The 127,384-nt window shown below is 45.3% G+C and overlaps 5 protein-coding genes and 2 pseudogenes across 6 annotated transcripts; 3 read left to right on the top strand and 4 right to left on the bottom strand.

The window, feature by feature from the left end:
• Window positions 1-1,059: 1,059 nt before the first annotated feature.
• Window positions 1,060-1,480, bottom strand: LOC123048241 (uncharacterized). The gene is made up of 2 exons (XM_044471381.1): window positions 1,360-1,480; window positions 1,060-1,235 (listed from the first exon to the last, which is right to left on the bottom strand). The coding sequence occupies exons 1-2, from the start codon at window positions 1,454-1,456 to the stop codon at window positions 1,060-1,062; spliced, it is 273 nt and encodes a 90-aa protein (XP_044327316.1). The 5' UTR covers window positions 1,457-1,480.
• A 7,450-nt stretch (window positions 1,481-8,930) lies between these two features.
• On the bottom strand, window positions 8,931-56,743 carry LOC123055471 (putative receptor-like protein kinase At4g00960; annotated as a pseudogene).
• On the top strand, window positions 50,236-51,885 carry LOC123051045 (scopoletin glucosyltransferase-like). The gene has a single exon (XM_044473795.1). It carries the CDS (start codon window positions 50,353-50,355, stop codon window positions 51,739-51,741), a length of 1,389 nt encoding a protein of 462 aa, XP_044329730.1. The 5' UTR covers window positions 50,236-50,352; the 3' UTR covers window positions 51,742-51,885.
• A 7,821-nt stretch (window positions 56,744-64,564) lies between the features above and the next one.
• LOC123048239 (cysteine-rich receptor-like protein kinase 29) lies at window positions 64,565-66,531 on the top strand. 2 transcript variants are annotated; one of them, XR_006423257.1, is made up of 4 exons: window positions 64,565-64,813; window positions 65,267-65,525; window positions 65,640-66,119; window positions 66,219-66,531. XR_006423257.1 is itself a non-coding variant. In XM_044471379.1 (3 exons), the coding sequence occupies exons 1-3, from the start codon at window positions 64,643-64,645 to the stop codon at window positions 65,867-65,869; spliced, it is 660 nt and encodes a 219-aa protein (XP_044327314.1). In that variant the 5' UTR covers window positions 64,565-64,642; the 3' UTR covers window positions 65,870-66,531. The 2 variants fall into 2 exon arrangements, 1 of the variants encoding a protein (XP_044327314.1); XM_044471379.1 differs by having other exon boundaries at window positions 65,640-66,531.
• A 44,986-nt stretch (window positions 66,532-111,517) lies between these two features.
• LOC123056326 (uncharacterized) lies at window positions 111,518-111,656 on the bottom strand (annotated as a pseudogene).
• Window positions 111,657-113,197: 1,541 nt separating this feature from the next.
• On the bottom strand, window positions 113,198-116,154 carry LOC123048237 (cysteine-rich receptor-like protein kinase 6). The gene is made up of 7 exons (XM_044471378.1): window positions 115,809-116,154; window positions 115,414-115,577; window positions 115,084-115,339; window positions 114,729-114,957; window positions 114,479-114,629; window positions 114,136-114,366; window positions 113,198-113,949 (listed from the first exon to the last, which is right to left on the bottom strand). The coding sequence occupies exons 2-7, from the start codon at window positions 115,504-115,506 to the stop codon at window positions 113,542-113,544; spliced, it is 1,368 nt and encodes a 455-aa protein (XP_044327313.1). The 5' UTR covers window positions 115,507-115,577; window positions 115,809-116,154; the 3' UTR covers window positions 113,198-113,541.
• Window positions 116,155-123,762: 7,608 nt separating this feature from the next.
• Window positions 123,763-125,074, top strand: LOC123048240 (23 kDa jasmonate-induced protein). The gene is made up of 2 exons (XM_044471380.1): window positions 123,763-124,255; window positions 124,615-125,074. Exons 1-2 carry the CDS (start codon window positions 123,806-123,808, stop codon window positions 124,786-124,788), a joined length of 624 nt encoding a protein of 207 aa, XP_044327315.1. The 5' UTR covers window positions 123,763-123,805; the 3' UTR covers window positions 124,789-125,074.
• The last annotated feature ends 2,310 nt before the right edge of the window (window positions 125,075-127,384 follow it).

The raw sequence follows: 127,384 nt of genomic DNA, 5'->3' as shown, positions 1-127,384 counted from the left end.
CTCTTCAATGCCCCCCCGGCCACCGCCGCCATCATCCACCCGACGTCCGCCTCGCCGGATGCATTCACTACCTCTTATTCTGACATTTCACCGCTGCCATCCCCGATGCAGATGCCGCCTCCGTCGCTGCCGTAGGAGATCAACATGGTAGGCGAGGTGGCGATGCAGAAGCATCTCGTGGCGGAGGCACATATTGAGGCACGGCTCTCCAACGCCGACCTCCTAGCCCTGTACTGAGCGGATCCCGAGTTCACTGAGATGCAGCTCGCCATGGACTACTCTTTTGAGTCCCTCAAGTCGGACGAGGAGGCGAGGGTTGCGTATGCGGAGAAGCAGCGTCGGCTACAGCAGACCCGGGGAAGTCATTGCTTTCCTCGCATCCATTTCTTCCGACAACAAGGAGATTCCACAGCCTCTGGCTCCAGCTCCGCCGCCGCATCTTGCATCCCAATACCCGGAAGTACGAGGAGGCGAGGGTGGAGCATCCGCTGGAGCACTCGGTCCCTGGGATGCATGCTCTCTTCGCGTCAGTCCCTCCCGACGACCTCAAGGAGATGCCGCGGCTGTCGGCAACCTTGCCTCCTGCATCCCACGACGCGGACGGCTCCGGGTCTGGCTCCGTCAACGATGCAGTCATTGTGCTCTCAGATGACTGGCGACGGCGGAAGCTCTCCTGCTGGATTTGGTTGAACCGTCCTACTAGTTTTACTATTTTTTTTTAAAGGAGTTTTACTATAATTAGAAGTATATATTTTGTGATTTGAATCGTAGCTAGACTTTGCTCAGGCTTGCGCAACAGGATGGCTCCGCCATTGCCTATGCTGTAAAACCTATTGACATTTCAGCCAATTTCAATGGAAAATTCTTGTGGAGAACCTCTCACGCAGTGAGCATTCGAAACAATGGGAAATACACTGTAGCAAACGAACATTGCCCCATCAAGATCTATTCCTTTATGGGTGACAGAGCGGCTTAAATTAATTAATTTATTTCATTCATAATGCATGAACTGATAGCAATAGCTTCGATCGAGCATGCAAGAAAATGGCACATATATGGCTAGATGGATTCAGTGTTGCAGTGTCTGTAGCACATGCAATGAAAGAGTTTTTTGCAGATGCCGCGCTCAAAGTTCTCCCTTCTGCAGGGCTTGTTGCAGGTGCCGCGAAGGATACATGAGCTGTTGTCCCATGTCAGGCTCCAATCTTTATCACAGGCATCCGATTTCATCTGTTCTGCATACGTCCAAAAACAATACAAATAAACAATCAACTAGATTAACTTCTACTCGCAAAAACAAAAATTAAGTTAACTTGGATCATTCTGATCGGGAGAAGTGCGGGTCTAAAGTATTCGTACCAGATGACACGACAAGCAGCGTCACCAGGCACATGCATATCAACACTTTGGTGGCTGCCCACAGTCCTTTCCCGATGTTCTTCATGCACCGTGCCATAGCGATCGATTGGGTAGGGTGTGATTTTCCTCCTAAGTAAAACTGATCCGTGTATGCGTATATCCATGATCTATATTTATAGAAAAAGTTTGCTTAATGGTGACACTGTTAGTAAGATAGTTAATGAATGTCATTAATTCTTATCCAAACATCTTGATTTACTTTCACTTTTGAACATGGTGATGCCTTATCCTAACATCTAATTATAGTGCCAATGCTACATATGGTTTGATGAAGAGCTAAAAATAGCTTATGTTGGTGTTTATCTGTAGACCTAAGTAATTTGTTGGTTTATTAATGGTGACAATCTTTGTTTTTTTAAGATATTAAGGGCATCTCCAACGCCGAGCCACAAACCGCCTGCATCCGTCCGGACCATGCTGTCCGGACTGCAGAAGCCATCCAACACGGTCATGTATCGGTCTGCGGAGCGCCCCGGATGTACTTTCTCCCACAAACGAGAGACAAATATGAGGGGGCCTTGCGGGAGTCGGACCGCTGCCACGCTCACTTCTGACCGCCCTGGCCTGCCCAAACCCCCTCCTCTCTCCCGCGAGCATTTCCCGTCCGAAACGGTCAGTGCCGCTCCAGAGTGTCAATGCCTGCATTTATGCTCCAGAGTGTCAAATTGAAGCGGCACGCCGGCCGAGAGAGCGTTGCCCGCGCCGATTCCTGGTAGAGGCAACTGCTCCATGTTCAAACTACACGGTGGTCGCCCGTCCGTCTGTCTGCCACGCACATTAATGGCACGCAGTTGCCGAGGCGGTACTCCGGCTCTACCCATCCGTCCATCTATCGGCCACCATTGCTATATAAGCCGTTGCCCCAGCCATAGCCGCAGTCATCCGCCTTCGATTCCTCTGCGCACAACTCCTACCATGGATTCCTCCCCCGCCAAAGCTTGGGACGGGCTGACATTAGACCAGAAGAAGGAGATGGCTGCCATTGCTGCTGGCTGCCCTGCATGCAGACATAGGACTAGAAGTCCCAATGGAGCATGCGGCCAACGATGAGGGGCCACCCTCCTCAGCCGCGCCACCCTCCTCCTCGTACGCGCCACCCTCGCCGGTGCATTGCACCATGACCATCGGCGTATCCCATGCCCATTAGATGGACGTGGTGCGGGAGGAGAGTAGTTCTGGGAGGTGCAGGCCGATGCCGCCCACAACCCCAACTCCTCCAGGAACACCTACTGGCGGAGGAGCAGCTCGCCGCTAGCAAGGCGATCGCGTTGTAGGCGGACCTAGCGGAGCAGGAGGCGCTGCTCAACTCCTACCGCTCCGCCTGCGAGATCCGCCTCACCCGATGGCAGTACAGCCCGCGGGCAGCGAAGGTGACGGCCGCTTAAAAGGAGTGTGACGAGGCGGTGTTCGGCAAGATCGATAACGAGGACGAGGACATCGCCGGCTCCACGGAGGCCGCACCGCAACGCCAGGCCCATGAAGTCGGCACGTCCGCGGGTGCCGCTGGTAGCAAGGAAGAGTAGTGCACGGTATGTAGCCGCCGCTCGGGTCCCAAGAGGTCCACCGCACCTCCCCTCCCGTTTAAGCCAAGCTTGGTGGGCTCAACATCGTGGGCCAATTAGCCGCTTGGCGGCGATGTGGTGGCGGACAACTTTGCTTCCCGGGGCTCCGGAGGCGGAGGTTACGGAGGCAGAGCTGGAGAGCACTGAGGCAAAACTAGAGAAGGCGAAGCTTCAGTTCTGGGGGCTCATGGTCGGACACAGGAAGCAAGCGTCGGTGATCATTTAGATTAGGTATTAATTTTACCTCCAAAGCCGAACTAGCACCACTTTGTTAATGTAAATGTAATGAAATCCGTCATGTTTATATAAAATTCGGCCGTGTTTGAACAAATTTCGTCCGGGTTAGTTCGAATTGTTGAATGGATGTATGTAGGTAGCATTGGATGACGGCCTCCCACATCCGTGTCTGCGGATTGATCCTTCCGTCCGCGGACGAATGCGGGAGGAAATTTACAGGTTGCCGTTGGAGATGCCCTAATGCATGTCATTAATTCTTATCCAAACGTCTTGATTTACTTCCACTTTTGAACATGGTTATACCTTATCCTAAGAATTAATTACACTTTTGGTACACAAACTTATCCTTGATGTGCATATTCATATAGAGGGGTGCTTTGGCTCCCGAGCTCATATACCCCCGTCATAAACTAGAAAATAAATGAATACTAGGAAAAATAAAAAAAATTGATTTTTTTTGCATGGTAAATGTTTCAGTGCGTGAGGTTCGTGCAAAATTTTAGCTCGTTTCGACATCTGAGGAGCTCTAAGCAAAAAAGATGAATTCGAGGTCTGTGAAAAAGTGTACTGTTTGGACCGATTTTATATTTTTTGTTGAGAGATACCCAGATGTCCAAACAATCTAAATTTTGATATAGACCTCACGCACTGAATCATCTACCATGCAAAAAAAATTCTTTTAAATTGTTTTTGTATTTTTTAATTTTACTATTCGTAAGGTGCAGATGAACACAAGCTCAGAAATGAATATTCGATATTCATACATAAACTTAAAAAATGACACAAGTCAGCCCTACACCTTTTTGTTTTGGCTACGTTTGAGTACATTTCCGTCGTTGCTGTTAACACAGTCTGGCCCAGGCTCCATGCCACCTGTCGGTGAGAAAGAAATGAGTAGAAACATAGTAAAAACAGAAAAAAAAAGTAACACAGTAAAAACAGTGCACCATCCCCCATTTCTTGTAATATTATAGATATGAAACTTTTTATGTATTGTATCCGGTAAATTTGTTTCAATACCGCGCGACCTTTAAAAGGCGAGCCCGTGTGTGCTCGGTCGGCTGTACAGCTAGTTCGTACGTCGTCGACATAGGCAAAACTTGACGGCTTCACATGCATGCAGGTTTCAGTGCTGGGTACAGGTTTATTTTTGTCACTGTGCGTGGTTTGTTTAGACCGTAATTAGAGCAACTCCAATGGAATGACCTATTTCGTCCGCCGGTGTCTGTTTGGGTCGGCGCGGGCAAAAGTGGTGGCCCAACGCGCCGACCCAAATCCAGATCACATCCGCTTCACGTTCGCGTATTTGCGGCCCAAAATGCGTGGGCGCGGACGCAACACGCGCCTTCTCGCTGTCCGCCGCGTTCCCACCTGACGGCCGTCCAACTATCCGCTGCCCACGCGGTCAGCTTAATTTATGAGCATGGGCCCACGCGTCAGCGACGGCGGTCGGCCTTTTTTAAGCCGACTGTGCGGCGGGGTCGTCCTCATCCAAACTCGCCGTCCACATCTAGGCAAGCTCGCTCCCCCGTCGTCGGCAAACCCTAGCCAACCCTAGCCAAATGGGGCTCTTCTCCGGCGCCGGCAGCAGCAACAAGGCCAAGGGCAAGGCCCCCGCCGTCCCTTTCCCCTCGGAGTTCCTACCGCCTCCGCCGGCGCCGGCTCGCCGGCAGAGGGTGCGCGTGAACGTGCCAGTGCACCAGGCAGACCCGCGTGCCTCTGTCGTACCCCGACGTCACCCTGCTGCACGACTGGCATCCGGATCCAGAGAGGATCCCAGTGCCGGCGGCGCCGCGGTCGGCTAGGGCGCACGCGGAGGAGGTGCGGCGCCGGCAGACGCTGCTGACGCCGGAGCAGCGCCGCGACGCCACCTACGCCACCGACTCACCGAACTGGAAGAGGCGGTTCGCCTTCGAGCACGAGGAGGCGAGGCGACGCGGCGTGCGCGAGGTCGACCGCAGTGTGCCGCCGCCCCTGCTCGTCGTCCGCGAGGAGGACCAGGTGGCGGAGGACGCCTACCATGCGGCCCTTGCGGCGGTCTACCGCGAAAGCGAGGAGGACGAGCGGCGCAGGGTGGAGGCGGTGGAGGAAGAGGAGGCTCGCTACGAGGCGGCCATGGCGCAGGCCCTTGACCTCTCCGCGGCCGGCGGTTGCGTGGTGCCGCCCGTGGCCCCGCCGTCCCCTCCCCGACGCCGTGTCAAGGCCGATCCGGAGCCGGAGCCCATCGAGCGCTACTCCTGGACGGGAGTGCTGCGCGAGTGGGTGTCGGCGCCACCGGTTTGGATGGGGGCGTCCCAGTCGCAGGAGCATGCGTACCTCGAGATGTGCCGCCAGCGCCGGCCGGCCGAAGAGCGTCGTCGGGGCGAGTAGGAGGAGATGCTCGAGCGCGACCTCGAGGAGGAGGGGCACGAGGCTGAGGAGGAGGCGCACGAGGTCGCGGTTGCACAGGCGGCCGCACAGCCCCCCGCGCCGGCACTGCCCGCACTGCCCGCGCCAGAACAGCTGCCCGCGGCCTACATCGCCGCCGCCTAGAACACGGCGTTCCCCTGGGCCGGCCCTGCGTCGACGCTCATCGACCTCAGCGACCCCGAGCACGACAACGACGCCTAGAGCAGCGCGTCGCCTCGTAGTTTAGTATTTTTAGTTTTATTTAATGCTAATGTGGACGCGTGGACTCTCGCCGGCCTTCCTGGCCGGCTTTAATGTTTAATTAAGTTGTTTTTATTTTAAATATGCATGCACAGTTTTTTTTGTCGGCGCCGTCAAAATGGGTCGGGCGAGCATTGGGCGCATACGCCGATCCAAACGCGGAAGCGGACATCCGTGTCCGCCTGGCCGACCCAAACGGACAAAAAGCGGACAAAATCGCCGTCCGTTTGGGTCGGCTCGTTGGAGTTGCTCTTAGTACTGTAGCTCGTTATGGGCTTGATGGACCAGTTTAGCTGGCACCACACTCAGATTCAGTACTACGTCCTTCCCCAAAAAAAATCAGTACTACTCCCTCCGTAAACTAATATAAAAGCGTTTAGACCACTACTTTAGTGATCTAAACCTCTTATATTAGTTTCCAGAGGGAGTACGTCCGTCGGACCTGATCGTCCTGAAAAATTGTCTGTACAGTACACTTCTTGAGAAATTGCAGGTGTGGACTCAGAGTTAGCAATGCACTGGGCCAAATGAAGTAAAGAACTATAAATATGCTTCCTTGTCCGGCGGCTACCTGACGCTCGTGGAGGAGCCGCTTCGCCTCCTCCTGCGCGGTGCAGAGGGCTGCCACAGCCATAGCAGATGGCAGCCTTGCCTTTGCCGGGGTTGGCGGAGGAGTCGCTAAGCGACCACTCCTCACCGATCTTGATGATCTTGATGGAATCACCGTTAAGGCAGCAGCAGCGGCGAGTGGGACTGTGGTGACGGAGCGGTCGAGGGCCCACATGAGGGCTAGATCCACGTTGTTGTGGACCCATTCCGGCGCCGTGTCGGACTTGGCGAACACGGATAGGCGAGCGGCATTGCACCGGCCGTACTGCATGTGCTGTCTTGCCGCGCGCTTCTCCTCGGATACAACAGCCCCCAAGCCCGAGGCACCACCGTAACCGCCTCCTCCTAGGTAGTGGAGCATGCAGCCACGCGCCTTCGTCATTACGGGCGGCAGCTCCTTCACGGGGCGGCAGTTGCGGCATGGCGGCAACACGGGCCCGTCAATAGGGTGTACGTATTGTGTGGCTAGGGTGACACCGGCTCGTCCTTGACGCGACGGATGCGCTGGGGACGCATGCTCTTCCTTGACACAGCCTCCGATATGGAGGCCGCGGTTGTGCTGCGGGGACGTGGGTTCGTCCTTCACCCGCTGGAGCGGGGATGCCGCCTCCCGCTTCACACGGACGTGCGTTGGGGATGGTGGCTCCTCTTTGACGTGCGCTAACGATGGTGGCGCCGGGCCCATCTGATGGAGCGAGCGCTCTGTAATGATCTTCATCTGACAGAAGAATTATTCGTCTGTCAGGGCAGCCTCCACGAAGAGACAGGGCAGTTGCTGCGGCTGCTGGTCCTCCTCATCACTGGAGGAGATGACTATCTCTTCCTTGCCGGAGGAGCCCGACACCGTGGATGCAAGGGGCCCGGAGAGCAAGGGCTGCGGCCCCAAGATCCGCTTGACGAGGAACTTCCACCGCCTCCACCTACCGTCGCAGAGAACCACAAGTTCGGAATCGCCGCTGGGCTCAGGGAGGAGGAAGCGCTCGGAGAGAGGGACGGGGAGGGGAAGGGGACGATGCTCGGGGAGGAAGAGTGTGGATGTGTGCGTCACCGGCATACAACTTAAATAGCCGCGGCTAGGCCGCCAGGCGAAGGGGTGGTCAGCCCGCTTCAATGCGGCGCAACGGCCGGAGTCGGTTTCTTGGGACGCGTCGTTCGCATTGAAGCAGCGACGCCTGAGAGGTCACATCCATCGGCACCGCCCTCCCGTCCGGTCACATCGCGTAGCAACATGCCGGCCGCTGCATGCTCTGGGCCAGCATGAATGTGGCGCGACAAGCGGCGATGGCGTTCGATGGAAAACGGTGGAGAGGCGGGTGGCATTTTTGGGCGGTTTGGGTTAGTCAGAAGCAAACGTGGTGGCGGTCCGGACACCCGCAAAGCCCCCCCCCCTCCCACGACTTTGTCTTCAGTTTACGGGAGAAAGTGCTTTCAAACCAGCCTGCGAACCAATACAAGACCGTCTTGGATGACAAAACACGTTCGAATCGTGCGGTTCAGAAAATTGCGGACGGTTTGAGAGTTGGCATTGGAGATGCCCTTAGGCAAGAGGATGGCTCCGCCACTGCCTATGCTCTAAAACCTATTGGCATTTCGGCCAATTTCAATGGGGAACCTCTCGCCGAGTGAGCATTCGGAACAATGGGAAAAATATTGTAGCAAATGAACATTGCCTCATCAAGATCTATTCCTTTATTATGCCATGGATAGATGGACAGAGCGGCTTAAATTAATTAATTTATTTCATTCATAATGCATGAATTCATAGCAATAGCTTCCATCGAGCATGCATGAAAATGGCTAGATGGATTCAGTGGTGCAGTTCCTGTAGCACATGCAATAATTTATTTCTTTGCATATGCCGCTGTCAAAGTTCTCTCTTCTACAGGGCTTGCTGCAGGTGCCGCGGAAGATACATGATGTGTCGTTGTCCCATGTCTGGCTCCAAGCTTTTTCACAGGCATCCGATCCCATCTCTTCTGCATACGTCCGAAAACAATACACATTAACAATCAACCAAATTAACTTCTACTCCCTCTATAAAGAAATATAAAGCGTTTACGGAGGGAGTACTTGCAGAAAAAAAAACTAAATTAACTTGGATCATTCTGATCGGGAGAAGTGCGGGTCCGAAGTATTCGTACCAGAGGAACAAGCATATCAACACCTTGCTGGCTCCCAACAGTCCTTCGCCGATGTTCTTCATGCACCATGCCATAGCGATCATGGGGTAGTGATAAGTAAAACTGATATGTGTATGCGTACATCCGTGATCTATATTTATAGAAAAAGTTTGCTTAATGGTGACACTGTTACTTTTTAAGATATTAATGCATGCCATTAGTTCTTATCGAAACGTCTTGATTTACTTCCACTTTTCAACTCAAGAACTGACTGAATCTATCAACAAGGCAGTTTACCACCTGAGCTATTCTCAGTTCTTGGTGGAGAATACTACTAGTCCCATGTAACATAAGCGATAGGCCGCTTCACCACATCAACCACCTTATCCCCCATGGCCATCCGGAACAATTCTTGATAATTGATCTCACCAACATCTTGGGTGATGCTGGTGCTCTGCACCAGGAGCATGTCGTCACACCGCATGTACGGGCGGCGCCGCCTCTTGCGCTGACAGTGTCACGACAACATGACGCATGGAGCACGGCAGTATGGTTCCTTGGCTTGGACGCACACTGTAATTGTTCTTGTTGATCAATATGTTGGATGCGATGAAGCCACCTGTCTTGTTGGTCAGCTGCAGGCAGCACGACGTCTCTTTCAGTGGCTCAAAGAGGAACCGCAGCTCGAGGGCCGGATCCACCGAGAGAATGTTAGTGTCACAGCTTCTCTGCAAGGAAAATTAGACGTCCATTAGTGCAGCCGATCGTACAAACATTGCTACACTGATACAAATTTGACAGAAGTTTGTCAGGCCTGAATGCTACTGTAAAAAAAAGGGACTGACTACTGGTAAGGTGACTGAAAAATTATTTTGGGCCGGTCACTTTTTTCCGGTTAACGTGAGGCCCCGCCCCGCTGCACGTCGTCTCCTAATATCATATACTAGTATCACGCATATGATACTAGTATATGATACTACATCCCTAATGCGTAGTATCATGTAGTACTTTATTTATTGCCATGCATGACACATAGTAGTATAACATTTATTATGATACGGTATCATGATATGATAATCAATCCTCTCTTTCTTCATTTAATTCTATGACACCTCATCAAAATTTTCTAGTTGACATGCATGAGACTAGCTATGGTACTCCTGGTTGTAATGGTAGTCTTTTTTAGACATGCACCTGGTCCTATACAACCACAAAACAGAAACCCAGCAAATATTTGGTCTTGGCCTGAAACATAACAAGACCCGACCCAATACCTAATTGGAAAAAAGAAAACGAAAAAAAGTGACTGGCTACAGATCAGTCAACTGAAAACCAAATTTGCATACAGTTTAAGAAAGGATCGGTATTACCCTTTAAGAAAAAAGAAAAGGAAAAAAATATGGACAAAATTTGCATAGAAATTGCACTTTTTATAATACAGAAGAGTAAGAATATAATAGAAAAAATTCACAAAAATGAAGCTTTCGAACCAAGAACTCTGAGAATGGTGTTGCTAGGAATGAATTAGTGGCAAATGCATTGCCCTTTAAGAAGGAGAATATAGAAACAAACAATGAAAAAATATGCACTTTTTTATAATGGGCAAGAATAAGATGATAGTGGAACTTTCAAATAAAGAAGCTAGAATAAGAAATAAAAAGAAAGAAAAGAAAACTAAACTAAACTAAATAAAATCAAAATCAAAATCAAATAATGAAGTTTATCTAAGAAAGAATGAATTAGTGGCATCGGTATTACCCTTTAAGAAGATAGAAAATGAAAAACAAATAATAAAAATTTTTGCACACCAGTTACACAAAAATTGCATGTTTTTACAATATGCCAGAATAAGCATACTATAGTCAATATTTTGAAACAGGAAGTTTCCGAGAAGGAATGAATTAGTTGCGTTGGTATTACCATTAAAAAATAAAATAAAAATTAAAACAAAATCAAAATAATGAAGTTTTGTAAAGAAGAATGAATTAATGGCATTGGTATTACCTTTTCAGAAAAAATAAAATAGAAAATAAAAGAAATCAAAATAATGAATTTTTTGAAGGATGAATGAATTAGTGGCACTGGTTTTACCTTTTAAGAAGAAAGAAAATGAAAACAAAAAAGAACTTGCACTAAAACTGTCATTTCTTAATATGCCAAAAATAATCGTATAATAGTGCAATTTTTGCATCTCTAGTATAATTTACACACGTACTGCATAGTACTTGCGTGCATACTTACACACAATTTTTTTTCAGAATAATGAAATCTCCTAAGTAAAATGAATTATTGGCATTGATATTATCTTTTTTTAGAAAAGGAGGTTAACCCCCGGCCTCTGCATCATTCGATGCACACATCCATTTTATTAAGAAAAGAGGTCCAAAAGTCTCCTCAAGTGGTCTCAAAAGATCATGAAGAAACAAATGCCACACGCGGCCAAAAATAAAAAAAGCCACAACCGGCTATAATAGATCAAGATATTTACACACCTAGCCTATTACTGGACCGCCATCCATATCGGTTGTATGTATCCCGTGCAACCGTTTCCCATCGGTTGCACCCAATAGCCATGTGCGCCCTGTGGTCCGTATGGCTCAGCAAGGACCACGTACAGATCCATGTAGACGCTCTGAAGATGACCTGCAAAAAATTAGTAATGTTTTGTCTGTAAAAGGCAACATCATTCCGACAATTCCTTATCGCCCAAAGGAACGCACATGCTCCGACTCTGATTTGTGCAGCTGTCTGAGGTGCCACCCCATTCAGCCAGTCATGAAAAAACTGTTATATTGAAGTTGGCAGAGTAATGTTAAAAGCAACATGAATAGTTCTCCAAAGTAATCTAGCAATCGGACATTTAATAAGTAGATGTTCAATTGTTTCATTCTGGTCACAAAAGCAACATCGTTGACTCCCTTCCCAATTGCGTTTGGCTAGATTATCTTTGGTCAAGATTACACCTTTGTGAACAAACCAGATAAACACTTTTATTTTCAACGGCACCTTAATTTTCCAGATATGGCCCGACCTTGGGATGTCTCCAGTATTGATTAAATCCGTATACATTGATTTAACCGTGAAAACACCTGACCCCATTAACTTCCAACTTATCGTGTCATTGGCATCTGAAAGATTAATCTCCATTAACCTACGCACAAGATGCAACCATGTATCCCAGCGTGGACCCACAAGTGCCCGTCAAAATTGAATATTAAGTGGAATGGACTGCAACACAGACGCAACAGAAACTTCTTTCCGTTGTGCAATGTGATATAAAACTGGATACTGTAACGCTAATGGAGTGCCCCCTAACCAGGTATCCTCCCAGAATCGAGTTCGTTGCCCATCCCCCTAAAAAGGTGAGTCCGACGGCTGTGCCGTTACCTGAGCCAAAGACTTAGCGTATAAGTATTTGTTTCAAAGTAACTGCAACCACACACCGTCAGTCTCCACTGAAAGGCGGTATAACCATTTGCTCAATAAGCACCTATTTTTCACTTCTAAATTCTCAACACCCAATCCGCCCTGGTCCTTTGGTCTACAAATCATCTCCCACTTGGCGAGCCTATACTTGGCCTTATTCTCATCAATTTGCCAAAAGAATCTGGATCGGTAGAAGTCTAATCTTTTCTGTACTCCTACTGGTACTTCAAAGAAAGAAAGGAGGAACATCGGCATGCTCGTTAGCACCGAATTAATAAGAATTAGCCTTCCTCCGTAAGATAAAAGTTTGCCTTTCCAGCAACTTAATTTCTTCTCAAACCGATCCTCAATACATTTCCATTCTTTATTAGTAAGTTTGCGATGATGAATTGGTATCCCTAGATACGTAAAGGGAAGCGCACCTAATTCACACCCGAACAACTGTTTATATCTTTCTTGCTCATCCTTGGCGCGTCCAAAGCAGAACAATTCGCTCTTATTAAAATTAATCTTGAGTCCGGACAGTTGTTCGAATAAGCAAAGAACTAACTTCATGTTCCTTGCTTTCGCGAGGTCATGCTCCATGGAAATAATTGTATCGTCTGCGTATTGTAGGATAGATACCCCACCATCAACTAGATGTGGGATAAGACCACCTACCTGACCATCTTATTTCGCTCTGTTAACAAGCACGGTCAACATATCAACCACAATATTAAAAAGGATCGGTGACATGGGATCACCCTGTCTTAATCCTTTAAGCATTTGAAAGTAATGACCAATATCGTCATTAACTTTAATACCAACGCTACCTCCCTGCACAAAGGATTCGACATGTTTTCTCCAGGCTTCGTCAAATCCTTTCATGCGCAAAGCTTGTTGCAAAAAAGGCCACTTGACTTTATCGTAGGACTTTTCAAAATCCACTTTGAAGATCACTCCATCAAGTTTCGTCGAGTGGATTTCATGAAGGGTCTCATGCAAGACAACCACCCCCTCTAGGATATGTCGTCCTGGCATGAAAGCGGTCTGTGTTGGCTGCACCACACTGTGCGCAATCTGTGTGAGACGGTTTGTGCCAACCTTCGTGAAAATTTCAAAGCTCACATTGATATTATCTTAAAGACGAAATAAAATAAAATAGAGAAGTTTTCTAAGAAAAAGATGAATTAGTGACATTGGTATTGCGCTCTGTTAAGAAAGAAAAGAAAAAATAATAAAAACTAAAAATAATTTAGTCGCATTTTTTTCTTTTATTATTATATGCAAGAATAAACATATCGTAGTAAGGTTAGCAAAAAAGAAGTATCGTAAGAAGGAATGAACTGGTGGCACTGGTATTACCCTTAAGGAAGAAATAAAAATAAAAACAAAAGCAAAATCAGAATAATGAAGTTGTCAAAAGAAAAAATGAATTAGTGGCATTAGTATTACCCCTTAAAAAGAAATAAAATGTAACAAAAACTAAACAAAATAAAAACAATGAAGTTCTCTATGGAATAATGAATTAGTGGCATTGGTATTGCCCTTTAAGAAATAAAATGAAACTAAAACAAAAACAAAAACAAATTAATGAAGTTTTCTAAGAAATGATGAATTTTTGGCATTGATACTATCCTTTAAGAAGAAAGAAAAGGAAAAAAATAAAACAAAGAATGACAAAATTTGCACATAATTTAGACAGAAATTGCGCATTTTTATAATATGCAAGAATATGCATAATAATGAAATTTTTGCAAAAATGAATTTTCCTAAGAAGGAATGAATTAGTACCATTTGGATTACTCTTAAATAAGAAAGAAAGTGAAATAAAACTAAAGATCAAAATAATAAAGTTTGTATAAGAAATAATGAATTAATGCCATTTGTATTATCCTTAGTATGCGAAAAATAATAAAGTTTGTATAAAAATAAAAAATATAAGAACTTGAACACAACGTTACACTAAAATTGCACTTTTTGTAGTATGCGAAAAATTATCATATAATAGTGCAATTTTCATACATATTTTATAACATGTGTGAGTGTATTTTTACACCCATCCAACATCGCAAAAATGCAAGCACAAAAACCCGAGTAATGGCGAAAAACAAAAAAAAATTGTGTAAAAATGGTGGAAACTTATGTACACGGTGGAGTAATGGGTGCACATGCATGTGTACATTTTTTTAAAGTTCATACACGTGCACGTCTATGTCAACTACTCTTGGCTAGTAATGATTAATAAGCTAACGGCCGGCTAAATAGTAGCTGGTTAATTAACTGGCCCAGCTATTAAACATATGTATATACGCATATGCAGTTGCATGGCCCAACGTGTGTATCATGGTGGGTTTGGCGGTTGCGTACGTGAAGAAGGAAAAGGAGAGGGATAAAGCCCAACAGTATCAGATACCCCAACTAAAGCTAGCCCATTTAAAAATTGACTGAAACAAAACAAAGGTCACTCTATTCTCAGAGCAGAACAAGAGATAGCACATAACAGAAAGAAAGAAGTACAGATTTGAAATAGCAATCAATGGTCAGAAAAATTGACTGACCCAAATTCCATTCCTAGGCAACTTACATATAGCTAAAGTGTAAAAAAAACAGAGCATTGTAAAACCTAGAACAATAAGTGACAAGGATGCTTGCCTGCAGAATTAGGCCTTTTGACTGGTCAGAAGATGGGGACATTTTCTTGATCTCAGCTTCTAGTTCCTCCAGCTCATGGACAACATCCTTAATACAGGGCCTTTTGTTTCGATCCTTGTCCACACACCTTAATGCAATCTCAACACATCTAGTCACTCCTAGCATGTCGGTTTCATGTGAGGAATATCCAGGCTCTGCCTGCAACCTTTTCGTCCAGTTTTTACTTACCTACATGCAAAATTGGCGCATAAAACTTCCTAGAGAATACTAATAATTTGCACTGCAAAAAATTAAATCTAACACGTACGTGCAACGTAGAAGAGACACCCGAAAAAAGAGAGAGAATGAGACGTATGCATAATTATATATTCATGGAATAATCAGAGAGGATTTTTCTTACCCGTGATATGTTTATCAAGGCTTCCGCCTTGCATATACTCGAAACAGAGCACTCGCAGACTCGCTCTATAATTTTCGCGAAGACAAGTTCCCCACATGATTCATGTATTTGCTCTGAGTCTCGTAGCAGTAGCCAATTAGCCGCACAATCTTTTGGTGGCGTACCTCACGAAGGTTACAGTATTCGGCGTGGAATTGCTTATCATCAAGTCCATGCAATTGATGGAGCTTCTTCACGGCGATCTCTTCCCCTTGATGAGTTGCCTGGTAAAATAGACACCTTGTCATGGTACAGATCTTGATTGTAAAATGTGAGAAATACAGACGAAAAAAAATACAATGATTAGTAGACCATACCCTGTAAACATCTCCGTGCCTACCGCTGCCAACTTTCTGATCCTCTGATGACTTACAGGACGATCCTCTTCTTCTTCCTGAGAAACCAAAATTATGAAGGATTGAAACTACGTCATCGCATCCATAAAATAGTTTCTGTGTTTGCTATTGTTGAGGCGCTTGAATTTTTTCGCCGCGCCAGTGAATTCCCACGCGAATCCCCGAAGCGTCCTTCACGGATGTTCTCGTTGCTATTGTTTCCCACTCACGCTGCGTCCTTCGCTGCTCCCTACGGGCGACATTCTCGTTGCCACGGACAGGAGCCCAACAAAAGACGCCGAAGCAACATATGTGGCGGCGTGGGGGACGGGCTACCCACAGAAAACATCTAGGGTGGCGGGTGGGGGCGGCAGCGCGGATGGGGGAGCACGGGTGGAGGACGGCTACGCCTTAGACGCAGGAAATGCAGGACATATACAGGGTGTATGGATTTGGTAGACTTGATCAATTTGGTGGAATTTGTGATGGGTTTGGTCTGTCTTGTTCAACACGACGGACGCGACCGGACGCGTCCGGGCCTCTTCATATGCGCCTCAGACTAGTGTTGGATATTGGGGGTGCCGGTCAGTCCTCATGTTCGCTCCAATTTTTTGAACTTTTTTCACATTCATGAATTATTTTTTCGATTTTTATGTTTTTTCCTCAAATTCACGAACTTTTTCAAATTCACAAACATTTTTTGATTTCGTGAACATTTCCCTTGAAATACGTAAACTTTTTGAAATTCATGAATAAATTTTAAATTTACAATCTATTTTATTTTTGTGTAGTATCTTTAAATTCATGAACTTTTTCAGATTCATCAGCTATTTTTTTAACTCCCAAACTTTTTAAAATCATTGAACAATTTTTAAATAGAAAACCATTCATCAGTTTTTTTAATAAACAACACATCAAGAATGAAAATCGAGGCAAAAAGTGAATGAAAGAAGAAAAAAAGGCGAGGGAGCCCGCATGGAAACGGCGCGAGCGCTGGGCTGCAGCCCAGAAGGCAACATGTGGGCACCAGGAAGCTTAGAGGCACTAAACGGATCAGGAGGACTCGTACAGAAGGACAACGTAGAATTACGCGAGAGGAACTAACAAGAAGTTACCCTTTAAGAGGACCTTCCACAGTCACTTTTGGTGCCCTTAGAGCACGTTAAGTGGTGTGTCCAGCCGCAGCGACATGTTGCTCCCTATGAATTTTGCTTTTTTTTTAATTATTTTTACGTGCTTTCATGTTTTAGATGGGTTTCTTTTTTCGGATTTTTGGTTATTGCCAGGTTTTCCCTAGGTTTCGGAGAAAAAAAATCATGTTTTTCTTTGCACCAAAAGCAATTTGTGCTTTCATGAGTAGCACATATTTGCATCTCAGGAGACACATATTAGCTTTCACGCTGTGCATCTCGAAAACTAAAAAAAATACATACTTCCACGAAAAGCACATGTTTTTCATGGAGGCATAGTTTGCTTCTGTGACAAGCGCAAATGTGCCTTTTGAAAAGGGGGAAAATGTGCTTCCATCGGAAGCACATATTTGCTTCTCATGGTGACACATATTGTCTTCCGCGAGAAGCACATCTATGCTTTTTGGAATAAAAATTATGCGTCACCACAAGAAGCACATATTTGATTTGCTTCTCATGGAGGCACAGATTTGCTTTCGCAAGAAGCACAACTGTGTTTGTCATGAAGGAATTTTTTTATGCTTCCATAAGTAGGAGGCACATATGTGCTTCCGCAAGTAGCACAAATGTGCTTCTCAAAAAAGAAAAGGTGAAAAAAGGTGCTTCTGGCTCCGGGGTTTTTCTTCCATTTTTTTGTTATTTGTTTTTCTTTTGCTGTTTTTTGTTTGTTTGTCAGTTCTCTATCTTTCCTGTATTGTATTCAATCTTTTTTCGGTTTTTGACTTTTTTATGAAAAAAAGCTCGGTGAAACCTATTACCATGGTATCTAATTTCGAAGGTCTAGACAGGAGAAATCCAACGATGATGATTGTTTGAGATTTGGGCGCACAATTCAAGAGATAAAATGTTCTGAATAAACGAATCTATGAAAGAAAGAAAAAACGCTCAAATTGTGACGTGCGTGTAACACCCACGATGCGGTTATATCTCCCACGTGTCGAGGCACGACTTAGAGGCATAACCGCATTGTGGTTTTGTCGCAAGAAGGGTCATCTTCACACAATCCCATGTAATGAACAAGAAAAGGGATAAAGAGTTGGCTTACAATCGCCACTTCACACAACACATAAATAAATCATACCTCAAACAAAGTACACACATAGGTCCAACTACGGAACCAAAATAAAAGAAGACAACCCCAAATGCTAGATCCCTGATCGTCCCAACTGGGCTCCACTACTGATCATCAGGAAACGAAACATATTAACGACCACGTTTCTTGTCGAACTCCCACTTGAGCTCGGTTGCGTCATCTGCACTGGTATCGTTGGCACCTGCAACTGTTTTGGTAGAATCTGTGAGTCATGAGGACTCAGCAATCTCACACCCGCGAGATCAAGACTATTTAAGCTTATAGGAAAGGATGGTGTAATGAGGTGGAATTGCAGCAAGCACTAAGCATATATGGTGGCTAACATACGCAAAAGAGAGCGAGAAGAGAAGCAACGCCACGAAGCTAGAAATGATCAAGAAGTGATCCTGAAACTACTTACGTTCATGCATAACTCAAACCGTGTTCACTTCCCGGACTCCGCCGAAAAGAGACCATCATGGCTACACACGCGGTTGGTGCATTTTAATTAAATCAAGTGTCAAGTTCTCTACAACCGGATATTAACAAATTTCCATCTGCCACATAACCGCGGGCACGGCTTTTGAAAGATAATACCCTGCAGGGGTGTCCCAACTTAGCCCATTATAAGCTCTCACGGTCAACGAAGGATAAGCCTTCTCCCGGGAAGACCCGATCAGTCTCGGAATCCCGGTTTACAAGACATTTCGACAATAGTAAAACAAGACCAGCAAGACCGCCCGACTGTGCCGACAAATCCCGATAGGAGCTGCACATATCTTGTTCTCAGGGCACACCGGATGAGACAGGGTATGAGTAAAACCAGACTTCCAGTTTCCACTACTAGAAAAAGGCCTACTAATGGCGCACCTAATCTGGCCATTAATGGCGCATCAGTGGTGCGCCATTAGTAGCACGCCAATAGTATATTTTACTAATGGCGCACCACTGGTGCGCCATTAGTATCTGGTATACTAATGGCGCACCCCAGATGCGCCATTAGTATATACAACAGTGCGCCATTAGTATGCCTCCCAGGGGGCCATGTATACCCAGGTGCTTTGGCATACTAATGGCGCACTACATATGGATGCGCCATTAGTAACTTCGGCATACTAATGGCGCACTGTTTAGTGATGCGCCATTAGTATCCTTTGGCATACTAATGGCGCACTATGATGTGATGCGCCATTAGTATGAATATTAGGTTTTTTTTTTTATTTTCTGTTTTTTGCACAGGTTACAAAATGTATAATTGGACAAAATATAGACAGCACACATCAACAACAGATTCATCGAATACAATAAAAGATTAGTCTCTGAATACAATTCATCATTTTAGTCTCCGAATACAATTCATCATATTAGTCTCCGAATTGAAAAGACCGAACAAAATGTATAAGTATGAATCATTATATTACAAGTCTCGAGACCGCGAGTTTGTCTTCACATTACAAGTCGATATCGATCATCTAAACTACCATCACATAGAAGAGAGCTGCGGTCATCACGATGAGCATCATCACGATGAAACTCGTCTTCATCCGGTTCCTCCAACGCTCCCTCCCCTCTCCCGCTAGATAGCGGGCGTATCTAGATTCGGCCTCGACCCTAGTGGCGTACCCTTTGTAACTGTTACCGCTGAATCGGTGAACCTGTCTCCGACACTCCTCCCAGTCGTCGTAGACTCCGGGAACCTTACCCTTGTACACGACATACCACGGCATCGCTATGCAGTAGCCAAACGAAACGTTAGTACCAATTCACAGACAATACATAAGCAATATATAAGTATGCAACAGAACGATCGGAAGAGAAAAGCAAGACATTAATAGCATCGATTACATCTAAGTTGAAGGACTCTCGAAACCAAAGAGACATACTACAAGTTCATTAAAGTTTAATTACAACATGAGCCAATCGATGTTTCAGAACTAGACACAGCATCACTGCTTTCGACTCGACTCAAGGGACCGGAGCGTGGATGAAGCCGCCGTCTATCGTGGGAGTCATGAAACCACGGGCGTTGTCAGCCTGCATTTGTAGGATTGTGTCGATGTCATTGTTGGACGGTTGATTTCTGAGGTAGAACTGCCCCGAGGTACGAAGGACATCTTGATGGATGATTTCCGCAAACTCCGACTGGATGCGAAAGAATTCTTGTCTGATGTCCGCGTCCTGGATTGCCGACACGCTCGCGGCCCAATCTTTGAGTCTACTCGGTAGCAGTAGTTGATGATGGTCCCGTACGATCGCCCGCATGTGATGGATGGCGTAGTAGGCACCCTTCTGACCACCAGGCGGCTGCTTGACGCAGCAGAACGTCGTGTTGTGGGAGAACACGTGCTTGCCGTACTTACGAATAGGCCTGGTGAAGGTGCCTCCAGATTTGACGTAGCCGGGGAGAACATCATCAAGAACCTTCTTGACATTTGTGTAGTCTACGTTCGACTGACGGTCCAGGTCGAAATACGTGGCCATGGAATATTTGGGGCTTAGGAGGATGAGCGTGCAATGTGTGTCACTGCAGAAAACACGGAATGTTAAAAGAAAAACGATCGAAATCTAAGAATTCATATGTTACGGGGCGGTTGAGGGGAGGACTTACTCGGGAAAGTAAGGCACGAGGAAGTTGTCCTTATCTTGGTTTGCCAGAATGACGCCTTCGAGGTAAGAACTCGCGACTTGCCGGTCCCCAGCGCTGCCCAAGATCTTGGCACGCATGTAGAAGGGGTCGACTATCACGATGTCCGGGGTCTTGTCGCGAATGATCCGCATCTCCATACTCAGCGAAAATAGCCGAACGAAGGTGTAGTGCAGCGGATGAAGGTTCAACATAGCGTGGATGTCATCAAACCGCAGGACGATCGTACCCCCGATGGAGTTATCCACAAAGCCCTTGCCCTCTGGCACCTTGGCCGCGAAAATCGGGTATGCCACATCCTTCTCTCGGAGACGCCGCTTCTCCAAAGAAAGCACACTGTCATGCAGACTCCGCATAGCACCGGTTGCAGCATCGAGCATATTTCTCGGTAGCATCGGCCTACCCGCCACATGCACCCTCCTCGAGATATCCGCAGTTGAAGGTGGCCCGTCCTGAGCACGGATCGTACTCGGTGCCGGCTGGCCCGCACCCTTGTTAGTCTTTCTTTTGCGTGCCTTCTTCTTGATCTCCTGTAATGGGACCGAGTTCTGCTCACAGACCGCATTCTTGAGTGTGTTGGGGCTGATCATATTTGGCACCTCGCCTATCTGAGGCTCGGTGAAGTCGGCAGCTGGAGGCGTGTCCTGAGAGCTGAACAACAGACGACGCCTGTTGCAACTTGGCCTCTCCGCGGTACCAGCTAGATCGCACACGTCTTTTGTTGGGTTGGGTTCTTGAGAAGGAGGCCCCATGAAGTCGCCACCATCCCCATGATCGGCAAAGTACTAATCGACGTTGGCAAATGTATCGTCGTCGCCGTCGTTCTGATCCTGTGCCATATGCATGTTTGGATCCAGTGGCATAGGGATGTCCGGCACCGTTGCGGCGGTCTTGCCATGGGGCCGACTTGGCGCCGGCACGACTGGCGGTGTTGTCTTTGGGGTGGTGTCCCCCGCCCCCAAACGAATCTGGCTCTTCGGCCAAAGCAGGGGCCAGCTCAGGCAGGCGCTGAGGTTCATCACGTCATCATCGTCGGCCCCCATTGGTCGAATCGGAGGTAACACCTCGTCGCAGCCTGGCAGCACCCGAACCAGTTGAACCCTAAACAAGTTGGGTGGCATCTGGGTACCGTGGAACAAGGGGTTGCCCGGTTGAACGATTTTGCCCTTGGCGACATCGACCAACTCGTTGTTCACGAAGTGCAGGAGAGTGCACGGAACGTCGGCGGCGCCCTGCGAAAACATGTAGGGCGTTAGGGATGCCCAGTCAAAGGCAAGGAGATGAAGTCCTCGGCCGAGAGAGGCTTAATTAGTTACCGTGATGATGGCGTCGAGCTCGGCTAATGTCGAGGCACCGCCAACGGCGGGCGTGCAGTTGACGGAGGGGCCGCTTGCTGCAGAGGTGCCGGCCGGCGTACACCCGGGTGCATTAAGCTCCCGTGCCGGCGTCGGAGACACCAATGCCGCCTCCGCCGGAGACACCAATGGCCCCGCCATCGCGTTCAGCGAGTTGCTGGCCGTGAAGCTAGGAATCGGGGGCGGCCCCTGTTGGCCGCCCGCAATCCACGCACTAATCCCCTGGATCAAGGTAGGCACAATGGCGGTGATCGTCGCTCCGAGTTGTTGTTGCACTTGCTCTTGGACAATCTCTGGAATCCGCGCCACCTGTGCCCTGAGTTCTTGAACCTCGCGCGCCTGGCTTTCCGAGCTGGTCTTTTTCTCCTTTCGCCCAGCAGTGTCATAGTATGACGACCATTTTGTCGACAAGCCTTTGCCGGCCACACGACCAGCTGACGTCGGCTTACTGAGCTTATCCTTGTTCTTCATTACATTCAACGCCCTATTTAGAGTGGTGTCCCAAGGGTTGCTCTTAGTCGACCCCGCGCTACTGCTTTCAGTCGCCTGCGGAAGGAATGTGAACCATTTAGAAATTTGGCTTCATTAATTAGAATGCAACCATATGGAGCTAATTACGAGGGGGTGTATTCCTTACCAGAACAAGCTCAAGCGCCCTGGTCTTCGGATCCGTGGTAAGCTCCTTTGTTTTCGGGTCCTTCTTGTACCGGGCCCTGACAAAGTTCCTGGTCTGCTTGTCACCGTATTTATCGAAGAGGGGCGGTAGGCCTTGCTCGGCACGGTCCGCCTCCTCCTTGTCCCATATAGGCTCCGCCACTCTGTAACCACCGGGACCGAGTGTGTGTTCCCCTAAGTTCAGCTCCCGCATTTCTTTCCCCCACTTACTTGATTCGGAGTTTGCGGTGCTCGAGCAATTGATCTTGAAGTCGTTGTAGTCATCTTCGGTGATCGAAGGATTTTTCTCCTTGATCTTCTCATAACTCTCACCTTTATCGACCATTCTCTTCACATTGCTTTTCCAAGTAGACAGGGCCTTGCTCATCTTCGTGAGGGCAGCATTGTTCACTTTATTCCCTTTGAGGCTTGTGTTTTCAAATTCAGCGGGGAACTTGTATCGTTCGTGCAGCTTCGTGAAGAGGAGGTTGCGCAAATTCCCTCGGTCAGGATGCCTCAGGTTCTCGGTGTTGATCGAGACGGTGCTCCGGAGAATGCACCCGAGCTGAAGCGAGTACCCCTTGACTATTCGTTCGGGCGCCGTTGGATTCCCGTCGGAGTCCACTTCAGTAACTTCCTCCTTGAGGGTGCGGAGCACGGTCGGGCGCCGGTCCTTCCGTTGCCTCTTCGGTTGGCTGCCATCTGTTCGTGCGCCGCCATCATCAGTGGTGGCATCCTCGGCGGCACCATCAGTGGTGGCATCCTCGGCGGCACCATCAGTGGGGTCATCCTCGGCGGTACCATCAGTGGTCTCAGGATCGGTGGGGAAGGCGGCGTCCTCATACAAGTGAGGTTGTTCCTCCATCTCCTGGGACAGCATCCAGAATGGCTTGACGCTCGAACCCCCGGCCTCATCGTTGTTGGCCATGTTTCTCTCTAAATAGGAACAAAGTTTGGTCAAAAAGTTGGTTATTGTCAAGGAACAAGATCATGGTCTCATCATTTAGGGTTTGTCGACACCGAGGCATCCTAAAAGCTAAGCTTTTATCATTGAGGGTTTTTCGACGCCGAGGCACCCTAAAAGCCTAAGCTTTCATCATTTCGGTTTTTATCGACACCGAGGCACCCTAAAAGCCATGCATTAGTCACAAGTACGCCGGGGCACTTGATCCTACTTAATTAACTACTAAGATACCCCGGCCCATGCATTAGTCATAAGTACCCCATATGTCCTATTTTTAGCAAAGTCATGCTAAAATTCACGGAAAATTTCAGCATGACCTTTGCTCAAAATAGGACATATGGAGTACCCGAATTTGCCGGAACAGAAGTTAATCGACATTCCGGCAAACTCAAGAGCCTCTCGGGTGGACAAGGCAAAAAAGGCCTCCATCACAACATGGAAAATACACCAAGCAGTATCATTTCCAAGCAGTATCATCTCCAAGCAGTATCATATTTGTAATGACTGAAAATATTTACTTCAGGAAATATTTACTACTGTAGTTTCTGTTACAAACAAAAAAAAGACTGAAGTTTGTCCTAGCTATATTTCAGGATGATTTTTCAGTTGCTCATGCTTTTTACAAATTGTAGCTACTGTTTTTTATACCTAAACAAAATTGCCCTAGCTATATTTGCTACTGTTTTTATACCTAATTTTTTGCTACTGTTTTTTTAATTTGCTACTGCTTTTTTTTATTTGCTACTGTTTTTATACCTAAACAAAATTTCCCTAGCTATATTTGCTACTCTTTTTTTATTTGCTACTGTTTTTATACCTAATTTTTTTGCTACTGTTTTTAAAATTTCCTAAAAGATTTCTAACTTTGCTAACTGTACTGTGCTAGATTTGCCCTAAAATCTATGCACAAAAACACAGAGAAGGCATTAGGCATTACACAAAAACACAAAGAACTGCTATAATGTACAACAGGCTTTTGGTTTCTGGAACCATTTCATGCCCAAGTGATCTGATCCTTGTACTTTTGCTACAATGATACAGTGATACAAGTAGAATATGAAGGCATTAGGCATTACAACAAAAGGAACAGAGCTGCTATATTTACAACATGCTTTGATACATACACCACCAAAGTCCAAAGAGTAACCACTTATTAGCTACCAGGAGTAAGTAACTAACTAAATACACGACCAGAGAATAACTCACTTTGCCTCTCACTTGCTTCCTTCACCTCAGAGCGATCTTCTCTTATTACTACTCCTGCACAACATTGTCATAATTTTTATTATCTTCACAACCAAGGTACTGCATTCTGTAACAACCAACTACAAAACTACAAATCAATCAAGGACATGTGGTTATTTCCTCCGCACTAAATTTGCCATGCTATTTTACAGAACAAACAAACATTTTGCCACCTTGATACATAAAAGGAATGTACATATGTGCAGTATGAGATCCTGTTAACTGGTTGCAAGACTGAAGATGGACCAATGCTAGTGCCATCAGAACTGAGTTATTCAAATTCAGGATACTGAAATGCTAAAACAGTCTGCAGATTACTACTGCCCATGGTGGAGAGTAAAAGGGACCCAGCATAACTTAAATACGACCTAGTAAAAGGGACCCAGCATAACTTAAATACATATATGCAGTATGAAATCATGTTAATTAGTTGTAGCACTGAAAATAGACGAGTGCTAGTGCCATCGGATACCAGTGCTCACAACTGAGTTATTGAAATTCAGAATGCTGAAATGTTAAAACAGTGTGCAGATTACTGCTATCCATGGTGGAAAGTAAAAGGGGCCCAGTATATATAACCTTAAATACAAACTAGTTGAGATCAATAGATCAAACACATTAGCACGGACGTTACAAATTGCCATAAGCAGAGCAGCAGCTACACCAGACAGTGGTAACTGTAGTGTGGTACAATAAAGCACAAAGAGTAGCCAAGCCAAAAATAGCCATGAAGTGAGTTGCTGAAACTGTCCTTTTGGTGCATCACTAAACTAGTACTAGCATCAGTATATGCTCTGTGTTCCATTACTAGGGGGACGCACGTTACAGCCCAAGCACTGATAATATATAAACAAGCCAAAGAAAACGTACGTTTATTAATTATGAATCCCATAATAATAACCATTATAATACCCATCGCTCTCAAGGTTGACCTCACTAAGGTCAGGCAACAACAATATTCTCATTCTCCTGTGGAGGAAACAGAAACAGGTCATACATTAGCAGAAGCAAGCGTGGAAAAGGTCCACCGAATTTTAAAACTGTCGGGCACATGGCGCAGCCAAGCAATTCAATTTTAAAACGGAACGGATAAGTAATAAGCAGTTGATACGCCACAGCAACAGAAACAAACTTGCTAAAATTTGTGGTTGCTCGCATAGGGACAGATTGTTGTATTAGGAGCAGAGAGGGAGAGGTGGAAATGGAGGCGGGGGTGATTTGGATGGGGTACCTGCGGGCGTAGAAGATGGGGGCGTCGTCGGGGAGAGACAAGGACGACGGGGCGGCGGCGTCGGGAGAGGAGAGGGCGGCGTCGCGGCGTCGGGGGGCGTCGGGGCGGCGTCGAGGCGGCGGGGCAGCGGCGTCGCGGCGTCGGGGCGGAGACGAGGACGACGGGGCGGCGTCGAGGCGGCGGGGCAGCGGCGTCGGGAGAGGAGAGGGGAAGGGGATCGAGGGCGAGGGCTAGGGAGAGAGGGGATAGGTTATCCAACAGGTACATCCATACTAATGGCGCACCACCCCTCGGTGCGCCATAAGTACATCCATACTAATGGCGCACCTCACCCTGGTGCGCCATTAGTATTTTTTTATTTCTGCTCGAGCCAACAGGTTATCTTCCACCTGACCTGATCCACACCAAGTTCCCTCTACTAGCTCGACTGGTCAGCAGCCAGTTCTCACACCAGGAGGTCTGGGTTCGATTCCCAGGCTCCACAATTTTTTTATGCATTTAAAATGATGTTTGATATTTATTTGTGTTTAAATATGTTCAAACTTGTTTAAATCATAACAGTAATATTTTTTATAAGACAGTAATAATTTTTTTAAAAATATCATCAAACAGTAATGCCGGTGGAGCGGGGGAGGGCCGGTGCGCGGGGTGCGGGGGGCCGGTGGACCGGGGGGTGCTCGGCGGCGAGGGGGACCGGATCTGGCGAGGTGGGATAGCTAGCGATCGAGATGGAGGGGGATCGAGATCGAGTGTCCATGAAATTTAAAAATATTCATGATAGTTCAAAAAGTGCCCATGAAATACAATCGAGAAATGAAGGCTACGATTTAAATACAATCGATCTTAGCTAGCTATCTGTTCACAATCTTCTTGCCCTTCTTTTTCGCAAATGGAGTTCTTCTGTGGAACGGACGTCCTTTAGGTAGGGTGGTCCTGCTTCTTCTTGTGGTGTATGCTGCTACTTCATCATCGTCGTCATGTTCGATTCTCGGGTCGCCGTACTTGTCGAAGTCTTGCTCATTGGCTACTCCATCCATTCCGATGATCTTCCTTTTGCCTCTCCTCACGACAACACGACTGGGCTTTGACGGGTCGGTAATGAAGAAGCATTGGTCCACTTGGGAAGCCAGTACCCATGGCTCATTTTTCGCGGTGACGTTTGCGCCTGCGGTCTTGGATTTGGCTTCGGGTATAACCATGGTGGTGAAATACCGGTCTTCTTTTAGGACGCTCTTGGCCCATCTGACACGGAACATCGGGACCTTCTCTCCAGCGTAGCTCAGCTCCCAGATCTCCTCGATCCTTCCGTAGTATCTGTCCTTGTCGTTACCGGTGTAGGATTCCATCGTTACCCCGGAGTTCTGATAACCATCGCTCTTCATGTCCTTGGCCTCGGTGTAGAATGTGTAGCCGTTGATATCGTACGCCTCATAGGTCATCAGGTTGTGCTCGGCGCCCTGTGACAAGGCGAATATGAGTTGTTCTTCCGCGGAAGAATCCTCATGTAAAGGGTACGACAGAAGCTTCTGCTTGAACCAACGCGTGAAACATGAGTTGTGCTCTTTGAGTATATCTCCGTCCGTCCTCTGTTGGCCTCGGTCATTGTACGTCTTCTTAATAAAGGTTTTGTGCTCTACCACCCAAGGATCGACCACGTCTATGTGTTGTAGCGCGACTAGGTTTGCTCTTTCAAAGTCGGCGAGTCGACCCTCGAAGTCGACATGCATTTCGCGGCGACCCTCACGGTGACCCCATCCAGCGAGCCTGCCGAGGTGCCTGTTGACGGGCAGACCAACGGGGTTCTCGATGCCTAGATAATTCGTGCAGTAGGAGATGCACTCTTCGGTCAGAAAGCCCCTGGCTATGCTTCCCTCTGGACGTGACATGTTGCGAACGTATCCTTTGATGACACCATTCATCCTTTCGAACGGCATCATGCTGTGCAGGAACGTCGGCCCGAGTTGGATGATATCGTCCACGATATGGACCAGCAGATGCACCATAACGTCGAAGAATGCGGGCGGGAAGTACATCTCAAGCTCGCATAGTATCACCACGATCTCTTCCTGTAGCCTTCTGAGTTGCCTCACGCCAACAGACTTCCGAGAGATGACGTCGAAAAAGTTGCATAGGCCAAATAGCGTTTCACGGACGTGCGCGTCCATGATCCCACGGATTGCAACTGGAAGTATCTGCGTCATCAGCACGTGACAGTCGTGAGACTTCATCCCGCTGAACTTCAGCTTCGCTAGGTCTAGGTATCTGCTTATCTTCCCCGCGTAACCGTAAGGAAGTTTTACTCCTACGAGGCAGGTGAAAAACTGCTCGATCTCCTCCTGACTTAGAGTGAAGCACGCGGGAGGGTAGTCATTTCCGGTCTTCTTGGCCTTTTTGCCTTTGCGACGACTTTCCGTGTCCTGCTTCGCCTCATCATCATCATCATCATCATATATAGCGTGAAGCTCCTGCCTGATGCCCATTGATTTCAAGTCTGCCCTTGCTTTCGGCCCATCTTTGGTCCTCTCTGGCATGTTGAGCAGGGTACCAAGCAGACTCTCGCACACGTTCTTCGTGATATGCATGACATCAAGGCTGTGAGGCACACGGTGGATCTTCCAGTACGGCAAGTCCCAGAAAACAGACCTCGTTTTCCATACCTTCAGCAGCGGCTCTGGCGCCTTTCGCTTCTTTCCCGGCTCTGGCGCCTTTTGCTTCTTTCCCGGCAGTGGGCAGTCTTTCCAATTTTTCAACAGCTCGTCTATTTCCTCGCCGCTCCTCGTACGCGGGTGTCCTCGGGGTTCGGTTTCACCATCGAATAGATCCTTGCGTTTTCTCCACGGGTCATCGTCGCGAAGCCACCTTCGATGTCCCATGAACACGGTTTTCGAAGACCCGGGATCTCTATCTAGCTGGCGATACGTTGTGTCATCCATGCACCTGACGCATCCAGAAAATCCGTGGACCACCTGCCCTGCGAGATATCCGTAACCGAGATAGTCGTGCACCGTCGTGAGCAGCGCGGCTCTCATAGGGAAATATTCTTTCTCTGCGGCGTCCCACGTATTGGCTGGCGTTTTCCACAGCGTGTCTAGCTCCTCTTTCAGCAGCCCCAGATATAGATTGATGTCGTTCCCTGGTTGTTTCGGTCCTTCGATTAGCATACTCATGTGAATGTACTTCCTCTTCATGCACAACCAGGGGGGAAGGTTGTACATCCACACAAACACAGGCCAGGTGCTATGTGTGCTTCTCTGGCTGCCAAACGGATTGACTCCATCGGTGCTCGCGCCCAGCACGATGTTCCTTGGATCGTTCCCAAATTCTAGGTCTTCGAAGTTCAACGCTTGCCACTGGCTCGCATCCTTAGGGTGACTCAGCATCTTGTCTTTTTTATCTATCTCCGGATCATTTGCGTCATCTTCTCGCTTCTTCTCCTCCCTATCCGCGTGCCAACGCAGGAGCTTTGCTACCTTAGGGTCCGCGAAATACCGCTGCAGACGAGGAGTGATCGGAAAGTACCACACCACTTTTCGAGGAGCTTTCTTCCTCTTCTTGTATCGAGTGACGCCGCACACCGGACATATGGTAGACTCCGCGTGCTCGTCCCGATAAATGATGCAATTGTTCATGCACACATGGTATTTCACGTGCGGTAAATCCAGAGGACACACGATTTTCTTCGCCTCCTCGAAATTGGTCGGGCACTTGTTCCCCTTGGGAAGACGTTCGTGCTAGAATGACATGTTCTCATCGAAGCATGCGTCGGTCATTTTGTGTTTTACCTTCATCTCCAGAGCCATGAGCGTTACTTTCAGGCGGGTATCCTCGGGCCTGCATCCTTCATACAATGGAGTAACCGCGTCTAACTCAAGTTGATCTATCTTGGCTTTCTCTCGGGCGGCAGCTCTTGCGTTATCCGTCTGCTTGAGAAGCAGCTCTTGAATATGAGGGTCCTGCACCCAGCCCATCGATGGTCCAGCGTCGTCTGCTCCGGCATCTTCCTCATCATCATGTCCTGCATCTTCTACATGATGACTGTGTACAGCATCACCGTCGTGATCATCTCCTGGGGATTCTTTGTCTTCTCGCCCGCCCGAGCCGCGGTGGTTGTCTTGCTGCCCTTCCTCATTTCTTGCCCGGCCCCCATGGACGACTTCGTAGTCACCTTCATCACCTTGCCACCGATAGCCATCCATGAAAACACGCAAGAGCAGGTGGTCCCGCACCTGCCAGGATTCCGGGTCCGCAATAAGACTCTTCAGCTTGCATCTTCGACACGGACATCTTATCTCCGTCTCGTTCTTTTGAAGCATCTCGGCCTTCGCGGACCTCAAAAACCTATTCACGATGCCTTCGGTCATCATGCGGACCATGGTCGCCTGCGGGGTAGAGCAAAACGATATTTTAGAACCAAGAAAAAATTTGGCATGACTTTCCCTAAAAATAGGACCAAAAAGAATGCTTAATGCCAAAATTCTCGCCGAAACGGAAATGAATCAACATTCCGGCAAAATATTGGCAACTATCGCATTTCAAATACCGGTACACCTCCAAACACAAACACATATGCAACACCACAAACATATGCAACACCACGAACATACATAGATCTAGCTAGGCCATAAAAAGTGCATGTGCACATTGTTGTAGGGAGAACAACATAAATATAGCTTCCCCCCTTACTTACCTATCAAAACAAGGTAATTTAACCACTTAAATTGAATGAATCTATGGTGGAAATGAGGTGAAAAAGAGGAGGCACCCGAGACAAGGAGGAGGTGGAGAGAATGAAGTGGGGAGAAAGTGAGTGTGGGTAGGAGAGGTTGTCCAAAATATCTTGTTGCTGCCCACTTACTAATGACGCACCAACTCTAGATGCGCCATTAGTAATCCAGGTTACTAATGGTGCACCTTCTGGTGGTGCGCCATTAGTATGTTTGGACAGGCGCACTAGTTAAAAAAAAACTTTTTATACTAATGGCGCACCCTGGGACAGGTGCGCCATTACTAGTTACAACTAGTAATGGCGCACCGTGGGCAGGATGCGCCATTAGTATGTTTGGACAGGCGCACTAGTTAAATTTTTTTTTGATACTAATGGCGCACCCTGGTCCAGGTGCGCCATTAGTAGTTTCAACTACTAATGGCGCACTGTCTCTGGATGTGCCATTAGTATGTTTGGACAGGCGCACTAGTTAAAAAAAATTTGATACTAATGGCGCACCCTGGGCCAGGTGCGCCATTAGTAGTTTCAACTACTAATGGCGCACTGTGTCTGGATGCGCCATTAGTATGTTTGGACAGGCGCACTAGTTAAAAATTTTTTTTTGATACTAATGGCGCACCCTCGGCCAGGTGCGCCATTAGTAGTTTCAACTCTAATGGCGTATCAGAAGGTGGTGCGCCATTAGTGTCAATCCCATCTATAGCCCTTTTTCTAGTAGTGTTCCCCGAGGTGGCCCCACAGGCGGCTCGGTTCGGACCAACACTCGAAGGAGCACTGGCCCGGGGGGTCTAAAATAAAGATGACCCTTGAGTCTGCAGAACCCAAGGAAAAAAGGCTTAGGTAGGCAAATGGTAAAACCAAGGTTGGGCCTTGCTGGAGGAGAATAAAGCGATCTGTCAAGGGGGTCCCATAAATCACCCAACCGCGTTAGGAACGCAAAATCAAGGAACATAACACCGGTATGACGGAAACTAGGGAGACAAGAGTGGAACAAAACACCAGGCATAAGGCCGAGCCTTCCACCCTTTACCAATTATATAGATGCATTAATTAAATAAGAGATATTGTGATATCCCAACATATCCATGTTCCAACATGGAGCAAACTTCATCTTCGCCTGCAACTAGCAACGCTATAAGAGGGGCTGAGCAAAAGCGGTAACATAGCCAAACAACGGTTTGCTAGGAAAGGTGGGTTAGAGGCTTGACATGGCAATATGGGAGGCATGATATAGCAAGTGGTAGGTAGCGCGGCATAGCAATAGAGCGAACAACTAGCAAGCAAAGATAGAAGTGATTTCGAGGGTATGGTCATCTTGCCTGAGATCCCGCAAGGAAGAAGAACGAGTCCATGAAGAAGACAAACGGATGTAGTCGAACGAATCCTCACAACTCCGGAACGAAACCGAAGCTGACGAGAGAAGCAACCCGGAAAGAAAGAAACAACATAGTAAACAACCACCACATACACATGGCATGATGCACAATCAAGTATGATGCATGTCCGGTTTAAAGAGGCATGGCATGGCAAAGTGCACAAACAAAACTACAAGTTAAGTGGAGCTCAATATGCAACGAGTTGCATATTGACGAAACACCACATCAATTGTTTAGTTCTCTCGGTTATGTACCCAACAATATTAAATGTTGATTAACATGGCAAGAGGTGAAGCATAAGTAAACTAACTATTTAGGAAAGTTTAAATGAGGCCGGAACAACAAACAACAATTCCGGAAAAACCCCATATGCATATTTTGAATTTGCTACTGTTCTGTCCTAAAGCATATTTTATTGTTGTTAAACATGCAATATAGGTGCACCATGTTAAACTAGGCATTTTTCTACCCCATTTACATATAAAGAACATTTAATTTGGAGCTACGGTTAATTAGTTATGAAATAATTCATTTTAACATGCTATTTATGCAAATTAATTCAAACAACACATTTAAACATCTTAAACATGGATGAAAGTGGTATATTATGAAACTAGATGAAATTCTAAGCACTTTTCATATTTAAATCATTTTAATCCGATGCACGGTTAATTAGTTATTAGATGCATGAATACTAGGGGTTCTTCTGCAAAACTGTTAAACACTGGATAATGCTAAAATCGCAGAACTGGAAAAAAACATCTACGGGCCGAAACTGGGGCGGACTGGCGCAGGACTGGTGGGTGGCTCACCATATGGGCTCGGCCCAAACTATGGAGAGGCCTGGTAGGTTGGAGGAGAAGGTCAGGCCTTGGCGCTGGAGCGGCCGGCTGGGTAGCGAACCGGTTAACGCGAGCGACAGGGGCATGGCGAGGCGAAGCAGAGGCTGGGCGCTGGCCTTGGCGCGGCTGCTGGTCAACGCGGGGTCCGGACGCGTCGGCCCCCTGGTTCGAAGCAGAGGTGAAACGCTCGCGTCCTGAGACGAAGCAGAGCGACGAAGTGGCTCGATGCAGAGGCTCGGCGGCAGTGGGACTTGGTGCGACAGGTGAAGCAGAGGAGGTCGCAGGCGGGCGACGCAGCAGAGGGACTTGGCGGGGCGGCGGAGAGGCGCAGGGCTTCATGCACGACGGTGGCGCGGGGACTAGCTTTGTGGCCGGAGACGCGGATCCGGGCCAGTTCGGGTCGGGGAGGCGAGGTAGCAGGCCGGCGTGGGAGAACTCAGGCGGCCATGGCATTTTCCTGTGCAGAGAGAGACGAGAGGGAGTTGAGAAGGGACGCAGAGAAGAAAAAAAGAAGGAAGGAGGAGAAGGGGCGACGCTTATCTGGTTGGCCGCTGGTGCTGCTCCGGCTAGGAGGTGGAGGCGCACGGGAGGCTCGGGGCTGCGGCCGGAGCTGCTGCTGCTACTGGTGGACGACGGGGACGGCACGAGGTGGGAGGCGGCAGGGAGCTCCTCTCCCTAGCTCGCGACGAGGGGAACGGGGAGGTCTGCATGGGCTGTGGTGGTTTGATGGATCGGGAAGGAGGAGGCTTCGGCTTGCTGTGGTTGGGCGGCGACGCAAAACGAGGGAGGTGGTCGGAGCGATCTGGTTGGGTGGATGGGGACTCTGAGGTGGGTGGCGGCTGGATCGGGAGGGATCTCGAGGAAGGGAGTGGCGGCGGCAGGTGAGGGAATGGATGGACAACTAGCGACTAGGGTTTGATCTATTTAAATAGCACGTGGATTTATGGTTAGGGGTTAAACGGACCCTCCGATTGAGATCGAACGGTCGAGATAGATAGGTTAGGATAGTCAAAGAAGAAATCAAAGAAATTTTAGGGGTGTTTGGGGATGATCCGGACTCATCGATAACGACAGCTCGGGTCGGGTTCGGAGAAGTTCGGACGCGCACGAGAGGGGGGTCTGAGAGAGGTCGACAAAGACGAGGAAGAAGCGGCAACTGCGAATGACTACGAGTTTTAAAAACAAAGACGGTAACGAATGCCGATGCAATGCGGATGATGCCATGATGAAATGCAACAAACAAAAATAAAACACACGGCGACAACAAGGTAGCTGGAAGACTTCTGGAGCGTCGGTCTTGGGGCGTCACAACACTCCTCCACTTACAAGAGATCTCGTCCCGAGATCTACGGATGGCACCGGAGAGAAGCGGAAGAGGAAGAGGTAAGACTAAGTTGCTTCTTTGACAAACGAGTGAAACCAACGAACCTTGAGAGGTTGAAAACTTGAAAGAAAGAATAAAACGGAGATGAACGAAGTTGAAAACACTCCGTTAGAAAACAGGAACAAGGAACATTACGAGAACCTTGTCGGTTGAAAGACATAAGAAAAGGGTTACAATGGACAAGAAGTACATGCAAGCGCTCCGGTTGAAACGAGATGTACAAGGAACGATAAAGATCAATTATGACAACACTCCGGTTGGAAATGGAAGGCATAGAATATGAGCTTGGCAAAATGAAAGCACTTGGGTGAGACTCCGGTTAGAAGAGGAATGATAGACACAACACTCCAGTTAAAACAAGATAGAGAAGGAATAAGAATGATATAATTTTGCAGCACTCCGACTGTAAATGGAAGGAATTGAACATGAACTTGACAAGATGAGAGGACACTTCAAGAAATCAACAACACACTGCCTCCGGAATGAACGAATAGATGATAGATCGTCGGAATAAGAGAACGGAAAAGGAAATGATAACTTCTATCACAATTGAATTTGGGAAGCATCCTTCCAAGAAGGTTAGAACGGAGTTGTTGGAAAACCAACAACGAAAAGAACAAGCTTGTTCAGGGCTTATGGAAAAAAAACTTCTCAAAATTTGAGGAGAAATCCTGCCACAAATGGAAACAATTGCTTGCTTTAAACCGATGAGAAGATGAAAAAAACTTCTTCCGCCGAGAGGATAGGCGAAAACTTGGATCATTGATAAGCACCATAATAGCAACATTCCTTAGGGAAGGCTTTAGGTGAAATATGACACAAGATAACTCCAACGAAGAGATTGGTGGATTTAAAATATCTCATCCCTGACAACATGTGAAACGCGAAACATGAATGTAAATTGTCAAGAATGATATAACACCATCTCAAACGATAAGGTAGAAAGAATTGCACTTCGAAATGCAAGAAGAAGAATACTTGAACTCCTCAAAACAAACATGTGTTGAGCACCATGTTTATTTTAGAGTATAGCTTGACGGACCTTGACACCGAGAGAAATCTTGAAAATAATAATTGAAGAATGAAAGGAATCCTTGATGAACCACCATGTAGAGCCTCCATGAAGAACTCCGGTAATAAAAGAATGATCAAACGAAAGGGAAAGTTGAAAAGAACTCTGGGAGAAGCCTTGCAATGATTAGATGAAGCTTCGAAATGATATAATTGAAATAACTTGGAGCTCCGGAAAGAAAAATGAACAAATGAGATCAAGAATTTTGATGAATCTCCGGAATAAGGAATTAATCACTTGGGTAAAACAAGAATAAGAATTAAGTTATGCATATCCTTCACCAATTTAAATTGATGACAAGCAACGGATTTGGCATACCACTTATTCTCGTAGAAAGGATTAAGAGAGATATAGCATAAACTTGAGAAAAGTCTTCAACGATCCGCCGGTAGGATTTGGAAAGAACGAATGAATTGATATGATAACCAAGGAAGAGAACTCTTGGACGAACCACCGTAAGAATTGGAAATGAAAGTAGCAAAGGCACAATTCACCGGGAAGAATTGGAAAACGAAAGAAGATACTTGAGGGGATTTAGATACACGAGAACGAAGAGATCACGAGCTGATTAGAGAATACTTGAATGATGCACCGGTAAGATTTGGAGAACGAGAGCTGAAAGCTGGAATGAGTAATTCTGAGATGATGAGCTCCGGAGAATCAAACTGAAAAGACTCATGAATTGCTCCGGATTGGTGAAAAGAATTCTCACAATTGAAAACAATTATGAGCGGATGCCATCAAGCTAGAACCATGAATCTTGAAGAGAATGGATCAAGATTTAAGAGAAACCCTTCTTCGGTCTTCAAATGTTGAGAATGACGATGAGAAACACCACCATGAATTATTGAGGCACTCCGGAACCATGAAGAATAGAAAGGTTGAATCAACAATGAAAAGAATTTGAAAGCGATCTTGGAGAAGGAATATGGCTGATGATACTTCATTCTTACGTCAAACTTCGAAAAGAATTTGGGAATAGCTCCGGGAAAATTAGAAGAGTTGGGTAAGATCCTGGGAAAAGACCTGTGGGTTAGGGCCCACTCAAAAGAAACACCGTTGAAATGATTACTTGAAAAGGAGATAGCACCGGTTGAATTAAATGGCTTGAATGAGGTAACAACCTCGAAATAGTTAGAATTGATGCGGAGTGGAAACACGAATCTTCAGAGATATCTTCAACACTCCGGAACACATGGAAAGCGAGAGGTGAATGATTAAGAGATACACCGGCATGAGAAAAACATTTGAAACAAGGAAAGGAATGTGACCAACATTGAAGGCTTGAATTTAGTCCACCGGAGAAGAAAAAGAATGAAGAATGATAAACTTGAAGAACATCTTCATGAGAACCACCGGGTAAGAACATTGATTGAAAAGAATGAAGGGACTTCACATGAATAAATGGATACTTGGTTAAGACATCTGATTCCTTGAAGGAAAAGGGTGGGAGGGCGGGAAAAACAAAGGCAACTTGGGACGGATGAAACAAACACCGTTGAGAAAAACTTAGAGTTGATCTTGCGGATGTTGAAAATGATCGGATCCACTTGAAGAGAAGCACACCGGTTGGAAATAGAATTGGGATGACACTGTTGATGACCAAGAAGGATTAACACTCCCATAGAAACATGAGAACACCACTTGGAAAAGGTATGGAATCAACTCTTGACATTGAAGCAACTCGAATACCACAACTTAAAACAAAACAAAGGATTGGCTTGCAAAATAAGCCAAAAACAAACATATGATAGATCCCATATCGTATCATGTGTGTGTTGGAAAGATATCCTACGAGATACTTGAATTCCCACTTATAAACTCCCGAAACTTTCTGGTTATGCAATCTGGTGTTGGGGATACAGGGGACGCAATATATCTCACCCAAACTAACAATACCTAGATCCAGCTGTATCCATCCTTCAACACATAACCAAGAAACCTTCGGAAATCATTTAACTCAACCTTCGAAAAGCATCCGTTATACGAGTTATGGCAATACTCCCGAACTCCCGCCCCAGTACTGGGTGGCGTCGAGGTGATCTCACCAACAACTGCATAAAAGAGATTTTCGATGTCGGCGAAACTCAGGTATTCCAGAACTGCAACGATAAAATTGTGACGACAACACCTCGGAGCTCAACTCCCCAGGACACTGCCACAACCCCTAAATGTCAGGAGGCACCAAGAACAATGTTCTCGTCACAAAACCATCGGAACGATTCCAAGATACCCGCGTGATCCTAAATTTTTTTAGTGAAATTTGAGGAGAGAAGAGTCAAAACTTCTACGTCAGGAGACCTCACCAGAGCGACGAAGGGACTGAGGAGTAAAAAGAATCCTACTCTCCGATATATATAATCCTAAGACTCAAAACATTTTTGTTCTAGACTCAACAACGCCAGCTATTCGATCAAGCAGGGGGCTCCTAAGTCGGGGATAGCTCTGATTACCAAATTGTAACACCCACGATGCGGCTATATCTCCCACGTGTCGAGGCACGACTTAGAGGCATAACCGCATTGTGGTTTTGTCGCAAGAAGGGTCATCTTCACACAATCCCATGTAATGAACAAGAAAGGGATAAAGAGTTGGCTTACAATCGCCACTTCACACAATACATAAATAAATCATACCTCAAACAGAGTACACACATAGGTCCGACTACGAAACCAAAATAAAAGAAGACAACCCCAAATGCTAGATCCCTGATCGTCCCAACTGGGCTCCACTACTGATCATCAGGAAACGAAACATAGTAACGACCACGTTTCTCGTCGAACTCCCACTTGAGCTCGGTTGCGTCATCTGCACTGGTATCGTCGGCACCTGCAACTGTTTTGGTAGAATCTGTGACTCACGAGGACTCAGCAATCTCACACCCGCGAGATCAAGACTATTTAAGCTTATAGGAAAGGATGGTGTAATGAGGTGGAACTGCAGCAAGCACTAAGCATATATGGTGGCTAACATACGCAAAAGAGAGCGAGAAGAGAAGCAACGCAACGGTCGCGAAGCTAGAAATGATCAAGAAGTGATCCTGAAACTACTTACGTTCATGCATAACTCAAACCGTGTTCACTTCCCGGACTCCGCCGAAAAGAGACCATCACGGCTACACATGCGGTTGATGCATTTTAATGAAATCAAGTGTCAAGTTCTCTACAACCAGATATTAACAAATTCCCATCTGCCACATAACCGCGGGCACGGCTTTCGAAAGATAATACCCTGCAGGGGTGTCCCAACTTAGCCCATTATAAGCTCTCATGGTCAACGAAGGATAAGCCTTCTCCCAGGAAGACCCGATCAGTCTCGGAATCCCGGTTTACAAGACATTTCGACAATACTAAAACAAGACTAGCAAGACCGCCCGACTGTGCCGACAAATCCCGATAGGAGCTGCACATATCTCGTTCTCAGGGCACACCGGATGAGGCAGGCTACGAGTAAAACCAGACTTCGAGTTTCCCCGAGGTGGCCCCGCAGGCAGCTCGGTTCGGACCAACACTCGAAGGAGCACTGGCCCGGGGTCTAAAATAAAGATGACCCTTGAGTCTGCAGAACCCAAGGGAAAAAGGCTTAGGTAGGCAAATGGTAAAACCAAGGTTGGGCCTTGATGGAGGAGTTTTATTCAAAGCGAACTGTCAAGGGGGTCCCATAAATCACCCAACCGTGTTAGGAACGCAAAATCAAGGAACATAACACTGGTATGATGGAAACTAGGGAGGCAAGAGTGGAACAAAACACCAGGCATAAGGCCGAGCCTTCCACCCTTTACCAAGTATATAGATGCATTAATTAAATAAGAGATATTGTGATATCCCAACATATCCATGTTCCAACATGGAGCAAACTTCATCTTCGCCTGCAACTAGCAACGCTATAAGAGGGGCTGAGCAAAAGCCGTAACATAGCCAAACAACGGTTTGCTAGAAAAGGTGGGTTAGAGGCTTGAAATGGCAATATGGGAGGCATGATATAGCAAGTGGTAGGTAGCGCGGCATAGCAATAGAGCGAACAACTAGCAAGCAAAGATAGAAGTGATTTCGAGGGTATGGTCATCTTGCCTGAGATCCCACAAGGAAGAAGAACGAGTCCATGAAGAAGACAAACGGATGTAGTCGAACGAATCCTCAAACTCCGGAAGGAAACCGAAGCTGACGAGAGAAGCAACGCGGAAAGAAACAAACAACATAGTAAACAACCACCACATACACATGGCATGATGCACAATCAAGTATAATGCATGTCCGGTTTAAAGAGGCATGGCATGGCAAAGTGCACAAACAAAACTACAAGTTAAGTGGAGCTCAATATGCAACGAGTTGCATATTGACGAAACACCACATCAATTGTTTAGTTCTCTCGGTTATGTACCCAACAATATTAAATGTTGATTAACATGGCAAGAGGTGAAGCATAAGTAAACTAACTATTTAGGCAAGTTTAAATGAGGCCGGAACAACAAACAACAATTCCGGAAAAACCCCATATGCATATTTTGAATTTGCTACTGTTCTGTCCTAAAGCATATTTTATTGTTGTTAAACATGCAAGATAGGTGCACCATGTTAAACTAGGCATTTTTCTACCCCATTTACATATAAAGAACATTTAATTTGGAGCTACGGTTAATTAGTTATGAAATAATTCATTTTAACATGCTATTTATGCAAATTAATTCAAACAACACATTTAAACATCTTAAACATGGATGAAAGTGGTATATTATGAAACTAGATGAAATTCTAAGCACTTTTCATATTTAAATCATTTTAATCCGATGCACGGTTAATTAGTTATTAGATGCATGAATACTAGGGGTTCTTCGTCAAAACTGTTAAACACTTGATAATGCTAAAATCGCAGAACTGGAAAAAAAACATCTACAGGCCGAAACTGGGGCGGACTGGCGCAGGACTGGTGGGTGGCTCACCATATGGGCTCGGCCCAAACTGTGGCGAGGCCTGGCAGGTTGGAGGAGAAGGTCGGGCCTTGGCGCTGGAGCGGCCGGCTGGGTAGCGAACCGGTCAACGCGAGCGACAGGGGCATGGCGAGGCGAAGCGGAGGCTGGGCGCTGGCCTTGGCGCGACTGCTGGTCAACGCGGGGTCCGGGGGCGTCGACCCCCTGGTTCGAAGCAGAGGCGAAATGCTCGCGTCCTGAGACGAAGCAGAGCGACGAAGCGGCTCGATGCAGAGGCTCAGCGGCAGTGGGACTTGGCGCGACAGGTGAAGCAGAGGAGGTCGCAGGCGGGCGACGCAGCAGAGGGACTTGGCGGGGCGGCGGAGAGGCGCAGGGCTTGATGCACGACGGTGGCGCGGGGACTAGCTTGGTGGCTGGAGAAGCGGATCCGGGCTAGTTCAGGTCGGGGAGGCGAGGTAGCAGGCCGGCGTGGAAGAACTCAGGCGGCCATGGCGTTTTCCTGCGCAGAGAGAGACGAGAGGGAGTTGAGAAGGGACGCAGAGAAGAAAAAAAGAAGGAAGGAGGAGAAGGGGCGACGCTCATCTGGTTGGCCGCTGGTGCTGCTCCGGCAGGGAGGTGGAGGCGCACGGGAGGCTCGGGGCTGCGGCCGGAGCTGCTGCTGCTACCGGTGGACGACGGGGACGGCACGAGGTGGGAGGCGGCAGGGAGCTCCTCTCCCTGGCTCGCGACGAGGGGAACGGGGAGGTCTGCGTGGGCTGTGGTGGTTTGATGGATCGGGAAGGAGGAGGCTTCGGCTTGCTGTGGTTGGGCGGCGACGCAAAACGAGGGAGGTGGTCGGAGCGATCTGGTTGGGTGGATGGGGACTCTGAGGTGGGTGGCGGCTGGATCGGGAGGGATCCCGAGGAAGGGAGTGGCGGCGGCAGGTGAGGGAATGGATGGATGGGACAACTAGCGACTAGGGTTTGATCTATTTAAATAGCACGTGGATTGATGGTTAGGGGCTAAACGGACCCTCCGATTGAGATCGAACGGTCGAGATAGATAGGTTAGGATAGTCAAAGAAGAAATCAAAGATATTTTAGGGGTGTTTGGGGATGATCCGGACTCATCGATAACGACAGCTCGGGTCGGGTTCGGAGAAGTTCGGACGCGCACGAGAGGGGGGTCTGAGAGAGGTCGACAAAGACGAGGAAGAAGCGGCAACTGCGAACGACTACGAGTTTTAAAAACAAAGACGGTAACGAATGCCGATGCAATGCGGATGATGCCATGATGAAATGCAACAAACAAAAATAAAACACACGACGACAACAAGGTAGCTGGAAGATTTCTGAAGCATCGGTCTTGGGGCGTTACAGTGCGCCACTTTGTTAGCGCCTGAGAAGGTAAGAGTGACTTTTGCAAATGATAACCCTTAACTAGTTATCTCGGAATTACACAGGAGGCTACGCATATTCGACTGGGTCTTGTGGGCCTTTGATCTCTATCGCCCAATTGTGAATGCGGCATCTAACTCGCTCTGCGGAGCGGCGGCCCGGGTAACGGACATGCCAGCTGACCGATATAGAGGGGTCACAATGTCCTTACCGTAGTTCCTATGTGGGCCAATCCAAGTAAGTTATTTTCCTCATTGGTTTTGGATCGGTTCCTTTGATTTTTTTTTTGCGCCAGTTCTTGTTGTGTTTTTCTTGTATTTTTCTGCAGATTTTCTTGTTTTGATTTTATTTTTTCATTTCCCCTTTTTCCTTTTTATTTAGTTTTTTAGTTTTCTATTTTTATTTATTTAAACATAAACTTCTATAAATTTGTGAATATTTTTCTATTTCATGAATATTTTCCAAATCAGTTTATAGGAATAATGCAGTGACTTGTTTGTAGAGATCTGAATAATGGTATTGCAACTAGCTACATGATTGCACCGTTGAGTGTCGCAAGTATAGAAGAAGGTAAGCACTGAAATGCAGTAAGCATCAGAAGGTTGCATGCTTGCAACAAAGAGCAGTTCATATTCCTATATTGGAAATGCAGGAAGCATCAGAAGGTTGCACGCTTGCAGCAAAGAGCAGTTTATATTCCTAAAAGACACAAGCATACTCTTTTTTTTTAACCAAGACACAAGCATACTCTGCGTAATGGGTTGTTTAATTTGAACCCCTCCAAATGGCTCAAATTATCTCCCAATTAAATATTCAATTCAAGACATTTATGGTCAGTTCTTTGCATAAGTTGTAAATTTGCTGTTTGTTACCAATTCTCTTCAGATGACACATTTGTTACAGTCAGATTGACAAAACAAACACTAGACAAATCTCAATATTAAACATCCAGAGATACAGAAATTTAGCTCAAAAACTCATACACATGAATTTCATGCCTTCAATGGCTGAAAAGATAACATTGAAGCTCTGAATTTTAACTCAAAGTTAAAAGCTCTGAATTTCATCTTGTTCTAGCGGCTTGCCTCAAATCAAATAAAAGGGGAGATCATAGGACTGAATCACGGCATGACCATCAAGATCGAGGGGTAGTGGTGACGACTGATCCAAAGAGTCAGACGTGGACCACAGAGGGCGAGGCGCACCCGACGGCAGGCCCATAGCGATCAGCGAAAGTAAAGTCATGGTGCCAGACGTGACCGGTGGAGGGAGAGTCGCAGCCGAAGGGGAGCCCGTCGAGGCTTGTGGAGAGCAAGTCATTGCCGACGGATATCTCATCGCAGCCGGCGGTTGAGGCTCCATCATGACTCATAACAGGATTGAAGATGAATCAATCTCACAAACAGTCAAGGACTATGGCCATAGATGGTGTATATGAGTGGGGGTTTGGTGCTAATTTGTCTTTCAGTTTTGCTGGACGTCAGTCGCCTGAAATTCAAATTTAGGTCAGTCGATTCGGTGGAGAGGAAGCAACAACTACAGAGGAGAACCAAGGCCGCTGACGGAGGTAGCATCAGCTGTGTGGAGTAGCCTCCTCGTCCATCTTAGGGGTTTAGCGGGTGCAGGGGAGTAGCATACTGCTTGTATATCTTAGGGGTGGGGGGGGGGGGGGGGGGGGGGGTGCAGGTTCGCCGGCGTCGGAATTCCTTGCATCCTAGTAGCCCTCCTAGCTTCTCCCCCTTGAAGAACTCGTTTGCCACCTATCATTTCATTTCAATTGGCAGAAGTAAAATGATGCCATCATTTCATACCATTTGGCAAGGCAAGTGAAATGACAAGGTTGAATTTGCATAACAAGTAACACACATTTGCTGGAATTTCAACTGAAATGACATGTCCAATTCCATGACAGCCAAACATGTTGGGTATGGAATAACAATGAATTCCATGATTTTTGCTCAAAATGATGGCTAACAAATGACCTCTAAGCTCATTTGTTTTCTTTGGTTTCTCATAAGGGCATCTCCAACGCGAACCCTCAAACCTCCACTATATTTTCGGACCATAATGTACGGACCACTTTTGTCATCCAATGGTTTCACTTTTGCCGGAGGCTGGACATGCACTTCACCAATCAAGTGCATGGTCCCTTTTTCTCTCTCTGTCCTCCCTACGCACATGCATGGTCCCCTCCCATCTCTCTTCTCCCAACCGAACACTAAACCATAATATCTCGTCACATGCATGATCTAAATGGCTCCCTCCCGCATCATGTCTGCCGACATAAAAACGGACATATACCAGAGACATTTGCGTGTCGGATTTGGACATGATGCAAATGTCTCCGGCAAATGTCGGAGTTGGACATGATGCAAATGTCTCCGGGCGGAGCCCCAGCCCGGAGTGCTCCAGCTGCTTCACACCGTCTGGCAAACTACATTGAAATACTACAGGCAAATAAAGGTTTGATGAAATAGTTTAGATGGAAAAGCACTAAACACAACTACCATAGTTAGACTTTGCTAAGGCTTAGGCAACAGGATGACTCCGCCACTGCCTATGCTCTAAAACCTATTGACATTTCGGCCAATTTCAATGGAGAACCTCTCGCCGAGTGAGCATTCGGAACAATGGGAAAAGTATTGTAGCAAATGAACATTGCCCCATCAAGATCTATTCCTTTATTATGCCATGGATAGATGGACAGAGCGGCTTAAATTAATTAATTTATTTAATTCATAATGCATAAACTCATAGCAATAGCTTCCATCGAGCATTCATGAAAATGGCACATATATATATGGCTAGATGGATTCAGTGGTGCAGTTCCTGTAGCAGAAGCAATAATTTAGTTCTTTGCAGATGCCGCGGTCAAAGTTCTCCCTTCTGCAGTACTTGTTGCAGGTGCCGCGAACGATACATGTTGTGTTGGGCCATGTCTTGCTAACTTGTCTATCACAGGCATCCGATCCCATCTTTTCTGCATACGTTCGAAAACAATACTCCTGATCATTCTACTCGCAAAAACAAAAACTAAATTAACTTGGATCATTCTGATCGGGAGAAGTACGGATCCGAAGTATTCGTACCAGATGACAAGACAAGCAGCGTCACCAGCCACAAGGCCCACAAGCATATCAACACCTTGTTGCCTCCCAACAGTCCTTTGCCGATGTTCTTCATGCACCGTGTATGCGTCCTAACTGAAACTGATCCGTGTATGCGTACATCCATGATCTATATTTATAGAAAAAGTTTGCTTAATGCTGACACTATTACTTTGTAAGAAATTAATGCATGTCATTAATTTTCTTAACCAAACGTCTTGATTTACTTCCACTTTTGAGCATGGCGATGCCTTATCCTAACAACTAATTTTAGTGCCAATGCTAGATATGGTCTAAGATATTAATGCAGGTCATCAATTCTTATCCAAACGTCTTGATTTACTTCCACTGTTCAACATTGTGATGTCTTATCCTAACATCTAATTTTAGTGCCAATGCTAGATATGGTTTAATGAAGAGCTAAAAATAGCTCATGTCGGTGTTTATCTGTAGACCTAGGTAATTTGTTGGTTTATTATTATATGTGCATAATTTTTTCTCCTTTTACCTATAGATATAGATTACTTTTAAACATTTATTTTTCTTCAGCATATAAATTTAGAAATCGTCTCACAAAACTTTCATGATAACTAAAGGCTGCAAAGGGTCTAAATTAGTTGGCATATATGGACGCATGGCATACCCTATTCTTATGATCAAAAGTGCCTCTCGTGAAAGCAAATCTGTGCCTACACGAGAGGTAAATCGGTGCCTTTCATGAAAGAAAAAAAAGATTGTTTTCCCTTTTCTGAGAGGCACGGCTGTGCCTCTCGCTGAAGCAAATCCAGATCTGCACGAAGAGTAAATATGCGCCTTTTGCAGAAGAAAAAAAACATTTTTTCAGGTAACATTTTTCTAAACTTTTTTGTCCAACACTTACGAAAAAAACGGGGGAAAACCAAAAAACAAAAAAATATCAGGAATCTTTTTAATATTCATGAACATTTTTCAAATGATGAACTTATTAAATTCGTGATTATTATTTTTCATGAACTTCTTGAAATCCGTCATTGAAATTCATGAATTGTTATCAAATTTTTGAACATTTTTTGCAGTATCTGATTTTTTTTCACTTAATGAACATTTTCAAATTCACAAACCTTTTTCCCAAATTCACGACCTTGTTTTGAGTATACGAGGTCTATAGAAAACTGAAATTTGGGACCAACTGGTATCAGACACGAGCTTCGGTCTTGATTCATGTACTCCTATCCGTAAAGAAATATAAGAGCATTTAGATCACTACTTTAGTGATCTAAATGCTTTTATATTTATTTACAGAGGGAGTACTAATTAGGACGTCTACCCAGATCTAGCCAGACTGTGACGGGTAAATAATTAGTTCAAATGACCTATGGGATGGCCCAGCTAATCCTGGACGTGGCAGTATGCATCGCCCAGATGCAGAGGCCGGGGGTCATCCTCCTTTTCTAAAAAAAAGCTAATCCTGGACGTAATTGTTAGTGATTCTATCCTTTTTTAGCTTGTGATTTGATGGATGAGAATGTTAAGAATTAATTTGACATAATTAATTATAGATATTCTCCTTGTAAACCGACAGGCGGTTAGCCTTTTCTTACCTTTGTGTCTCTCCTCGCTCCCTCCCGAGTGGGTATGTCCATTCGTTCACATCCCTCAGGTATATGTAATGTATATATATATATCATTGATGAAATAGACAGAGATTCATTTTTTTAGGGGCAAAGGAAGTCAAGGTTGCATATCAGCCTAGGTTTACAATGTCATCTAGGGCCAAGTACAACCAAACCGCGGGGTACTACGATTCGTATGCAGCGAGCGCATCGCTCACTTTATTCTGTGAACGACTAATATATGCGGAAAAGAAATATCCCTTTGAATCTCATAAACAAGCACCCTGTATTGTGAGCAATCCCCGGTCTGTGCCTTCACAATCGCCACTGCCCCGGCGCTGTCCATCTTGACCATTTTCGACAAATGGTGGATTTTATTTGCTGAAAAAGAAGCATGAAGATACATAAGGGTCTTTAGTCCCGGTTCTGGAACCGGGACTAAAGGGTTGTTACTAAAGCCTCCCCCTTTAGTCCCGGTAATTTTATGATTTTTTTTGAAATTTGTTTTTGATTTTTTTTATTTTCAAATTTCTGAATTATTTTAACCTCTAATCTCTAATCACCCCTGATCACTGCTCAATTTAACCTCTAATCTCTAATCACCCCTGATCACTGCTCAATTTAACCTCTAATCTCTAATCACTCCTCATCTTTCCAAATCATCTAACATCCCGAACAGTCACCCATCCTCTCACTACTCCAGCCTAAGCACGCTTAACTTCCGGGTTCTATTCTCCCTCGTTTCCAAGTCTGCACTTGTTATTTTCCTGACAATAGTAAGATGTCAATCCTATTAACCCTCAGGAATTTAGCTTGAGCATGAAGTCACACATTTCACTGTTTGAGTATGAAACTATTGCTCTAAAAAACAATGGCCCCCCTTTAGTATCGGTTGGAGCCACGACCCGGTACTAAAGGGTGTGCGCTGCCAGGCGAGGGGCGCAAAGTGTAGTCCCACCTCGCGGGCGAAGGGCAGCCGCACTGGTTTATAAACCCAGCCGCGGTTGCTCCTTCGAACTCCTCTATAAAGCAGGCTTCTGGGCCTAACTATGGCGTGCTGCCCTGTGAGCCTACTGGCCCTTCTGGGCTTGAATTTCCACACCCCAGGTCTGGCAGGCCCACTGGGCAGCGCCCCAACAATTTTTTATATAGTTTTTTTCTTTTCTGCATTATTTATTTTCTCCTATTTATTTCTGAGTAATTTTTTTATATAGTTCTGTTTCTTTTCTGCTTTATTTATTTTCTTCTATTTATTTCTGAGTAGTTTTTTTATATATTTTTTCTTTTCTGCTTTATTTATTTATTTTTATTTATTTCGAAAGAGATTGTCCAGTTTGTACACGAAGTGCATCAAGTTTTTGCCGTGACCCTCTCTACATTTTTGCACATGCTATGCGGGTAAAATGATGATACCATGCCAAGTTTCAACCTTTTCAGAGTTCATTTGTAGTGCTTTTCAATTTCAGTGCCATTTAGCTCAAAACAAATCAGTAAATGCATTAAAATAGCAAATTATGTCAGAAAGGGTTAAAAGTTGATGACGTGGCTTTGAATGGCTCCTGCTGAACGCGAAAAAAGTCCGGAGTTGTAATAAGTTATGAAAATTTTGAATTGCCGGTGTAACAAATGAGTTTTCGTCCGAAACCCTGATATTTCGAAAGAGATTGTCCAGTTTGTACACGAAGTGCATCAAGTTTTTGCCGTGACCCTCTCTACTTTTTTGCACATGCTATGCGGGTGAAATGATGATACCATACCAAGTTTCAACCTTTTCAGAGTTCATTTGTAGTGCTTTTCAATTTCAGGGCCATTTAGCTCAAAACATATCAGTAAATGTATTAAAAATAGCAAATTATGTCAGAAAGGGTTGAAAGTTGATGACGTGGCTTTGAATGGCTCTTGCTGAACGCAAAAAAGTTCAGAGTTGTAATAAGTTATTAAAATTTTGAATTGTCGGTGTAACATATGAGTTTTCGTTCGAAACCCTGATACTTCGAAAAAGATTGTCTAGTTTGTACACGAAGTGCATCAAGTTTTTGCCGTGACCCTCTCTACTTTTTTGCACATGCTATACAGGTGAAATGATGATACCATGCCAAGTTTCAACCTTTTCAGAGTTCATTTGTAGTGCTTTTCAATTTCAAGGCCATTTAGCTCAAAACAAATCAGTAAATGCATTAAAAATAGCAAATTATGCCAGAAAGGGTTGAAAGTTGATGATGTGGCTTTGAATGGTGCGTGCTAAACGCAAAAAAAGTCCGGAGTTTGAGAGGACAGAGTGAGGTGTAAACATGTAAAAATATACATAAAAAATACATTGATCATCAATGATCTTTTTGCGTACAATCTGAATTGTCAACATGAGTTCTCAACGGTTTAGAAACCGGTGAAGACTCATATTGCGGCCACAAATTCTACACATAGAGTACAATGAAGACCAAGTGCTTGTGATAGTTTGAGAAGTAACATATTTAAGGTGGTAAAAACCCTGTTAGCCGAGCGAGGTGGGACTAAAAAACAGCTGCAACTACAAACTTCTAGCACTGGTTTGTGGTAGTAACCGGTACTAAAGGTGCTGGTGGGGCCCCAGCCGGACCACAGCGTGCCACATCCTCTTTAGTACCGGTTCGTGCCACATTAGTGTCGGTTTTGTTACAAACCGATACTAATGTGCTTCACATTAGGTCGTTTTTCTACTAATGTAAGTGTTATCACCATCACTTTTCCGCAATCCCAGCAGCACATGCGATGCCTGTCTCCGCCACGCATCCATCCCTCTATGTCAAGTCATCGTCCACAATTTGCAGGTTACAACCAAATCCGTGAGCCACAGCTTCGTCGTCTGGGTGCCGCCTGCGTGGAAGTTCATTACCTTGTCGCCGCGGTCCAGCTCCCAGAGAGCCCGACGCACGGCCCATACCATGCATGAGCGCCAACGGCCAAAGAAGTCGTCGTTGTGCAGCACCGGACCATTGGTGGGGAGGACGCACCAATAGTATCCGTCGCTGCCACCAGGGGACCCTGCGCACAGGGATCCCGTGATGGTCAGTGGATGGCTTGGTGTGGAAGGGCGTGAGCACTTGTCAATCCGGTTTTTTCGGACATGTCCAAAGCTACTAGCTGCAGTTGAACCTCCGCCGGCAGGCCTCCAGTCAATAGAGGACCAGATCGGGCCAGTCAACTAGGCAACGTGCTCCACACCCGTGATAGAAACCATCGTTGGGTCGCCAGCCTAGGGAGCGCCAGATCTGGGTGGAGGACTCGCCATAGCTGCCGCCCAAGGCCGTAGTCTTCACCGAGCGGTCGCCGTGCCTAGCGGGCAAGGTACACTCAGCCCTGTCGCTGCATATCCAGCAAGCCAGTAACCCGAGAGCCAAGCCAGACACACCAGAGGCACGCCGTCCACCTCCTAGTACCAGCTGACGGAACGCCCCGCCGCCGCCTTCAACGGAGCCTGCCGAGCTTCACTGGCCGACACCTCTGGCGGCGGTGAGACGAGGGGAGGGCGTGGAGGACGACCGGCGGCATGAGGGATTTGCCCCCCGAGTCGCCAGGAAGAGCGACGCGGGGGTCATGCCTGACCATGATAGGCTTGTTTCATACTCCCTTCGTCTTTAAGAGAGTGTATTTCCAACTTTGCTGGAAAGTTAATTTTTTTTATGTTTGACCGTATTTATACAATAATAGACCAACATTTATATCATCAAATTAGTAGCATTAGATTCATGATAAAATATATTTTCGTCATATACTTATTTGCTTTCACAAGCATTAATATATTTTTCACAAACTTGATCAAACTTTGAGATAAATTAACCCTACAACAAAGTTGAAAGTACATTCTTTTAAGAGCAGACGAAGTACGAGAGAACGGAGGCTCTCTTTTCGTGCAAAACGAGGACTTCATTGGCATCCAACATGTTTTGTCCTGCAAGCACGCGAATCTGAGGTAAAGTAGAATGGTTGGCAGCTGTTATCCTTGCTGCTGTCGACTTTTACGGTAGTGGCGCACCGGCACATTGACGTCGGCGTCCCCGTTCAGCACGTACGACCTGTCTGCCATTCTTCTAGCTTTGCACTCTGCTCCAGCTCCGGTCCTCAAATCCTTGAGCATGTACGTATAAGAGAGGCCCGCGTGGCCGGCGTCTGGCGTGGGAAGGCGGTCATGGCGCCTGCCGAGGACGGCCAGCAGCCGCCGCTTCACATGCTCTTCGCGGCTCGCGGCGTCCGGTGCACCATCCTCACCACGCCCGTGCAAGCCTCCATCATCCGCTCCATCGTCGACCTCTCTTCCCCACCAATCGACATCGCTGTCGTGCCTTTCCCTGACGTCGGTCTCCTGCCGGGCACCCAGAGCGGCTCCGGTGGTGACCATGGCAAGCTCCAGCAGGCGGCGCGGCAGCTCCGGGAGCCCTTCCGGCAGTTCCTCGCCGACCACCACGTCGAGATCGACGCCGTGGTCTCCGATAGCTTCTTCCCCTGGTCGCTGGACGTCACGGCCGAGTATGGCGTCCCGCGCCTAGCGTTCCTCGGCACCAGCATGTTCGCCCGGTGCTGCGCCGAAAGCATGCTGCGGAACGACAACCCCGACGACGACGACGACGACGACGAGGGTGATCCCAACGCCGTATTATCCGTGCCCGGGATGCCGCACCACGTGGAGCTGAGGCGGAGCCAGTTGATGAGGCACCCCGACCAGTTGACGTTTGTCAAGGGCATCTACGCCGCTGACCAGAAAAGCTACGGCGAGCTGGTCAACAGCTTCCACGAGCTCGAGCTGGGCTACGTGGAGCACTACCGCACGACGCTCCGCCGCCGCGCGTGGCTCGTCGGGCCGGTCGCGCTCGCCAGCGGCAGCAAGGACGAGGCGTCCAGAGGCACCGACGTGCTCTCGCCGGACGCAGACGGCTGCATCCCCTGGCTCGACGCCAAGCCGGCTGGATCGGTAGTGTACGTCGCCTTCGGCACGCTAGCCAGCTTCTCGCCAGAGCAGCTCCGGGAGCTCGCCCGCGGCCTCGACCTCTCCGGCAAGAACTTCGTGTGGGTCATCTCCGGCGCCGACGCAGCATCGTCGGACATATGGATGCCGGAAGGCTTCCCAACGGCTTCCCGTGGTTACATCATCCGCGGCTGGGCGCAACAGGTACTCATCTTAAACCACCCAGCCGTCGGCGACTTCCTGACGCACTGTGGGTGGAACTCGACGCTGGAGGCGGTGAGCGCCGGCGTGCCGATGGTGACGTGGCCGCGCCACGCCGACCAGTTCTTCAACGAGAAGCTGGTCGTGGACGTGCTCGAGGTCGGCGTCAGCGTCGGCGCCAAGGACTACGGGTCGTCCATGGAGACCCATCGGGTGATCGGCGCCGAGGTGATCGCCGGCGCCGTCGGGACATTGATGGAGGTCCAAGGCGACGCGATGCGAAGCAGGGCGAGGGACCTCGGAATAAAAGCGAGGAGCGCGGTGGAGAAGGGTGGATCATCGTACGGTGATGCTGGACAGCTGGTGGATGAGCTCATGGCTCGCCGGAGTCGGCAACCGGGTGGTGGACGGTGATTCGATGGTGACGGCTCGTTACTTTTGAGCTTGCCGCACCATAGAAATCTTACTTTCAATAGACAATGCAACGTTGGAACGCACCAAGAATAGCAAATTGACGTACGATGCCATGCTGAAAACGAAATGCCAGGTTTTTTTTCTTTTCAAGAAGGAAAGATTATGTTTCTGCATTGGCAATTTAGCATGATACCGAAATACTTTTTTTAGTCAATTACACCACTGGTACTAAAACTTAGTACGAAAAGTCAGGTTAGTGCTACAACTTGGGCATACATTGAACTGGTAACACAACTTGGTTTTGACGTGCATGTACGATGCAAATCACGTTTGTATACGACACGGTGCTGACTTGCGCGCCAACGTGGCGTGGGACTTGCTGTCAGCCACCAAAAGATATAATTTATGAGGACCAATCTTTCACCCAGAGATAGCAGGTTACCTTTCCAACTGCTTAACCTTTTTTTATAGTCTCCCTTTGACATGTTTACATTCAGCATTTGTGAGTCTCCGATAATGTATCTGTATCCCCAAATAACTGATCGGAAAATGGCCTAACCCCTAGCCAAACAATCCGCGTACAGGTGGGCCTCGTCTTGGGCCTCGCCAAAAAAAAGTTCACTTTTATAGAATTTTATCTTAAGACCCGAGAGATGCACAAATGCTGACAAAGTTAATTTCAGATTCCTCGTTTTCTCTAGATCATGATCCATAAAGTGAATCGTAGCATTGGCATATTGAAGGACAGAAAGTCCACCATCAACTAGATGATTAACGACCTCGTCAATTTGGCCATCAACCTTTACACACTCAATCATGACAGCTAACATATCAGTCACTATAATAAATATCATGGGCGATAATGAGTCACCTTGTCTCAATCCTTTCTTTATTTGGAAGTAGCGGCCAACACCATCATTGAATTTAATGGCCACACTCGCACCAGAAACGAAGCTATGAACGAGAGAGCGCCACTCGGTAGAGAAGCGTTTCATTCTGAGGGTTTGTTGAATAAAAGACCATTTGACTTTATCATAAGCTTTCTCAAAATCAACGACTCATATAGCCACCACAGTAGCGCATCTATCACATGATGAGCTCAATGCCCTCATCGCCACTGGAACTCCATGAGTATAGGCTCAATCCTCCACCCAGCTCGAGCTTGGGCACATGGCCAATAGCAAAAATGCAACCCTTAATGACAAGACTAACACAAATTGAGTGTTATTGGCCTCGGCACATGAGTTTTTACTTCTATAATGATAGAGGTCACGTTCACAAGGCATGCATGGAGCCTGACTTATTGGCAGGGTCACTAGAATGTTAGGCCCTAGATGTAACAAGGCAAGTAGCCCCGGCCGAATCATCAGATAGCTAAATTGAAGAAGAACCAAAACAAGATGGAGAGGAGAGATGCATTGTGTGTTTGTAACTCTGGATGTATGTGCATGTGTCCTTTTTAGAGTGTGTGCATTTGTCCATGTGTTGTATGTGTGATGCCTGTCAGAGTGCGCGTAGGTGCACACACTATATGATCTATGCATGTGCATCAACAACCAAATGATTCCAAACTTGCCACCATTCAACCTACCACGTGTCAAGCAATGATAGACAACGATACATGATATATAGATCGATAAATAAGCGGTCTATAGTATGTTCATTTGTTAGATCTCTCCTTTTCACAACATATTAACAATCAATGGTCAGATGTCATGAGTCACACTGCCCCCAAAACAAATTTGGTGGCTACGGTTTCAACAAGAAAGACTTTATGATGCTTGTAGACTTGACCCACCAAATACTGACTTAACAATTAATGAAACTTAGATAAACAAGAACTACCATTAGGCATACATTACATGAAAAGAAGAGTTCAATGTTTAGAGTAGGAACGACTTTGCCCTTCTAAGGCATAAGCAAAGGTTGTGTTTCATAGCAGTAGTCCAACAATCACACTACATTTGGGTGCTTCGGTGTCATAAGAAGATCAACCAAATTCTCAAATTGCTTCTGTGATTTTGGTGTTGACTGCACAATCATCTTCACTGCAACCACTTCCCCGTTTTGTAGCAGTCCCTATTTAAAGTCTCTGGTTTATATGGATATTGGTTTATATCAAAATAGTATGGTTACACATTTGAGGGGGGAAACATCAATACATTAACCTTATACCTTATATACCGCACCAAAACATCAATTAGCAATTATTCATTCCCTTGAGAAATTTTCTCTGATATCTTTCAAATGTTGTAACGACACTTGGTGTCGCTCGGATCCTGTCTGCAACAAAGAAATACTCCTTTGATTAATAAGGGATTTATGTTAGTACTATGTGTTATTAACTTTGAGGTTATATCATAAAAATACTTACTTGAATATTAGACAAAACTATCGATAATACATGTAATATATTTTTTGTTGTAATACACGAGCACGTAGCACCGCCCTCCTAGTCATGTCAAAGATGTGGGGTGCCCTCTGCGGGCTAGCTAGAGAGATGCAAGAGAACCTTGCCACAACCATGAAACACCATCAACCGCGTGAATGAGGCACGACCTTAGAAAATGTCCATGCAAGACAACAGGAGAGGACTAATCGACTAGCATGCCTTAATGATGTAAAATTTATTAGTTTGGGATGTTGGGGCTGAGTTGGCTTTGCATTCTATAATGTGATCAGTTTGAGGAATTAGAGCTAGGTAGTGTGAATTGAAAGGGTAAGACCCTTTAAATTTGTCATGTGGTTAGGGGCACAAAAATCGAGGAGAGATTAGGCTAGTCTTAGTGAGGAGTAACTTAGAACAGTGTCATGCATATGATACTAGTCTATGTTACTGCCTTTATAGTGGAAAGTATCATAGAGGTAGTATCTTAAATGATTGCACAGTTAGGTGTGACATTATTGTGATATTGGCTTCGACTCCCTCCAGTTCATGAACAATTTCCTTCACGGTAGGCCTTTTATTTTGGTCCATGGCGACACACCTTAATGCAATCTCAACACACGTCCTCACTCGTAGGATGTCCTCTTTGAGTGATGCATAGCTCATCATTGTCTGCAACCTTTTCGTCCAGTTTTCAGTTACCTGCGTGCAAATTTCATGCATAAATCTCCCTACATAGATACTAGATCATTGGCAATGCCAAAAGTTAAACAAACATGTGTATACAATGTGAAAGAGACCTAGAGGTATGTTCATTCGAAACAGAGGTGATTTTTCTTACAAGCTCAAAAAACTGTTCGGGGGACATCTTAGAACATCTGTAATAGCCGTTATTTCCAGCGAGTATTTTTATCATTATGACGCCCAAACTGAACACGTCAAACTTGTTTGATATATCGCCACCATCAACGAACTCCGGTGGCATGAACCCACTGCTTTGATATGGTTAATTGATAACATACATGGAAAATTTGGGTCAAAACTGTCAAAATAACTGGCTTACAGCATGATCCATCAACTTACAGTGTTCCGTCGTGATTATCTGTTGAAGCAACAGGTCTTGACAAACCAAGATTTGCAATTTTGGGCGTCATACTTCTATCCAGCAAAATATTACCAGGCTTTAAGTTCAGATGGAAAATAGGATTTCCATGCAAGCTGTGCAGGTAATTGAGTCCCTCACCAGTCCCTTTGATAATCTTGTAACATGTGGGCCACTCAAGTCCGCAAGATTCATCTATGATTAGTAGAGAAAGATGCGTATAAAATAGGCTATTGAATCATTCATCTTGATAGGAAAACTAATATATGTAGCCCATTGTCGACCATATATATATTTGAAGATAAGGGACACTTCTATTGATTATCAGAGCGGTGCCAAGATGAAACAACTAAAGAAAAGTTGAACTCCTGCCTCTGCATATAAGATGCTTACATCTGCACTAATATAAGTTACCTTTGATGTGTTTATCGAGGCTTCCGCCTTGCATATATTCGAAGCAGAGCACTCGCTCCACCGTTTGTCCGAAAACAAGCTCCCCCTTGAGCTCCATGTATTTGTGCTGAGACTCGTAGCAGTAGCCAATTAGCCGCACCACATTTTGATGGCATACCTTACTAAGGTTGCAGAACTCGATGGCGAATTGCTTATCATCGAGTCCATGCAAGGGTTGAAACTTCTTCACGGCAATCTCTTCCCCTTTATAAATTGCCTGATAAAATCACCACTTGTCATGGCACATATCGTGATTATAGATGTGAGAAGTACAGATGGAAAATATGACAATTAGTCGACCACTTGTCATTGTATAGACCGTGATTACAAATTTGAGAACTAATCATAGTAAATACAATGAGTAGTCGATCATACCCTGTAAACAAATATCAGATTGGGGGGGGGGGGGGGGGGGGGATCGGAATTAGCAATTGATAAAAAAGAAAGGATATGGGCTCGCGTGAGTAGAAAACAAAAGATATCTCCGAACCCACCATTGCCAACCTTCTGATCCTCTGCAAAATTGTTTGTAATAGTTTGAATCAATTGGAAATTAATATCCACATTGTGGTTGTTTTCCACCAGCAGGCTTACAGGGACAAGAATTCAAATTATGGTGTCCTAGGTAGAGTCTCACGTCCCTACTACTCCTTAGGCAGTGTTGTGTGCGGGCAGTGTTTTGACTAGTATAGCGTTTGCTAGGTTTTCTATTCACAGCGAACGAGTTTATAAATTGGATGTACTCTTGTTCCTGCATCAAGATTCGTGCAACAAATCTGACGGGAGAGAGCGTGTTCGCCAGATAGCTTTCCAAATCAGAAAGTATTGGATGGAAAAAATCAGATGGGACTAGTAGACTGGCAGTTCTGGCAAAGTGCTACATCTCCTACCGTGCCTGCCGATAAAATATGCTGCTTACTCCTGGCCAAGCTCAGACGGCCGCCGCCGCCGCGTCGGAAGGAGGCGGCCTAGCTTGCTTGCGGAGCAGACCAGCAGATGACACGCCGGCGCATCTCAGACCTCCGTGCGACCCTGCCTACCACACCATTGCGTCCCTCCATTGCTGCTCGGTCAACGGAGGCGGATATGAATCGATGCGATTCGAGATGGAGATGGAGATCCAGAGGAGCGGGACCGGCCGCCGCTGACATGCCTATCTTGCTAAGAAGATCAGGTCCAACCAACGACCAAAGAAAAGTATAGTCGCGCCCTCCAGTTCCGCGACCCTTCCTCGCGTTCATTCGGCGTGGCGCTCCAGATTATTGTAGTTCAACGCGTTTCCTGACCCAAGTTTATTTCCTTGCTCAACAGCGCGGGGATTGAATGAAATAGAGTAAACTGCATGTGGTTATGTAACGACCCGAGACCGAGAAGCCTTCCATGTTCTTCGTTGCTGTCGTGTGTTTTATTTTGTTGTTGTTGTATTTCATCATGTCATCATGCATACTGCATCCGTCTGTTTTCATAGAACTCGTAGTTGTTCATGATGTCGCTTCTCTCTGTCTCCGTTGCCCTTTTGTCAAGCCCCCTTGTCTTTGTCGACCTCTCTCAAAACCCCCTTGCGTGCGCCTCCGAAAGCTGTCCCGAACCCGATCCGGGCAGTCGTGACCGATGGATCTAGGTCATCCCCAAACATCCCTAAAATATTTTCGGTTCTTTGTTAGTCTGTCTTAACCTATTTTTCCCGGATCGTCCGATTCCAATCGGGTCCAGATAACCCTAACCTAATCCCCTGCCTATATAAACTAGACCAACCCTAAAACCTAGGCCCATCAATCCCCTCACCCGCCGCCCACTCATCGGGATCTTGCCCGATCCAATTCAACCAGCAGCCGCCACCCTCCTTTGAATCCCCCCGATCAAATCCATCCATCCAGCCGCAGCAGTGCCTCCCCTCGGTGGCTCGATCCCCTGCTCATGCTCGAGCCCTCTGCCTCGATCCACCAGGCGCCCAGCTCGCACATGAGAGGAGCTCCTCGATCCCCTTGACCCCGGCCTCGAGCTCGACCTCGTCGCCCGACGACCGGCACCGCTGTCGGCGAACCCAGCCACCTGGACCGCGCCCTGTCTTCCCCGTCGACCACCTCGACCATGACCAGGCCGGGCCTCACCGTCCCTCTCCTTCTCCCTTTCGTTCTTTCCCTTTTGCTCTCTCTCCCGTCTCACACAACTCTCAGCTCTCTCTCTCTCTCTCTCTCTCTCTCCATACAGGAGACCACTGTTGCCGCCGTTTGTCCTCGTCGCCGCCCTTCGGATCCGCGCCGGATCAGCCTCCTCCACGATCTCCCCTTCTTGCCGGAGTCCCTCGCCGCTGCAACTCCCTTGAGCCACTGCGCTGTTAGTAGTAATCTTGATTAGTTAGTTGCATGCATGTAGTTAGCTGGTTAGTGGCCGGCCGTTGAGGAAAGCTAGCACGCACTCTGGTATGGATGCATGCAGGTCGTTGGTTAGCTAGCTAGATGGACGGCAGGGTTGTTTGGGCGTTGTGGTGAAGCTGGACGTGAGCATGAGAATAGGAGTAGTTAGTGGCGTGAGTGGTGCCTGATGGTTGTGGCTGCATGTACCATGGAATGTCGAGTCCCTGTATAATTGGTTTCCTTTGAGTGAATGGAAAAATGGTTGAGAGGCCAAAAGCACAATGTAGCCACGGTGGTCACCAAGGGAGTGCTCTAGGCAAAGGCCCTATGTTCTTCTTCCTTGGTATATGGGGTGCGTTGGTGTGTGTCCAGGTTTAGTGTGTTCTTGAGAGCAACCATGAGAGAAACAGGTAGAAGAGGAGCGGCGCCGGGGAGAGGTGGCGCCAACACGCGCGCCGTCCCCTGCCTCGCCATCGCCTGCCGCGGCCTCTGCTTCCTCTACAACGAGCAGGAGCTCGCTCATCCCACGCCCGCTCGCCCCGCTCGCGTTGACCGCGCCCTGAACCGCCTGAGCCCGACCTCCTGTGCTGCCTCCCCGTCGTCTTCCTCGAGCAGGAGCTCATGCCCGAGCTCCTCCGTGACGAGCTTCCCGCGTCCGCGGCCTCCCTGCCTCAGGAACCGCCCCCTCGCCAAGTTCCGCGCCAAGCTGCCTCCCCTGCGTCCTCTGCATCGCGCCGCCCCTTGTCTTCCTCGCCTCCAGATCGCCGCGCCGCCACGCCGGAGACCGCCAGCACCATTGCCGCCCTGCTTCCCTGCTTCAGATCGAGCAGCGCTCCACAACAAGGATGGCAATGGGTAGGGTATGGGGCGGGTAGAGCAATACCATACCCATACCCGTGTAGTCAATGGGTACAAAATTATACCCATACTCGTACCCATGGGTATGAAACTTTACCCGTACCCATACCCGACGGGTACCAATACCCATTGGGTACCTAGCAGGTAGACCAAACTGTACAAAAGTTATTCGCAATTTTACATTCATTTATAACACATTTGAGAAAAAAAACATTTGATCACAACTCAAGAATAGATAGTTGAGTACATGGCAATCATGTCAATTCAAATTGACAATTGATGATAACTTTAACATAGGTTCACAAGCTCACGACACAACTTAAACATAGTTACATACGTGAATCACAGTTAAGGTTCACATGTCAGTATAAACGGGTAGGGTATGGGTATATCCATGGGTAAAAGGTTATACCGCTGCCCTATCCATAACTTAATGGGTAGGGTATGGGTACTATCCGTGGGTATAAAATTGTGCCCATATCCTGCCCATGCGGGTACGGTATCCGCGGGTATCGTACCCATAGGTAAAATTGCCATCCTTACTCCACAGCGCTCGACCGCGTGTTGACTGCGCCCGCCTCGCGCGTGGGTCGCCTGCTGGCCTCCAGATCTGGCCCAGCCAGCGCCTTCCTCTCCGAGCTGGGCCTTGACCCAGGGTGAGGAGCCCCGCCCTCTGTATGCTCCTGTTGGGCCAGCCAGATTCGGCCCAATATACATTTTTTCAGCGTCTGCGAATTTTCCTATTATCCAAAACCTGCATATTTACATATTAGTCCCTCTAGATCATGCATATAATAACTCACAAACCATGCATTGGATTAAAATGTTTTAAACATGTAAAATGCTTAGAATTTCATCTAGTTTCATAATATACTGCTTTCATCAATGTTAAAAATGTTTAACTTGTTGTTTGCATTAATTTGCATAAATGTCATGTTAAAATGATTTATTTCATAACTAATTAACCGTAGTTCCGAATTAAATAAACTTTATATGTAAATGGGTAGAAAATTGCATATATTAACATGATGCACTTACTTTGCATGTTTAATAACTCTAAAATTGTGTATAGGACAGAACAGTACCAAATCCAAAATATGCACATGGGGATTTTCCGGCATTGTTGTTTGTTGCTCCGGCCTCATTTAAACTTGCCTAGATAGATAGTTTTGTTATGCTTCACCTATTGCCATGCTTAACAACATTTAATATTGTTGGGTACATAAACGAGAGAGAACTAAATAATTATTGTGGGGTTTTGGTCAATATGCAACTCGTTGAATATTGAGCTCCACTTAACTTGTAGTGTTGTTTGTTGCACTTTGCCATGCCATGACTCATTAAACCGGACATGCATCATACTTGATTGTGCATCATGACATGCTTATGCTTGTTGGTTTACCATGTTGTTTGCTTCTTTCCGGTTGTACTTTTTCTCGATAGTTTCGGTTACGTTGCGATTGTGAGGACCCGTTTGACTACATTGGTTCGCCTACTTCATGAACTCGTTCTTCTTTCTAGAGGGATTTCAGGCAACATGACCGTCGCCTTGGATTTCACTCAAAGGAAACCAATTATACAGGGACTCGACATTCCATGGTACATGCAGCCACAACCATCAGGCACCACTCACGCCACTAACTACTCCTATTCTCATGCTCACGTCCAGCTTCACCACAACGTCCAAACAACCCTGCCGTCCATCTAGCTAGCTAACCAACGACCTGCATGCATCCATACCAGAGTGCGTGCTAGCTTTTCTCAACGGCCGGCCACTAACCAGCTAACTACATGCATGCAACTAACTAATCAAGATTACTACTAACAGCGCGGTGGCTCAAGGGAGTTGCAGCGGCGAGGGACTCCGGCAAGAAGGGGAGATTGTGGAGGAGGCTGATCCGGCGCGGATCCGAAGGGCATGGGTACTATCCATGGGTAAAAGGTTATACCCGTGCCCTATCCATAACTTAATGGGTAGGGTATGGGTACTATCCGTGGGTATAAAATTGTGCCCATACCCTGCCCATGCGGGTACGGTATCCGCGGGTATCGTACCCATGGGTAAAATTGCCATCCTTACTCCACAGCGCTCGACCGCGTGTTGACTGCGCCCGCCTCGCGCGTGGGTTGCCTGCTGGCCTCCAGATCCGGCCCAGCCAGCGCCTTCCTCTCCGAGCTGGGCCTTGAACCAGGGTGAGGAGCCCCGCCCTCTGTATGCTCCTGTTGGGCCAGCCAGATTCGGCCCAATATACATTTTTTCAGCGTCTGCGAATTTTCCTATTATCCAAAACCTGCATATTTACAGATTAGTCCCTCTAGATCATGCATATAATAACTCACAAACCATGCATTGGATTAAAATGTTTTAAACATGTAAAATGCTTAGAATTTCATCTAGTTTCGTAATATACTGCTTTCATCAATGTTAAAAATGTTTAACTTGTTGTTTGCATTAATTTGCATAAATGTCATGCTAAAATGATTTATTTCATAACTAATTAACCGTAGCTCCGAATTAAATAAAATTTATATGTAAATGGGTAGAAAAATGCATATATTAACATGGTGCACTTACTTTGCATGTTTAATAACTCTAAAATTGTGTATAGGACAGAACAGTACCAAATCCAAAATATGCACATGGGGATTTTCCGGAATTATTGTCTGTTGCTCCGGCCTCATTTAAACTTGCCTAGATAGGTAGTTTTGTTATGCTTCACCTCTTGCCATGCTTAACAACATTTAATATTGTTGGGTACATAAACGAGGGAGAACTAAATAATTATTGTGGGGTTTTCGTCAATATGCAACTCGTTGAATATTGAGCTCCACTTAACTTGTAGTGTTGTTTGTTGCACTTTGCCATGCCATGACTCATTAAACCGGACATGCATCATACTTGATTGTGCATCATGACATGCTTATGCTTGTTGGTTTACCATGTTGTTTGCTTCTTTCCGGTTGCACTTCTTCTCGATAGCTTCGGTTACGTTGCGATTGTGAGGACCCGTTCGACTACATTGATTCGCCTACTTCATGGACTCGTTCTTCTTCCTAGCGGGATTTCAGGCAAGATGACCGTCGCCTTGGATTTCACTACTATCTTTGCTATGCTAGTTGTCTCGATGCTATCGCTATGTCGCGCTACCCACCACTTGTTTATCAAGCCTCCCAAATTGCCATGATAGCCTCTAACCTTTTCCTCCTTCCTAGCAAACCGTTGTTTGGCTATATTACCGCTCTGCTCAGCCCCTCTTATAGCGTTGCCAGCTGCAGGTACAGGTAGTGCGTTGGTCTGACGCGAGTGCGATGCTTGCTTGTTTGGAGTTCTTCTGCTTCTTCTTCAATCAAGGGATAGGTTCCGGGTCGGGGAGTCGTTCTTATTTTTCGTATGATTTCATCCATAGTCGGATCCTGCTCTTCTGTATGATGGTTGCCATGCATTGATGTATCGTTGTATGAATGTTGTAACTTGTGGCGAGTGTAAGCCTTTATCTTGTATTCTCATCTATTCAGTACATGGTATGTTGTAATGATATCCACCTTGCTATGCGCTCGAAATGCGGTTGTGCCCCAATCATGAATTCATCATGTGATTGGGATAGAGTCGCATATTGGGCGCTACAGGTTACTATACTTGTATCGAAAGCACACTTGATCAATGTCACGGGCATCCTCACCAAACTGTCACTGTTCCTTGAAGAGACTGGATTTTTGACTCGCGGGTGTACAAACACCCCACTATCCCACCATTCGCATCATTTCAGTTTCTCTTGAGATATAGACCATTGCCTGCCACTCATTTGTGATTAGCAGAGGACACAGACAGTAATCTGAGAGGCCCTATAGAGCATGACTCGAGATTCCTCTGACTCGGCCACGTTCTAGCCAACTATGCATTCCCGTGACTCCAGTGAATAAAGTAGACAACAAAGTTGACCATGACTCCGCTTATTAATAACTCCCATGGGTATAACACTGATACGTCAAAAGTGCACAGTACCACCAAGGAGAAAACCGAAAGAAAATGAACCTTAAAATCTAACACGTACAACTTTCGCAGATCAGAGAGCCCCTATTTTCTAAGAGAAATTAGGATCTTTTGCCGCTCTCTTCCTAGGGTTTCCCCGGTTTGCTATTCACATCATTGCCTTTGCAAAACTGACATCTTCATTACGACATTAGCATCCATTTCAAATTTATTTTCACATTAACTAGCTAGTGGAACGACCAAACTGGCCTTGTGGCTATCTAACTGTATCATCTACTAGTAGTTCGACCGAGCTGCTCGCTTTGCCCGCGTATGTGGTCACATCGTCGCTCCCGGCAGGCAGCCAGCACCTTGCTCTCCTGCGACAATCAGGGAGGGTGAGAGGATGCAGAGGAATCTACCCAGAGAGATGGGCAGATCGGCCTCAGCGTTTTACGCGTCACGCCGCCGGAATGCAGGGGTTCGCGCGAGCCTGCTGCTTTCCATTAGCTCAAATCGTTTGGCTGTTGTGCAGAAATTGGCTAGCATTCTTTTTTCATCTCCAAATTAGTACTTATTTGTCCAAGAAGCTTAATTTGCTGCTGTATTAATTCCTAATTTCTTACTGCTCATTAGAACATGCAAACTGCACATTGGATTCCAACTGTTGACCTTGATCTCGAGGATGCAAATTGTGTAATGACCACCTTTTGTGCCCCTGTATAATTAAGCCTTGTTTGGGCCAACTGGTTAATTTAAATGGGGTTGCGTCCTGTCATATGCAATTATGCATCTCAACTACCAGTGCTGGGTCCATCTTAGGCTCCTACTTGCAGTGATCAACCACTTTGTCAAACTACGCGGCATTGACGAGCAACATCACTGTCGATGCAGAGTTAATCATTTCGGCATTGCTCTCCTTTTACTCCACTATGGCTCTAAGTTTAAGAACCTGCTGGTTAAGTATGCCCCTATGGTTATCACATATGTGTTCCAAAAATAGTAATTTCAACAAGGTGAAGAGCAGTTGAACTGGCCATAATTCCTAATGCTTATGCTAGCTCCAAAATGTTAACATGTCTGATACAAGATTTTCTTTCTTTTTCCCCCACCAGAAGAAGCAGTAACATGGACCATGCAAGTGTGAGTGTGTGACACCAAGGTCTCTGCCATTGCATTTCTTAGAGAAACTACAAATGGTTTCCGCGACGACCGGAGACCTGCTAGCGGTGGATATGATTAGAGCCACTTGGAATACACAATGATTCAGTTGCCACCTACTCCCCTACTTGGCTGCCGGTAAGTAGACTGTTTTGGATGCAACTGCATAATTTAATCTGCTTGTATGATGGGATGTGATCGCGTTTCATCTTTAACAGAAGACCGAGCTAGCTGCTCATTTTCCTTCCACTTCAACCACGCAAGTTCGCAAGTGCCTTCCTCTCTCGGTTGCAGGCCCTTTTTTCAAGGTTTGTGTCGACATTGCTTTCCTTCTACTGCTATTTTAACAACCTATTGGTTGAATGCTTGCCCGTTTGATCTTCATAGATTTGCGTTTTACTGGCAAATCTGCACTAATTCTGTAAGGAAGTGACCATATTTTTGCTGTATGGCACAATAATAGAAGGGAAACAATTGTTCATCACAAACTATTCATCTTTATAATGTATTTTGGTGTTGTGCATGAATTGGATTTGTGCAAGCTTCTTTGTGTACTGATAGAGCCCATGAAGGTCAACAGGGAGAGGAGCACTTAAATTGGCTATAAATTTCTAATGCTTACTGTACCTGCGCAATTTTGCTGTTTTTCTTTACCAGGAGAAACCGTAAACATGGACCATGCAAGTGTGGTGCCCAGTATAGCATACCATTTATTGGAACAGATGACAGATGGGTTCTCCGAGGATCGGGAACTTGGCAGAGGCACATACGGAAAAGTCTATCTGGTACGTTTAATATGGTTTCCAAACACAATTTCATACAGTTAGTGCAGGCGGTAGCACCAGACATGTGAATTAAGGCACGCTTCACATTATATGGTGAACAAATCGTTGTCCCCTTCATTTGTAGCTACTATTGACGAAAATATAGTCTGTTACTTGCTAGAAGAGCAGTTTCGTCCATCGCAAAGAAAATTATTCATGCTAATTTATTTAGGCGCATGCCAAAGACAGATGAGGAATGCATCATTTTGGTCTCTATTGATCTTCGCAACTATTCACTTGGGTGTCAGATCTTGCACTGTTTTGTGCTCATCTGTCATGCAACAAATAGTGTATAGCAGTAGAGGATTTGCGTCACCACATATTCAAACATGAGTACCATTTTGTGCTTTACACTTGTCATATATATCACTACATTAGTAGAAAATTAAACCAAGCATGTGAGACATTGAATAGGGATTGCGTGCGAATGGGGAGAAGATTGCTGTGAAGATGCTTCATCCCATTCTAGGACTTGATGATGAGCTATTTGAGAAGGAGAATCACAACCTTGAAATTCTCCAACACCAGAATGTTGTGCGTTTAGTTGGCTATTACAATGAAACTCGGCGGGAGTATGTGCCATACAATGGGAAAATGGTTCTTGGTGAAGTGACACATAGGGCGCTTTGCTTCGAGTATATGCAAAATGGAAGCCTTAATGATTATCTCTCTGGTATGATGCATAATGTCCTACTTGTATTTACCTCGAAAAAAAATCTCTACTTGTATTAGTAGGTAATATCATACTTTAATATAAACTTTTTGTGGATGCTCTTCATTGTTATAGATGAGTCTAGTGGACATGATTGGCACACACGCTACGCAATAATAAAAGGAATTTCCAAGGGTTTCAAATACCTTCATGAGGAATTGGAACGTCCAATGTTTCATTTGGACTTAAAACCAGCCAATGTATTGCTGGATGAGAACTGCGTGCCTAAAATTGGCGATTTTGGATTGTCAAGGCTAATCGATGAACGAACGCGTATCACTACAAGTTCTGTAGGCACAATGTAAGCTTAGTTGTTCTCCATGTCAATTGAAATTTTCTGTAATCAAGTAATTTTGTTTGCATTCGACACATGGTATCAGTAATATGTATGATGTGTCATGCAGTGGGTACTTACCGCCGGAATATATAAATCATCATGTAATTTCTAGTAAGTTGGACATATTCAGCTTTTGTGTTATAATCATAAAGATAATGGCAGGACCCACGGGCTACTCAAAAAGTGCTGAACTATCTTCCCAACAATTCATTGAGCTTGTAAGAAAAAGGAGTTGCCTTTATCGTCATTAGTTGTATATGTTTCACAAATGATACTTAATTATGCTAATATACTGCATTTATGTTTAAAATGACCAGGTACATAGAAATTGGAGGAATAGGCTACAGTGAATTCACTGGAGTCCTATTGCATACAAGTAAAGAGGTGCATTGAAATGGCTTTAACTTGTGTGGAGGTTGACCGACATAAAAGGCCAACTATAGGAAACATCCTTAATAAGCTATACGAGACAGAAAATGCAAGTCAGTTTCCTGATGCGCTACTAAAGGACCCTGGGTCAACAAAGAACCAGGTGCGATCATTAACGGCACAACTGTGTTTTACTATGATTATTTTCCCGCCTAGAAATATTTGGCCAATGGGCTATGGCCATACAATTTATATGTTCAATCCTGGCATACTGTATTCTGAAAAAAATAATTACAGGGAAGAACGCTTACAACATTGGGAATACATGTGCTTGAAAGATTGATTCCGTACAATTAATTAAGCCGGGGAAAAATCTGAATAAAAGGATAAAATAAAAGTTATTTACATGTTTTTGTTAATGTGTCGTTGGATGCTTGATAATGTAACACCCTTGTTTAACCAAATTATTATAGATTTCGTAGTACTGTTGATTTGCTAAGGTAATGCCTTTTCAGATAGATTTTTAGCTTCTAGATTTTGAGGGAAACCGAATCTCCAATTCCTTAGTGGGCTAGATTGTGAAACAATAATTCTTGAAGAAAATGACTTGCATTGTCAAATAGAGGGGATATTCCAAATCCGCCGGTAGCTTTAACCAGGCGAATTAAGGTGCATTTGAACATTCGTATAACAATTAGCTTTGTTTGTGCTGTGAACTATATTTTCTCACAGGAAAATATTGTTGAAAATTTTCTTGAAATGTTATTTCTAGAAATTTACATCATAAAAAAGAAAAATTGCCAGCACACCAAGCAGTCTATCCTGGTGGGAAGCTAAATTTTTTTTTTTGAAAAGGAGGATAACCCCCGGCCTCTGCATTATGGCTCTTGGATCTCCCAAATGAACTATGCAGTCCACAAGACACCCGTTTATATACAAAGTGGGTGGTTGTCAAATATGTGCCTCCAAATGTGCAGGAAAGCCAGCAAACTCACATAACAGAAGTAGAAGAAAAACGGGAGAGAGAAGAAGTGAACGAAACAGAGAATTGCTTTGGTGAAGTAGTCGACAACTACAAGTTGGATAAAATGGAAAGGTACACTGGCAAACACAAGGCACGGGAGGATCGACTACGAGAGGCATTGAACCTGGTGGACGAGCATGACAAGGACATCGATTCTTCCAGGCATGTCAAGGATCTGAAGTCCCTGTACGGCAATGGACAGTCAACGTTGTGCCGTGTGTATAATGCGCCCGGAGACACCCTCTACCAAGTCGCCAACTACGACTGGTCTGGCCACATCGGCAGGGCTCCCTACCCAGCCACGATTGGCAACGCCCAGTGGGCAGCATTCCATCACATCCACCGGGCCGGTCAGTCGTCAGGTTTGGGTGTACCGAGGGAAAAATAAACATTGCCAAGACAAGGACTACATAGTTGCCTGGAGTACCCCATGTAGTGTCTGGCACCGCAACAAGGTACATATAGGAGGAGTACATCCTAGTTGTAATCAATTATTCCTACTTGAGTTCAACCGGTTTTCTGCTTCTAAGCAACATGAAAATTTGTATTTCTAGATCGATTGGTTGCCCATCGTCCATCCTCAAATTTTTCGAAAATGTTATGCGACTTTAGTGTTTGGAATGTGCAACCATACAGTTGTACATTGCTAAACATGAAGTTACAATATTATCTCAGATATGCCAATACCCCCGTTATATCGAAGATTCTAAGGCTCACTTTGTAGTTAGTACATAGTTGAGACACTTACTTTTGGGACGGAGATGTCAAACATGCTATCACCTGTCACGTATGATATGGCGCACCTGGAGGTAGTTAGGATAGATAGAGATAGGTTTATTTCTTTCTCTTCAAGTTCTATCTTCTCCCTGAATATCTCTCTTTCTCACATATAATCCAAACGGCATGTATGCACTATATGGGAAGTGCGCCCCACTATATTAACATGAACCCGGCGGCCTCAACAGGCAAGACATTTCCAGCTATCGCACATGGTAGTCAGAGCCATCCTTTTCCCATCCAAGATCCCTACGAACTCCATCTAGCCCTAGTCATGTCTTCCTCCTCCGACGCCTCCCAAACTAGCCTCAATGGCCAGGTTACCGAGAAGCTGACGCGCACAAACTATGTGCTATGGCGCACGCAAGTCATCCCCCAGCTGCGTGGCGCCGGTGTCTTCGGCTATGTCGACGGCACCCAGCTGGAGCCGGCGAGACTCCTCGTCACCACCAAGGATGGCAAGGAGACTTCATCGCCCAACCCTCTCCACCCTATCTGGGTCAGGGAGGATCAGCAGGTCCTTGGATACCTACTGAACAATCTGGCGCGGGAGGTGCTGCTCACGGTGACCACGGTCACCACCGCGGGCGCGTTTTGGACGACGCTCACCGGCATGTTCTCCTTGAAGTCTGCAAGCCGCATCAACAATATTAGAACCTCCCTCATCAACGCGCAAAAGGGGAACCTCTCCGTCGCCTCCTACTTCGCCGCCATGCGCGGCTACGCCGACGAGCTAGCCGCCGCGGCCAAGGCGATCTCCGATGACGAACTCGCCTCCTACATCATCCACGGGCTCGACGCTAACTATTAGCCCTTGGTCTCTGCCCTCGACGCCATGATGAGCTCTTTGCCATGCTATCTGATTTCGATCAGCGCATGGCTCAATTCCAAGGATCCGGCGGCGGCGGCTTCAAATCTTCTGCCAACGTGGCCACTCGCGGGCGGGGCGGCGGCTCCCGATCGCGTGGCCCCTCTTGCAACAAGGGTCGGTCTGGCGGCGGCAACCGTGGGGTTACACCACCCCGATCTGGTGGCCACGGTCGCCGTGGACGCTGCGCTGGTGGCGGCGGTAGAAACCGCCCAGACACTCCCCGGTGCCAGATCTGCGGCAAGCCCGGGCACACAGCAAAGGATTGCTGGTACCAGTATGAGGAGGACGACTACGACTCGCAAGATGAAGAGAAAGTCGTTGCGGCTGCCGATGGCTCCTACGGCGTCGACACGAACTGGTACGTCGACAGCGGAGCCACCAACCACATCACCAATGAGCTCGAGAAAGTAACCATGAAGGAGAAATACCGCGGCAAGGATCAAATCCACACTGCCAGTGGTGAAGGTATGAGTATACGTCACTTTTGTCACTCAATATTTCGTACCCCTCATCGCAACATTCATCTTAGATTTTTTTTGCATGTTCCTAGTGCCAACAAGAGTCTTCTTTCTATCCATAGAATTGCTCTCGATAATCATGTCTTTCTCGAATTTCACCCTTACTTCTTTTTGATCAAGGATCAGTCAACGAGGACAATTCTCTATCGAGGTAGATGTGTTGGCGGCCTCTAGCCGTTGATACCGTAGTTTAGAAGACCAAATAAACAAGTTTGTGGTGCTATCAAGCTTTCATCCACACGATGGCATGATCGTTTAGGACATGCTTATTTTTCTTTAGTTGAAAGATTGCTTAGGAAAAATAAGCTCCCGGGTGAGCGTCAAAATGAGACAATTTGTGATTCATGTCAGAGAGCTAAAAGTCATTAGTTACCTTACCCAATTTCTACCAGTGTCTCTACCAAACCATTACAATTGATTTTTTCTGATGTTTGGGGCCGTGCTCCTACTTCTGTTGGTAGACACACCTATTATGTTAGTTTCATCGATGACTATAGTAAATTTTCTTGGATCTATCTCTTGAAGAAACGATCCGATGTGTTTCAAGTTTTCAAAAACTTTCAAGCTCTCGTTGAACGCAAGTTTGACAGCAAAATCATCGATGTCCAATCTGATTGGGGAGGGGAGTACGAAAAATTGAACTCCTTATTCCAAACACTTGGTGTCTCACATCACGTGTCGTGTCCTCATGCTCACCAGCAAAACGGGTCAGCCGAACGTAAGCATCGACACATCGTTGAAGTTGGCCTTGCCCTTCTAGCAGGCGCCTCCATGCCCCTTAAGTTTTGGGATGAAGCGTTCCTTACTGCCGTTCATATCATCAACATGCTACCCAGTCGTGTCATCAATAATGAAACTAGACTATAAATCTCTTCGTGTTTTTAGGTGTGCATGTTGGCCCAACCTTCGCCCCTATAATAACCGCAAGCTCATGTTTCGATCTAAGCAGTGCGTCTTCCTTGGCTACAGTGCTCAGCACAAAGGGGTCAAGTGCCTAGATGTCTCCATAGAGCGAGTTTACATCTCCCATGATGTAGTTTTTGATGAAACTAAATTTCCATTCACTGACCTTCACCCCAACGCTGGTGCACTTCTTCGAGAAGAAATTCTTCTCCTGCCTCCTCATCTCACTAGTTTTGATCAAGGGCAACAAAATATTGATGATCATTTGTTGACTAACTCATCTAATGGCATGCATGAGCTTTGTGTTGATGAAACAGGAGAAAACTGCGAAGAAAATACTCAAAACAGTGAAAAACTTGGGTTATATCCCATGTGCCCCACGACGGGAGACAACGCGGTAGGAGACAGATCCTCCTCGGGATCCGCAGCGTCGCGGGCGATCAGATCATCCTCGGGATCTGGCGGCGCAGAGGAGACACGCGCAGGCGCGCCGGATTCACACGTCTCCGCGCCCGACACGCGGGCCGCGCTAGACATGCGGGTCCCTCTAGGCGGGACGCGGTACGGCGCTTGTCCCGTCACGTACAAGCGGCGTGACCCCGCGCGGTCCAGCGAGGACGCGGATCCAGGGGCTGGTCCCACTATTGTCGACCAGCCGACCGGCGCGCGGACCCGAGCCACAGGGCCATCATTGCGCAATGATGGGCGGCTGCATGGCTCGGGATGAAGGAAATATGCCCTAGAGGCAATAATAAAGTTATTATTCATGCTAGAATTGTATTAACCGGAAACATGATACATGTTTGAATACATAGACAAATAGAGTGTCACTAGTATGCCTCTACTTGACTAGCTCATTGATCAAAGATGGTTATGTTTCCTAGCCATAGACAAAGAGTTGTCATTTGATTAATGGGATCACATCATTAGGAGAATGATGTGATTGACTTGACCCATTTCGTTACCTTAGCACTTGATTGTTTAGTATGTTGCTATTGCTTTCTTCATGACTTATACATGTTCCTATGACTATGAGATTATGCAACTCCCGTTTACCGGAGGTACACTTTGTGTGCTACCAAACATCACAACGTAACTGGGTGATTATAAAGGTGCTCTACAGGTGTCTCCAAAGGTACTTCTTGGGTTGGCGTATTTCGAGATTAGGATTTGTCACCCGATTGTCGGAGAGGTAACTCTGGGCCCACTCAGTAATGCACATCACTATAAGCCTTGCAAGCATTGCAACTAATGAGTTAGTTGCAGGATGATGCATTACGGAACGAGTAAATAGACTTGCCGGTAACGAGATTAAACTAGGTATTGAGATACCGACGATCGAATCTCGGGCAAGTAACATACCGATGACAAAGGGAACAACGTTTGTTGTTATGCGGTTTGACCGATAAAGATCTTCGTAGAATATGTGGGAGCCAATATGAGCATCCAGGTTCCGCTATTGGTTATGGACCGGAGACAAGTCACGGTCATGTCTACATAGTTCTCGAACCCGTAGGGTCCGCACGCTTAAAGTTTGATGACGGTTATACTATGAGTTTATGTGTTTTGATGTACCAAAGGTAGTTCGGAGTCCCGGATGTGATCACAGGCATGACGAGGAGTCTCGAAATGGTCGAGACATAAAGATCGATATATTGGACGACTATGTTCGGATACCGGAATGGTTTCGGGGAGTATCGGGCATATACGGGAGTACCGGGGGGGTTAACGGAACCCCCCGGGGAGACTAATGGGCCTATTGGGCCCTAGTGGAGAAGAGGAGGGTCGGCCTAGGGCAGCCGCGCGCCCCCTCCCCCGCAGTCCGAATTGGACAAGTAGAGGGGGGGCGGCGCCCCCTTTCCTTTCCCCCTCTCTCTCCTTCCCTCTCCTCACCTACTCCCACACGGAAGAGGGGAGTCCTACTCCTGGTGGGAGTAGGACTCCTCATGGGGCGCGCCTAGGGTGGTCGGCCCCCTCCCCCTCCTCCACTCCTTTATATACAGAGGAGGGGGGCACGCCATAGACACAACAATTGATCTCTTGGATCTCTTAGCCGTGTGCGGTGCCCCCCTCCATCATAATCCACCTCGATAATATCGTAGCGGTGCTTAGGCGAAGCCCTGCGTCTGTAGAACATCATCATCGTCACGACGCCGTCGTGCTGACGGAACTCTCCCTCAAAGCTCGGCTGGATCGGAGTTCGAGGGACGTCATCGAGTTGAACGTGTGGAGAACTCGGAGGTGTCGTGCGTTCGGTACTTGATCGGTGGGATCATGAAGACGTACGACTACGTCAACCGCGTTGTGCTAACGCTTCCGCTTTCGGTCTACGAGGGTACGTGGACAACACTCTCCCCTCTCGTTGCTATGCATCACCATAATCCTGTGAGTGCGTAGGAATCTTTTTTGAAATTACTACGTTTCCCAACAGTGGCATCCGAGCCAGGTTTATGCGTAGATGTTATATGCACGAGTAGAACACAAGTGAGTTGTGGGCGATATAAGTCATACTGCTTACCAGCATGTCACACTTTGATTCGGCGGTATTGTTGGATGAAGTGGCCTGGACCGACATTACGCGTACGCTTACGCGAGATTGGTTCCACCGACGTGCTTCGCACACAGGTGGCTGGCGGGTGTCAGTTTCTCTAACTTTAGTTGAATTGAGTGTGGCTACGCCCGGTCCTTGAGAAGGTTAAAACAACACTAACTTGACGAACTATCATTGTGGTTTTCATGCGTAGGTAAGAACGGTTCTTGCTCAGCCCATAGCAGCCACGTAAAAACTTGCAACAACAAAGTAGAGGACGTCTAACTTGTTTTTGCAGGGCATGTTGTCATGTGATATGGTCAAGGCATGATGCTAAATTTTATTGTATGAGATGATCATGTTTCGTAACCGAGTTATCGGCAACTGGCAGGAGCCATATGGTTGTCGCCTTATTGTATGCAATGCAATCACCCTGTAATGCTTTACTTTATCACTAAGCGGTAGCGATAGTCATAGAAGCATAAGTTGGCGAGACGACAACGATGCTACGATGGAGATCAAGGTGTCGCGCCGATGACGATGGTGATCATGACGGTGCTTCGGAGATGGAGATCACAAGCACAAGATGATGATGGCCATATCATATCACTAGTATTGATTGCATGTGATGTTTATCTTTTATGAATCTTATCTTGCTTTGATTGACGGTAGCATTATAAGATGATCTCTCACTAAATTTCAAGGTATAAGTGTTCTCCCTGAGTATGCACTGTTGCAAAAGTTCTTCGTGCTGAGACACCACGTGATGATCGGGTGTGATAGGCTCTACGCTCAAATACAACGGGTGCAAAACAGTTGCACACGCGGAATACTCAAGTTAAACTTGACGAGCCTAGCATATGCAGATATGGCCTCGGAACACTGAGACCGAAAGGTTGAGCGTGAATCATATAGTATGTATGATCAACATAGTGATGTTCACCATTGAAACTACTCCATCTCACATGATGATCGGACATGGTTTAGTTGATTTGGATCACGTGATCACTTAGAAGATTAGAGTGATATCTATCTAAGTGGGAGTTCTTAAGTAATATGATTAGTTGAACTTAAATTTATCATGAACTTAGTACCTGATAGTATTTTGCTTGTCTATGTTGATTGTAGATAGATGGCCCGTGCGGCTGTTCCGTTGAATTTTGATGCGTTCCTTGAGAAAGCAAAGTTGAAAGATGATGGTAGCAATTACACGGACTGGGTCCGTAACTTGAGGATTATCCTCATTGCTACACAGAAAAGTTACGTTCTAGAAGCACCGCTAGGTGTACCACCTGCGCCGGCAACTGCAGACATTATGAAATCCTGGCAGTCACGTGTTGATGACTACTCGATAGTTCAGTGTGCCATGCTTTACGGCTTAGAACCGGGACTTCAACGATGTTTTGAACGTTATGGAGCATATGAGATGTTCCAGGAGTTGAAGTTAATATTTCAAGAAAATGCCCGGATTGAGAGATATGAAGTCTCCAATAAGTTCTACAGCTGCAAAATGGAGGAGAATAGTTCTGTCAGTGAACATATACCCAGAATGTCTGGGTACTGCAATCACTTGATTCAACTGGGAGTTAATCTTCCGGATGATAGTATCATTGACAGAATTCTTCAATCACTGCCACTAAGCTACAAGAGCTTCGTGATGAACTATAACAAGCAAGGGATGGATAAGACAATTCCCGAGCTCTTCGCAATGCTAAAGGTTGCGGAGGTAGAAATCAAGAAGGAGCATCAAGTGTTGATGGTCAATAAGACCACCAGTTTCAAGAAAAAGGGCAAAGGGAAGAAGAAGGGGATCTTCAAGAAGAACAGCAAACAAGTTGCTGCTCAGGAGAAGAAACCCAAGTCTGGACCTAAGCCTGAGACTCAGTGCTTCTACTGCAAACAGACTGGTCACTGGAAGCGGAACTACCCCAAGTATTTAGCGGATAAGAAGGATGACAAGGTGAACAAAGGTATATGTGATATACATGTTATTGATGTGTACCTTACTAATGCTCGCAGTAGCACCTGGGTATTTGATACTGGTTCAGTTGCTAATATTTGCAACTCGAAATAGAGACTACGGATTAAGCGAAGATTGGCTAAGGACGAGGTGACAATGCGTGTGGGAAATGGTTCCAAAGTCGATGTGATCGCGGTCGGCACACTACCTCTACATCTACCTTCGGGGTTAGTTTTAGACCTAAATAATTATTATTTGGTGCCAACGTTGAGCATGAACATTATATCTGGATCTTGTTTGATGCGAGATGGTTATTCATTTAAATCAGAGAATAATGGTTGTTCTATTTATATGAGTAATATCTTTTATGGTCATGCACCCTTAAAGAGTGGTCTATTTTTGTTGAATCTTGATAGTAGTGATACACATATTCATAATATTGAAGCCAAAAGATGTAGAGTTGATAATGATAGTGCGACTTATTTGTGGCACTGCCGTTTAGGTCATATTGGTATAAAGCGCATGAAGAAACTTCATACTGATGGACTTTTGGAACCACTTTATTATGAATCACTTGGTACTTGCGAACCATGCCTCATGGGCAAGATGACTAAAATGTCGTTCTCCGGAACTATGGAGCGAGCAACAGATTTGTTGGAGATCATACATACAGATGTATGTGGTCCGATGTGTAGGAGATATGCCCTAGAGGCAATAATAAATGATATTATTTATCTCCGAGTTCATAATTATGTTTATGTTCCATGCTATAACTGCAATGATTCTCGAGTCTGCAATATCCACGAGGCTCGGAGGAAGACTCAAATGCACGTGTGGAATAATAAACGGTAAGAAGTATTCCTAGTCTGGCCTCTAAGACTAGCTCAAGTGTTGCATGATGATTCTGTTTTCCTGGTCATGGGCATGTCTATGCCAGCAACTTTGAGGGCACAATGTTAAGAGAACATTTGTGTTGAATCGACCCGGATTGATGTTATGCTATGAGATTCATTCGTCACAAGTTTATTGGTACATAACACAGAGACGGTTAACGTTTGCATGATTCCTTAGACCATGAGAGTATCGAGTTTCTTCATGCTTGCTTCATGAACTTTGGGGTTTGTTAAACGTCATCCGTAAATGGGTGGCTATTACGGCGGCTTACGGGTTCATGGAAAAGTGTGTCAAGTAACTTGATAGCTCAAGATTGGGATTTGCTCCTCCGACGATGGAGAGATATCTCTGGGCCCTCTCAGTGTTATGGTATCCATCATCGTCTGGCCAGACACTTTGTGATTTGATCACGGGGATGCCGGAACACAATAATGAGAAAAGAGAACAATACCGGTAACGAGGTAACTAGCATAGTGGACAAGTTGTTGATCCACGGGAATGCCAACATGTCTCACCTCGGGTATTTGTAACATATCGCGAAGCAACAGGAATAGCACACGACAACTGGAGGTTCACTTGAATATTTATTCGTGTGGGTATAGGGGTCAATATGGGTGTCCACGGCTCCGATGTTGATCATTGATCGGAAGGGGTTCCGGGTCATGTCTATACTTCACCGAACCTATAGGGTCACACGCTTAAGGGTCATCTATCTGCTGAATACTAGACAGGGAGTCTGATAGAAAATCACCGAAAAAGTTTCGGACACCAAAAAGTTTCGGACAGCGGAATCGTACCGCAGAGAGAGGTCATCGGATAAGTTTCGATGATACCGAAAAGTTGTTTCGGGATACACCATTAAGTCAAATTGGTTTCGACACATGCCTGATAACTCTTGGAGGATGCCAGAATCATTCTGGAAGCTTTTTGGAATTTTCTGAGATAAAAACCGGAAATGTTCCGGAGCTGCCGGAGCCACTTCAGATGCGTTTCGCAGATGAAAATCACTAAAACCGGAATTGTTTTGGAACGCGTTGAAAATCATTTTAGTGGGTACTGGAAATGTTCTTAGCCCACATAAATATTTTCAGTTCGATCAGACGCTGAAAAATGTCGTCGTGAATAGTGAAAATCAGCTTTATGGTTACTTTATGGAAAGCCTCCTTTTGGGGCTTTGCTCCAAAAGATCTTGGGGATGACATGGATGGATAGGAGCCATTTTATGGGCCCCTCATGGGGGTGTGGCCGGCCACATGGGGTATCCCTCTTGGGGACCCTCTTGTTCCTTGGTTTCACTCCTAGGTCCTTGTGAAGGACTTCATTCATGTGCATTTTGGGTTTTTTGTGAAACTACCCTACCCCCTTGGGATTTCCTATAAATAGAGGTGGAGGGGCAGCCCTCCACACTCATCCCTTGCTCTCATACACATGCCATGCATTATCTAGCTTCTTCTCTCCCTCCCACGAAAAGAGTTTCGTAGAGCCGTAAGGCTGTCTGGGTTCCGGCAGGAACTAGTTCTGGACGGCGAAGCCCTGCCGGATAGATGACACCGTATGTGTGCAACTCTGTAGAGAGATCGTAGTTTCGGTCTTAGTTCGTGAGTGCCTCCCGAAGGGCTGTCCGTGTGACCGTCCGAGTTTCGAAGGTCCTCCCGAAGGGCTGTCCGAGTGACCGTTCAAGTTTCGAAGGTCCTCCCGAAGGGCTGTCCGCGACACCGTCCGGGGGGCTGTTCGACCGCCTCCCGGAGGACTGTCTGAGGAGCAGATGAGGGTATACATCCTCGCGGCTGGGAGGTTGTAAATCCTAGCTGCGGGGATCTGCACCGCCGATCGTCATCGACTCTACTTCCCGCTGCGCTACGAGTCGGTAACGAAAAAGATCAAACCATGTATGCAGTCTCCATAGTGGTCCTGGGCTAGTGCGTAGGTCGGAAATTTTTTGTTTTCTGTCGCGTTCCCCTTCAGTGGCATCAAGAGCCGTGCTATGCGTAGATGCAGGTTTCGATCTAGAATACATGGAGATGTATGGGTATTGCATAATATAATTAGGTAGTAGATGAGATCTATTGCTGAAAATTATTTATGCGGGTGACAGATGAAATCTGTTACCCGAGGTTCTTGTTGCTTCCCTAGAATTTGCGTTTGCTCAATCTTGAGACAGCATGGTGGAATTTGACAAAGTTCTGGCAATCCGTGATCCTGATTGATCATGGAAGTGCTATAAGTTCTTTGGGTTCTGCCGTAGTCAAAAGAAAGATGAAATTCGCAGATGAAAGGGCATTGCAGATATGATCTGCACGGGGGTCATGCGTGTGACGAAGTTTAGTATGGGGCTCGAGATTTAATTATCCCGTGTTTCATACACCCCGAGATGTTAATCTAGCAACTTGAATAATCATACTTGATGATAAAACGTTGGTCGCTGCGGTTTAAGTCAAAACCTTAGAAGCCACGTAAAATAAATTTTGCATAAACCAATTAGAGGCATCTAACTTGGTTTTGCAGGATGTGCATATGATGTGGTATAGCAGTGCTCATACTAATTCGATTATGTATGAGATGACTATATGATGTAATTTGATTAACATGACCTGCGTGTCATGATTCGGCATGATGGTTGGAGCCATATGATTGCACTTTAATGACCTGCGTGTCAACCTTGTTGTAATGCATTATTTTGTTAGCTATAGAGATAGCAATATTATCTGGTGCATCGACAAGGTGGTGGCAATCTTCGCGAAGGTGAACACCGACGCGAATGCCGAAGACGAAGAAATGAAAGACTTCTCCGTCAGAAAGGGCTATACCATATCATGCTATTATGAATTGCCTGAGATGTTTATCCCCTATGATGCACCCTTCTTGATTGCGCGGTAGTCGCTTTTATTAGGGTGATCTCTCACTTAAAATATCAAGTAGTTAGTGTTCTGCCAAGTGTAGCACCGTCACGGCACCTATCTTTTCGGGGTGCGCCGTGTCACACGGGTACGAACGATTAGAGAAGTGTGAGGCGGGTGAGTTGAGACCTCGCAGCGAGATCACTTGGTTGTCTTGACGTTCAGGCATGACCGTCATGAGCTCGGAACACACGCATCGAAAGATGAAGAAGAGTCACATAGAGATGTGATTGGCAAGTTGGCCTACCGGTTGAGATTTTTCGTCATCAGTGGTGTTACACCAATGGCGAACAATTGAAATGTGGGTCTTGTATCACTCACAATCAATTTTGAGAGATATTGATTTGAGTGGGAGCGCACTGTTGAATTAACATGTTTAATTCTTAGTGCAATTAATTATGAACATTGTCTAAGTGTTGTATGCAAAATAGTTGTAGAATAATGGCTCCCGTTTCCACCTTCCCTGTTAAAATTGAATAGCTGTTAAATATCTGGTTAAAACTTTACGATTGGTACCGTAATATGAGGATTGTCCTCAAAAGTGCCGAGAAGGACTTTGTCCTATCGCATGCTTTCCGTATCCTCCCGCTAATGCTATGGATCATGTGACTCTCGTCCTTTGATCCAAAAGCTAGAATTCTGTTACGGTCAAGTGGAATATGTTTGCTTCCATGAAACCCAAACTTCGAAAGTTGGGATAGTTATATGATATTCATGGAACTGAAAATTATTTTCAGATACAAACAAAGCAATGTTTGTTTGCAAGTATTAGTAAAAGTGTTTACTATGCATTTGACTGTTGGGAAAGGGATCCAGAAGAATGCCTGTCATATAATGAAAGGTGAATAAAACAACAACTTAAAGAGAAAGGAAGTGTCCAAAGGGTGTTAGTATGACTTACACGCCTAGGAAGTCCGGGGCTAATGCCACTCTTAAGTTGGGTGCTTCTTCTGAGAGTAGGAGAAATACTAAAAGTTAAACTGCTAGAAGTATAAAGGCAAAAGGAAAGAAGACTGGAATATCCAGCTCATGTATGAATGTCATACAAGTTTTTGATTTATAGAAGGCTGGTCAAAGATATAGTTCTTGCGAATTATGGTTAAACATGTTAATCACTAATTCTTGGGTATTGTGAGTTCATCACAAAAATGCCCGCTCGATTGCATTCTGTTGCAACTCGATGTAAGAACTACTATGGCCTGAAAGACTAGCTAGAAATGAGGTTAAGGTATACACAGGGAACATAGTAAATGTTACTATACCTTCCATCGGTGTATTGCAGTCTGTATTTATTTTCATAATTCATTTAGAGTTTTACAAACTCTATCCCATTGCATAAGGCATCTTGCAAGAAGGTTGTTCATAAGAGAACTTTTTATGTTCGATGTTATGAATAACACAAGGGCCATACTTTCATTATGAATGAGATGTATGTTATGAATATTGATAATAATACAATACCTCTGGGTTTACTTTCATAATTCATTTTAGAGTTTCATACACTCTAGCCCATTGCACAATGTTTGTTGCAAAAGAGTTGTTCATAAAAACAACAATTGTTGTTAAGTATTATGAATAACATAAGGGCCATACTTCCATCATCGATGGGACGTATGTTATGAATATTGAGGGTAATATGATACATCCATACACTGACGCTAAATGTCGCAAGACTAAAAGAATACCACACAAGTGTGGCACTACATTTGGTCACATTGGAGAAACCCGCATGGAAAATTCCATTATGATGGATTTTGAAGTCTTTTTGATTTTGAATCATCTGACACTTGCAACTTTCCTCCGAAAAGTGAAGTGACTAAAATACCGTTCACAGGCCATAAGGAACGAACAACAAACTTATTAGTGATCATACATTTGATGTGTGTAGTCCGATAAGTGTTGTTAGTGGTGGATTTATTTATCTTCAGAAATGACTCAAGTAGATATATGGATATTTACTTGATGAGACTAAGTCTGGATCTTTTGAAATCATTCGAAAGGTTCTCAAAAATGAAGTAGAAGTTATTGTAACAAGAAAATTATGTTTCTGCAATTTGATTGCACAAAGGAATATTTGAGTTACATGTTTAGCGAATGTCTGATGAGTTGTGAAAGGGGTTTCATAAACTTGCACCTCCCGGAACACCACTGCAAGTGGAAAGTCCGTGGAGATGTAATCAAACCATTTATGACATGGTAAGGTCAAAGATGACATAAATAAATTAGCCATTATCCCTTTTAAAGTGATGCTTTAGAGACTGCGGCTTTTACACTGAAAAGAGCTACATCGGGTCTGTTGAAATGAAGCCATGGTATGGTACGCCCAACCATGTTATATCTTTTCTTAACATTTGGAATATGGGGCTTGGGTAAAAGGTTACAAACCTATTCCAAATAAGACAAGTGCTACTTTGTAGGTTATACCAAAATGTTGGGTATTCCTCCCTCACTATACCGAGGCAAATAGTTTTGCCGCGAAACGGTGTGCTTTTAAAGAGAATGGTTCTTTCTAAAAGGTGAGTGGGAGAATAGTGCAACTCGACGAGATAAACAGTATCTTCATCAGATCAAAGGAAATAGACCTTGGAAGAAATTCCAGAGTTTCCTACTGCGACTGATACAGAAGTCTCTACAATAAAATGTATGAACTTCGGTCGAACTTGCAGCTGAACCACGTAGGCAAGGCTCGTGCAAACCTCTCAGGTGTGCAAACGAGATATTGTTGTTAGACAACATTATACCTACGATACACAAGGAAGCGTTGATGGGCCCTGACTCCGGAATTGGCTAAATGCCAATACAACCCGAGTTAGTTTCCATATAAGTGATTCAAGATTAAAACCTTGATACACCTTTCGGAAGACTTAGAGTCTAACGAATATTTATGGAACTTAAAACTGATACGGATAAAATGTTTTATCCATAAAGCTCGACTTGTTGAAATAATACGATGAGGTTGTTTTCATCGTAGCGATGCTTAAAGTCGGTTCGGGTTGAACTAGCAATTAATACATATTTCAATCATGAGATATGAAACATGGATGATAAAAGGATTTCCATCTGATGGAAATGAAAGCTAGGACTTGTATATGATACAGTCCAAAGTAATTTGTCGATCCAGAGGATGCTAGTAGGTATGCAAACTTCAGAGTTCCAGCAATGGACAGAAGAGAGCAAAATGGAGTTGGAATCTTCGTGTTTTGATGAAATGGTCAAAGGGGTTTTGACTTCATCAATGGGTAACGAAGATGCTTGTATTTCAATAAAGTAAGTGGGAGCGTAATAATATTTCTAAAAACCTTATGTGCTTGGCACATTGGTAATTGGAAATAAATTTCTTGACACAAATTAGGACTTCATTTTAAAATAGTTTTTCGATGAAGTGCTTAGGCTAAATAGCCTCAATATTAGGCATGATGATCTATGGAGATAAATTTACCTAATGGGGCTAAGCAATGAATACATATTGACAAGATGCTAAAACCTTTTAGCATTTAAAACGCCAAGGAGTGATTCTTGCCAAAGTCACATGGAAAGAGTTTTTGCAAGACTCGGTGTCCCAAAACACTGATGAGTAAAATACATGATGCAGATTCCACACACTTTTGTGTTTGGATTAATAATGTATTCCATGGTATGTAAAACAACCAGATATGTCCGATACTCCCAAGGTGTTGCGAGTATGGATACCAAAGTGATCAAATTACTGATCATGGGACAACAGTGAAAGATGTCACAGAGTACTAGAGTAACTACTGATGACATGGTTTTCTCGCAAGCAGAGATCATGAAGAGTTCATTGTAAAATGTTACATCGATAGAGTCTTCATCTTTTCTCCATGCGATTTTCGATTTAAATTAAGGGTTTTGTGTAACACACAATGTGGTGGCACAGTTAGTTGGAATTTGTTCAAACTAGTTACTGTGGCGAATTCTATAACAAGGGCTAAGTATGTTGACGCTTTAGAAGCGACAAAGAAGATGTTGAATCATATAGTTCATTCATGAACTTGGTATAGTTCCAAGATGGCTTTTGACAATGGGACACTACTGCAGGTAGTTGCTCCATAACTCAGTCTGAGGAATCCAGGTTCGACCTGTGATTCACATACATACAAAGCCAAGTCCACACAAAATATGAATTTTGTGAAAACCTGAAAACGCGAGGACATGCAAAGATACACACGGAACTGAAGTCGTCAGATCCGTTGGACATCAGGCTATACCACAAGCGAAGCACATTTACACCGGTGTGCCACAGGTGTGAAGTGCATTAGCATAAGCTAGATTATTGACTCTAGTGCAAGTGGGAGTCTGTAGGAGATATGCCCTAGAGGCAATAATAAATGATATTATTTATCTCCGAGTTCATAATTATGTTTATGTTCCATGCTATAACTGCAATGATTCTCGAGTCTGCAATATCCACGAGGCTCGGAGGAAGACTCAAATGCACGTGTGGAATAATAAACGGTAAGAAGTATTCCTAGTCTGGCCTCTAAGACTAGCTCAAGTGTTGCATGATGATTCTGTTTTCCTGGTCATGGGCATGTCTATGCCAGCAACTTTGAGGGCACAATGTTAAGAGAACATTTGTGTTGAATCGACCCGGATTGATGTTATGCTATGAGATTCATTCGTCACAAGTTTATTGGTACATAACACAGAGATGGTTAACGTTTGCATGATTCCTTAGACCATGAGAGTATCGAGTTTCTTCATGCTTGCTTCATGAACTTTGGGGTTTGTTAAACGTCATCCGTAAATGGGTGGCTATTACGGCGGCTTATGGGTTCATGGAAAAGTGTGTCAAGTAACTTGATAGCTCAAGATTGGGATTTGCTCCTCCGACGATGGAGAGATATCTCTGGGCCCTCTCGGTGTTACGGTATCCATCATCGTCTGGCCAGACACTTTGTGATTTGATCACGGGGATGCCGGAACACGATAACGAGAAAAGAGAACAATACCGGTAACGAGGTAACTAGCATAGTGGACAAGTTGTTGATCCACGGGAATGCCAACATGTCTCACCTCGGGTATTTGTAACATATCGCGAAGCAACAGGAATAGCACACGACAACTGGAGGTTCACTCGAATATTTATTCGTGTGGGTATAGGGGTCAATATGGGTGTCCACGGCTCCGATGTTGATCATTGATCGGAAGGGGTTCCGGGTCATGTCTATACTTCACCGAACCTATAGGGTCACACGCTTAAGGGTCATCTATCTGCTGAATACTAGACAGGGAGTCTAAGAGAAAATCACCGAAAAAGTTTCGGACACCGAAAAGTTTCGGACAGCGGAATCGTACCGCAGAGAGAGGTCATCGGATAAGTTTCGATGATACCGAAAAGTTGTTTCGGGATACACCATTAAGTCAAATTGGTTTCGACACATGCCTGATAACTCTTGGAGGATGCCAGAATCATTCTGGAAGCTTTTTGGAATTTTCTGAGATAAAAACCGAAAATGTTCCGGAGCTGGCGGAGCCACTTCAGATGCGTTTCGCAGATGAAAATCACTAAAACCGGAATTATTTCGGAACGCGTTGAAAATCATTTTAGTGGGTACTGGAAATGTTCTTAGCCCACATAAATATTTTCAGTTCGATCAGACGCTGAAAAATGTCATCGTGAATAGTGAAAATCAGCTTTATGGTTACTTTATGGAAAGCCACCTTTTGGGGCTTTGCTCCAAAAGATCTTGGGGATGACATGGATGGATAGGAGCCATTTTTTGGGCCCCTCATGGGGGTGTGGCCGGCCACATGGGGTATCCCCCCTTGGGGACCCTCTTGTTCCTTGGTTTCACTCCTAGGTCCTTGTGGAAGGACTTCATTCATGTGCATTTTGGGTTTTTTGTGAAACTACCCTACCCCCTTGGGATTTCCTATAAATAGCTGTGGAGGGGCAGCCCTCCACACTCATCCCTTGCTCTCATACACATGCCATGCATTATCTGGCTTCTTCTCTCCCTCCCACGAAAAGAGTTTCGTAGAGCCGTAAGGCTGTCTGGGTTCCGGCAGGAACTAGTTCTGGACGGCGAAGCCCTGCCGGATAGATGACACCGTATGTGTGCAACTCTGTAGAGAGATCGTAGTTTCGGTCTTAGTTCGTGAGTGCCTCCCGAAGGGCTGTCCGTGTGACCGTCCGAGTTTCGAAGGTCCTCCCGAAGGGATGTCCGAGTGACCGTTCGAGTTTCGAAGGTCCTCCCGAAGGGCTGTCCGCGACACCGTACGGGGGGCTGTTCGACCGCCTCCCGGAGGGCTGTCTGAGGAGCAGATGAGGGTATACATCCTCGCGGCTGGGAGGTTGTAAATCCTAGCTGCGGGGATCTGCACCGCCGATCGTCATCGACTCTACTTCCCGCTGCGCTACGAGTCGGTAACGAAAAAGATCAAACCATGTATGCAGTCTCCATAGTGGTCCTGGGCTGGTGTGTAGGTCGGAAATTTTTTGTTTTCTGTCGCGTTCCCCTTCACGATGAATGTAGACGCTCGCAGCGAGTATTGTTATTTTCTCACGTTCAAAGATGATTTAAGCAGATATGGATTTGTCTACTTAATGAAACATACGTCTGAAACATTTGAAAAGTTCAAAGAATTTCATAGTGAAGTTGAAAATCATCGTAACAAGAAAATAAAGTTTCTATGATCTGATCATGGAGGAGAATATTTGAGTTACGAGTTTGGTCTTCATTTGAAACAATGCGGAATAGTTTCGCAACTCACGCCACCCGGAACACCACATCGTAATGGTGTGTCTGAACATTGTAATCGTACTTTACTAGATATGGTGCGATCTATGATGTCTCTTACTGATTTACCGCTATCGTTTTGGGGTTATGCTTTAGAGACGGTTGCATTCACATTAAATAGGGCACCATCAAAATCCGTTGAGACGACGCCTTGTGAACTATGGTTTGGCAAGAAACCAAAGTTGTCGTTTCTTAAAGTTTGGGGCTGCGATACTTATGTGAAAAAGCTTCAACCTGATAAGCTCAAACCCAAATCGGAGAAATGTGTCTTCATAGGATACCCAAAGGAAAGTGAGTGGGAGCTCTGTGGCATTTCTAATATTATATGTGGATGACATATTGTTGATTGGAAATGATATAGAATTTCTGGATAGCATAAAAGGATATTTGAATAAGAGTTTTTCAATGAATGACCTTGGTGAAGCTGCTTATATATTGGGCATCAAGATCTATAGGGATAGATCAAGACGCTTAATTGGACTTTCACAAAGCACATACCTTGACAAAGTTTTGAAGAAGTTCAAAATGGATCAAGCAAAGAAAGGGTTCTTGCCTGTGTTACAAGGTGTGAAGTTGAGTCAGACTCAATGCCCGACCACTGCAGAAGATAGAGAGAAAATGAAAGATGTTCCCTATGCTTCAGCCATAGGCTCTATCATGTATGCAATGCTGTGTACCAGACCTGATGTGTGCCTTGCGATAAGTTTAGCAGGGAGGTACCAAAGTAATCCAGGAGTGGATCACTTGACAGCGGTCAAGAACATCCTGATATACCTGACAAGGACTAAGGATATGTTTCTCGTTTATGGAGGTGACAAAGAGCTAGTCGTAAAAGGTTACGTCGATGCAAGCTTTGACACTGATCCAGACTATTCTAAATCGAAAACCGGATACGTGTTTACATTGAATGGTGGAGCTGTCAGTTGGTGCAGTTCTAAACAAAGCGTTGTGGCGGGATCTACGTGTGAAGCGGAGTACATTGCTGCTTCGGAAGCAGCAAATGAAGGAGTTCATATCCGATCTAGGTGTCATACCTAGTGCATCGGGTTGAATGAAATCTTTTGTGACAATACTGGTGCAATTGCCTTGGCAAAGGAATCCAGATTTCACAAGACCAAGCACATCAAGAGACGCTTCAATTCCATCCGGGACCTAGTCCAGGTGGGAGACATAGAGATTTGCAAGATACATACGGATCTGAATGTTGCAGACCCGTTGACTAAGCCTCTTCCACGAGCAAAACATGATCAGCACTAAGACTCCATGGGTGTTAGAATCATTACTATGTAATCTAGATTATTGACTCTACTGCAAGTGGGAGACTAAAGGAAATATGCCCTAGAGGCAATAATAAAGTTATTATTTATTTCCTTATATCATGATAAATGTTTATTATTCATGCTAGAATTGTATTAACCGGAAACATGATACATGTGTGAATACATAGACAAATAGAGTGTCACTAGTATGCCTCTACTTGACTAGCTCATTGATCAAAGATGGTTATGTTTCCTAGCCATAGACAAAGATTTGTCATTTAATTAATGGGATCACATCATTAGGAGAATGATGTGATTGACTTGACCCATTCCGTTAGCTTAGCACTTGATTGTTTAGTATGTTGCTATTGCTTTCTTCATGACTTATACATGTTACTATGACTATGAGATTATGCAACTCCCGTTTACCGGAGGAACACTTTGTGGGCTACCAAACATCACAACGTAACTGGGTGATTATAAAGGTGCTCTACAGGTGTCTCCAAAGGTACTTGTTGGGTTGGCGTATTTCGAGATTAGGATTTGTCACTCCGATTGTCGGAGAGGTATCTCTGGGCCCACTCGGTAATGAACATCACTATAAGCTTGCAAGCATTGCAACTAATGAGTTAGTTGCGGGATGATGCATTACAGAATGAGTAAAGAGACTTGCCGGTAACGAGATTAAACTAGGTATTGAGATACCGACGATCGAATCTCGGGCAAGTAACATACCGATGACAAAGGGAACAACGTATGTTGTAATGCGGTTTGACCGATAAAGATCTTCGTAGAATATGTGGGAGCCAATATGAGCATCTAGGTTTCGCTATTGGTTATTGACCGGAGACATGTATCGGTCATGTCTACATAGTTCTCGAACCTGTAGGGTCCGCACGCTTAAAGTTTGATGACGGTTATACTATGAGTTTATGTGTTTTGATGTACCGAAGGTAGTTCGGAGTCCCGGATGTGATCACGGGCATGACGAGGAGTCTCGAAATGGTCGAGACATAAATATCGATATATTGGACGACTATGTTCGGATACCGGAATGGTTTCGGGGAGTATCGGGCATATACCGGAGTACCGGGGGGTTACCGGAGCCCCCCGGGAGACTAATGGGCCTATTGGGCCCTAGTGGAGTAGAGGAGGGCCGGCCTAGGGCAGCCGCGCGCCCCCTCCCCCCTAGTCCGAATTGGACAAGCACTAGTAGAAAAGGGTCATCTGTCCCGGTTGGTAAGGGCCTTTTGTCCCGGTTGTTGAACCGGGACTAAAGGGTCGTTACTAATGCCCTAGCCCTTTAGTACCGGTTCTTACACGAACCGGGACAGATGGGCCTCCACATGGCCGCTGTGGCCAGCCCAGGCAGGAGGGCCTTTGGTCCCGGTTGGTGACACCAACCGGGACCAAAAGGCATCCACGCGTCAGCATTTCAGTGGCTGGGGTTTTTGTTTTTTTTAAAGGGGGGAGGGTTTAGGGGGTAATTTAGAGTGTGTAAGCTAGCTAACAGAGAGAACTGTCCTCTCTTATTTCCGTTCTTTATTTACCAACGCTACTGCTATGCCTAAACATGGCTTAGAATAAAGTGAAGGCAACATGTGGTGCATGTCGAAAGTAATATTAATCCTAACTTGATCAAGTTTGGATTAGTACTACTTTCGACATGCACCACATGCTTGTTGCCTTCACTTCATTCCAATCCATGTTCATTTCACCCACTGATATATAATAACTCTTCATGCCCGCATCATGCATCATCATAATAACAAGTCCTACTAATCATCATCATACAACTTCTACTCGTTATTAATACCAAGTCATACCATCATCATCCTCATAGTCATCGAACCAACCCTACTTAATTGTTCTTAGCACATGATCATCAGTATTAGGTAGGACCTATTTACCCTCTTTAAGGTAAAATAGCATAAAACAATATAGACCCCGACTCTTCATTATGGAGAATGGAGATCATCCTGTCTCCAATTTTTGCGCTTCGCTTCCTTTTGCTTCCAAGAACCTCCTTGCGACTGTCCATACATTTTTTCCATTCTTTGATTTTTCATGTCCCCACTTCTTTTAGAAATCCGGTATGGACAATTGAGATTCGTAGGATGACCTGGTTGTATGTTCAAAACATCAAGGCTACCATTGTGATACATCAAATGAGGCACACAATCCTCTGGGATTATCTGTTGAAAAACATAGTAATAACTTCATAGTTAGCAATGATGTACTAGTTTTAGAAGTATGCAAAAGATGCACAGATGTCATAATAGTAAGAAATCTTACCATGGTATCTCCATAGCAGTTATCGTAGTTCAACACGTGCACTAGTGGCACATATTGACCATAATGTGGAGGAGTTTTACAATAGATATTGTAATTTTCAAGATCAGTATAAAATCCGACCAGATGAGTTTTCTCCTTATAAGTTAACTCAGAGCCATCGGTGTAGTAGGTTCTCTCTACCATGTTCCGCACATTGTTTGAACAATCAAAATAAGCTGTCAATGAAAATAAGCTGTCAACTATTTTGAAATGAACAATATAAATTAGCTAATAACTATGTTTGAGAAACTCACATAGCGGTAGAATTGGAGGCGTATCAACAAGGACCCAAATGTCCATATTGTCTTGCTCGATGTCAGGATCACCAAGATCCATGGTGACAAGCATACCCTCAACAAAACCATACATCTTGGAAAATGCTTCCCAATTTTTGCAACCAAAATGGGTTACGCTCTCATAATTATACAGATTTACTTCAAAATCTATATCATGATGGGTTACGCTGTCAAAACCCATCCTCTCCAAGACGTAGCGTCTTGCATGGCATGGGATAAGCTATTCGAATTGTAAAAGATGAAAAGTACACGTTGAAATAGTTGAAGTCGTGCTTAATTATGAAAAAATAACACTTGTCGTCGTTGCGTACCGTTTCAACATCGAAGGTCTCCTCCAGCTTAATACGGAAGCGCCGATCTTTGTCCAGGTGAGGCCTGTCGCACAGACCTCGGTCGTCGTGGCACCAGTCGCACTCCCCCGGGAGACTTTCGTCGTCCGAGTACGACCTTTCCTATGTTCATAATTCAAATATTAAACGTCTACAATTAAATATATGTACTAAAAAATCTAAGTTAGATCATTATTATTCATCATGGGTTAACTATCGGTTTGTCGAGTCTTTTCTTGAAAACTCTCAGCTCACGTGGTGTATACATTCGACCGTTGGTGATGGTCGCTCCTCTTTTCATCCCCGAGTGCATTACACCAAAATGTCTAGCACACGGGAATGAAGGAGAAGCGACCCCCACGACAACAGTCGGGATTCTTCGTCCTCTCATATATATATATATATATATTGTGGAACTCTCCCTCACTGATTCCTCTCAGACATTTGCGACCGTCGGTGATGGTAGCTCCTTCCTTTCGTTCCCGAGTGCATTACACCAAATTGTCTAGCACACGGGAACGAAGGAGAAGCTACCCCCACGACAACAGTCGGGATTCTTCGTCCTCTCATATATGGTGGAGACTCAATAGACTTAAAGTCAACCCGAAATATCGTTTAATTATCTTTCTAAAACCGGTTCGTGGCTGGTCTCACCTCGAGGTCGGAGGGGGTCGGTGACGGGGACGACGACGGGGATGATGAGGGGGGCTCCTAGATTTCTGCGAAAACAAAAACCCTATAAGCTATCAACTAATCATATGCATACGCCTTGCATAGTGCTCTCCAATTTTAGCATTCAAAGTAGGAGTAGTTTTCCAATTTGAGCATTGAATAAGCAAAATCAAATCACAAAATAAAGTAGTATTCAAATTAGGATGCATTCAATTATAAGCAAAACTACATCATCTCAATGCGTCCGTACATCGTCTAATATTATCACAAATACACCTCGAATACTATCATACATATCGCCAGTACAGCTAGAACTGTAGCACCCGACAGGTATCGGCGCGGGCGGTGGACACCCAAAGGGAAGGAACCATCACAGGATCATAGCTCCAGTGAGATCCCTGAAGAACCTGCCAGGTATTGTCGAACCTGCCCTCCAACGCAACCATCTAGCGACGGACATGCTGGTCCTCCTCGCTGACGCGGTGACGTACCACCTCCGCGGTGTCCGGAAGCCTCGGCACCATCACTGGCCCACGTGACCGCCACCAAACAAGGATCGGGTCAACGACGGGCTCGCTCCTCACCAACCTACGCCCCCCGGAAGGTAGCACCTCCCAAAACAGCCCGGCGGAGCCCAGTCCCGGACATGGCCCCTCTGATCAAGCCGGCCTCCTCCGCCGAGTCAACGACGAGGATGCGGGATTGGCATCGTCGACGTCGATGCGGGAATAATTGCTTTAACTAAAAAATAAACTAGTTCTATTAATTTTCTTGCTAAAAATAAACTACTTCCATATATAGTAAAATAAAGTAGTCTTATTAAATCAACTGGTTCAACTAGCTACTAAGCACTTACTATAAATAAAATAAAGTAGTACTTACTAAAAACAAACTACTTCAACATATAGTAAAATAAAGTAGTTTTATTAAATAAACTAGTTCAACTACTAAGCACTTACTATAAATAAAATAAAGTAGTATTTACTAAAAATAAACTACTTCTATATATAGTAAAGTAAAGTAGTTTTATTAAATCAACTAGTTCAACTACTAAGCGCTAACCTAAAATCAAGTAGTACTTACTAATTTTACTTTTTCCTCTATAGTAACCTAAAATCGATATCTACTAACAACCTAAATAAAAAATTAATACATATATGAAAAAAACATTTATAAACAAAAAAATGCTATGAACATTATATTCATACATACATAGCCGGCTGGGGCGGCGAGGGCGACGGCGGGGGCGGCGGGGGCGACGGAGGGGGCGGCGAGGGCGTCGGCGACGGCCACGGTGGGGGGCGCAGGCCGGGGCAGGGGCGTGGCCGGCGACGATGGCGACGGTGGGGGCGCGTCGTGGAGCAGGGGCACGGCCGGGCGTGCTCGGGGGCAGCAGAGGGTGACGGCGTGGGTGGAGGTCGGCGTCGGCGTGGGCTCGGGGGCGGCGGACGGCTTCGGCGTGGGCTCGGGGGCACAGGCGACGGCGACGGCGGCGGGGCAGCCTTGCGGCGTCGAGGAGGTTGGCGTCGTCGGGGGCAACTAGCGATGAAATACTGAATTTTCGCCAAGTGTTTCTTATATAGGAAAGGCTTTGGTCCCGGTTCGTCGCACCAACCGGGACCAACGCCACCTTTAGTCCCGGTTGGTGCCACCAACCGGGACCAACGACCTCTTTTCAGTCCCGGTTGGTGGCACCAACCGGGACTAAAGGGGTGGCATTGGTACCGGTTGGCGCCACGAACCGGTACCAATGCACCCCTTTAGTCTCGGTTGGTGCCACCAACCGGGACCAAAGGCCTTGTGCTGCCGCGCCCGCGTCGAAAGTTTAGTCCCACCTCGCTAGTTGAGAGGGGCGCGCAGTGGTTTATAAGCCCCACTGCCGCACCCCTCTCGAGCTCCTCTCCATTGCAGGCTTACGGGCCTAATTGTCACTGTTATGCCTGATGGGCTTACTGGGCGTTCTGCGGGTCTGAATCCTGCCCATCGATGGGTTTCTAGTCATATTCAGGCCGTGGTGGCCCAGTAGGTGGCATATTTATTATTTTTTGCCTGTTTTTTTGTTTTCTTTTTTGCTTTATTTATTTTGTTTTGTTTCTACTTACAACAAAAAACTTATTTATTTTATTTTATTTTGTTTGTAATTACATATTTATTTTACTTTACGATAATTCTTTTTGCTATTAAAGTTTCTATCAAAAAAGTTCTTTATGAAAATTCTTTTTGCTTTTAATGATTTTGAACAGAAAATACTTCAATAATTTTAGTTGCATTAATTTTATATGATTTTAGTTTCAATAATACTAGACGTTTCTTATAATGTCTTGAATAGAAAATACTTTGTTAATTTTAATTTCATAAATTTTATTAAAGTTTATTTTATTTTGTTTCTACTTATATATTTTGATAAAGTTTATATTATTTTGATTCTAATTACTTATTTATTTTATTTGTTATTTTTCATGCACCATTTTTGATGCATTTACTAATTATTTTGAGCTATAAGACCCTAAAATTGAAAAGCAGTTCAAATGAACTCTGAAAAGGTTGAAAGTTGGCATGGTATCATCATTTCATCGACATAGCATGTGCAAGAATGTTGAGAGGGTTACGGCAAAAACTGGATGCACTTCGTGTATAAAACTGACAATCTCTTACAAAGTATCAGGATTTCATACAGAAACTCGTCTGTTACAAAGGTATTTCATTTTTTAAAACTTATTTGAACTCCTGACTTTTTGTGTGATCAAAATGCGCCATTCAAAGCCACATCATCATTTTTCAATCCTTTCTGACTTCATTTGTTATTTTTCATGCATTTACTAATTATTTTGAGCTATAAGACCCTGAAATTGAAAAGCATTTCAAATGAACTCTGAAAAGGTTGAAAGTTGGCATGGTATCATCATTTCATCCACATAGCATGTGCAATAAAGTTGAGAGGGTTACGGCAAAAACTGGATGCACTTCGTGTACAAAACGGACAATCTCTATCAATGTATCAGGATCTCATACGGAAACTCGTCTGTTACAAAGGGATTTCAGTTTTTTGAAACTTATTTGAACTCCTGACTTTTTGTGTGTTCGAAATGCACCATTCAAAGCCACATCATCATTTTTCAATCCTTTCTGACTTCATTTGTTATTTTTCATGCATTTACTAATTATTTTGAGTACCCTAAAATTGAAAAGCATTTCAAATGAACTCTGGAAAAGTTGAAAGTTGGCATGGTATCATCATTTCATCCACATAGCATGTGCAAGAAAGTTGAGAGGGTGACGGCAAAGACTGGATGCACTTCGTGTACAAAACGGACAATCTCTTTCAAAGTATCAGGATTTCATACGGTAACTCGTCTGTTACAAAGGGATTTCATTTTTTAAAACTTATTTCAACTCCTGACTTTTTGTGTGTTCAAAATGCACCATTCAAAGCCACATCATCATTTTTCAATCCTTTCTCACTTCATTTGTTATTTTTATGCATTTACTAATTATTTTGAGCTATAAGACCCTAAAATTGAAAAGCATTTCAAATGAACTCTGAAAAGGTTGAAAGTTGGCATGGTATCATCATTTCATCCACATAGCATGTGCAAGAAAGTTGAGAGGGTGACGGCAAAGACTGGATGCACTTCGTGTACAAAACGGACAATCTCTTTCAAAGTATCAGGATTTCATACGTAAACTCGTCTGTTACAAAGGGATTTCATTTTTTAAAACTTATTTGAACTCCTGACATTTTGTGTGTCCAAAATGCACCATTCAAAGCCACATCATCATTTTTCAATCCTTTCTGACTTCATTTGTTATTTTTCATGCATTTACTAATTATTTTGAGCTATAAGACCCTAAAATTGAAAAGCATTTCAAATGAACTCTGAAAAGGTTGAAAGTTGGCATGGTATCATCATTTCATACACATAGCATGTGCAAGAAAGTTGAGAGGGTGACGGCAAAGACTGGATGCACTTCGTGTACAAAACGGACAATCTCTTTCAAAGTATCAGGATTTCATACGTAAACTCGTCTGTTACAAAGGGATTTCATTTTTTAAAACTTATTTGAACTCCTGACTTTTTGTGTGTTCAAAATGTACCATTCAAAGCCACATCATCATTTTTCAATCCTTTCTGACTTCATTTGTTATTTTTCATGCATTTACTAATTATTTTGAGCTATAAGACCCTAAAATTGAAAAGCATTTCAAATGAACTCTGAAAAGGTTGAAAGTTGGCATGGTGTTATCATTTCATCCACATAGCATGTGCAAGAAAGTTGAGAGGGTTACGGCAAAAACTGGATGCACTTCGTGTACAAAACGAACAATCTCTTTCAAAGTATCAGGATTTCATACGGAAACTCATGTGTTACAAAGGGATTTCATTTTCTTGAACTTATTTGAACTCCAGACTTTTTGTGTGTTCAAAATGAACCATTCAAAGTAGAGACTGATTTTGAATGGTGCATATTCAACACACAAAAAGTCTGTAAAGATCGCCAACCCCAACATAAAAAAAAGAGCATAGATGCGCCTATAGAGAGAATTCAACCTAAATTCATAATAAATTTCTATGAATTTCAGAGAAATTCACTCTGAATTTAGGTCAAATTCCCTGTATAAGGGCATCTATTTTCATTTTGAGAGGAGTTCAACAAGGCAGAGAGGGACGGGCTTATAAACCGGCGTGAGCGCCCTTCGGTTGGCGAGATGGGACTAAACTCTGACCGCAACGAGGACCAACCCTTTAGTCCCGGTTTGTGGCACAAACCGGGACTAATGGTCATGGGCCAGGGGCGAGGCGCATTGGTCCCGGTTCGTGCGTGGAACCGGGACCAAAAGGTCCAGACGAACCGGGACCAGTGGCCCACGTGGCCCGGCCGCCCCCCTAGGCTCACAAACCGGGACAGTTGCCTCCTTTGGTCCCGGTTCATGAGCGAACCGGGATTAATGGTATTACGAGGGCCGAACCAATGCCCTGTTTTCTACTAGTGAAGGAGGGGGGGCGGCGCCCCCTTTCCTTTCCCCCTCTCTCTCCTTTCCTCTCCTCTCCTACTCCCACATGGAAGGGGGGAGTCCTACTCCTAGTGGGAGTAGGACTCCTCATGGGGCGCGCCTAGGGTGTCCGGCCCCCTCCCCCTCCTCCACTCCTTTATACACAGAGGAGGGGGCACCCCATAGACACAACAATTGATCTCTTGGATCTCTTAGCCGTGTGCGGTGCCCCCCTCCACCATAATCCACCTCGATAATATCATAGCGGTGCTTAGGCGAAGCCCTGCATCGGTGGAACATCATCATTGTCACCACGTCGTCGTGCTGACGAAACTCTCCCTCAAAGCTCGGCTGGATCGGAGTTCGAGGGACGTCATCGATTTGAACGTGTGCACAACTCGGAGGTGCCGTGCGTTCGGTACTTGATCGGTCGGATCGTGAAGACGTACGACTACATCAACCACGTTGTGCTAACGCTTCCGCTTTCGGTCTACGAGGGTACGTGGACAACACTCTCCCCTCTCGTTGCTATGCATCACCATAATCATGTGTGTGTAGGATTTTTTTTTGAAATTACTACGTATCCCAACATGGGATCCTCTGTGCCAACCCTGGACGCGGCGCTTCATCCACCAGCCACAGAAGATCCCACCAACTCTGCACAGACTGGAGCTGCTGCTGGATCCGCGGCAAGATCTCCCTCGGGATCTGTTGCTGATGCGCCTGTGCAACCCACTGGATCCTCTGTGGCTGCGGATTCTGCTGCTCCACCATCACGACGAACGCGGCTACAACAAGGGGTAACTCGGCCTTTAAATTACAAACATGTAACCAAATATGGTTTGGTCTGTTCCATAGGAGAGCCAGATGAACCAAAGACCCTTGATGCAGCACTTCGTGATGACAAGTGGAAGAAGGCAATGAATGAAGAATACATGGAACTAAAGAAAAACAAAACATGGCACTTGGTTTCTCCACAGCAAGGTAAAAACTTGATTGATTGCAAGTGGGTTTTCAGAATTAAGAGGAGATCTGATGGAACCATTGATCGTTATAAGGCTAGGCTAGTAGCAAAAGGTTCAAACAGCGATATGGCATAGACTATGAGGATACACTTAGTCCTCTGGTAAAAGCAGCTACAATGCGTCTTGTTTTGTCCATTGCTTTTTCCAGAGGATGGAGTCTCAGGCAGCTTGATGTACAGAACGCGTTTCTTCATGGTGTCCTGGAAGAGGAAGTGTACATGCAACAACCTCCTGGGTTTGAGAGTAAGAAAAGTCCTTCATATGTGTGCAAACTTGATAAAGCTCTATATGGATTAAAACAAGCACTAGTAGAAAAAGGGGCTTTTGCCCCGGTTGGTAAGGCCCTTTAGTCTCGGTTTTTTAACCGGGACTAAAGGGTCGTTACTAATGCCTCTCCCCTTTAGTCCCGGTTCATACACGAACCGGGACTAAAGGCCGCGGCCACGTGGAGCTCCACCTTTAGTCCCGGTTGGTAACACCAATCGGGACTAAAGGAAATTTTATGATTTTTTTTTGAATTTTTTTTTGATTTTTTTTTAATTTTTTTTATTTTCAAATTTCTGAATTATTTTAACCTCTAATCTCTAATCACCACCCCTCATCCTTGCTCAATTTATCCTGTAATCTCTAATCACCCCTCGTCATTCCAAATCATCTAACTTCCCGAACGGTCACCCATCCGCCCACTCCCCCAGCCTGAGCACGCTTAACTTCCGGGTTCTATTCTCCCTCGTTTCCAAGTCTGCATTTGTTGTTTTCCTGACAATAGTAAGATGTCAATCCTATTAACCCTCAGGAATTTTGCTTGAGCATGAAGTGACACATTTCACTGTTTGAGTTTGAAACTATTGTTTTAAAAAACAATAATTATTTAGTAACACTAATATTTCTTGAATAATTAGTTTGACAATTGTTGAACATTGTTTGACCATAGTTTGACCAGATTTGACCAAAATTTAAAATAACTGAAATAATTATTTAGTAACACTAATATTCTAGAATAATTAGTTTGACCATTGTTTGACCACAGTTTGACCAAAGTTTGAAATTTTTTCGATTTTTTCCACTCTAGATCTTAAAAGCCCCGTAACTTTTTTCTGTTAGGTTTTTGAGGATTTTAAAAATGTTTAACGGGGTCCCCCCGGTTAAATTCGGATGTAACTTTTCAAGTAGATGATTTTTCATATAAAAAACTTTTTCATCCGAGTTCGTATGCAAAAGTTATGCCCATTTTACAAATTCCAAAGAGATTTTGCAAATAAAGTCGAAACTCATATTTGTTAATTTTCCCAACAACTAGACCACATATCACATGGGAAACTTATTTTATTTTATTTTTTTTGACATTTCCATCATTTTCTTTTGTTTTTTCTAAAACTAAAAAGGCGGTCCACTGGGGGGTAGAGTTTGAAAATGGGACCTTTAGTACCGGTTCGTGCCAAGAACCGGTACTAATGCCTCAAAGCCCATTAGTACCGGTTGGTGGCACCAACCGGGACTAAAGGTCTAACCTTTAGTCCCGGTTGGTGCCACCAACCGGGACTAATGGGCATCGCACCCTTTAGTCCCGATTCGTGGCACCAACCGGGACTAAAGGGCCCAGGTGAACCGGGACTAATGCCTTAGCCGCACGAACCGGGACGAATGCTTACATTAGTCCCGGTTCATGACTGAACCGGGACTAATGTGAATACTGCCCTGTGACCAAAGCCCTGTTTTCTACTAGTGAAGCTCCAAGGGCGTCGTACTCTCGTCTCTGTGACAAGATGGAAACACTTGGATTTGTTCCTTCTAAGTCAGACACATCATTGTTTATTTATAACAGATCCAATACATGCATGTTTGTTCTCATCTATGTTGATGATATAATTGTGACCAGCTCATCTGATGAAGCAATCAGAGGACTCCTAAAAGACTTGAGTGCATATTTTGCGTTAAAGGATCTTCGAGACTTGCACTATTTTCTTGGGATTGAGGTAAAGAAGCATTCTAATGGACTTCATCTCTCTCAAGCTAAGTATGCAACTGATCTGGTTAAAAAGGCAGGACTACAAGGTTGTAAACGCTCTCTCGCTCCACTATCCAGCTCAGAAAAGTTGTCCCTTGCAGAAGGTAAACCCTTGAGTCAGGAGGATAGCACAAAATATAGAAGCCTAGTAGGAGCTCTTCAGTATCTCACTCTTACCAGGCCTGATCTTTCATTTGCTGTCAACAAAGTCTGCCAGTTTTTGCATGCACCTACCACTGTTCACTTGACAGCTGCCAAACGCATAGTCAGATATGTCAAGCATACTGTAAGCATAGGTCTAAATTTCAGCAAGTCATCTTCTATTCTTGTCAGTGCTTTCTCTGACTCTGATTGAGCAGGCTGCCTGGATGACATGCGCTCAACAGGCGGATTTGTAGTATTTTTGGACCTAACTTGATGTCATGGTGTGCACGCAAACAGGCTACTATATCCAGGTCAAGCACTGAGGTAGAGTACAAAGCATTAGCAAATGCTACAGCTAAAATCATATGGGTTCAGTCTATGTTGAAAGAGCTTGGTGTGAAGAGCAAACAAGCTCCATGCTTGTGGTGTGACAACCTTGGTGCTACCAATCTTTCTGCTAATCCTGCGTTCCATGCTAGGACAAAGCATATAGAGATAGACTTTCATTTTGTCAGAGAGAGAGTTGCTCAAAAGCAACTTGACATTACGTTTGTGCACTCAAATGATCAAATTGCAGATGGATTCACGAACCGTTGCCCACAAGGAGTTTTGAAGACTTCAAGCATAATCTCAACTTAATGAAGTTGTGATTAAGGGCGGGTGTCAAACATGCTATCACCTGTCACGTATGATATGGCGCACCTGGAGGTAGTTAGGATAGATATAGATTGGATTATTTCTTTCTCTTCATGTTTTATCTTCTCCCTGAATATCTCTCTTTCTCACATGTAATCCAAACCGCATGTATGCGCTATATGGGAGGTGCGCCCCCTATATTAACATGAACCCGTCGGCCTCAACAGGCAAGACGTTTCTAGTTATCGCACAGGAGAGAATATTTAATACTATCAACTAAGATTTGACACGCCCATAGTCACCTAAAATTGCACATTAATTAGCCTGAAACTACAGTATTTGAAAGATTGCAAATTTATGCGGTGACTTTAATACTATCAGGGGAACTTTAAGTTTTCTAAGAAAAGGAGGGAAACTTTTAGTTTGTAGGTTACATATATGCGGTGACTTAGGGATGAGGATGGTTGGATGTTGATCGGAAGGCTGGAAACTTAACTGGGATTTAAGAAAAAATCAGGCACTTACGAATATATAACCCCTTTTATTGTTAACATGTGCAGGCTTATTGTGGGATCAGTGGTGTCGACTGGTTTCAAAAGAACTTGAAGCAGCTTATGTACATCATATCCGATGCCAATTATTCTTCTAGCTACAGTACGGGCGGATGTGATATCGAAGCAAAAATTGGCAGAGGTCATAGCCCTAAATTTACTGCAAGAATCAGCTATCGCTGATCAGCCATCTCCGGCATTGTGCTAGGCCTACTAAGTTCACTTGTTGTGATCACCCGATTGCATCGCTAATCGTGGCCTGTAACTATTGCTACAACTGCATGTGAAACTTGCAGTAAGCGTCGTGCCATGATCATGGCCGCGCCTTCATGTTATATAGGCAGGGGCTTATCCCTGATATGCATACCGAAGGTTGTTGGAGTTACATTTTGGGATACAAGGAAAGAGAGGATAGACTTGCATTACAATCCCTCGGGATAACAGCTCCTAACAACCTAAAGATGCGGCTACAGCCTATACAAGAGAGTATCTGGAACCTCCTCTGTAACGTGACAGATGATGGTTTAACACTGCACTGTCCAAGAAATGTATGACCTGCACTGTATATACCAGTAGAGAACCTCTTGCCAGTTCCCACTTCCCAGGGATGATATTATGAATCATAGGCCAATTATTACAAATTTTATCATGCTCACACTGGGTCTCACTCTCAACTCCCTGTCACGACCCTTGATCAGGACGTAACAAATTGATACCAAAAAATAGAAACCATTGGATACAAGTGTGCCCGGTGTATGAATAGACTCACCAAACCAAGGTTCACAAGGGGATACAATCCAGAGAGAGAATCAAGGGTCGAAGAGCAAGAGATTAATCACTCGTATGGACACGTGGGGAGGAAGAAGAAGGCTTCAGCCAATTGATTTCGGTTTGATCTCTCTGTTCTGTTTCTGCGATGCTTTGTAGGTTATGATCAGCCCATGTCGACTCGGCCCACGGCCCACATAAAACAGCGCATAGCACCAGTGCGATCCAGGGGTGTGTAGGGTGTTACACTCCCTCCCAATGCATCACGGGTTCGTTAAATTCGGGACTCTGCTAAAAAAAGTTAAATTCTCGACAAACTGCGCATAAAACAATCAAATCACACATGAAACAGATTCAGAGTTTCCTTTCAATCAGGGAGGTCAGACTAGCTGTGAAGTAAGTCTGTCAGAAGGTATGTCTGTGCCCGGCCCTAGCCAAAAGGTACTGGACTACTGGAGTGTGGCACTGTCAGAAGATACGGCGTCAGCGGCGCGCTGCTGTCGTAATGCAGGCAGAGTCGCAGTCCGTGCTTCTCTCCGACTGCAACTCATCTGAATATGACGGTTGCAAACTGGATTCAGAGTTTCCGACTCGCCTCTTTCAACATTTATTCCTGATGATTCGAAAGGTGTTATGATAGGTATCAATTTCGAACTTGGGGAGGCAGATTAGTTGCTACAGTTGATGCAGCAAAATTTGGCTTATGAGTCAGATCAGTTTCTGATTGATGCAACTCAGACATCTGTCTTGTGTTGTGTGTATCAACGATGCTACCTTGTAGAATGTAGATAACCATTCCATCTCCTAGCTAGTGCAAAAGTAATTAACTAGCAGCATAGCTTTTGGAACAAGGGATGTGAAAAAGCGGAGAACGCCGTACCTCTCTTGAGGCGACGGTTTCGTGTTAATATAGGCAGAGGCGTATCCCTGATAAGAATACAATGCGGTTGAGATTACATCTTGGAGATCAAGGAAAAAAAGATAAGATAGAGATGAAAAGATTACAACCATATACCCTAACAAGGTCAATCTATCTAGACCGGCTTGACTCAACCGGTGCGCCCCTATGGACCTGGTTAACATGTCGTGTAACACCCTCCCATAATCACAACTTGGACAAGCTGTGATTCTTGTAGACAAGGCCTTAGTGAAGCCATCTGCAACTTGATCTTGAGATCGAATGAATCGAATGTCCAAATTTTTTCCAGCAAGTCTTTTTCTAATAAAATGAAAATCTCTTTCGATATGTTTGGTCCTTGCATGAAATATTGGGTTAGCAAAAAGATAGGTAGCACCAAGATTGTCACACCATAAACATGGGGCTTGTTTACAGCATATCCCAAGCTCTTTCAGCAATGACTGAACCCAGATAGTTTCTGCAGTAGCATTTTCTAGTGCTTTGTATTCTGCTTCTGTGCTGGATCTAGACACAGTAGCTTGTTTCTTAGCACACCACGAGATCAGATTTGGACCAAAGAACAGTGCAAAACCATCTGTTGAGCGTCTGTCATCAAGACAACCTGCCCAATCAGAATCAGAAAAGGCACTCACAAGTGTTGATGGTGACTTGGTGAAGGTGAGTCCAACACTGAAAGTATTCTTGACATATCTAAGTATGCGTTTTGCAGCTGTCAAATGTACTGTAGTGGGTGCATGAAGGAACTGACATACTTTGTTTACAGCAAAAGAAGTATCAGGCCTAGTCAGAGTTAAGTATTGCAGTGCACCAATCATAATTCGGTACCTGGTTATGTCCTCTTGATTTACGAGTTTTCCTCCTATCAAGGACAATTTTTCTGAGCAGGACAGGGGTGTCGGAGCTGGCTTGCAACCTTGCAACCCTGCTCTAGTTACAAGATCAGTTGCATACTTCTCTTGGGATAAATGAAGCTCATCTCCATTCCTCTTTACCTTAATACCAAGAAACTAGTGCAAGTCTCCTAGATCCTTAAGAGCAAACTCTGAGTTCAAATCCTTGAGCAATGCTGAAATGGCTTCATCAGATGAACTTGTGACAATAATATTGTCAACATATATAAGTACAAATATAGAGATATTTGACTTATTATAAATAAACAATGAGGTGTCAGACTTAGAGGGGCAAACCCAAATTTTTCAAGCACTGAACTCAACCGAGAATACCATGCTCTAGGAGCTTGCTTTAGTCCATACAAGGCCTTGTCAAGCTTGCATGCATGAAGAGGTTTTTGTCTGTCTTCAAACCCAGTCGGTTGTTTCATGAACACTTCCTCTTCCAGAACACCATGAAGGAACGCATTCTGTACATCTAATTGTCGTAGACTCCATCCTCTAGACATGTGATACATCTCCGTCGTATCTATAATTTTTGATTGTTTCATGCCAATATTATACCACTTTCACATATTTTTGAAAACTTTTTATATGATTTATTGGACTAACCTATTGATCCAGTGCCCAGTGCCAATTCCTGTTTTCTGCATGTTTTTTGTATCGCGGAGTATCCATATCAAACGAAGTCCAAATGCAATAAAATTTCACGAACAATTATTTTGGAATATATGTGATTTTTGGGAGTTGGAATCACCGCAAACGGTGGCCCCCACAACCCACAAGACACCAGGGCGCCAGAGGCCCTTGGCGCGCGGTGGTGGGTTGTGCCCTCCTGGAACGTCAGTTGGAGCTCTACTTCGTGCACAAGGAAGCTTATATCCGGAAAAAAATCGTGTTAAAATCTCAGCGTAATCGGAGTTACGGATCTCCCGGAATATAAGAAACGGTTTTCAGCCAGATCTGGGAGCGCGAAACAGAAGAGAACAGAGAGGGAGATCCAATCTCGGAGGGGCTCCCGCCCCTCCACCGCCATGGAGACTGTGGACCAGAGGGGGAACCCTCCTCTCATCTAGGGGGTAGGCCAAGGAATAAGATGAAGGAGGGGGTCTCTCCCCCACTCGCTTCCGGTGGCGCCGGAGTGCCACCGGGTGCAACGATCGGGACGGTGATCTACATCAACAATCTTGCTCCCATCAACACCAACTTTCTCCCCCTCTATGCAGCGGTGTAACACCTCTTCCCCCCGCTGTAATCTCTACTTAAACATGGTGCTCAACACCATATATTATTTCCCAATGATATTTGGTTATCCTATGATGTTTGAGTAGATCAGTTTTGTCCTGTGGGTTAATCGTGATCGTGGTTGGTATGATTGTATATTTTATTTATGGTGTTGTCCTACAGTGCCCTCCGTTCTTGTGCAAACGTGAGGGGGCCCTGCTGTAGGGTGTTGCAATATGTTCATGGTCAGTGTTGCGGGGGTGACAGCAGCCTAAACGCGGATAACTGGGTTATGGCGTATGGGAGTAAAGAGGACTTGATACTTAATGCTATGGTTGGGTTTCACGACCTTAATGATCTTTAGTAGTTGCGGATGCTTGCTAGAGTTCCAATCATAAGTGCATATGATCCAAGTAGAGAAAGTATATTAGCTCATGCCTCTCCCTCATATAAAATTACAAGAATGATTACCGATACTTGTTATCGATTGCCTAGGGACAAATGACTTTCTTGTTGACAAAAGCTCTCTACTAAAACTAACTTAGTTGTGTCTTTATCTAAACAGCCCCTAGATTTTTTTACGTGCTCTTTATTATCTTGCAAATCTATCCTATCACACCTACAAAGTACTTCTAGTTTCATACTTGTTCTAGGTAAAGCAAACATCAAGCGTGCGTAGAGTTGTATCGGTGGTCAATAGAACTTGAGGGAATATTTGTTCTACCTTTAGCTCCTCGTTGGGTTAGACACTCTTATTTATCGAAAAAGGCTACAATCGATCCCCTATACTTGTGGGTTATCAATATGGCAATAGACAAAACAAGATGAATAGTAGCAGCCTTTACAATAGGACTGAAAGTATCCGCATAGTCTAAACTGTACCTTTGCTTGAAACCCTTTGCAACTAGTCTAGCCTTATAACAATATATGGTGCCATCAGATTTCTTTTTAATTCTGAAGACCCATTTACAATCAATCACATTTTTACCTTTTCCTTGACATGCTGGAACTAAGTGCCAAGTTGTTCTTATGTGAAGCGCCATGTACTCGTCCTCCATAGCCTTCTGCCACTTTGGATTACCTAAGGCTTCTGTAATAGTATGTGGTATGTTTGGTTCATGTGAGACACAAGCATATCCAAATTTTGCTAAGATTTGTAATTTTTGGGTTGAGTTACTCCCCTCTGAAGCCTGGTCCGTGGTGGCAAAGGAGCGTCCACAGAAGATTCCGCTCCAGGAACAACTGCAGACCTGTCGGGTGAGGGCGACCGAGCCAGATCTTCTGTGGCCGGCACGCATGACGCAGAGGGAGAAGGCGCCGTAGAGGATCCTGCTACCTCTTGAGCATGCGTTGGGTTTCCCTTGAAGAGGAAAGGGTGATGCAGCAAAGTAGCGTAAGTATTTCCCTCAGTTTTGAGAACCAAGGTATCAATCCAGTAGGAGACTGCACACTTAATCGCCTTGTACCTGCACAAACAATCAAGAACCTTGCAACCAACGCGATAAAGGGGTTGTCAATCCCTTCTCGGCCACTTGCAAAAGTGAGACCTAATAAAGATAGTAAAGTAAATATTTTTGATATTTTTGTTGTATAGATTGGAAAGTAAAGATTGCAAAATAAAGTAAGGCAGAAATAGTAAATTGACAGGAAAATAATATGATGGAAGATAGACCCGGGGGCCATAGGTTTCACTAGTGGCTTCTCTCAAGATAGCATAATTTACGGTGGGTGAACGAATTACTGTCGAGCAATTGATAGAAAAGCGCATAGTTATGATGATATCTAGGCATGATCATGTATATAGGCATCACGTCCGTGACAAGTAGACCAAAATGATTCTGCATCTACTAGTATTACTCCACACATCGACCGCTATCCAGCATGCATCTAGAGTATTAAGTTCATAAGAACAGAGTAACGCATTAGGCAAGATGACATGATGTAGAGGGATAAACTCAAGCAATCCATAAAAGCAAGAATAGATCTAGGTATTATAATCTTTGGTATGCAATCCATAAGTAGCTCTCATAATAGATTCATAAGGTAATTTAATTTTCTTCCTAAGAAATTGGAATCTAATACTTGCTTCTTTCATGTCAATAATTGCACCAATCGTTCTAAGGAAAGGTCTACCAAGAATAATAGGACATGTAGGATTGCAATCTATATCAAGAACAATAAAATCCACGGGCACATAATTCCTATTTGCAACTATAAGAACATCATTGATCCTTCCCGTAGGTTTCTTAATGGTGCAATCCGCAAGGTCCAAATTTAAAGAACAATCATCGAATTCATGGAAACCTAACACATCACACAAAGTTTTGGGAATCGTCGAAACACTAGCAACCAGATCACACAAAGCATAGCATTCATGATTTTTAATCTTAATTTTAATAGTAGGTTCTCACTCATCATAAAGTTTTCTAGGGATAGAAACTTCCAATTCATGCTTTTCTTCATAAGATTGCAATAAAGCATCAACGATATGTTTGGTAAAAGCTTTATTTTGGCTATAAGCATGAGGAGAATTCAACATGGATTGCAACAAGGAAATACAATCTAATAAAGAACAATTATCATAATTAAATTCCTTGAAATCCAAAATAGTGGGTTCATTTCTACCTACAGTTTTGACATCTTCAATCCCACTTTTATCAATTTTTGCATCAAGATCTAAAAACTCTAAATCATTGGGACGCCTTTTAACTAAAGTTGACTCATCTCCAGTCCCATCATTATCAAGATTTATATTGGAAAACAAAGATTTAATAGGGGACACATCAATAACTTTTAGATCTTCATCATTATTATCGTGAAAACTAGAAGAACACGCTTTTTACAAAGCAATCTTTTTAGCACGCATCCTAGAGGTTATTTCTTTGCATTCATCAATGGACACTCTCATAGCCTTGAGGGACTCATTGATATCATGCTTAGGTGGAATAGATCTAAGTTTCAAATAATCAACATCACGAGAAATTCTATCCACGTTCCTAGCCAACTCATCAATCTTAGGCAATTTTTCTTCAAACAAAGCATTGAAATTCTTTTGCGAAATCATAAATTCTTTAACACTTGATTCAAAATTAGAGGGCATCTTATTAAAATTACCATAAGAGTTGTTGTAGGAATTACCATAATCATTAGAGGAATTACTAGGAAACGGCCTAGGATTAAAATTTCCTCTATACGCGTTGTTACCAAAATTGTTCCTACCAACAAAATTCACATCCATAAATTCCTTATTATTTTCAATCAAAGTAGACAAAGGTATATCATTAGGATCAGAAGAAACACTCTTATTAGCAAAAAAATCATGAGTTCATCCATCTTTCCACTCAAAACATTAATTTCTTCTATCGCATGATCCTTTTTACTAGTAGATCTTTCGGTGTGCCATTGAGAATAATTAACCATAATATTATCTAGGAGTTTAGTAGCTTCTCCTAAAGTGATTTCCATAAAAGTGCCTCCTGCGCCGAATCTAAAAGATTTTTAGATGCAAAATTCAATCCGGCATAAAAAATTTGTATGATCATCCATAAATTCAAACCATGAGTAAGGCAATTACGTATCATTAATTTCATCCTCTCCCAATCTTGTGCAACATGATCATGATCAAGTTTCTTAAAATTCATAATATCGTTTCTAAGAGAGATGATCTTAGCGGGAGGAAATACTTAGAGATAAAAGCATCTTTGCACTTATTCCATGAATCAATACTATTTTTAGGCAAAGACGAAAACCAAGTTTTAGCACGATCTCTAAGCGAAAACGGAAATAGCTTCAATTTAACAATACCATTGTCCACATCTTTCTTCTTTTGCATATCACACAAATCAACAAAGTTGTTTAGATGGGTAGCGGCATCTTCACTAGGAAGGCCGGAAAATTGATCTTTCATGACAAGATTCAACAAAGAAGCATTAATTTCACAAGAATCAGCATCGGTAATAGGAGCAATCGGAGTGCTAAGAAAATCATTGTTGTTGGTACTGGAAAAGTCACACGATTTAGTATTATCTTGAGCCATCGTGACAAGCAATCAATCCAACACACAAGCACACAAGAAGCAAGCGAAAAGAGACGAGCGAAAAAAGAGGAGGCGAATAAAACGGCAAGGGTGAAGTGGGGGAGAGGAAAACGAGAGGCAAATGGCAGATAATGTATGCGAGGGAGAAGAGTTTGTGATGGGTACTTGGTATGTCTTGACTTGGATCCAGAGATCGTCTTGACTTGACTTTGTGTGAGCCTCCCCGGCAACGGCGCCAGAAATCCTTCTTGCTACCTCTTGAGCATGCGTTGGTTTTCCCTTGAAGAGGAAAGGGCGATGCAGCAAAGTAGCGTAAGTATTTCCCTCAGTTTTGAGAACCAAGGTATCAATCTAGTAGGAGACTGCACACTTAATCGCCTCGTACCTGCACAAACAATCAAGAACCTTGCAACCAACGCGATAAAGGGGTTGTCAATCCCTTCTCGGCCACTTGCAAAAGTGAGATCTAATAAAGATAGTAAAGTAAATATTTTTGGTATTTTTGTTGTATAGATTGGAAAGTAAAGTTTGCAAAATAAAGTAAGGCATAAATAGTAAATTGATAGGAAAATAGTATGATGGAAGATAGACCCGGGGGCCATAGATTTCACTAGTGGCTTCTCTCAGATAGCATAATTTACCTTGGGTGAACGAATTACTGTCGAGCAATTGATAGAAAAGCGCATAGTTATGGTGATATCTAGGCATGATCATGTATATAGGCATCACGTCCATGACAAGTAGACCGAAACGATTCTGCATCTACTACTATTACCCCACACATCGACCGCTATCCAGCATGCATCTAGAGTATTAAGTTCATAAGAACAGAGTAACGCATTAGGAAAGATGACATGATGTAGAGGGATACACTCAAGCAATATGATATAAACCCCATCTTTTTATCCTCGATGGCAAAGATACAATACGTGCCTTGCTGCCCTGCTGTCACTGGGAAAGGACACCGCAAGATTGAACCCAAAGCTAAGCACTTCTCCCATTGCAAGAAAGATCAATCTAATAGGCCAAACCAAACTAAAAATTCGAAGAGACTTGAAAAGATAATTAAATCATGCATAAAAGAATTCAGAGGAGAATCAAATATTGTTCATAGATAATCATCGGAGCTCGACAAACACACCACAAAAAGAATTACATCGAATATATCTCCAAGAGAATCGAGGAGGACTTTGTATTGAGATCCAAAGAGAGAGAAGAAGCCATCTAGCTAATAACTATGGACCTGAAGGTCTCTGGTAAACTACTCACACATCATCGGAGAGGCCTTGGAGGTGATGTAGAAGCCCTCCGTGATTGATTCCCCCTCCGGTGGAGCGCCGAAAAAGGCCCCAAGATGGGATCTCATGGGTATAGAAGGTTGCGGCGGTGGAAATAGGCTTTCGTGGTGCTCTCGGATGTTTTCGGGGTATATGGGTATATATAGGAGGAAGAAGTACGTCGGTGGAGCTACGAGGGGCCCACAAGGGTGGGGGCGCGGCCTCCTACCTCGTGGCCGCCTCATGGATTTCTTGACCTCCACTCCAAGTCTCCTGGATCACGTTTGTTCCAAAAATAACTCTCCCGAAGGTTTCATTCCGTTTGGATTCCGTTTGATATTCCTTTTCTGCGAACCACTGAAATAGGCAAAAAAACAGGAATTTGCACTGGGCCTTCGGTTAATAGGTTAGTCCCAAAAATAATGTAAAAGTGTATAATAAAGCCCATTAAACATCCAAAACAGATAATATAATAGCATGAAAAATAAAAAATTATAGATACGTTGGAGATGTATCAGATCCCACACTGGTGGCTGCATCAGGTGCAGGCTCATAATGAGCCAATGATGAGGCGGTCGGGGCAGAATCTGCACGGGATTCTACGCCTTCGTCCCGCCGTGACGGATGTCGCGTGTAGCAGCGGGTGTCGGTGCCAAACCGACCAGGCGTGGGGCTAGGCACGGGCGGCTCGAGGATTGGGGCGGGGTGGTCTTCTGGCGGTCCACGGGGCTACTATTGGCGTGAAGTGGCGCGGGGCTCGAGGCGGATCGGCCTGGTGCTGTCGTCGCGGATCCAGTGGAAGATAGTGTGTCAGACTGGCGGGAGGCGGATCCCAAGGGAGATACACGTGGATCCCAAAGCGAATCTGCTCCGATGCTGCTGCTGTTTTGTCCAGGAAGCATAAAATGATGATTTTGGCTGATTTCTTCACCATTTTCGGCACAGTTTTTTTTTCTGTTGCATCACAAGACTCAAGGCCATCATTAGTAAGAGGATTAGACAACAATTGATCATTAGTGTTTAAAACACCCCCATTATCAAGGCCGGTAAGATGAGAGGGTAAAAGAAGAATCTCTTTTTGGAGAAGAGCTCCGGCGTTTGGACGGAGATGTGCAAAAGGGAAAATAGTTTCATCAAACACAACTTCACGGGAGATGTAGACACGTCCGGTGGATACATCGAGACACTTTACACCCTTATGTTGTGGACTGTAACCCAAGAAGACACATTGTTTTGATCGGAACATGAGTTTACGATTGTTGTACGGGCGAAGATTTGGCCAACACGCACATCCAAACACTCACAACGATGTGTAGTCCGGTTTGGTGTGAAGGAAGTGTTCTACAGGAGATTCATTGTTGCTGACCCGACTAGGAAACATGTTTATGAGGTGGACTGTGGTGAGAAAAGCCTCATCCCAGAATTTCAAGGGCATTGATGCAGCAGCGAACAAAGCTAGGCCGACCTCAACTCTATGTATGTGCTTACGCTCAGCTGATCCGTTTTGCTGGTGACCATGGGGGCATGACACATGATGTGATATGCCAATTTGTTGAAAGGAGTTTAGGTTTCTGTACTCCCCTCCCCAATTAGATTGAAGAGCTAAGATTTTGCAATCAAACTTTCGTTCTACTAGTGCTTGAAAGTTGTGAAAAACTTGAAACACATCAAATTTATTTTTGATAAGATAGATCTAGGCGTACTTGCTATAGTCATCGATAAAGCTTACATAATAGGTGTGTCTACCAACGGAGGTGGGAGCAGGACCCCAAACATCAGAAAAAATGAGTTCAAGAGGTTTAGTGGAAATGCTTGTAGACACATGGTAAGGCAACTGATGACTCTTAAGCTCCGGAATCACAAACTGTTTCACAATCACGCTCACCAACAAATGGGAGCTTATTCTTTCTAAGCAAATGTTCGACTAAGGAAAAAGATGCATGTCCTAATCTATCCTGCCACCGTGTTGAAGAGACTTTGGTGACACCATAGGCTTGTTTATTCAATCTCCTAAGCTCCGGAATCAATGGGTAAAGCCCTCAAACGCATCTACCTCGATACAGGATTTTCTTCGTGACCTGATCCCTGATCAAAAAGAAAAAGGATAACTCAAGGAATACATGATTGTCAATGGCAATGCGATGAACTGAAAGGAGATTTTTTGAGGCAGTAGGAACATGCAAAAAAATTCTGAGACGAATATTTCTATGGGGAGTTTTAGTCACTGAATGACCAACGTCGCTAATGCTCATACCTTCTCCGTTGGCAGTGTGAACTTGATCTTGGCCGCTATATTTCTCACGGACTGTCACCTTCTCCAGCTCGCTGGTGATGTGGTCGGTTGCGCCGTTGTCCACATACCAGTTTGTGTCGATGCCGTAGGAGCCATCTGCTGCGCCCACGACCTTCTCATCTTGAGATGACTCGTCATCATCCTCACAGCGGTACCAGCAGTCGCGTGCGGTGTGGCCAAGTCTGCCACAGATTTGGCAGCACGGAGCGTCAGAACTCGCACGAGGCCAGCCACCACAGCGGCCCTTGTTGTTGTTGTTGAAGGGCCGCCCACTGCCGCCGCCGCCGCAAGAGGAGTTGTCGCCGCTGCCGGTTCCGCCTGCTAGCGGCTTGCCCTTGCCGCGTTGTGGACCACAGTAGCACGAGGAGCCGCGCTGCCGCCACCGCGGCCGCGGGCGACCATGTTTGCGGAGGAGTTGAAACTCCCGCCCGAGGTATTGTTGTAGAGGGCAAGGCGCTGATCAAAGTTGCTCATCTAAGCATAGAGATCATCGAGGCTGATGGTGTTGGTGCGGGCGTCGTTGGCGGAGACGAGGGGTTGGTACTCCATGTCAAGGCCGGCGGTGATGTAGGAGACGAGCTCATCATCATCGATGGGCTTCCCGGCGGCCGCGAGCTCATCTGCGAGCGCCGTCATGTGGGTGAAGTAGGCAGCTACAGACTGTGTCCCCTTCTGCGCCGTGGAGAGTGCACCTCTAATGTTGTTGATGCGAGCTCGAGATTGCGACGAGAACATGTGGTCAAGAGCTGCCCAGAGCTCGTGCGGCATGGCTATGGATGTAACCTACACGAGGACCTCTTTGGTGAGGGTATTAAGCAAGTATCCGAGTACCTGCTGCCCTTCTCTAAACCAGATCGGATGGAGAGGGTTTGGAGTTTGCTCCTCTTTCCCGTCTTTGTCATTCGTGGTGAGGAACTTGACGGGCTCTAGCATGGTTCCGTCGACGTAGCCGAAGAAGCCAACTCCCCTCAGCTGCGGTGTCACCTGCGCACGCCACAGGACATAGTTGGTGAGGGTGAGTTTCTCTGCAACCTGCCCAAGGGAGGCCTGTACGATGCTTGAGGAGGACGACATGGCTGGCGATGGGTTTTTTGCTAGATGCGATGGATAGAGGAGGCTCTGATACCATGTGAAGAAGCGGAGAACGTCGTACCTCTCTCGAGGCGACAGTTTCGTGTTAATGTAGGCAGGGGCATATCCCTGATAAGCATACAATGCGGTTGAGATTACATCTTGGAGATCATGGAAGAAAGAGATAAGATAGAGATGAAAAGATTACAAGCATATACCCTAACAACCTCAATCTATCTAGACCGGCTTGACTCAACCAGTGCGCCGCAATGGACCTGATTAACATGTCGTTTAAGAAGGGACAACCAACAGTTGGCTGCATCAGGAAGAAAGGTTAGTAGGATGGTTTAATTATACTCCAGGCTTTAGAATAGTGAAAGACAGGATGAAGACCATCAGTTTGAGGTGGCAGCGATAGTAATTTTGTAGTTAAAAAATGCGTGTAAGAGGGTGAAAAGTGAAATAACATTCATAGACAATAATGTGTGCCCAAATCAGAATTATTACTGTTGATGTTCCACATTCTGTTTTTTTAGAAGCATTCTGTTGTTCTTTTGTGTTAAGTAGCAAGATGATGGTAGAAAAAGTTATTTTGTCTTTTTTGTTCTTTGAATGATTTGCTCATGCTACACCTTGAGGTACCTTTTCTGAGAAACAAACACTTATATAGCATGATGATTGCGCGGAAAATGCCAACGGAGGCCGAGCTCCAGGGAGCTCGGTATTTTGAAAAAAATCAAAATTTATATTTCAAAGTTTCAGAAAAATTCAAAAAAAATTCCACGATAAGTTAATAGATTTCCGCACGAACGTGTAAGAAAATTGAATTTGTTGCGATTTGTAGGCTGTACAAAAAAACAAAAATCCAGCCCAACAACAAAAAATATTGGCCCATTTTAGAAATACGTTTTTGTCTTTTTTCTGTACGCCACGTGTGAAAGTATTTGGTTTTGAATTTTTGCACAGACGCAATACACATGTGTGAAAGTGTATACAAACAATTTCAAAAAAAAATCACCTAGTGGAAATTTGTATTTTGAAAACGAGCTCCGTGGAGCTCGGCGATGATTGCACTCTTTTAGCATGTCAAGATACTGTAATCTTCAATGTTGTGGATCTGTTCTATTCAGTGTGTTACCTCTGCAACACATATGCAAGCTTTCCTTATTGAAGGACCCTTGCGATGATTTCTTCTTTGGATTAATATGTCTTCTGTACTTTCCACAGACAGAAATTAGTGTTTTTAGTAGCTGCTAATTCAAGACAGCAAAATTGAAGACGAAGCAATTAAATAGACCTCAAAGAGAAACACCCTTTTGCAAACAACAACTCAGTAATTGTCTGAATGTAATCGCCAACACGTCCATTTACCACCTGAGACATTCTCGCTTTCTCAGTTCCGCGTAGGAGACTATTGGCCCGCTGTAACATAAACGATGGGTAGCTTCACCACATCAACCACCTTATCCGTCATGGCCGCCTTGAACAATTCTTGATAATCAATCTCCTCATGATCTGATGCCAACTCTTGGTCGATGCGGGTGCTCTGCACGAGGAGCATGTCGTGGCATCGCATGTTGAGCGGTGCCGCCGCTTGCGCTCGCAGCGTTATGGCAATGTACCTCTTGGAACACGGCGGCATGGTTCCTCTGCTTGGCCTTGCGTGGTACTTGGTTTGATTTATCTTTACGTTGAACGCAATGAAGTCGTCCGTCTTGTTGGTCAGCTGCAGGCAGCATGATACGTCCTTCCTTGGCTCGAAGAGGAACCGCATCTCCAGCGTCGGATCCACTGACACAACATTTGTGTCGCGGCTTCTCTGCAAAAAAAGAAGAAGAGGTCAAAAAAGTAAGAACATTATTACGTGGATACAAATTCAACAGAAAACTGACAAGCCAGAAATGCTGAATCAGAGGACTGGAAAACATTGGCAAAAATTACAGGGACAGTACAAGAGGAGTGCACCCAACCCCTGCCTTTGCAGCGATCGATCCCTTGTGCGTACCTGGACAGTTAGGTCTTCTGAAACATCTGATGTCTGTAACATTTTCTGTATCTCAGCTTCTAGTTCATCAAGTTCATGGAGAATGTCCTTAATACAAGGCCTTTTATCTCTGTCCTTGTCCACACACCTTAATGCGATATCAACGCACTTAGTGACTCGAAGGATGTCTACTTGGTGTGACGAGTACGAGGCCGGCATCGCCTGCAACCTTTTGGTCCAGTATTCACTTGCCTGCACGCAACGCAAGCATGTCACAGTAACTAAAGATGTACAATGTATGTTGATGTGGTATAGATAGAGAGGATTTTTTTTCTTTCGACAAAGATACAGATGATTTCATTACAAGCTTAATAAACTCCATGGGAGGCATCTGAGAACGACGGGAAGACCCAGTATTTCCTGCCACCATCTTTATAATTATGGCGCCAAAACTGAACACATCGAACTTCTTTGATATTAGGCGATGTTGTAAGTATTCTGGTGGCATATACCCACTGCATGATGACATACGCTTCACATATTGGTATAAGGCAAAACTGTGCTAAAATGCTTTTGTGAAAATAAACGGCTTTGAGCATGACAGGTCAACTTACTGTGTTCCTTTGACAATCTCTGTTTGATGTGTTTCTGATGAAGCGAAAACCCGTGACAAACCAAGATCTGCAATTTTGGGCGTCATGCTCTTATCTAGCAATATGTTATCCGGCTTTAAGTCCAAATGGAAAATAGGTTTGTCCGGAGCACTGTGAAGGTGATTTAAGCCCTCACAAGTCCCTCTGATGATATTGTAACATGTGGGCCAGTCAAGTTTACAAGATTCATCTGCAATTAAAAGAAAAAAAAGAAAAATAAGGATAGAAAATAGGCGTATTCCCGGGACGTACATAAATAAGATACTGAATCATTTGCAAACTAATAAATATAGCCAATTGTTGATCATATAATTACCTGCAATATGTTTTTCGAGGCTTCCACCCTGCATATATTCAAAGCAGAGAATCCTCTCCATTGATTTCGCCCATATAGTTTCCCCATTGTGCTTGATGTATTTATTCTTCGATTCGTGACAGTAGCCAACCAATCTTATAATATTTTTGTGAGACACCTCGGCAAGGTTAAGGAGTTCACTGTGAAATTGCTTATCGTCAAGTCCTTGCAAGGGATGAAGCTTCTTCACAGCAATCTCTTTCCCATTATAAACCGCCTGTTAAAATCACTTGTTAGCGTGATCGAGCTTGTAGCCAGTGGTACCATTATTAATCTGAGAAATAGTTATACCTTGTAAACTTCTCCATACCCACCACTGCCAACTTTTTGATCCTCTGAAAAATCGTTTGTAATAGTTTCGATCAAATGGAGTTGCAAATCCATGCTGCTTCTATCTCCCACCCAGGCTTATCCTTGTTGATCGATGATCTTCTTCTTCCTGAGAATGAAATTATCTTCGAAACCAGAGACGAGAGAATATGCTTAATCATTCAGCAGTTGTTTTATTAAAGCTTAACTTCTTCATCGAAAAGAGCAAAGACTGAAACTATTCAAACCAAAAGTATATTGGAGCACAAACCAGCTGCTAGCTATTTTTCGTTGGTAATGATGAATGATTTACTTGGTTGAAAGAGTAAGTAGAATCAGTAGATATAGATAAGCAAGATTGCACATGTACCACTAACCTGCAGGCGAAGTTAAGACGGAAGATGATGATGAACTTGTTCGCTCCTTGGCGATGAGCATATATCCCATGCATCCAGCAGCACCAGCCTTTAAATCCAGCGACGAGGCGTAGTGGAGTTAATTAACGCGTTTTTGATTTGCACAGAACATAACTAATTAATGAACAAACAACGTTGACTTGACTCTCTTGTAGTATAACAAAAGGTGGCACTTGTTGATGCTTGTGATACCGACATCTCTAGCTAATAAGACCATGTCCAATGCCAACATCTCTCTCTCTCTCTCTCTCTCTCTCTCTCTCTCTCTCCAGAAAATGAATTGTAGACCAATTCAAATTTTGCTTCAAATAAATATGAGCATATCATGTCCAGACTGATCCTCGGGGTAAGGTACAGACGATTCCTACTACACGATGTACACCAACTGTCAAACACATTATATATACCCTACACGAACTTAGAAAATCAGAGATCAGAACAAGTTTATTGATGACAACACCCTTTGGTTGCTGCTCTTCCCCCTAGAACCAGTCTAACAGTCTAACCTCAGGCCTATCTTAAAGTCCACTGAATCTAACTACCAATCCTGAAAATAACATTAGTATAGCTAGCAGTTCTCGAACCAAGGCAAGTTGGCCTTATATATGGATATGGTTGCAAAATAAAATGATTTACTCCTTACTAGTTGCCTAGTTGCTTCCCCATTGACTTCACTTCTATGTTAGTAAACTTCCTATTTGTTAATCATGTGCACTCTATCCTTTGCCGAAGACCGAGAAAGGCACTGATCGAGCTGCGGTAATTACATCAACCACAGGTATTGACGGGTTCTCAATTAGCGAGTATTGCACGACAGGAGCTGTTCGGAACTAGTACAAATCTGACCTTAGGCCTATCTTCATGTCCACTGAATCTGACCACCAACCATGAAAATAACAGGAGTACAGACTCTGTCAAAGAATGGCAAGTTGGCCTTACCCCCCCGGCATTGACTTGGTTCCCGTGTAGGAAAACTTTCTATTCATTGTAATCATGCGCATTGCTTCCATTCCATCCTTAGCCGAAGACCGAAGACCGAGCAAGGCGACGATCGAGTTGTTAGTTCCAGTAACCACAAGCGTCGATGAGCACCAAAAGTATCGACCCACGATGGATGTAGTGGTGCTTCTTTCAAATACGAATTAAATGGTATACATTTTTGTGTCACATAACTCATATTTCATCGGTCAAATTGACGATCTAGAAGTACACGTAATTGACAAAAAAAGTAGATATGTAAATTTGTAAACCCATGTTCTCATTAACTTGGGGGCATTAATGGATGTTAGTTCATGTCATGTGTGTTGCCAGCTAGTAATACAATAGGTTATACGTAAAGACCAATTGGGTGCTTACAAGGTGTGGGTTTGGTACATATAGTTTGAATTGTTACTTGCTAAATTTTACTTTTGGAATTGTTTGACTCAGTAGTCCCTAAACAAAAGACCAAAAGGAGCATGATATATCTCATAAAAATATTTTCTACGGAATTTCACTCGTAAGGTGCAAGTTTTGGTTTGAGTGAGATTTGGGATCCTTTAGCTTTTTGAATATAAATAGGCCAAGCAATCTATGAACATATTTCTTACAATCAAGGGCCCTCTTTCTATAAAAAAATTATAGATCAATTCAAATTCTGCTTAAAATAAAGATGGGCATATAATTAATAACGTCCAGACTGATGTTCGGATAAGGTACAAACATTTCCTACTACATTATGTTGGTTCAGGAATCAAACACATTATATATCATACATGAACTTAGAAAATCAGAAATCATAACAATTTTATTGATGACACCCATTTGATAGTTGTCCGACCCTAAGCAGTAATTGCACCACAAGAGCTGTTTTGAAACTAGAACCAGTCTAACGTTCTAACCTTAGGCCTATCTTAAAGTCCACTGAATCTAACCAACAATCCAGACAGCAACAGCAGTACACCAGTTGTCAAACAAAGGCAAATTAATCTAACATATGGACATGGTTGCAAAATAAAACGATTTACTCCTTACTAGTTGCCTAGTGATCGAATCGTGAGGCCAGCTTCCAAATAGTACAGACTACGGAACCTGAGACGTTCTCTCTCGCGACCGTGTCACCCCCCCGCGGGCGACCGGCCGCGCGTCGGGCCTCCTCCCTCCAGGCTCCCCCCCCCCCCCCCCCTTCTTCCTTCTCGCCGCTGTCGCCGGCGCCCGCGGCCGGCTTGGCCCTGGGGCTGCTGGTGGCGGCGGCCTCCTGGCCCTTCCCCTCCCGGTCGCTCTCCGCGCGGGCGGAGCAGCTCCGGGGGGTGCATCTAGGCGGCGGCGGTCTGGCGTGGCGGCGGGGCTCCGTGGCGCATGCAGGCGAGCTTCTGGGCGACGGCGCCGCCGTTTGTGGCGGGGCGACGCGGCGGCCGGATCTGGCGTCGTCCGCTCGGCCCAGATCTGGGCCCGTTGGGACCCATCTGGGCCTGGGCGGGCCGGCGGCGGGGATGGCTCCGGTGTGGCTTCTAGGAGGCGGGGGAGATGGGACGCGTGGCTGGGTGCCGGCAGCGACGACGCCGGCCAGCTGCATCGCGGCCGGCGGGGCTTAATGGGCCCGCTTCGGGCCTGGCTGGGCCAGGGGTGGCCCGGCATGCCCCGTTGCCGCGTCCGGACGGCTACCGCGACGGTGCCGGAGGCACGGGCCTCCCGCACGACGGCGGTGGAGGTGGTTCCCTCCCGCTCGGCGTCGATGTTGCTGCTCCCGTCGTGATGAGCTTCTCTCCGGTCCTCTTGGCCTCGTGGTGGTGTTCGTAGTGTGGCAGCGTGGGTGGCGGCGCTACTGTGTTGGCGCATGGTGATGGGCGGCGGTTGGGTGGTCGGCTCCGTTCGGTTGGGCGGTTGGGGTTGGAATGCGGGAGAAATCCCTGCCGGCTTCGGCCCCGACGCGGTGACACCTGCGGGTGCCACCATTCCTCCCTGGAGGGTGTCGGTGGTATCCACCCCCCACCTCCCTCCGCGTGCCCGGGGAAACCTGAGGACTCGTCCGGGCAGCAGCGTCGTTGGCGTCGCATTGGTACGCGGCGGATCGGAGCCTCGGTCTGTGGTGTTTTGTTTCCGGTGGGCGCCGCGGTGGCGGGTCATCCGCGCTTTGCCAAGCTGCCGTCGTTGGCGTTTGTTTCTTCTTCTTTTTCTCTTGGTGTGTTGTGCTGCTCGCCACAACGTTTTCTGTACTCGGTGTTGGTTGCTTTGGAATACAAAGCGGGGGAAACCCTTTTTCGGTAGTTGCCTAGTTGCTTCTGCATTGACTTGACTGGCGTGTATGTAAACTTTCGATTTGTTGATCACGTCCACTCCCATCCTTTGCCGAAGACCGAGCAAGGCCCTGATGGAGCTCCGCTAATTAATTATATCAACCACAGGTATTGACGGGTTCTTTATTAGTGATTATTGCACCACATTTTCTGTTAGGAACTAGTGCAAGTTTGACATTATGCCTATCTTGTTGTCCATTGAATCTAACCACCAAACATGAAAATCGCAGGAGTAAACTAACTGTCAGACAAAGGCAAGTTGGCTGTACCGCCGTTAACTTGGCTCCTGTGTAAGTAAGATTTCTATTTGTTAGTAATCTCATGTGCATTCCTTCCATCCCTAACTGAAGACTGATCAAGGCGCCGATCGAGCTGCTAATTCTAGCAACCACAGTTGTTGATGAGGACAAAAAGTAGCGATAGCGACCGATGTAGTGGTGCTTCTTTCGGAAACAAATTAAATGGTATACTTTTTGTGTCATATAACTCATATTTCATAGGTTAAATTGATGATCTAGAAATACACGTCGTCGAGAAAAAAACAGCTATCTAAGTTAACCCATGTTGCCATTAACATAGGGCAATAGGTTATACCTAAGCGATAGATCTGGCACCCGGCTGACACGTGGACATGTTAGGTGATCGTCGCCGTGAATGCGGCTCCCAGCCCATGATCGGTCAGGGGTGCACCGGCGGCTCCCCGTCCGCAGCAATGACGGCGGCAGCCACCTCTTTTCATCCGAGAACACTTGGGCAATGGCCTCGGCGTTACCGTGGATGCTGCAGGTTCACACCGGTGTGAAATGGCAGCGGCTAGTTCCGCACCGCGGCACGACCGGCCTCCTGATGGTCACGGTGATGGTCTTTGGTGGGCATACACCCCACCCATTTGCTAGTTCTATTCTGGCCTATTGTGGAGAATTGTCAAGCGTGACGCTTGGAAGATCTGTTACCAAGATGATGTTTTGAACACACTTCATGTCCGAGGTGAAAACCCTTGTTCCGACATTTGCTAGTCGGGCTCAGCAACGGCAAATTTGTGTCGTTATCTTGTTGAATTTGTTTTCCCTAAGACGATGGCAGCGTTAGGGCATTTATATCTTCTTGAAGTCGTTGCTGTGGAAATAGTTGACATAGTCCTAGATGTTAAATTCATATCTTGTAATGGCTCTCTCGTAATTGCCTTTTCTATGTTCTTCACTTGTTGATGACTTTGGCATTGTTGCATTGCATAAACTTTAATAAAGATGACTGTGTGCATCAATATATGCAGAGGCCAGTGGGTCCAGCCTCCTTTTCTAAAAAAAATAGGTCCTTACAAGGTGTGGGTCTGGTACAAGTATAGTTTGCATTTTACTTGCTAAATATAACTTTTTCGACTTGCATTACTCATAGATCCTAACACAAAAGACCCAGAAAGAGCAGTATAGCTATCATGAGTATTTGCTAATTTCATCCCTAATGCGCGACATTTTTGTTTTGACCCCTCGCGGTGATCATTCTTGTGAGGCCTCGTCGTTGTCCTCGCCGGTCATCAATGGCGCATTTACAACAATTGATGAGACCTGGCCTCCGTGCTCTTCAAGTGGGAACTCCAAGTCTCCGACCGGGCATCGGATAAGAGCATCTCCAACCGCGCCCCCAACAGGCCCCCTCCCAGCCACTTTTTCGGCGTCGGTGCCAAAAAAAAGCCCCAGTCGCGCCCCCAGGACGCCGAAAAGCGCCGGTTCGGCCCTTTTTTCCGCCCGGCGGTCACAGGCCGAACCCGGCGCACTGGTGGGGCACTTGGGGGCTCCGGTGCAAGGGAAAAGCGCGGCTAGCCCACACCGTCAGGTGAACAGTCAAGATTTTCTTCCCCGACTGGCCTCCCGCCCCGCGCGCCCTCGGCCGCCACTAGCTATATCCCGGTGCCGCCCGCCGCCCTTCACCGCTAGATAGCCATTCCCCGCCGGAAAAATAGCAGAGGTTCGCCGCGGCAGTCCCTCCAACAGCAGCGGGGTGTTTCCGGCCGCGGAGGGGCAGTTTAGCGGTGGGTACACGCCCACCGGGCGCAAGGTGTTCGGCGATTTGCCTGCCTCGGCGATGGACTTGGGTGACGAGGAAGCGCTCGCCGCGCTGCTGGAGGAGGAAGCCGAGGCCGACGTCCAGGAAGAAGAACATCTCATGGTGCTCGCCGCCCTCGCCCAGCTGCTGGCGAGCAATGAAAAGCCACGGCGAGGTGGCTCAGCGCCGGGGCGGGTGAAAGCAAAGAACCGTCATCGTCTCGAAGGCTACTGCATGCTCTACTTCGACTACTTCGCCGATGCTCCACTTCACGGCGAGAAAACATTTTGGCGCCATTATCGGATGAGCCGAAAGCTCTTCCTCAGGATTGTGAATTCCATCCGGGAGTTCGACAACTACTTCAAGTGCAAGATGGATTGCAGCGGCAAACTTGGATTCACCTCGATCCAGAAGTGCACGACAGCGATGAGGATGCTTGCATACGGAGCTCCCAGTGATTCACTCGACAACTATGGGCGCATGGCCGAGTCCACCAGCAAAGAGTGTTTCTGCAAGTTCTGTCGGGCAGTGGTGGTAGTGTTTGGACCGCAGTACTTGAGAACACCCAATGCGGAAGACACTTCTCGGATCCTAGCACAGAATGCAGCAAGAGGATTTCCTGGGATGCTTGGAAGCATCAACGGTATGCATTGGAAATGGAAGAATTGCCCATTTGCTTGGCAGGGGATGTACAAAGGCGCCAAAGGGGGTTGCAGTGTGGTACTTGAGGCGGTGGCCACATAGGACCTCTGGATTTGGCACTCCTTCTTTGGTATGCCAGGAACTCACAATGACATCAACGTGTTGCAGTGCTCTCCTGTCTTTGCCAAGCTTGTTGAAGGTCATTGTCCTCCGGTGAACTTCGAGATCAATGGGCGGCATTACAACAAGGGGTACTATCTAGCTGATGGCATCTATCTGAGATGGTCGACATTTGTGAAGACCATCTCAAACCCTGTGGCAGGAGGCAAGAAAGCCTGGTTTGTGAAGATTCAGGAGGCTTGCAGGAAGGATGTCGAGCGGGCATTTGGTGTGCTCCAATCTCGATTTCCTGTTGTCCGGTACCCCGCTCATACCTGGTCGAAAGATCAAATGTGGGAGATCATGACTTGCTGTGTCATCTTGCACAACATGATCATCGAAAGCGAGCAAGAAGACCCCGTGTTTGACACTGAACCATACTACAGGCAAGGCCCTCTAGCCGAAGTTGATCACCAGCTACCGGCAACCTGGACTGCCTACCTCAGTATGCGTCAGGAGATCCGAGACCCACAGGTGCATCATCAGCTGCAGCATGATCTGGTGGAGCATCTATGGAGGCTCAAGGGCGACGCCTAGCTCGACGTGTGATGAAATATGAGTTTTTATTTGTTGAACTATAGAATTTGTATTGAACTATTTGTTGTTGTACTATTTTGTATTTTGTTGAAGTATTTGATTTTTCTGTGATGAAATATGTGATAAAAAATATTTAAATGTTCATAATTCAAAGCAGAGCCACGGCGAACCACGCCGAATATGGACCTATTTTCGCCCATATAGGCCCTTTATTCGCCGAAAGTGGGCCGAAATGTGGGCCAATTTCGGCGCCTGGGGGCGACCTGGGGCGACGGCTGGGCGCAAAACCGCCCCCAGCGCGGATTTAGCGCCGGCTCGTCCCAGGATCGATTTTTATGCATCCTGAAGGGCCAACGGCTGGAGATGCTCTAAACAAGCAGGACACGAAGCCGCTGCTATTGCGTCCTAATCAGCGGCGCCATCGTCGCTGCAGTCCCTTCAGGGTGCCCTCGCTACTTGTGCCTGCGTGGCTTGTGTGCAGAGGCCGCAGCCGCCGACTTGATCGCCGGAAAAGCAATCGATTGATAACATATGTACTAGTGCATCCGGACATGATCAATCGATCTTTTCTAAATGGTGATTTCCTCGGCCAAAAATACCGTCCGGCAAGGATCCATGAATTATGTACAATCGTCTCCATTGCATCTCATGTCCGCCGAAAAGTTTCTCTGCAGTCCCGTCAGAGCAGGAGAATAAAAGACACGGATTTCTCAATGCGTGTAGAGTTTTTGTATTTATTTTGTATGTCTTCCAATTTTACCCCTTGAACAAAATATATTACTGTTTTTTTCTAGTAGTATTGGTGGATCTGGTCCATTGAATGACTGGAAATGGACAGCTCATATTATTTTGATGTACTGTAAAAGGTCTCTAGATTTTTGAATATAAGTAGGCCAAACAAGTTATGAACGCATTGCTTACTATCAAGGGCCATCAGTTTTGAACTTTTTATGGATGCAATATATATGGTTATTGTGGTAGTCGTCAAACCTACAAATAAGTTTTGGTGAAGTTATACTTTTCAAACTTCCATGACCCATAATCACAAAGTCAGCACACACCAGAGACCTAGAGGGGGAGCATGATTTAATATTTCTTTGTCAAGTTGACCTGTGGAAGTTTTGTCTTGACCGAGCCGTGTGTAGCTATCAAAGAAATGAAGGCAATTAATCACCTTGAACAAGTCGTACCAACAAGCTAGTTGGCTGTCATATAAGTGCCTCCAAATGCGCGCGGCAAAGCTGGCAAACTCACATAGTAACAGAAGTAGAAGAGCAGCAATAGAGTGAAGAATCGAGCGAGATGGCGAACTGCTTCGGCGAAGTGGTCGACGACGAGAGGCTGAACAAAATGGAGAGGTACATGGGTAAGCCAAAGTCACGCCAAGACAGAGCAAGAGAGGCCTGGAATCAGATCAGCAAGGACGACAAGGACGCCAACGCTACCAGGTACGTCGAAGGTCTCAAGTCCATGTATGGCAATGGACAGTCCACACTGTGCCTTGTGTATAATGCGACGGGTGACACCCTCCGCAAAGTCGACAACCACGACTGGTATGGTTATATCGGCAGCGCTCCCTACCCCGACGAGATCGGCAATGGCCAGTGGGCTGCCTTCCATCACGTCCACCGGGCTGGCGAGCCGTCGGGTTCCGTAGGCGCTGTTGTGTACCGTGGGAAGAATGGCGAAGGGGAGCAGAAGGACTATCTTGTTGCATGGAGTACTCCATGGGGCATGTGGTACCGCAACAAGGTAATACTAAGAGTAGTTAATCATTCCAACTTAATTACTCCGTTAGATTTGTTGTAGTATAACACATATAGTATATTTTAATTGTCAAAGTTTTCCCTAAGTTTCTCCTAAGAACATATACAAGCTCAAGAACATATTGTCAACATACGAAACCAATGGATTTTCTGTCATAAAGCTCATGTATAAATGGATAATTATTCCTCAAAGTTCAAACACGTATGAGCAATTGAAATATGTCCCAATATTTTTGGTACAACCCGGACCAAAAGGGAGTCATATTAAGCTAACAACCCTATGATAATACTACTTCAATGGTTACTCATGGGATAATGACATTTTATTAATCAATTCATATGCAGGCTTATTGCGAGATCGGTGCCGTCAATTGCTACCAAAATCTTTGGGCTGGTATGTACAATAGAGTGGCCAATTCTGATTATTCTTCGAGTGCTAGATCCAACGGGTGCGAGATTGATGCAAGAATTGAAACAGGCGATAGCCCGAAATTTACTGCAAAAATCACCGTCCGCTGACCAGTCATATACAGCAATTGTGTGCCATGCGCCGGCTCTATGGATGGCACTTCGATTTAGTTGGAGGATGGCGTTTGTTTGTATCATTAATTCCTGTAGTTCCGAATAAACGGCACTAAACCTATTTGCACATTTTCATCTATTCAGTATCATAATTTTAGTTTGATTTATTATGGACTAGCTAATTGTCCGTATGTTGTAATGGGACACAAATATATACGCAATCATCATTATTTACTGTCATTTTCTTGTTATGTGATTACGTATCAAAAATAGACTTCAACTCCCAACTGAATCGGATTGGCTTAATAAACATGATTTATTTATAGTACACCAATAAGACTTGGGGCTGTTGAGGCGAATTTCAAGAAAGACCAGTGGAACGGGTTATTTGAAAAAACAGATTTGATAGGGCGAAATCAAAACGGGAAGTGGAGGAGGGGATGATGTAAGTACAGGGGGCGGATCAATAACCAATCTACTGTGCGTACGATTCTTATATATGTAGGATTTAATACGATTACTAATCAAGTGGCCGGCTGCAGTCCACTTCTACGCATGGGCGGCTAGATATGTCATACAAAAATCGGATGCATGGCATCGTACACATAGCAGCACTCGACCAATAATGCTAGACCTATAAAAAAACTACAATGTTTTTTTTTGCGGTGTAAAAAACGACAATGTTTATACCTAACTTTCCACATTATAACTCTCTCTCTACCTCGAATTCAACTGGTGTGGCCACTTCATCCACCTATTACCAATCATAATCCTGCACATCAGCTTATTTCTGGAAAAAAAAAATGTAAACGTAGCATTACTCGGTGGCAGATGAAGGAGCAAAACACCCCAGCGTGGAAGAGGGAACGTTCTTTCTCTTTTACTTGGGATGACACGCGAACAAATAAGACGCCAACCTGCCATTGCGAGGATATCTGACACACGAATAAATGAAATATATCAACCTGTGACTGTGAGGATGTCTCCCCAAATATTGTAGCCGGTCCTGTTTGGCAAGCTTTAGCAGTGAACCGCAGGACCATGCCGCCACAAGAAAACCTAACCACACCGCCATCTGCGCGACCCCTCCTTCTGCCCCCTCGCTATCGTCGGCTGACGTCGCCGGCCAAAGCCCGCAGGCGACCGGTGGCGGTGGGATCCTATTCTCTTGCGACGACGCTGGGGATTTAGCGGGTGGATCTCACGGTGGTGTGTGCTCATCCTGCTCGACGGGTTTAACATCCCAGCACGTCTGCGGCTGCCAGTTGTGCTCGAACGTCCGGTGGCCATCACAGTGCACTCAACTCATGTCGGTGCCGACTCGCCGGCTGCAGGGTGTTCTCGCGGGTATGACTTGGGTTGTACCTAACGATGCAACCATCCTCGGCTACGGAGCGCCTCTCCATGCTACATGGTGACTAATGGGTGCCACGGGTAGTGGATCTTGGCATCGATTTGCTCAGAGTCGATCCGGCTACATCAACGTATCTGTTCTGGCTGGGGGACGTTGTGGGCCTCTCCTTCACCTTTTGTCTATGGTAGTGGTCTGAGACAGAGGTCGGATCTGATGTCGGACGACCACAACTTCGGTGTCGTCCATGGCCGACCAGGCATGGTTGCCCTATTTCATATTTTGGATGGCTTTGGTGATGGTGATCCAAATTGGACTGGCAAAGTTGTGGTTGCTGCAGACTGTGCTTTCACAAGGGCGGGGTCTCAAAAGGTCTTTGGGACGGTTCATCTCTCCAGATTCGATGTTTGACTTTGACTGTGAGATGCAAACTATAGACGGTAACTTGATGCAGAGGGATAGTTGTGCAGTGGCGGTGGTGGCACATATCTTGTAGCTAGTAGGATCTTAGATAACTAGTGGTGACAACACATGATTGACCTCGATGGTGGTGCTACGAGCACCTGGTGTCATGCTCTAGGGTGAAAGCCTATGTCTGACCCCAGTTAGTTATACATGACAATGAATGTTTTTTTACGTCGTTACCTTGTTGAAGGAGGCTGATTGTTTGGGGTGAAAACCTAGATTGTAGCCTTGGTGTTTCATCTGGTGATGGTGGCACCTAAGCATTGCTCCCTTCCTGAAGGCGTTGTTGTTGAAGAACCTCGTCGTCCGTATAGTGTTATGAGATGATTGGTGCGGATATGGTCATTGCTTTGCCGGTAGCAGATCTGATCGCTTTAAGAATTATTTTTATGTTTTTCCTCGCCTACGCATAACTTTCGTATTAAATGATTTTGCTAGTTGATGGGGTGTCTTTTGTGTGGGTTGGTGTTGGTTGTGTGATCCTAACTATGCAGAGGACAAATGTGTCGTGATTGTGTTACGCATCATCTTGATGCTGCATTTAGACCCAATAAAATTCAGGCTTTGTTGAAAAGGGAGAGACTTAGAATAGTTTTCAGAGTTGGTCACACGTGGACTTAATTTTTGCGTGTTAGCTAGGGTATATATCTTCGGTGGAGTTTTGCTTTATCAGACTGGTAGGAGAATGGAGGTGCCCTTCGAAAAGGGAATCCATGCACATAGGGGAGTGAAACCAGATAACCAATTTCATTATGCTAAGAAGGATGGTCCCAAATC

Source organism: Triticum aestivum, chromosome 2D (assembly GCF_018294505.1).
Source record: "Triticum aestivum cultivar Chinese Spring chromosome 2D, IWGSC CS RefSeq v2.1, whole genome shotgun sequence".
Taxonomy (NCBI): Eukaryota; Viridiplantae; Streptophyta; class Magnoliopsida; order Poales; family Poaceae; genus Triticum; species Triticum aestivum.
The sequence above is the reverse complement of the archived record's forward strand: the minus strand, read 5'-3'. Positions and strand labels throughout refer to the sequence as shown.

Bases quoted from the DNA above. Each gene is read 5' to 3' on its own strand.
- LOC123048241 (XM_044471381.1), bottom strand. From the start codon at position 1,456: ATGGCACGGTGCATGAAGAACATCGGGAAAGGACTGTGGGCAGCCACC. The intron at 1,236-1,359 runs GTACGAATACTT...GGACGTATGCAG, and splicing joins GCTGCTTGTCGTGTCATCTG to AACAGATGAAATCGGATGCC.
- LOC123048239 (XM_044471379.1), top strand. From the start codon at position 64,643: ATGCTTACTGTACCTGCGCAATTTTGCTGTTTTTCTTTACCAGGAGAA. The intron at 64,814-65,266 runs GTACGTTTAATA...GACATTGAATAG, and splicing joins CATACGGAAAAGTCTATCTG to GGATTGCGTGCGAATGGGGA. The intron at 65,526-65,639 runs GTATGATGCATA...TCATTGTTATAG, and splicing joins CCTTAATGATTATCTCTCTG to ATGAGTCTAGTGGACATGAT.
- LOC123051045 (XM_044473795.1), top strand. From the start codon at position 50,353: ATGGCGCCTGCCGAGGACGGCCAGCAGCCGCCGCTTCACATGCTCTTC.
- LOC123048237 (XM_044471378.1), bottom strand. From the start codon at position 115,506: ATGGATTTGCAACTCCATTTGATCGAAACTATTACAAACGATTTTTCA. The intron at 114,958-115,083 runs GTAATTATATGA...TTTTAATTGCAG, and splicing joins CCTCGAAAAACATATTGCAG to ATGAATCTTGTAAACTTGAC. The intron at 114,630-114,728 runs GTAAGTTGACCT...GTCATCATGCAG, and splicing joins GAGATTGTCAAAGGAACACA to TGGGTATATGCCACCAGAAT.
- LOC123048240 (XM_044471380.1), top strand. From the start codon at position 123,806: ATGGCGAACTGCTTCGGCGAAGTGGTCGACGACGAGAGGCTGAACAAA. The intron at 124,256-124,614 runs GTAATACTAAGA...ATTCATATGCAG, and splicing joins GCATGTGGTACCGCAACAAG to GCTTATTGCGAGATCGGTGC.